This window comes from Acartia tonsa, chromosome 11, assembly GCF_053477335.1.
Source record: "Acartia tonsa isolate MP-2025a chromosome 11, ASM5347733v1, whole genome shotgun sequence".
In the NCBI taxonomy this organism is placed as follows: domain Eukaryota; kingdom Metazoa; phylum Arthropoda; class Copepoda; order Calanoida; family Acartiidae; genus Acartia; species Acartia tonsa.
Genome location: NC_137270.1, coordinates 3,189,890 through 3,332,994, shown reverse-complemented (window position 1 = coordinate 3,332,994; position 143,105 = coordinate 3,189,890). Strand labels below are relative to the sequence as shown.

At 33.0% G+C, this 143,105-nt stretch overlaps 6 protein-coding genes and 4 long non-coding RNA genes across 17 annotated transcripts; 7 read left to right on the top strand and 3 right to left on the bottom strand.

Moving 5' to 3' along the window:
- Positions 1 to 3,832: 3,832 nt before the first annotated feature.
- On the bottom strand, positions 3,833 to 6,886 carry LOC145332211 (uncharacterized). The gene is made up of 3 exons (XR_013884082.1): positions 6,828 to 6,886; positions 6,313 to 6,363; positions 3,833 to 4,018 (listed from the first exon to the last, which is right to left on the bottom strand). It is a non-coding gene; the product is annotated as an uncharacterized LOC145332211 (long non-coding RNA).
- A 343-nt stretch (positions 6,887 to 7,229) lies between these two features.
- On the bottom strand, positions 7,230 to 14,665 carry LOC145332446 (uncharacterized). The gene is made up of 7 exons (XR_013884182.1): positions 14,629 to 14,665; positions 13,517 to 13,585; positions 10,079 to 10,161; positions 9,790 to 9,828; positions 9,208 to 9,307; positions 7,649 to 7,699; positions 7,230 to 7,271 (listed from the first exon to the last, which is right to left on the bottom strand). It is a non-coding gene; the product is annotated as an uncharacterized LOC145332446 (long non-coding RNA).
- A 36,960-nt stretch (positions 14,666 to 51,625) lies between these two features.
- On the top strand, positions 51,626 to 54,400 carry LOC145331514 (uncharacterized). The gene is made up of 4 exons (XR_013883768.1): positions 51,626 to 51,714; positions 51,919 to 52,056; positions 52,877 to 52,964; positions 53,304 to 54,400. It is a non-coding gene; the product is annotated as an uncharacterized LOC145331514 (long non-coding RNA).
- A 22,064-nt stretch (positions 54,401 to 76,464) lies between these two features.
- On the top strand, positions 76,465 to 109,335 carry LOC145332973 (arginine kinase-like). The gene is made up of 12 exons (XM_080178108.1): positions 76,465 to 76,507; positions 100,124 to 100,221; positions 100,784 to 100,872; positions 101,753 to 101,805; positions 103,470 to 103,533; positions 104,510 to 104,616; positions 104,856 to 104,985; positions 105,375 to 105,508; positions 107,163 to 107,219; positions 108,156 to 108,243; positions 108,569 to 108,728; positions 109,193 to 109,335. The coding sequence occupies exons 2-12, from the start codon at positions 100,133 to 100,135 to the stop codon at positions 109,290 to 109,292; spliced, it is 1,071 nt and encodes a 356-aa protein (XP_080034234.1). The 5' UTR covers positions 76,465 to 76,507; positions 100,124 to 100,132; the 3' UTR covers positions 109,293 to 109,335.
- On the top strand, positions 76,465 to 121,833 carry eIF2alpha (eukaryotic translation initiation factor 2 subunit alpha). 2 transcript variants are annotated; one of them, XM_080178109.1, is made up of 11 exons: positions 76,465 to 76,506; positions 112,133 to 112,210; positions 113,700 to 113,795; positions 115,258 to 115,311; positions 116,426 to 116,513; positions 117,606 to 117,728; positions 117,992 to 118,163; positions 118,396 to 118,486; positions 118,938 to 119,052; positions 120,196 to 120,306; positions 121,236 to 121,833. In XM_080178109.1, the coding sequence occupies exons 2-11, from the start codon at positions 112,140 to 112,142 to the stop codon at positions 121,326 to 121,328; spliced, it is 1,014 nt and encodes a 337-aa protein (XP_080034235.1). In that variant the 5' UTR covers positions 76,465 to 76,506; positions 112,133 to 112,139; the 3' UTR covers positions 121,329 to 121,833. The 2 variants fall into 2 exon arrangements, with proteins under 2 accessions (XP_080034235.1, XP_080034236.1); XM_080178110.1 differs by lacking the exons at positions 76,465 to 76,506; positions 112,133 to 112,210; positions 113,700 to 113,795 and adding an exon at positions 113,851 to 113,918.
- Positions 82,125 to 100,122, top strand: LOC145332970 (SET domain-containing protein 4). Its single transcript, XM_080178103.1, has 12 exons — positions 82,125 to 82,470; positions 84,398 to 84,464; positions 84,886 to 84,962; positions 85,289 to 85,386; positions 85,989 to 86,135; positions 87,292 to 87,404; positions 90,188 to 90,247; positions 90,720 to 90,793; positions 91,027 to 91,063; positions 92,157 to 92,290; positions 92,657 to 92,883; positions 98,681 to 100,122. The coding sequence occupies exons 1-12, from the start codon at positions 82,410 to 82,412 to the stop codon at positions 98,699 to 98,701; spliced, it is 1,116 nt and encodes a 371-aa protein (XP_080034229.1). The 5' UTR covers positions 82,125 to 82,409; the 3' UTR covers positions 98,702 to 100,122.
- Positions 109,190 to 112,133, bottom strand: LOC145332981 (uncharacterized). The gene is made up of 2 exons (XR_013884396.1): positions 110,260 to 112,133; positions 109,190 to 109,288 (listed from the first exon to the last, which is right to left on the bottom strand). It is a non-coding gene; the product is annotated as an uncharacterized LOC145332981 (long non-coding RNA).
- Positions 121,834 to 121,863: 30 nt separating the features above from the next.
- Positions 121,864 to 132,117, top strand: Cdk5 (Cyclin-dependent kinase 5). Of its 2 annotated transcripts, XR_013884390.1 has the most exons (11): positions 121,884 to 122,079; positions 124,413 to 124,499; positions 124,873 to 124,952; positions 126,434 to 126,506; positions 127,149 to 127,216; positions 128,313 to 128,381; positions 128,896 to 128,991; positions 129,458 to 129,566; positions 130,659 to 130,725; positions 131,193 to 131,320; positions 131,907 to 132,117. XR_013884390.1 is itself a non-coding variant. In XM_080178111.1 (10 exons), exons 1-10 carry the CDS (start codon positions 121,912 to 121,914, stop codon positions 131,261 to 131,263), a joined length of 888 nt encoding a protein of 295 aa, XP_080034237.1. In that variant the 5' UTR covers positions 121,864 to 121,911; the 3' UTR covers positions 131,264 to 131,458. The 2 variants fall into 2 exon arrangements, 1 of the variants encoding a protein (XP_080034237.1); XM_080178111.1 differs by lacking the exon at positions 131,907 to 132,117 and having other exon boundaries at positions 121,864 to 122,079; positions 131,193 to 131,458.
- Positions 132,118 to 132,175: 58 nt separating this feature from the next.
- LOC145332980 (uncharacterized) lies at positions 132,176 to 135,051 on the top strand. The gene is made up of 4 exons (XM_080178119.1): positions 132,176 to 132,827; positions 134,036 to 134,112; positions 134,530 to 134,587; positions 134,910 to 135,051. Exons 1-4 carry the CDS (start codon positions 132,780 to 132,782, stop codon positions 134,964 to 134,966), a joined length of 240 nt encoding a protein of 79 aa, XP_080034245.1. The 5' UTR covers positions 132,176 to 132,779; the 3' UTR covers positions 134,967 to 135,051.
- A 147-nt stretch (positions 135,052 to 135,198) lies between these two features.
- Positions 135,199 to 142,489, top strand: LOC145332978 (peptidyl-tRNA hydrolase 2, mitochondrial-like). 6 transcript variants are annotated; one of them, XR_013884395.1, is made up of 9 exons: positions 135,199 to 135,340; positions 136,184 to 136,294; positions 137,024 to 137,082; positions 137,741 to 137,796; positions 138,598 to 138,699; positions 139,761 to 139,803; positions 140,095 to 140,156; positions 141,414 to 141,788; positions 142,294 to 142,489. XR_013884395.1 is itself a non-coding variant. In XM_080178117.1 (9 exons), exons 1-8 carry the CDS (start codon positions 135,285 to 135,287, stop codon positions 141,501 to 141,503), a joined length of 579 nt encoding a protein of 192 aa, XP_080034243.1. In that variant the 5' UTR covers positions 135,199 to 135,284; the 3' UTR covers positions 141,504 to 141,525; positions 141,878 to 142,489. The 6 variants fall into 6 exon arrangements, 1 of the variants encoding a protein (XP_080034243.1); XR_013884394.1 differs by having other exon boundaries at positions 141,414 to 141,804; XR_013884393.1 differs by having other exon boundaries at positions 141,414 to 141,804; positions 142,262 to 142,489.
- Positions 142,490 to 143,105: the final 616 nt, after the last annotated feature.

The window sequence follows — 143,105 nt, the reverse complement described above, 5'->3', positions numbered from 1 at the left end:
AGTTGCCTGGTTATGTTGTATACTGTTTTCATGTTACCGAAGTCAGCTGTTCTATGGGCCTTTTCAGCCAGATTGTCAATGTAATCTCTCTTGTCTTTCCTTGTGCACTTTTTGACCTCTTTATCTTTAGCAGTATATTCAGCTCTTAAATTGCTCATGTCAGCCAAATGTTGAGCACTATGAATTTTATTTTTAAGCTTCTTTCTCTCTTCTATTTTGTTCCATGTTTCATCAGAGATCCAGTCCTTTTTCTCTGGTTTCTTGTGTCCTAGGATTTCCTTAGCAGTAGATTGAAAGTTTTCTTTAATTGAAGTCCATGTGATCTCAGTCTCGTCATTTAGGTCCTCTAAGACCTGAAATCTATTTCTGAGTTTTAAGACAAATTCATTCTTTATCACAGGGTCCTTTAATCTTGAAGAATCATATTGTCTACCAATCTCACTCTTTTTATCATGGCCAGTACGCTTCAGCTTTAATTTAATCTTACTGACAACTAGTTCATGGTCACTAAATATGTCGGCTCCTCTGTAACTCCTACAGTCTTGCATTGACTTGACCCATTTTCTATTGATCATAATAACATTAAGATATCAAATATTCATAAGGAAAACAATAGAAATATCAAGCACATAAAAATGATAGGGAAAAAAATGAGAAATGTGGGCAAAAATGTAACCCCCCCCCCCCTAACGAATCGATAAGGGTTAATTACATATCCATTAGCATTCCATAACTTTTATCTTTTTTATCAATTTAGAAGAATTGTGTGTCCTGCCTCTTGTTGAATTAATGAATAAATTTTCAGCTTTATTTTTTAATCAGTTGCTTTATCCCTAGAGGCCTCTAGGGAGATCTGTTTTTAGTTTTCAAAAGAAAAAGTAAAAAAAAATTTTATTGGGGTTAATTTTTTTCTAGGGACGATTTCTCTGAGGAGGATAGTGGTACCCTCCCCCAAAACAGTAATAAACGAACCCAGTTTTAGTGTCGGACTTAAGAATCTTTAAGGAGCTACATTGAAAAAGGAGAACCTTATAAGTTTATGGGGTTAAGAAGATAGACAGACACACACACAGATCAACACACACACACACAATTGATTATGTAATTATGCTAGTGATAATGTTAAAATACAAAAAATGTTGCTCTCAAAAGTGTGAGATTAACTGTAAAATATTTAAATAATTTTTTCCTATTTTATTTCTTTTTATATTTACTAGCGGCTTCGCCCCTAACCTCTAGGGGCTTTGCCCCAATAGGTGATAAAAAAAAATTTTGGCGAAATTCGTAAGAGGACCAAGGAAATCTTCTGCATAAAAAAAGGACCAAGGAAATCTTCTGCATAAAAAAAGGACCTAGGAAATCTTCTGCAAAAAAAAAGGACCAAGGAAATCTTCTGCAAAAAAAAATTTCATTTTTGGGGGGGTTGTGGGTGTCCCACCCCCCAAGAAAATAGCTTAAAACCACCACAGGACGGATATGTATATACCCTGAAGAGTAGAATCCAATCGGTTCAGTGGTTACCGAGATCTTAAGCTTCAAAAGGACAGACGGATAGACATAAAGCTACTTTGTATTATAGATAGAAAAAAGTTCTAGGAATTCTTCTGAATTATTGGTGGAATTTTGCAGGGTTAGGTAGCAGCATTTAGCCTCAATTTTCTAGAAAAATTTAAAAGAAGCCAAATAGTTTTATTTAGCAGACTGCAGGTTCTACAGTCGCAGCTGAGCACTGAGTTTGGTAGCAGCTTATAAAAATAAGCATGGTCGTTGAATTCTTTACAAAATCGGTCTCTGAATCAACCCCTCTCCAATATTTCGAATGATAACTGCAACGCATCATAAGCATGCTTCTCTAGGCATTTAGAATTGTTATTCTAAATCGTACTAAATTTAGAACTGATTTTGATTAGATTTATTAAAAAACAATATAATAAATAAAACATGGCAAAAAAAATATACAGCAATTCACAGATAAAAATTATTTAAAAATTCTCTTAAATTTTAAAAGAGCTAATGTATCACTATCTTATTAGTAGTGAGCGATACAAATGACATTATTTATAGAGGGAGAAGGAGGTAAGGAACATTGGAATGTAAATAATACTGATGCTCAATATTTTTAGAATCAAGCTCTTTTTTCAATAGCTTTAAACTTTACAAACTTCAGTTTTATTCTATGGATCTAACTTTATTAAGGAAAGGATTATTTTTTTTTCAATTTAAGTTTACAATCATAATGATATTCTTTTTGACCATTAGGGATGTACATTGTACACAAATTAATCGTCCATAGTCACTTCCGATACCTTTTTAAAAAGCGAAGCTTATCTATAATTAGGGTCGGTCCGTCCGTACGTCCGTCCGTCACAGAGAGTTAGCTCTTTTCGTTAATTTAAACAGGTTAGAATTGTCCTATCGATTCCAAACTTTGCATGATGATTCCTATAGTAGTTATTTAGGTACAATTTAGAAAGCGTAGCAACTCTATAAACTATACCAGAATGTCCGTATGTCCATTTTAAACATGTTGATTTTTAACTTTTTTGACAACAAATTTTTGTATGTTAAAATTATCCGATTCTTCTGATTTTTTTAAAACTGATTCCTATTACAACAAGGTACAATGTTATAAGCGAAGCATCTCTATAAACAAGTCCCAAAAATGTAAGTATGTCCTTAAACAGTATCATCTATTTATGCAGTTTTGCAACAAATTTTCTTAAAATATTGTTTGTACTGATGCATTAATATTCTGCTAATTCAGTTCTGACAATCTACAAGTGTTAATGTTCGTTTGTCCTTCCATTTCAGAGCTTCGCTTTTATGGATGTTGTCATCCTTGTTTTTGTAGAATTACAGTCCCTTGCTCAACATTAAGATATATAAGTTGAAAGAATTTTAATGTTAGAAGTAGATTTGAAATCTGTATCAAATTTTAAGGATTTTTTATACAATTCGTTTTTTTATATAATTCTTTACATTCATTACATCTTGACATCCGTGATGGGTGGATTGCAAACTACCTGCGCTCTAATTGGTTAAATGATGTACGACACTTAAGCTTCTCCAATCAGAGCGAAGATAATTTTCAGTCCAACAATCACAGATGTCAAAATTAATTAACTTAAATTGTATTTGCGCTTTTAGATAAAGAATTATACAAAAAAATAATTTTATAAAAAAAATCCTTAAAATCAGATGCAAATTTCAAATCTTTAAAATTCTTTCCAACTTATATATCTTACTCAACATAATTATCAATTACATATTACAGATATTTATAGGATACAAATAACAAGAATTAAAGCACCCATTAGTAACGTTATGTTCAGACATACATTATCTATAATACAAAGTAGAACGATGTCTGTCTGTTTGTGTGTTTGTCTGTTTGTTTGTAGCAAAGGATCTCGCTAACCGCTGAACCGATCGGGTTCTCCTTTACAGGGTAGCTTCTCATAGTTCCCGGGAAGGTTTATAACTATTTTCTTGGGGGGTGGGACACCCCCAACTCCCCAAAAATGAAAAATACCCCCCCCCCCAAAAAAAAAAAAAATAAAGCCCCCCCCCCTATTTTTTTTTTAAATCTAAAATACGAAAATTGGTTTGATCAAACCTCTTGGGGCAAAGCCCCTAGAGGCTAGGCGCGAAGCCGCTAGTTGATTATATATTATCCTCGCAACAAAAACATACAAATAAATTTATTATTCTTGGATCTTACATCAGACTATCATGTATCAGAAAAGTGAAACTTAAGCTGGCTAAAAATAATTTTACCATACTTTATTCCCTCTTATGGATTGAATAAATTAACTAATAAATGAAATCCATGTTAGTAACCTACATTGACGACAATTTTTCCCCTGTCATAATATCCACGCAATATCCATTTTTAAACATCTGCGATTGTCTCAGTGTGTGGTCTGTTGATATTTCCACTTGGTCGGTGATGAATATGATTCAACTCAATATTATCTTCGCTGTGATGCTCTTCTATACTCACTTCTTCTGATCTTTCCTAAACAGGGAATAGTTATTTATCGCATCGTATTATAGACAGCTTTCCGCGGATATTAAAATTGACCCGAGGGGACAAAGGCCCGGTTTAAAAAATCCTGGTATTATAAAATTTGTGAAAAAATAGTTTGAAATACGATTCTATACATGATTTTTCAGTATGACTGAGAACCGGTTCAAATTTATATCCAGGCAACGAATCAGCAACCCCCCCCCCCCCCACCCCTCCATCAGTCTCTTGGCCTCCTAGGGCCAACAAATCAGGAATTAATTTTCTAATATGATGCGAAAAATATCGTCCATTGTCTTAAAGGGAGTGTGAACGTAAAAATTTCTCATCTGATTATCAAATCTTAACATTTACTAAGCACATTTCACTACACTGATCAACCAAAAATGTCCTATTCACAAAAATATCCAGAAATAATGCCTTGATTTTATGGTATTTTGAGAGGGAAAAAGGAAAAAACAGGGAAAATCTGAACGTTTTTTGTTCTTATAATGTTTGTAGGGATATTTAACTTGTCACATATAGTTGAAACAATTTACTTACTGTTAAGGATTTATTTTATGCTATAAAATTGCCAATTCGTTTTTTTATAACGTAGTAATTAGGTAATAAAGACATATTTTAAATTCGTATTATTGACAAAAAAATACCTCACTGTCTACAAAGGGTTGAATCTCATAGGTTATATAAAATAATAATATCCTTTTTTATTGTGTTGAACAATAAATAACCCACTTTGGAGAATTAGTTTACACTTTTATCAGACTGTTTATAAAGAAATATTGCGTCTTTATTATTTACAAATTTGTAATTAAAGGTGGGCGAGAGATGGGCCATTTAAAGTTAATTGGATACTAATAAAAAACCTGTTTCTGGCTTTGTTATTGTATTTGGTTTTCAATAAAAAAATATTGCTTTTTTATCAATTTCTAAGTAACTATACATTGGATTAAAGCAAGGATTATGTTAAAAGTCAGCTTAACTGTTAGGAAAAATCTAGAACTATGTGAAAAAGTTTAATTTTAGCTTTAATGGGAGAAAAAAGCAATTTAATGCACATTTTATATAATACTGAAAATTTCTTCCTTTCCCCGTACCTTATAAAAATCGTCGGAAAAAGCCGTTTTTTAAGCAAACAAAAGCGCGTTTTGCTCTATCTGTGAGATATTATGAATGAGATAATGTTAAGATTTGATATTAAGATGAGAAAAATTTACGTTCACAGTCCCTTTAAAAGCCCATATTCGAACTTCTCACTTCCCCGACGACGTTTGATGCTATTTCGTCTGGGGAAATATCACAAAAAAAACTCGTGTACGTTGTTCTATATAAACAGATGTACATCTTTAATTATAGATTAGCTTCGTTTGTTAGTAATTATATTATTAGTAATACAATATTATATCAATTATTCTAATTTCCGAGATAATTCAAACGTCATGATAATGTAAATATGATTAAATAGTTATTTACTAAGTAGTGTGTAATGTTCCTAAACAATAAAAACAATTATGTCCTTAAAAGCGCAGCAATAACGGCAATATCAATGCAAAAAAAGATTTAATTTAATTAAACAATTTGATTTCCTATTTCATTGTTCATTATAGAAAAGACAGGCGGTTAAAAAGATTCAGGTTTAAAACGATTTAGGAACCTAAGTAAATATTTGATTTTTAAAATATTGCAAAATATGTTTATGAAGCAGGGGGGGGGGGGCGGCTATCCCCCACCCCGTTTTTTAGGCTAAAGCTATTGGAGGCTAGTAGTATAATAGATACTAGTAAAAAGAAGAAAAAAATAGTTTAGTCAAAATTGAAAATTTTATAAACTTGACTCACCAAAAAAATTAGGTCATTTAACCACAATTTTAATTCATACATTTTCTTAATATGCGCGATGATGGTTAGGTAATTAATGCTTAGAATAAATTATTTATAGCTTTCTACATTGCGTCACTAATACAAAGGAGAAAAAACAAGAATAACAAAAAATGGATCTAATGGGATAAATTGATGTACATCCCCAATGATTATTCACATTATTTATATGCCCCTTATAAAAAAAACTAAGTAAACTCTTTTCATTTTTTTTCTTTTAAAAACCCAAAACTGAAAGTGGAGGGTCAACTTTCGGACCTCTAGGGGCATTTCGTAAAAGGTAAAATAATTTAACTTCATATTTTAAAAATATGCATCTCGGGGCTAAAAACTGGTTTTATTCTTATAATTGTACATTCTATATCCGCGGAAAGCCGTTTATAATACGATGAAAGAAATAACTATTACCTGTTTCTTTTGGCAGAACATTTCCAATATTGCCTGGCGAAACTTACTATCCTAAATTGATATATAAATATATATTTTTTTAAACTAGATAACAGAATTATAAAATGAATTGATAGTGTTATTTTCCTTTTTTTAAATTAATCAAATTAAATGATTTTAAAACTATCTTTTAATGCAGAATATAAATTTTAATAAAAATACATTTTCTTGCATTACTGGTCAAATATATAGAACAAGCAGACACATGTAAGGATTTTGCAAGGAGGTTCCAGGAAAAAAATTCCCCCCCTTCACAGTTTTTCACACCCCCTTAAACCAAAGCCAAAGATTGTTGTGGAAAACGGAGATAAATGTCAAAGCTCCCCCATGGCTGCATTTCAGGGGTGTAAAAGGCTGTTGGAATGATAATTTGTGTAAGGGGGGTGGCCATGGGGAGAAAAAATTCTCCCCCTCTACACCAATTTTCTGCATGCCTATGGTAGAAAGCATTGTCCTGCATAATAAATAAGTATTACCTTAGCTGTATAAATTAGAAAATTGATGGAGGAATTACAAGCCAACATCAAATGATTCCATCTAAATAGCGAAATATTTTCCATACAACCTAATAAAGAAAAGATTCTTTTCCTTATCAATTCTGAATAAAATATTTTTATGCTACGACCCCTTTGCCATTTTTTGTTCATTAGAAAATTTCAAGACAACATAAATTTAAAATTTAATATGTATTTGGTCGCAACCAAAGAATATAATGAAAATATAAAAGAATGTTTTAATTAATGAATTTTAATTGTCAATGAAAACTAAATGTATTTAAAATGAGAGTAAGTAAAGAATGATTTTTTTGAGATGCTGTGAATCTATATAAAGTTATGACAACCTTATGTTAAAATTAAGGCAACTTGTCAAACAAACTTTTAAAGATTTTTGTCTTTTGATAACATTTCCAGATACAGAAACTTAATAAAGTAAATGATAACAAACTAATAATTCACAAGAAAAAAATTGTAGCTAACTAAAAGTAATTATTTAACAAGGATGACAACATCCATAAATAGAATAACACAAACAAATTAGCATGGATTGATAAACAGACATTTGGAAATCAAATGTTCAGTGAGAGTAAGAAAAAAATGGACTTTGGAATGAAAGATTTTACAAGAAAACTAATATAAGTGGAAATCATATGCTTCATAAAGATTGGACTGTCAAAAAGAAAAGTTAATATCATCTAAATCTCATTTTCCCCACAGTGTCACTGATATACAGACAAAATTGATTGTAGAGAAGCTTTGCTAGTAAAAATATTTATTTTGTTGTGAAAAACATTCCTAACAACCAGTAATCCCCAGTCTGACCAATAGGTAACTGTACCGTACTTTATCATCTAAAATTTAAAAAAAGGATAACAACATCTATAAAAACAAAACTCAACAATCAGGCATTGTACTAAACTGTTACAGGAATTATCATGAATGCTCTGATATGATTATCCTATGTAAAAATGAACACACAAAGCATTCCATTTTAAATTTGCACCTTAATAGATTGGGGTGGGGCTCTAGCCAGCCGGTAAATATTAAAACAGCTGTAGAGCAGCCAATTTTAAAGCTAGGATTACCAAATTTTAGGTGGATATTAAATTTTTCTCAACATTGCTGAAAAACGGCAAATAATGAAAAACCGCCATTTTCAGCAGTTATGGCGGTAAAACAGAGGTTGGCGGCACCAATTATTATTTTTATCTGTTTCTGATCACAATAAAAGACAACATAAAAAAATTGGCTGGTCTAGAGATGTTTTAAAATTCCACAACAGGCAGCTTAAAAAAGACAAAATTGCAGGTCAGAAATAGAAAATTGGTCAAAGAGTGGTCAAACAGTCATGACCTTACTATTCATGGAAGTTCATTATTGCTCAAGAATTTACTCAAAAATTTATAGGTCTCTATCTGTAATAGAAGCCACAATATTCATAATATATGTATATAGAAAAAGCCAGACAAAAAATTGGTCATAAAATTGATCAGGGAGCGGTCACATGGTAATAGCACCATTTTTCTCAGATATTCATTGATATCTAAGTATTCACCAGAGCTGGATCTTTAAATCATTTTAATGGTGATCTAAACCACCCCGCGCGAAATTTCAGTCAATCACAGCGGCGCATTTTAAAAATCAGCCGCTGTGATTGGCTGAAATTTCGCGCGGGGTGGTTTAAATCACCATTGAAATGATTTAAAGATCCAGCTCAGAAAAACATTAGGTCTCTACCTTGTACACAAAAGTCATGATGTAGAAATTAGGATTGATTTAGATTTTTTTCTAATTTTGGTGCCACCTAACTGACTTTGACCAGACACCACGACCGACACAGACCAGATATCCTTATAAAATCAACTCTTGCAGATGTATGATTACCAAACTTAAAAAGTCATGAAGTCACAGCTCAATATCTTACCTACATAAAAAAATGACATTGAAAAAACTAGAGGGGGTGTATGGGTTAAGCTGATATTTTTAACTAGAAAAGGGGCAATTTTGTATTTTATAATTGTGTGACAAATTGACATACCAACCAATGGCTAAACCTTAATGTTTGGAAGAAGATAACATATCATTTTACACTGATGGGCATTTTTGGAAAGAGGCATATTTTGAGCTAGGCATTATATGATATAGGCTTTTTTTGAAATACGCGTTATCTGAGATAGGCATTTTTTGAAATACGCGTTATCTGAGATAGGCGTTTTTTGAAATACGCGTTATCTGAGATAGGCGTTTTTTGAAATACGCGTTATCTGAGATAGGCTTTTTTTGAAATACGCGTTATCTGAGATAGGCGTTTTTTGAAATACGCGTTATCTGAGATAGGCGTTTTTTTGAAATAGTTTACCTGATAGGCCTCGTAGATATTAGTTGTGACCTTGGTAGAGTGACATATGATGAAGACAACTATGATGCATGTCAACAATGCAGTCATAGCTGTATCTCGTCTAAACATAATATAACCGGGATGACAACATCCACAAAATCGTTACGGTTAGCTCTTTTAGTTAATTTTAATTAATGTTAGATTTGTTGCATCAGTTGACAAACTTAATTAATATGATTTATATAAAATTTTGGTAGGATTTCGAAAGCTTAGCAACTATATAATCGTTGTCAAAAAGTCCTCACGTCCATTTAAAACTTGTTGATTTTGAACTTTTTGAAAACTAAAAATTTGTATGACATAATTTCCAAAATCATTGTATAATAATCAAACCCTAAAATGTAATTATATCCTTGAACAGTATCCTGTATTAAAGCACCAAATTTATTTACAATCTTGTTTAGACTTAGATTATTCAGTTCTGATAATCTACAAGTTTTAATGTTTATTTTCCCCACCGTTTCCAGAGCTTCACTTTTATGAATGTTGTCATCCTTGTAAATCTTTTGAGGATCTTACAATTTTATATGAAATTAATTTTACCTGAGTTTGGAGCCCAATCTGTTTCTTATGAGGGCAGCCCTGATAAAACAAATATTTATACAACTTTTATAACCTTTCAAGACTTTTATGAAAAATTCAGTATAAAATTGGGAATTTTACTTAAATGAGAAAAAGAAAATAATTAATATTGTAAACCTAATAGATCTTCCAATATAAAATGTCATAAATAAAAAAATATTCTATTTTTAAGTAATTGGATGAGAACCGGTTCTTCTCCAGCGGATATCAATTGGGTTTCGAAGCCATACTGAAAGAAGATTATAGTTACCTTTTTAATTCCTTGTAGATAAGGATGTTAAGAGTGATTAGAACAGCAATGGGAATCACATTCATAAAGGTTATATTTCCAATCTAAATATATAATCATCCTTTTGATAAAGTAATAGAATGTCAGTCTGTCTCTCTTTTTGCATATTTTTCTAGGGGCGATTTCTCTTGGAAGTATTGTGGTAACCTTTTACAAAATAGTTGTAAACCTTTCCAGAACCTATGAAAAGCTACACTGCACTGTAGAGGAGAACCATATCGGTTTAGCGTTTACAGAGATCCTTCGTTACAGAAAGATAGAATGAAAGATACACACACAGATTCTTTTACTTTTTAAAGAACTAGCGGTTTCGCCCCCTAGCCTCTAAGGCTCTAATGGCTTTGCTCCAGGAGGTATAATTACATCTTCTATTACCTACCCAGCCGAAAAAAATGCGAATGGATCGCAAAATAAATGGGGAATTCGAAAAATTCTTAAAAATTCGTAAAGATTCGTAAAATTCATAAAAGTTCGTAAAAATTAGTAGGAAAATAATGTGGGGGGGGGATTTTTTGTTTTTGTGGGGGTTGGGGGTGTCCCATTCCCAAGAAAATAGCCTAAAACCCCCCCCAGGACCAGTAGGTATATTCCCTGAAGAGTAGAATCCGATCGGTTCATTAGTTACTGAGATCTTAAGGGACAGACAGACAGACATCATTCTACTTTGTATTATAGATTAGTACTTAGTAGCACTGAATAAATATTTTGTTGTATTTAAAGTTCAAAAAGTAAAGAGAAGGAAAAAAGTAAAGAAATGATAAGAAAAGATGTTTAATGAACAGGATTTTTCTTTGTTATTTATTAAATACAAGAAGACAAGAGAGCAATGAAACCAGAGAAGGAAGGGATAATGTACTGTAAATTTTACTGATCCCCAAAGTTAGATAAACTCGCTGGATCATTTGCAACATAAGAATTTTGGGTACTTGAATTTAATCTTCATATTGTAGTGTCCAAACTCGTTCACCGATAACTTAAATTTACGAAAGAGAAAGTTTCTTGGAGATGTGTAAAGTTTAAAATGTAGAATAAAGGAAAAAACGAATAAAATGAGTTTTCAAATGATAAAAGGAAAAAATGTTTATTTAAGAGAATGTGTTTCTTTATTCATAGCAATACTGCAATGGAATACATAAGTACTTCCAAAGTGCGTAAACATCGTGACTACTAAAAACAGCCCCCCACCCCACGTGTATTTTCTGCGGGGTTACCAAGTACCCTATATAACCTAAGTTAACCTAAAGTAAACACACACACACAAAAAAATCGGGAGTAGTCCCTTTCGAAACATCGCCCCATAAGGGGCGATTCTTCGTATTTTTAAAATGGCTTTTATAGGTTATTTTAGGTTAGGTTAGGTTATATTGGGTTAGGTGATTGCCCCACAGGATTAGGTAATTTGCCCCGCAGGATTAGAGCCCCCTGCAGGGGTTAGAAATAGGAGAAAAGCTACTGTGAAAAATACAAAGAATCGCCCCATGAGGAGTGATGTTACGAAAGGGACTATACCCAAAAAATCTTATTTCATAATTCGTACTGAATTGAATTTTTACAAAAAAAAAAGGATGACAACATCCATAAAAGCGAAGCTCTGAAACGGTAGGACAAACGGACTTTAACACTTGTATAATTTCAGAACTGAATAATCAGAATGTAAATGTATAAGAGTCAAAGCAAAATTGTAAGTAAATTCATTGAAAAACTGCTTGATACAGGATAATGTTTATGGACATACTTACATTTTTAGGACTTGATTATAGAGTTGCTTCTCTTATAATATTGTACTTTATTTTCCCAGGAATCAGTATAACAAAAATCAGACCAATCGTATAATTAGGTCACATACAAATTTGTTGTTAAAAATGTTTTAAAAAATCAACATGTTTAAAATGGACGTACGGACATTCTGGTAATGATTATAGAGTTGCTACGCTTTCTAACCTAACTTCTACAAGATTCACCATGCAAAGTTTGAAATCGATAGGACAATTCTAACATGCCTAAATTAACGAAAAAAGCTATCCGTTACGGACGGACGGACGGACCGACCCTAATTATAGAAAAGCTTCGCTTTTAAAAATAATCGTATAACATTCTTCGATCTAATTAGCATAAATTCATAAAAGTTTTAAAGATAGCTAAACTTTTGTTTATATAACTTATATCATGTACAATTATGTACATGTGTAGTATAATATGAATTATATACAGTGTAGCACAAAAAAGTCACAAATATCTTATGGGTGTAACAAAATTAGAAAATTTCCTTTTCCATAGACTATACATAAACATATAACATGCTCTTCCCGTTAATTTCGGGTAACAAACCATTTGATTGCAAGTCCTTAAGTCTCAAGTCCTATTTGTAAAGTTCTGTCTTTTTTTGCAAAAGCATTCATCCTACTTATAGTTGCACAATTTGCATTTTAGAAGTTGATACAACTTTTAACGTCTTTAGTTATGATTCAGTTAAGACTGTAATACAGTTGTGGTTTTTTAGAATCATACTGTAGATTAATAAAAACAACGTTGACAACGTCCATAAAAAGCTCTGGTATCAGAAGGACTTATGGAGCAGCATATCAATTTAGAGATTATAGATGTCATCAGGGAGTAAGGGAGGGGACAATGGGCAATTAATTCAATATAAGAGTTATCAAAGAAAGGGCATGAAATCTATTCTAATCCAATAAATTTGTAGGAAATTATAAAGGGATTGTTAATTGAATAATAGATTTCCATAGCATCATGTAAAGTGAAATCACAACTTGTTTTTGATGAAATATATTGAGGTTTTTTGGTGTGATTTTTTTATTACAAGATTATTGGACCCGGCCAGCTGCTAGCAAGAATATGACTGCCCCTTTTTATTCTGTTTATTTCCCTTTCCCCTTGCCCCCACCTCCCTTCTCCCTGCTCACCGTCTGCTACATTCCAAACTAATACAACGAGTGTTTATTTCCCTTGCCCCCACTTCCCTTATCCCTTCTCCTCGTCTGAAATATTCAAAACATACATAACGAGTAGCGGCATTTCATGCGCAAGTACCCAAACTCAGTCAGAAACTGCTAAATTCTTGCACATTCCCTTTAAGCCAGTACCCAAAGTCTGAGACTCCTAAAAATTGAATATTCGATCCATTGTCCCCTCCCTTACTCCCTGGATGTCATCCTTTTATAAAATTGTACCTTGTTAGGGTAGTTATATCACATGAATTTATAAAAAAGCTCAACACGTTTTGAATGGATTTACTGTTTTTTTTATTAAAGATTAGCTACGCTTTATAAATCTTACCTAAGAGATACAGGAATCATCATTATAGGTGCTATCCGTTACATTGGATGGACGCGCGGACTGATCCTGATTATAGAAAAGCCTCCCATAATGAAAAAAACTTACCACAATGTAATTAAGAGAATATATGGGATTCCATCTTAGCCACGTAGCATTCACAACAATGTAACTTTTCTAAATTAAATATCTATAATAAAAAGTAGAACGATGTCTGTCTGTCCGTCCATCCGTCTGTCTTTCCGTCTTTCCTTTAAGATCTCGGTAACCACTGAACCTATCTGATTCTACTCTTCAGGGATCATACCTACTGGTCATGTGGTGGTTTTAGGCTATTTTCTTGTTGGGTGGGACACCCCCAACCCCCCAAAAAACATAAAATCCCCCCCCCCCATTTTTTTTCTTTTGTAGGAGATATCCTTGGTCCTTTTTTTGTAGAAGATTTCCGTAGTTTTTTTTTTTTTTTACGAAATTCACTTTTTTTATCATCTCTTGGGGCAAAGCCCCTAGAGGCTAGGGGCGAAGCCGCTAGTATTCTTATATAAAAGCAACAAAAAGCCTTTATTATGATTTAAGTTTTATATTACCAAAATATATTAGGTGTGAATGTTTTTGTTGTTGAATTGTATACATTTAGTTGTATCTTTTTAATATCTTAGAAAATGTTTTTGTCTAATGCTAAAGATCTCGGAAAATGCTGACCTAAATATGCTATAAACTTCTTGGAGTAGTTTTATGGGGTATAGTCCCTTTCGTGACATCGCACCTTATGGGGCGATTCTTCGTATTTTTCATAGTAGGTTTTCTCCTATTTCTAGCCCCTGCGGGGGGCTCTAACCCTGCGGGGCCAATTATCTAACCCTGTGGGGCAATCATCTAACCCAATATAACCTAACCTAACCTAACCTATAAAAAGCCATTTTAAAAATAAGACAAATTGCCCCTTAAGGAGCGATGTCACGAAAGGGACTATTCCCGTTGTATGCTATTTTCGAGACCTCATAAGTCTCTCCCCTAGAGGCTAGAGTATGTGTTTATTGTTCTTTAACTACGGAATGTCTGTTAAACAGTTGAAAAATATATAAATAGTTCTGAGGACCTAATGTTTTAGGCATGGCAAGCCCGCGCCCCTTTTAAAATTACAAATAAAACGGTGGAAGGGGGATGGGGTGCTAGTGCTCAAACGACACTTTGTGCAAAAAGCACCAAAATTTGATTACCTTAAACGTTCCGTTTTCGTTGACAAATTCAAATTGTTCTTCCTAAGAAAATATAAAATTTAAAATCAAATATTATATTTAAGTCAAACTGTATCTAAATATCATACAATTATATTAAGTCCTAAATTTTGTTAATTTAGAGAATGGGTCAATTGAAATTAAATTGATATATACACCAAAAGACTATTTATTTGATTACAATTTTCGAATCCGCCAATTAATATTTTATTAGAGGACACAAAACTTTTAAGCCACCGAATTAAAGAGCTTGTTTGGAAAATTTTTGGTGCCAGTGCAATTAATGCTCTAGCATCGATATAAAAAAATATGTTTCAAATATAGAATATTGAATTTTTGAAACACTTCAAAGAATTCCACGGCTTTTCGATCATTATTATATGTAAACATTTGAATCAAAGCAAAGAAAGGCAACCTACCGTAACGTGATGTTCAAAGAATCTTGTGATGTTGAAGAGAATAGAAAATGCTATTGTGACGCATATTAGAATTATCCCATTGTCTTTAGCAACCTACAAATAAACACATTGTTAATTGATATATTATTACTTGGATGTTACACCATATTTTCATGAGGTCCATATTAGCAACCTAAATTGAAGACAAATTTTCCCCTGTCAATATATCTGCGTATTCTATATCCATTATTACAAGTGATACCGTCGGTAGCTGTCTATAGTGCCCTAGAAAAATAGGGATATTGACGTGCCTATTCTATTGACGTCATAAAATACCCTACACCCCATCTCTGTACTAGGTGGTTCTTACTCCCTTCTCTTTCTTTTTCTCTTAACTATTACGTCAATAGAACAAGTGGCGGTGGCATCTATCCCCATTTTGCTAGGGCACAATAGACAGCTACCAAGCAGGGAAGGATATACCCCAGGGGCTAGACATAGTGAAAAAGTAACCCCTTCGTTATTTCAATTTATTTAAAAGTAAGGAGAATGGGCTACCAATGCTCAACATGCGGTTTGTGTTCGTTTGTACGTCCGTCCGTTTGCTACATTAGACCAACACCTACAAAAGACCAACTCTACAAAAGACCAACACCTCCAAAAGACCAACTCTACAAAAGACCAACACCTCCAAAAGACCAACTCTACAAAAGACCAACACCTCCAAAAGACCAACTCTACAAAATACCAACACCTCCAAAAGACCAACTCTAAAAAAGACCAACACCTCCAAAAGACCAACTCTACAAAAGACAAACACCTCCAAAAGACCAACTCTACAAAAGACCAACACCTACAAAAAACCCACATTCAAAAAATCGTAATGCTAGGAGGTCTAAAGCTGCAAATGGTCTAACATTATATTTGTATTTATCAAATGAATAAAATGGTTGCTTTAAATAGATTAAAAACGACACAATTACGAGAATAAGCAGAAAATAATTTTTTTTGGTATCAATGTAATGAAATAATTGCATGAAAATCATCCAATTTTAATGATAAAAATCTTAAGTCTTCCAATTTTAATGATATAAAAATCATTACATTTCAACATTCTGCAACGAATGATAACATTTTGATGAAATGGCAGAAATGTATTGCTTTATTAATAAATTTGATGTTTGTATAACAATATAGTTGTATCAATTGATATTTTGTATGGGTAGACCTTGTGTAGGTGTTGGTCTTATGTAGGTGTTGGTCTTATGTAGGTGTTGGTCTTTTGTAGAGTTGGTCTTTTGTAGAGTTGGTCTTTTGTAGGTGTTGGTCTTTTGTAGGTGTTGGTCTTTTGTAGGCGTTGGTCTTTTGTAGCAACGCCCTTTAATCACATAATTTATTTTACTATTTATGGCTGAATTTGTAGCATTTTCCAACATAATTTAATTTAAACTTAATTTTGGCTAAATTAGATTTGAACAAAATATCATATTCTTGGATTTAGTTGAAATACTTTATAAATTTTATTTCTAACAATTTGTAATATAATCCTTACATAAAAGTTTATGTGTTTGTGTGTGTGTGTGTCTATTTATTTACATTTGCGCTGGTAATGAAATAAATTGATTTACCCAGCAAGATATTTCGCCATAGAAGCGCCTTCGAGCTCGTGCAATATATGAACCGATTCCTATGCTACCTCAAATCCCATTCGCCATGAATTAACACCTAATTTTTTGGCGATAAACGTTGGAAAATCGGCCTTTCAAGCAAAAGGTAGCATGCGAGTTCGCCATCGATATCGTAGCAGAGTAGCATGAATTAAAAGAGCGAGCGAGAGAGAGAGAGAGAGAGCTCATACCATTCCAGCTTAATTTAATAAAGAGTAAGATAAGTTTTGAGATATCGAACAACGTACCATGCTACCTTTTTTTAAGTTTCGCTGGGTAAGGGGTAAAATTAAGCTTAAAAGATCCTAAATAGTTTAAAACCTTCCCCGATTCTATGAGAAGTTTCACTTTAATAAAAAAAATTAAGCGAGATCTTTTGGAACAGACAAAACCACAAAAAGAAAACTTTTTTGGGGGGGAAAGGTTGTTTTTTTTTTCTATGGGCTATTTCTTTCGGAAGGTTGGTGGTATCCTCCCCTAAATAGTTATAAACCTTTCCATGACCTATGACAAGCTACATTGTAAAGGAGAACCTTATTGGTTAAGCGGTAAGTGAGATCCTTCGGTATATATAAACAGACATCCTGTTACTTTAATATAAGGATTAGAAACCAATATACCCGAACGAAAGTAAATACTTATTTTTAACTTAAGAGCACCAATAAATAATATTATTCTAGACAGACAAGTAATAAAAATATATTTTAAAAGACTTATACGTAAATAAGATTAATATAGTTTCATAATCTTTAATCAATACGCGCATTTTCTTTCAGTTTTTTTGTATGGAAAATTTCGTTGAATTTATTTTTATATTTCAAAAGGATATTTTAAGTTACTTAAATTATTGGATAATGTGCATTATTTTCAAATATAAGCTTTAGATAATACGATTATAAAAGTTACAGAATCTGTGTCTATCTATTTATTTGTTCCAAAGGATCTCGCTAACTACTGAACTGATATGGTTCTTCTTTGCAGTGTTGTCCTTAGTTTATAGTTATTTTGTGGGAGGGTTAAAAAAATTATTCTCCTATTCGCTTTATATTTAAAAAAAAAACTAAAATTAAAAGTTGGGGTCTGCTCTCTAGGGGCGTATCTTCTAGACGTCAAAACTAAACAAAACAAGGATGACAACATCCATAAAAGCGAAGCACTGAAACGGTAGGACAAACGAACATTAACAATTATATAGTGTCAGAACTGAATAATCAGAATAAAAATATATAAGAATCGAAGCAAAATTGTAGACAAATTTGATGAAATACTGCTTGATACAGGATAATGTTTATGGACATACTTACATTTTTAGGACTTGATTATAAAGTTGCTTCGCTTATAACATTATACTTTATTGTCCCAGGAATCAATATACCAAAAATCAGATCAATTGGATGATTAGATCACATAAAAATTTGTTGTTAAAAAAGAAAAAAAACTAACATGTTTAAAATGGACGTACGGACATTCTGGTAACCATTATAGAGTTGCTACGCTTTCTAAATCGTACCTAACTACTACAAGAATCACCATGCAAAGTTTGAAATCGATAGGACAATTCTAACATGCCTAAATTAACGAATAAAAGCTAACTATCTCGGACGGACGGACGTACGGACGGACGGACGTACGGACCCTAATTATAGAAAAGCTTCGCTTTTAATAAACTATAAATCAGACGCTGGGACAAACAAATATGAACACTAGTAGAGTGTCACAACTTAATTAGCAGAGCTTGATCTTTAAATCGTTTATAGGTGATTTAAACCGGGGCGATTCATTCAGCGCACCATCAAATTATTAAATACCAATCTTTAAATCGAATTTGCATGGGCGATTTGGTGCGCCCAGTGGCGCGGTACCGGCGCGGCAATGCCACTCACCTTTTTAATCTTTTAAAAATCAGGTGCGCTGTGGCTTACCACCAGCGCACCTACGGTTCACCTCTGAATCGCCCCGATTCAGCGCACCATAAAAACGATTTAAAGATCAAGCTCATAACAAAAATTATTATTAATTTACCTTTTTGTTTTATATGTCTTTATTCCAAAACTCAAATAAATAGGATATTATATCTAAAACCAATATGGCAATTCTAAAATGGCCTAAATTAATGATAATGAAAACACTAATTATAGAAAGCTCCAATTTCAAAATTTTAATAAGCAAACCTTTAAAATTGATGTCAATACTTTTATAAAACCTGAATAGTTATATTGTTCTATTAGTAAATGCAAAAATTTCCAGTATCATTATAAAAGAGACAGGTTGGCTATTTGTAAAGCTGTCTGTCTGTGAGTTTCAACCAAAACAAGCTAAAACATAATTAACCCTTCCGATCCGCCTTCCTTCCTACTAATTCACTTTGTTTGTCCGACGCCAGCCCCTTTCTGAAGTCATTTTATCAGCTTTCAAAAGTATCGTACTCTCAGCTGATATTTTTTTGCAACTGTATTAAGTTATTGGTTACAGCTGGATTAGAATAGCTTCGCCCCTAGAGGCATTTTGCATATTTTTTTTTAAAAGAAAAAAATTGGAAATAGATTTGAAGAAAAAAAATTGGTGGGGGGGGGGCTGTTTGTATTCTCCCACAAAAACCTTCCCAGAACCTAAGAGAAGCTGAAATGTAAAGGAGAACCGTATCGGTGTAGCGGTTAGCGAGATCCTTTGCTACAGACAAAATAACAACTTACTACTTTATATTATACTAGTGGCTACGCTCCTAGAGGCCTCTAGTGGCACTTTAGATGTCTAGGGGCTCTATATTCGAAGGGATAAAGAAGGTCAGAAAAATAGCTTAAAACCATACCGAGACTTATTTATAAAATAAAATAGCCTAAAACGATTTCATGGCATATACGAAGCTTCCCTCTAAAGGAGAGCCATATCGGTTCAGTGGTTAGCGAGATACTTAACTACAAACAAAAAAGCTTAGTACTTTATATTATTGGAGGATATCAAAGAAATTTTCTTGAACTAAATAAACTGTCAATCATAAAAATTCTTCTTCAACCTTTCAAATGTTTTAAGAAAGTTGATGACATAAATCTTTAAATAAAAAGTTTCTGGAAAAATATAATTCCTCTTCAAAAATAATAACGCAGGATTATATTGGAGAAAAGGGTACAACAATTCATATAAAAGTCTAGATGTACAATGTCTTATTTGGACCAATAGTATCTTCCGCCATGATAATTGGAGAAAGCATGCTATTTTATCTATGTATCAGCCATCTAATTTTTTAAAGCGAAGCTTTTCTATAATTAGGGTCGGTCCGTCTGTCCGTAACGGTTAGCTTTTTTCGTTAATTTAGGCATGTTAGAATTGTCCTATCGATTTCAAACTTTGCATGGTGATTCCTATAGTAGTGTTAATATAAATCTTACTTTGAAATAAGCTATTATTTTAAAATTGCGTTATTGGTACCATGGGATTGAACGATAAGCAACAGTTTACATTAAAAATGGCTGATCTTAAATAGAAACCATTAATAGCTTCAAGTCATCCGGAGTATTAAATCTTTTATTACAGTCAAGTCACGGAAATGAATAGAGAATAATATTCATAATTTTATATTGTTAAATCAATCCAATTTGTCGATATACATCAAATTTCAGCCATAATTTCATTGTTAGAAAAGTTAGTTATTGCAAAGTATTATAGACCAGGTCTAGCAAATTTCATAAAAAAATATCTGTAATAAGATGCTATACATGATTTTTAAATATGGCTGATAACCGGGTCTAATCCAGCGGATATTAATCGGTTTCACAGCCATACTGGAGTTTTGAGTATCTGAATGTTCTTCTGTCTCGCTTACTGGTGGACCAAAAGGGCCTTTTTGTGGCAAAAAAAGCTTCTCATGGGCGATGGGAAGTTTTTTACTAGATTTTACCACCTACAAATTAACTTTACCGCATTTTCTGTCCATAGAGGAACAAATTAACCAATAAATAAAGATTATAGTAGCATCCAGATTTGACGACGTTATCTATATCCATCAAGGAATTATTATAAAAACACGCCATTGCATTGGTTTATTTTATTGCTAGCGGCTTCGCCCCTAGCCTCTAGGGGCTTCGCCCTATAACGTAAGGGGAAGTCAACCCCCCTATATAGAATTTTTTTTAAAATAGGCTCTGCTACAGGCTGACGCCTTTGTGCCTTTAAATTTCAAAAATAGGCTCTGCTACTGGCTGACGCCTTGATCCCTTTGAATTTAAAAAATAGGCTCTGCTACAGGCTGACGCCTTGGTGCCTTTGAATTTAAAAAATAGGCTCTGCTACAGGCTGACGCCTTGATGCCTTTGAATTTAAAAAATAGGCTCTGCTACAGGCTGACGCCTAGATGCCTTTGAATTTAAAAAATAGGCTCTGCTACAGGCTGACGCCTAGATGCCTTTGAATTTAAAAAATAGGCTCTGCTACAGGCTGACGCCTTTGTGCCTTTGAATTTAAAAAATAGGCTCTGCTACAGGCTGACGCCTTGATGCCTTTGAATTTAAAAAATAGGCTCTGCTACAGGCTGACGCCTTTGTGCCTTTGAATTTAAAAAATAGGCTCTGCTACTGGCTGACTCCTAAATGCCTATGAATTTAAAAAATAGGCTCTGCTACTGGCTGACGCCTAGATGCCTTTGAATTTAAAGAAATAGGCTCTGCTACTGGCTGACGCCTAGATGCCTTTGAATTTAAAAAATAGGCTCTGCTACTGGCTGACGCCTTGATGCCTAGCAAAAAAAAAGGGGGTTGAAGTATTTTTTGTTTTTTTGGGGGTTGCGGGTGTCCCACCCCCCAAGAGAATAGCTTAAAACCACCACAGGACTGATAGGTATATACCCTGAAGAGTAGAATCCGATCGGTTCAGTGGATACCGATATCTTAAGCATCAGGCAGACGAACGGACGGACGGACAGACAGACAGACAGATATCAAGCTACTTTGTATTATTGACTAGCGGCTTCGCCCCTAGCCTCTACGGGCTTTGCCCCAAGAGGTATAATTACATCTTCTATTACTTACCCAGCAGAACGGATCGCAAATTTTCGCACCTACCCAGCAGGAAAACATTTTCTCGTTTAAATAACGAATTCGCAAAATTCGTAAAAAAGAAAATAGCTTAAAACCACCACAGGACTGATAGGTATATACCCTGAAGAGTAAAATCCAATCGGTTCAGTGGTTACCGAGATCTTAAGCTTCAGACGGACGGACGGACGGACGGCCGGACAAACATCAAGCTACTTTGTATTATTGATATACTAAAAAAATTAAACTTGATTAACTATTTTTTTCTGAATATTTTTCTCTCTCCTTAAACATAACAAAATTTGTGTTCAGCATAATCTTAATACTTTCAAAGAACATCTATTTTATAATTTGGTGAAGCGACTAAGCTGTGTTTGTTTCGGAACGCAATGCCTAGCCGTTCTCAAAATCTTATCTCGAAGCCCTTCGAATGACCAACATAGTGAAGTTTACGAATGTGTATTTATTACCATGAAAACAGTAAGTCTAAAACAAAAATATAAGAATTAATTACATAAAATTAATGGTTATTATTTTTGTAACATCGAGGTTGCGTGATTTCAATTTAATAAAAAATATGAATTTTCTAAAAAACTTTAAATTGGCACGAAACATATTAAATCGCATCAGAAATTGATAATTTTAGAATAAAATAATCAATAATATAAAGGAAAATATTCGTATATCAAAACTTAGCAGTTAAATGGTCTATTTGTTGAAAAATTAATGATTTAAATTTCTTCATAAAATTGTACCATTCTACGCTTATTTTCAAGAATTAAAGATAAATTCTTACCACATATGATGTCAAACTAAGCAGGAAGGCTTATTTGAGATCTTCCACGGATTAGAGTGCATGTATGTTCAAGCAATACATTATTTTCATTCACGTAGCTCCTCACATGGGAATCATCAAAGGAAAAGTGCGCGTCTTTTTTGTTTGTTTACAAGCCACGCGCGGAGATAGTTAGGAATGCCGCGTAACACACTCATTCTCTGGGGAATTCTGGTGTAAGGAAAAAAGGGATTAATGGGTTCGAACTTGCCGGGGAATACAAGAATTACATACCGACACACACCCGTCTATTCACTGGGAATCGAACACAATACTTATCTTTGCAATATACGTGCAGACAGTGTCCACGAAATCACAATCTCACAACACATAAACCACAAGAGTTTAAAATGTCATGGCCATAAGGCCTAAAATTAATTATGGTAACTTACGAATACCACAATAACTCAAACCGCCTCAGCTACCACATAAGGACAGGAATAAGGAATGGAAAAGCATTCAACATTCATGAATTGCACATTTACCACTCACACATCTCATTATATCATGGCCTCATAATCTCAATAAAATTAGAATTACAGACCATGTAATTGCGAATACATGAATTAATAATCAATAGTACCTAAACTTCAATTAGGTACCTACATAATAAATAGGTAATGATTTTTATACTAAAAATCGCATCGATAATTAAATAATCAACTCAAACTTTTTTCATCAAAAGAAAGAAAGATTAAATAATGACATTTCTTCTACTAAATCTTTTTGCTAGAAAAGAAAAGTAAAATTGCATAAAAAACTTCTCAATAATTAGAATTTTTCTCCGATAGATAAATAACTTGCTTACATCTAAACATTTTTCAGATAAGATAAGTAAGATCCTTAAATCTAAACATGTTTTAATAAAATAGATACTTAAATCTAAATAAAATATGACTGTAAAAATCATCAAACTTCGGAAAATTAAAATCTCATAATTTTAAATCTTCGTGAATCAAAATTGCGTAAAATTAAAATTGCAATTGAAATATGCAAATTAAATTTACCAAAATAAAACAAAAGCTCAATATAAGAAAAGAACTTCTCTAAATGCTGAATCTGCAATTTCTCTCTGTTTTAAGAAGAAAGCAACATATACATATCCATCAAATATTAATAATTGCCATGTTCCAGCTATCCTGTTGGACGTTATGACTTTCCATCACAACTTTTGATACTGCATAATTTCTAACAGGATTTCTGGCGCAGGGCTGCATCAACTGAAACAAACATAATTAGTGATGTTTAATTCAAATCAAAAAATAAAAAGAATCACGAAATAATTCAAAGAAACTTTAAAATCATCAATCAAAGCAAATCGAAATTAAATAAATTATCTTATGCTTTAGTTTTGCCGTTTTGCGTCATGCCTGGCCGAGGAAACAGAGCTTAGGTACGGCGTAAAGCGGTCTTATTAAGCTTAATTCTACGATACTCAAAGAATCTACTTAATTCAACGCGAAAAAAATCTGCATTTTTTCTTTAGGTACATCGGTTCAAAGGTAAATAGTAATAATTTTAATATGCATGTAATATTAAATTATTTATGTGATTGTAATAAATCTTAAAGAAATATTTAAATGATGTAAAAAATCTCATTTTGTTAATTTCTTATCATATCAAATTTCAATCCAACAAGGATAAAAATGTTTATATCTGCGTAGGTACCTAGGAAATTTTCCGCGAAAAAAATCCCTGGTCCCGGAAAGACTTAAATCATTGAAAGAACTTGCGTAAACGTATAAAAAACTTAAGTTTGCATTTCAAATGAAAAAATCTTGCGTCGATTTGAAAGTTTAAACAAAATTGTATCAAAAATTGCGTTTTTTGTCTTTCGAAAAAAAATCTGATAAATCTACCGAAAAAATAAAATTCAAAGTTAAACAAGAACGATACTTATACTAAACTTTGGGTAGACTGATCTTGAACAGATGTCTCACGGAAGTCTCGTTACTCGTGGCGGCTGCGTCATCTGACAATTTATACTTGGCAACCACGGTCCTCCCACCTGGGCGCACTTCTTCAACACGTCCCAATCTAAACTTCTTCATCAAACTTGTGCTGTCATCAACCAGCACCACGTCTCCTGGCTCGAGCAGCACCTCGTTGCGGCGCCACTTGATGGACTTGAGTAGCTCGGGCATGAGCTGCTCCTTGTACACCTGATGGAACTGACGGGTCAACTCCTCCAAGTTCTCCAGCCTCCTGGTTATGGGCTCTTTGCAACCGGTTTCAAACGTACAGATTGCATCGTTTGTTCTGCCACCTAACAGATCAGCAGGTGAAATTATCCTCCAGGTATTAACGTCTTCTCCTGCAGTGGCATACGTCAATGGTTTCGAATTCAGCACTCTAGCGGTCTCAGCACACAACACCAATAAATCATTGAAGGTTACAGTAGCACCAGCCAACTTCTTGTTCAACACACGCTTGACCAGCCCAACCTGCCTCTCCACAGTGCCAACGAACGAATGTGCTGCGGTGGGCACAAGATGCCATTCAAAATGCATCCTGGTATCCTTCAAAAGTTCATCTAGAATGCGTTTGGTACCAGCCATATTGGTACCACGATCTGTAGTAACTCTTCTAGGCATGTTATAAAACGCCTGAAGTTTTCTCAAGCCGACCAGCACGGCTTCAGTTGAATAATCGGTCAACACATCAATAAACACAGCCTGTGTAAATCTACAAGCTACAATCAACAACCAGACTTTGTACTTAGTCTTGGTATTCCTGGTGCCAACGCCAGGTTTCACAACTTCTATGGGCCCCGCAAGGTCCATGTGCACCTCTTGGAAGGGCACCGACGGCTCCACACGGTCTGGCAGGATATTAGCCATTGCGGGACTCGAACGCTTGGCATATTCAATGGAACATGCAGCACAATTCTTGACCACCTTCATAGCCTCCATGCGGCCATGTGTGATCCAAGCATACCTTCGGCTTTGCGCCAATGTTTTACGATGGCCTCCATGTCCCAGCTCATCGTGAGACTGTTGGAGGATGAGCTTCGCCAGCCTGTTGTGGCGGCTGAGCAAGACAACACCTGGGCTGTCCTTCATAACTTTCCTTGGGCCTCCAGCTGCGGCCTCAAGAGCTTCATCTCCTCTGGCGGCCATTTTCAGTATTGTAAATGACCGAAGGGGAAAACATCCATCATGACCCACTATGGGCCAACAAACCTGGACCTTGTGATGATAGGGTTGAAGGGAGTCGAATTTCCCCTCGGCGTCCATGGTCATCTCCTTCTCTTGGTTGAAGGATGTCAAAAACAGGTCACAAACAGAATCCATGTAAGTGTTTGTGAAAGTATAGTTCTCATAATACCTAGAACTATCATTGTTGCTACTACCATCCTCATTTGTTGCAACACCACGTTTCTTGACAAGCAACGTTTTAAAACAGTTTGCAGCCTTAAGAACTGCGGCTACAGTCCTCCTTGCCTGCCTGTAGGTCCTTCTTGCCAGCGACCTCCAGAAATCATTGTCCACTGCTTGTGTGAACATTACCTTGAGCTTCGCCATCTTTGGATTTAGCTCACTCTCAGGAATAGATGCATTAACCTCACCCGCCGTTTTAACGGGCCACTGGTCCTGTTCCAGGCGCAACCAGCTTGGACCTTCCTGGTATGTAGATCCAGGTTGTACATCCTCAATTGTACACAAACCTCGCGTAGCCAAATCGGCGATGTTGTGTTGGGTTGGAACCCATCTCCAATCTTCAGGGCTCGTCAACTGTTGTATCTCAGAAACACGATGACTGTTGAAAACATTTAGCATAACACTGTCACTGGATAACTGCGCCAGGGCACAGCTGCTATCACTAAAAAATACTTTGCCAGAAATGCTGAAAGGTAGAGCTCTAACAACTGTATCCACAAGCCTTGCCAAAATCAGACAACTAAGCATTTCTAACCTTGGTATAGACTCTATCTTCACTGGTGCGACACGTGACTTGGCGCAACACAAAACTACATCAAATCCTTCAGAAACTGGCCATCTCAGGTAGGTGATGGCTGCATAGGCTGAGCTTGATGCATCACAGAAACCAACAACCATTGGAAGCCCCAATGGCTTATCAGGAACCATCGAACATCTGAACGACACATTTCCAAGTGCCGCCCGGTCCTGGAGGCTGCTCACGAATTCTGACCTCAACTCTCCAGGTATGGAATCATCCCAGTCGCAGCCATGTATGCAGACTGAGCGCAAACATAGCTTGGATTTAAGCAGCAATGGTGCTGCAAGACCCATTGGGTCATATAATTGTTGCACGATTCTCCAAACTTCTCGTTTAGTTATCGTCTCAGGTATACTTCTCCAGAGATCCTCCAGATCCAGGTCCTCTAGTAACTTTCTACCCTTTATCTTCGCGCCGTGGTTGGCTCTGACAGGCAGGAACAATATATCCTGTTTTGGGACCCAAACAATGCCCAAAACTTTCACACTGTCAACATCATCTCCAGAATAAATAACAGATTTAAATCTGAAATTTCCAGGTTCAATCATCTCTTCCAGCTCTCGGACCAGCTGGACAGCTTCAGATTTACTGTTATGACCGCTTAAACAGTCATCCACGTAAGTACAAGTCTCCAATTTGACCGAAGGAGGATCTTGATACAAAACAAATTCAGATCTGAGTGGTTGCTGAACATCTCTCCACACATCTTGCTGGGCTACAACATCAGAACCTCTAATCTTCTCAGATCCATAAACATCTTGAACATCCTGCAGGGATCTTCCACCAAAAATACGACCAGTGAGTCTGAGGGCGGTCACGGCCATATCGCCGGCCAAGGCTTCACCAAAATTGATGGTTCTGGTGAGATAAACCTCCGGCTCTCCATCAACTGTATCAGCGAAAAAAACACGTTTCAGCTGAGAATCTTCATAGGTAGCTAACAAACTATTATAAAACTTCTGAATGTCAGCCACGAATGCACACTTGTAACTTCTGAACTGAATAAGATTGTGCATCAGGGAATATAATGGAACTGGCCCGTCCATCATAATACTATTGAGGCTTAGCCCCTTGCAGCAGAGGCTAGAATTGGCGCATATCCTCAACGGCGTGGAAATACTTTCTTTATATGCGCAGACTAGGCTCGAATAATACACAGGCCCAGTATAAGACAGATCTTCTGGCGACGCTCTTGTATACACGCCACGAGAAACAGCTTCTTGGAACACCTGGCAGAAGGTGTCATATTCACCTTTTATGACCATCCTCTGCCGGTCACGCAGGCAAATCTTGTACGCCTGCTCTGAATTATCAAACAACACACTTGGCGGCTGCTTGTAAGGATATGAGGCCGTCCAGATACGGCTCTCAAGATCCAACGTCAAACCTTCTTCAATCAGCTGCCGCTTACGCACGTCCAAGGCGGACTGCCCGGCGGCAATGGCGGCGCAATGACGGCAGTTCTTACAACCGCTGCACATTGATGGCGGCTGTATCCCCAAACTTTCTGTAGACAGGAACTCCATCTTGCTGACCTCCAACTTAGTAGCTTTACAAGCGACAGGATTAGTAACAGTCCTGCCGTCCGCAGACACAACTAGATAACCTGTACCAAATAAGCTTCTGTACAGTCTAGAATCACCAACCATTTTATCTGCACACGGGAACATAGCTGGTGTAAGATGACCGATAAGAATGTCAATCTTACCGTCAACCTTAGAGAAATTATCAGGCTTCATATCAAAAATTTCGGCGGCGGCTGCAGGATCAATAGAACGCAACCCTTCGTCAGTACCAATGCTGGGCACTACCGCCGCCTCCAGAATATGGCAATTCCGGTTGCGGTCTACCAAGCAGATTTTAACTGTAGGGCATGCTTGGCTCTTTCCATCTGCCAAAGAAATAGTAGCTGTGCGACCAGTTGATGGCAACTCTAACTTCTTGGCGATACTTCTAGAAATCAATGTGAGATTTGCTCCAGAGTCCCACATAGCATTGACGGTGACTTGACGTTTGTCAGCCGCCACTGCTGGGAGCTGCTGCAACATCAGCATATAATTGTTCTTGCTGAACAACTGTGATTCATAAACTGCCGCAACTTGTCCACTAGCAACAGACTCATGAATTAAACTATTATGAGGCTGGTTGCAGCTGTCTATGGTACAGCTGCCAAGTCTGTCGGCCTTGGGGCAATCAGCAACCCTATGCCCTTTTTGCAAGCACAACAAACAGGCTCCTATCTTCTTGATGAAGTTTTTACGTTCAGGAACAGACAGGTCCCTAAACTTGGAACACTTAAACAACAGGTGTTCAGAACTACAACCTTCCGACGGGCAAGGCTGTTTCTTCTTGGTCTTAGCTGGAGACCCAGGTTTACCTACGGCTGTAGCCGCTGCCGCAGGATTACCCTTCTTCTTAGAGGGGGTGTCCATATCAGTCGAACACCTCATTAAAATGGCGCCCCTCTGCTCCTCGATAATCTGCATTAACTTTGGCAGATTTGGGACGTCCATTGAACCCAACGCCACATTAAGCTTATCTTGAAAGTCTCGGGGCAACTTCTTGGATAACATCTCCAGAAGGATCACGGTCAACCACTGGCTGGTGGTAACCTCATCATCATCATCATCTTTAGTCAGCTGCTCGAGCTGGCTAACTGCACCACCAAACTCTGCTAACACAGTCACAATCTGGTTGGAGTCCGACGGTTTAGACTTCTTCTCCCAATGGTTGAAAAGGCAGAGCATTTGACGTGTCTTGGACTTGAAACGCGCGTCAAGGTAAGCCCACTGAGATTCATGCGATTGAATCTGAATTAACTGGAGTCTCAGCTCTTTATTTTTACAGACCTTTTCACTGCTCAACAATAACTGTAAATATGACGGGTCCTGTCCTACAGTAAGCTTTTTAAAATTGTCTTTGAAACTTACGTAGGCTGCTTCCTGGCCGTCGAAGGAGGGAAGTAAACGTTCGTACACGATTCATATATCCTGGCGTGAACATAGAACCGGCGCCGAACTGTGGTGTGCCAAATGGTGACACAAATGGCGATGCTGTCGAGGCACCCGCCGTCGTTGTGGGTGGCTTCACAGGTTCAAGCTTAACCTCAGCCAAACGTTTCATCAAAGCAGACAAAGTGTTTATAATTGGTTCAGGTAAGGGAAAATATGACCCTTTAATAACTTTCACAATCGCTAAGCATCGATCATATAGTTCAGCCTTATGGTCAGGCAAATTATCACCAACTAAATCAACAACACTTTGAATGTCACTAAGCTCTTCTATAGCATCAAGAGCATCCTTCAAAGCACTATAGTCTTTTTGCACAGTAACTATATCAGAATAAATGTCACTAAACTCATCAAGCTCTTGGATTCTTAAACCAAGCTTGCTAAAACCGACCATGATGCTATCGAATGTCTCGAACTTGTCATGGACAAGGATTGATTCCTTAGTGAAATGTCTAACATCAAGTTCTGAAGAATCACTGACCAACTTCATCACTCTATTTAGTTCACTGGTTAGGGCCTCAACGGCTGGGCGCAGCCGCTTTGCCAATTGATCACCTTTATTCTTTTTAGGACCCATGATTGTCACTAACGTTAACTGTACTGATTATGACTATAATAATGTGTGGTAAGGTATCACAACCAACACATTCACAAAACTTCACAGATTCTTCTTAGCTGCATCTGTTCTGTCTTGTTTTCATTGTTTCGGAACGCAATGCCTAGCCGTTCTCGAAATCTTATCTCGAAGCCCTCCGAATGACCAACATAGTGAAGTTTACGAATGTGTATTTATTACCATGAAAACAGTAAATCTAAAACAAAAATATAAGAATTAATTACATAAAATTAATGGTTATTATTTTTGTAACATCGAGGTTGCGTGATTTCAATTTAATAAAAAATATGAATTTTCTAAAAAACTTTAAATTGGCACGAAACATATTAAATCGCATCAGAAATTGATAATTTTAGAATAAAATAATCAATAATATAAAGGAAAATATTCGTATATCAAAACTTAGCAGTTAAATGGTCTATTTGTTGAAAAATTAATGATTTAAATTTCTTCATAAAATTGTACCATTCTACGCTTATTTTCAAGAATTAAAGATAAATTCTTACCACATATGATGTCAAACTAAGCAGGAAGGCTTATTTGAGATCTTCCACGGATTAGAGCGCATGTATGTTCAAGCAATACATTATTTTCATTCACGTAGCTCCTCACATGGGAATCATCAAAGGAAAAGTGCGCGTCTTTTTTGTTTGTTTACAAGCCACGCGCGGAGATAGTTAGGAATGCCGCGTAACACACTCATTCTCTGGGGAATTCTGGTGTAAGGAAAAAAGGGATTAATGGGTTCGAACTTGCCGGGGAATACAAGAATTACATACCGACACAGTGTTAATATTCCTGACGCTATTGGTTGATTTTCAAAGAACCATTTGAAAGTCGGCACAGGGTTCTCGGAAAGGGAGCATATAGTTATCTAACCCCTCTTTATTGTTTTACAATAATATTTTAACCCCCTAAGCGTTACGGACTGACAGACAAACACTACTCAAAATGTTTCATAACTCTTTTTATATGATGTACTAATTTTAGTTTAGTTAATGTATAAATCGTTTATTCATTATATCGCTTTTCCCTTTGACAGGAGTAGCTGAAAATAGCGTTTGCAATAATTGAGTTATCTGCTGTACAACTTTGGAAATTAGTGAAGAAATAGGCAATCCATTTTCAACACATCTTTTATATGGAATTTGATTGGAGCTGTCAAAAACACAATTTCATAGGGGAAATAATCTATAATTATTATGGTATCCATGCATTTTCGCATTATATAACATCCTTATATAGCAAACATTATTCTAAAAAATAAAACCATCATCCTTATAATAAGATGTGTGTTTGTCTGTGCCGAAGCTTCTCATAGGTCGCGGGAAGGTTTTAACTATTTTGGGGGAGGGTACTACCACCCTCCTAAGAGAAATCACCCATAGAAAAAAATTCCCCACCTTAAAATTTAAAAAAAAAATAGAATTAAGAATGGGGAAAGCAACCCCCCCCCCAAAAAAAAAAAAAAAATTTTACTTTTTCTTTTAAAATTTAAAATAAGAAATCTAGTTATCAAATTCGACTCTCCCCTCCTCATGTGCCCCTAGAGGCCTCTAGGGGGCGTAGCCGCTAGTATTATATCAAGTAGTAAGGTTTTTTTGTCTAAAAGACAGATTCATGTGGAATCAATTTAACAATTCTATGTAGAAAATATTTGTAGTCTAACTGTAAGAGCCACTTGTCGCAAACTTTGTGGTTTGACTTTTCCTCCAATAAAAATGTTCTTACCTTCCAACAAATAGTTGTGTATCTTTCTACCGTTATTGCCATTGTCGAATATACACTTCCTAAATAAAAAAAAAGTTAGTAGCGCAGCTTTTATTAAGTCTGATATAACAATGAGACACCATTTTTTCTTTTATAAATTAATTAAAAAACAAATTGAGGAGTCAAATTCAACCCCTACCCCAACCTCACCTCAAGTGTCCCTAGAGGCCTTTAGGGCATGTCCATCTGTAATCTATAAAGTCCACTTTTTACCCTGATCATATAAAGTTGTACAGTTGTAAAAAAAAATATTACGAAACTAAAAATTAAATTGAAACCTAAACTTTCTCGAACTATAATTAACAGATAATTAATGAAAACGATTATTTCCATGGAAAACGCAGCAATAACAACCTAAAATTTGTATATAAAAAAGGAATCGATATAAAGATGGATGATAGACCAGATTTTATTGTACTCTAATAAAGTGATACTTTCAGGTGGCGTAAATAATGATATCCCCCATCCCCTTCTACTGGAGGAACGAACTGGCCAATATATGAGTTCCTTATTAGCAACCTAAATATTCCATGTCAATATATCCAAGTAATTATAAATCGGACATAAAGGCAGGTATACAGAAGTCCATTTTAAAGGACGAAGAGATATACAGACGGACATCTATAATACAAAGTAGAACGATGTCTGTCTGTCTGTTTGTCTGTTTGTTTGTCTGTCTGTTTGTTTGAAGCGAAGGATCTCGCTAACCGCTGAACCGATCGGGTTCTCCTTTACAGGTCCCTGGAAGGTTTATAACTACAGGGTGTTTTTTTTAATGGAACAAAAGTATTGCTTAATATAACCCACTTGCCATTGACAGAAACTAATAATCTATATCTTAATTTCTTCATTGGGTTGGGGAGTTTTGTATAAGAAAAAAATACTTGGCGATTTTCAACAAACTATGCCTTAAAAACCGGTTTTTCGAAAGTACCTATTTTTGGAAGATTTTTGGACCATGACCAATTTAAAGGGTGTGCTAAAATGCGTCTGTTTTTAAAATTCAATTTGCGCGGCTTGTGTTAATAGTAGAAAAATGTTATGCATATCGTTAGAATCGTCATAAACTCTAGTTTTTGGGTGCTTAAGATATATTCCTGTGCTTCATATAGTTTTGGAGCTACGTGGTATAATGTCCCAACTTACTTAAAACTTTTCAACCTTTCCTACATTTTCCAACGTAGCTTCTATACTACAAATAGCATGAATATGACACATATATTTCTAAAAACTAGAGTTTATGACAATTCTAACGGTATGTGTAACATTTTTCTACTATAAACACAAGCCGCGCAATTTGATTTTTAAAAAGGCACGCATTTTAGCACACCCTTTAAATTGGTCATGATCCAAAAATCTTCCAAAAATAGGTACTTTCGAAAAACCGGTTTTTAAGGCATAATTTGTTGAAAATCGCCAAGTATTTTTTTCTTATACAAAACTCCCCAACCCAATGAAGAAATTAAGATAAAGATTATTAATTTCTGTCCATAGCAAGTGGGTTATATTAAGCAATACTTTTGTCTTATTAAAAAAAACACCCTGTATTTTCTTGGGGGGTGGGACACCCCTAACCCAACCCCTAAAAATGAGAAATACCCCCCCCAAAAAAAATTTTTTTTTTAATTTTCTGTAAAATCTAAAACACGAAAAATTAGTTTGATAAAACCTCTTGGGGCAAAGCCCCTAGAGGCTAGAGGCGAAGCCACTAGTATAAATATATACTAATAAGTAATTAAACAAACAGATAGACGGACGGAAAAATAAACATACTAACAAATAGATGGACAAATATATACATAGATGGACAGTTAATGATATAATCAGTTCGACAGAAAGATATAGGCATGGGCCATGCAGGCGGACAGAAAGATAGCTAAGTAAACAGTCAGAGAGGCAGACAGATAGATAGACAGAAGGAAAGATATACAGACATACAGATAGACAGACATACAGATAAACATACATACTGATAGACAGAAATACAGATAGACAGACATACAGATAGACAGACATACAGATAGACAGACATACAGATAGACAGACATACAGATAGGCAGACATACAGATAGACAGAAAGATAGATAAACAGACGAACATATAAACAGGCGGACAGATTGACAGACGGATAGATAGACAGACATACAGATAGACAGACATACAGATAGACAAAAGGATAGATACACAGACGAACATATAAACAGGGGGACAGAATGGCAGACGGATAGATAGACATTCGGACAGATAGACAGATATAAACATACTGACAAATACAGTCAGGTTGGCATATAAATAGACGGACAGATACATAGATAGACAGAAAGGTAGTCTGGCAGACATACAGACAGAGAAACATACACAACTTAGATAGAAAGACATAGGCATTGCAGACAGACAGACAAACTGATGGACAGACGAACATGCGTATTATCGATAGATGGTCATAAAGAACATATCGGCTAAAATCTAATTCTACTGAATCTAATTTTTAAGTTATAATATATGATAGTATGACGATCAGCAAAGAACAAGGCTAACAACAATTAGCGTGCACAGCAATTCATAAGAGAATGTCAAATAATTAAGAGGTGAAACCCAAAGCTTAAGAAATTAAACAAACAAATATAGACAATTATTATATTATATTTATAATGCTTATTAAAATTGACTACAGTGTTGCTATGCTTCCTCAATAAACCCAATTGTAATAGGAATTTAGTCTTCATTTCAGAAGAAAGCCATAAGACCATTATATCATGACTAAACATACGATTATTTTGTTAAGGATGTATTCTCCAGACGTATAGAAATTGGACATTCCAAATGGTAGAAATTCTTCACTTCATAAATTAATAAAAATATTATCATATGTCGACTCTAAATCCGGGAAATGATTTTTTTTTCAAAAACAAGTTAATTGGATTACAAATTATTTAACCCTTAACGGTCGGGGGGCGGGGTGTGTTGAACGCCTTCCCCCCCCTTCGGTTTTTTCTATCTCATTTTTTGTGTGTGAAAGATAAAGAGCCCAAACTGCGTGACTTTATAAGTATGGGTATGACACATAACTGAGAGTTGGAATTTTTTGAATATCTCCATTCTGGCGGGCACAGGATGCCAGCAAATCTGGCAGGGTCACCCAGGTAAAGAGCAAAAATATTTTTTGACTTAAACAAAGCATCTTATCTTACCAAAATACTAAAATATCCTCTAGTAGTACATCCTCATATTAAATACAGGTGTTCAAGTCAATTTTAGGTTCAAGTTATGTTCCTGCAGGTCCTGATCCTCCAGGTCTCCAGAAATCTTTAAAAGGCTACTGTGGCCGCAATTTTTGACTTAGAGACTTCAAATATAAACTTAAGCTTTTCTTACATGTCTACATAACATATCAAAAAGATCCACCGCCGTTTTCCCGCCGACTTCGGCGGCTGGCAGCTGCAAAGTACAGCTGAAATCTATATTTTGATATTTCTGCAAAAACAATTTTCTTCAAGCTTCAAAAGTAAGAAAATTACAGCCGTTTGAAATTTATAAGTAAAAAAGGACCTAAAAACAAAGGTTGTTAAATAAAAGGGTGAAGGAAGCGAAAATTGACTTTGACTTACTTAAGGTCGGAAATTCCTTATCAAACAGGGGACTTGCACAATTTTAGCCCTTTAGCTCTAATAGGAACTGGGATAATAGATAGGGGGGGACGTTGAACGCCCCCCCCCCCCCGACCGATTAAGGTGCGGCAAGGGGCCCGACTGTTAAGGGTTGATATAAACATTATATATAGGTATATTTCAGTCAAAAAATACAAATTTTATATAAAAAAAGACTATTATGTATAGTTTTTAACCATAGACATCAAAGGAAGGGGGCAAAGGGGTGATTACCCTCCTCAAACCTTTTAATCCTTAATTTTACCCCACCTCAAAATAAAAAGCTTGGACATACTGTTTATAACAAATATTTTCATTTACTCTCTATAAAAATTAACAATATTTGAATTAATTGTGTTTATTATAATTGTCTGTGTGTGTAAGTTTCTCTACGGTGGTTATGCATCAACGTCCCTCGAGCACAGAACCCCCCCCCCCCCCTCCCCTTAAAATAAATTAAAAATTTGAGGGGAGAGGTAGTTTATGTTTTACTTTAGGTGAGGCTAGGTTAGGTAATATTAAGTACAGGGTAGCCAAATCATTTTTAGGGAAAGCAATGTTTGTACTCTGGGAGGGAGGGGACATTGGGCTGTGAAATATACTAATCCCCAAAGTTTTATCATAACACTTTCTTATTCGTTGGCTTAACACTTTGGGGACTTTTTAAGAATTTTGATTGGTCAGTTCATTAAAATGAGTGTATCAACCACTAATTTTAATTTACAGAAGTGATCTTTTTGTGTATCATCATAAAGGTTGTGCATCAATTTATCGACCATTGTCTTATCCCCATATTATCCCTGCTTTGTCCTACCTGTAAGAGCAATGTTAGTGATGGCAACCAGATAAGGTGTAGCATACAAATATAGCCAACATTTTTCCTTAAAAAAAACATTAATTTTTTTCAACTTAGAGATTAAAAATAAAAAAAATCTTTACAAATATAGAATTTTCTAGTATTTTTTTAGCCCCTAAAATTTTCATTTAATCCGCGAAAAGCTGACTAAAATACGAGGCGATAGATATCGTTCTTTTTTTTATTCTAATGTGTTTGTATCTTATTCTTGCTGTCATATCTTTTTTCACATCAATAATCTAAGTGGCTACTAATACTTTCCTAATACTTTCCTTCTATGGGCCAGTGGGATAAACTTCCCCCACCTCACAAAAAAATAAAATTAGGAGTTCTGAGCATAATTTAAAGATAGTAAGTTAACTTTTTAAATTAAAATGTTTTTCACATAACTGAACCATATAAGTAGCCACAACAGATTTCATTATGACACTTTCCTTCTAGGGACTAGTGGGGTAAAACACCCACCCCCTAAAAGTTTTAGTTTAATAATATTTCACCAGTCCAAAGAAATGTTTTACCCCGTAGAATATACAAAAGAATTGCATTGCTAACTTCAAAAACATGCATAGCTGTTCATTTAGGTGTTTGGAAGAGGAGAGGGGGGGGGGTTGTTTTACCCCACTAACCCTTGAAAAGGAAAGTGGTAGAATGACTAAGCTTTACCTACTATTCCACTTTACACAGTAATTTATAAAGAAACATAATGGTTTAAGTCAATATCTAACAAATTGGCTTTGTGTTAGCTTTTTACCTGAAATGTGTAACTTTTGACTACTTATTATCAGCATACCAAATGCAGTGGTAAAATTATTCTCAAATATCAAGTTGTTATTATTTGACCAACTTTGCTTTTTAGTGTGTGTTGATATCTCCTTTACTTTCTGAGATAACTACCGCAGCTCCAGAAGGAATTGTGGCAATGTAAATGCCGTTTAAGGCCGGTTTTGGTGCTGGTGGCAGCAGAATTTTTATCTATAGTGCATATTTTAACAAATTAAACTTAAAAAAGAAAAAAAAAGTAACAAAAACAATATTTTTTCGGCCCTTTCAAATCATATTTTGGAAATTTTGGAAGAATGTCGTATCAAAAGTATGATGGGCTAGCTTTTATACAGGAATAAGGTATAACCAACAAGCAAAATAAATCTAAAATAATAATGGAGAGGTCGTCAATTTTACGATGTGTTGCCCCCCAACGACAGCTGAAAAACACGTATAGGTTTCGTGATTTTCTTCCGAATTAATTTCGTTACGGGTATGAGCTGGCTTTTATAGGGACCTAGCGACGGCGATTTCTTTTTTTAAAGGTAAAATGCATGATTTTAGAAAAAAGACTGGCGCTAGGTCTGGAGTAGACTTTGACAAAAGATTTTTTTGGATATAATATTGTTGGCCTTATATGTTTAAGTTGAAATATGCAGAAAAGCTAAAAACCTGCACATTGCTGAGAAATTGTTAAAACCGCCGTGCTACCGTTATCTGTTGATTTTAAAGATGCCTTGCGCTAGGTCGCCAGTAGAGATAGAGAGATAAAATTTTGTACATGTATTTCTAGGCCCCTAAAGTAACTTTTTAGGTTAGCAGAAGAATGTAGTTCGAATCAGTGTATTTTGAGTAACAGGTTTAATTGACATATAAGTCCCTACTTAATTAATAGCAGAAGAATGAAATTCGAATCAGTGTATCTTGAGTAACAGGTTTAATTGACATATAAGTCCTCACTTAATTAATTGTTAACAATAGATTAATCACCCTAGATGTCAAATCATACACAATACCTACTTCAACTTGAAGAGGAATATCTGGTATATTTTGTCAAATATGATTCAATCTCATATTTCAAGCGACGAAAGATGGTTTATTACAAGGATGAAATACAAAAATAACTGACCTTTCATACTGTATGTGTAAAATTTATAAACAATGACGTGGTTGGATTATACTTTTTTTCTATTGATCTAATTAAGAGATTGGTAATGCAACTATTTATAGCTGACTTATTATGCTAAAGAAATTTATAAATTATGCCCTTTCATGACAAAATTTGTACACATTTCAATCAATAGCATGACAGATTGTTCTTCCACTGTTCTTCTATTGGATGATTCAGAGATAGTGTATCTAGATTATCTCTATTGGATTTTTGAATAAATCTAGTTGTTACCTCTAGAAGTGTATAAAGTATGATCCTATTGGCAGATTTACAGAGTGTGTCTCTAGATTATCTCTATTGGATTGATGAATAAATATAATTGTTACCTCTATCTATAATACAAAGTAGAATGATGTCTGTCCGTCCGTCCGTCCGCCCGTCTGAAGCTTAAGATCTCAGTAACCACTGAACCTATTGGATTCTACTCTTCAGGGTATATACCTACTGGTCCTGTGGTGGTTTTAGGCTATTTTCTTGAGGGGTGGGAGTAGTGTGTCTCTAAATTATTTCTATCGAATTGGTGAATAAATGTAGTTGTTACCTCTAGATGTGTTTAAAGTATGATCCTATTGGCAGATTTACAGAGTGTGTCTTTATTGGATTGGTGAATAAATGTAATTGTTACCTCTATATGTGTATAAATTATGATCATATTGGCTGATTTACAGAGTGTGTCTCTAGATTACCTCTATTGGATTGGTGAATAAATGTAATTGTTACCTCTATATGTGTATAAATTATGATCATATTGGCTGATTTACAGAGTGTGTCTCTTATTACATTTTTACGTACTTAATTAACTAAGATATTTTATCAACAAGGTATATTTCACTAATTTGACATTTCAAATAGAGTATATATATGGTTAAACTTTGAGTGTGTTAAAAAGACTGGCTTCTTCTACAGGTAGTTTGTGCTTCCTTCTTGTCTGGTTGTCCGCACGCGCAGTATGCATGGTTGTGGTTTATATTTTTCGGAGGTGTTACAAAAGTTGTAACATGCTCCCCCCTCTTTATGAGGCCAACGAGGCAGGAACTTACAATCATTCAGTAACCTGGATTATCTTTTGTAGATTTAGAAGTTATTTTCAAAAGTCGTCTTCAACATAGTAAATGTTTTTGTTTTCAGGTTTCGATGACAATATGATGATTCAACCAAAATTGCAAGGTAGAAGCTCGCGGAAAATATGAATAATTTGAAGGAGAACTACAACGAACAATTGTGAAGAAGTGGCGCTGCTTCGTATCATTATGATTAGTTTATTACATAGTAAGCAATATTATATATTACAAAATATTAAAAAATGTTAATCAATATCATTTTCTTAATCAAAGGGAAATATTTACTATTTGTATTTAATTGGTAATTGTCACTAAGCATAAAAAATATCAAAAGTAAATGATTTTGTAACTTTAATTTTATTGCAAAAAGTTGATTCAATTTTTCATTTTGAGTTTTCATTTATATTTAACATATTAAAATACATAGATCACATATTAACAAATGTTTTAAATTACATAAATTTTGTATTACAATTATCAGTGAATTATATTAATTTTGTATCATAATTACTGGCGAAAATTGTTAAATTATGTTTGAATTGTTAAAGAAAATTTATTATTTTTGCAGTACTATGTAACACAATAAAAAATTAAGAACAAAGATAAATGAATGTCGCCAAAATTTAGTATATACGAATTGTTGATTATAATTATAATAAGAATTGAATATCATAATTATTGTTTTTTTTTTGTTTTGTTGATTTTCTTTATATTATAACCAAATAAAGTATGACAACTTGGTTATTATATTGATTCGAACAAGTATTTAATTATAAAGAATGGTTTATAATAATTTCTTCAATCGAATAAAGAAGGGATTATTGATTGATTTACTTTTCGATTCTATTAGCCAATTTAAGAATGAATTAATGGCTGACATGTTTTACAACAACTAGATAAAGTTTGAATTATCTTTTTATAATAATTATTCAATCGAATAAAGAAGGGATTATTGATTGATTTACATACTGATTATTAGCCAATTAAAGACTGAATTAACGGCTGATATATTTTACGCGATTTTATAAAGAGTGAATTATAAAATGTTGACGCAATTTTATAAAGAGTGAATTATAAAATGCCTAATTTAGGGACAGGTAAATAATATACCAGCTTTAATCATTTTATAAAGAGTGAATTATAAAATGTTGACGCAATTTTATAAAAAGTGAATTATAAAATGCCTAATTTAGGGACAGGTAAATAATATACCAGCTTTAATCATTATTCTTGATTAGGATTGACTTGGGGAGATATAAACACAGGTTCTTGTGTATTAGCTGGCGTATACCTTGTACTTCTTCTTGTATTTTCAGTTTTATTTTTACAACAAGAACAAGTAGCCATAGAGCGGGCGTTGTTATAACAAAATATAACAAATTTTTTAGCGGCAGCGAATAAAACAAGAACTACGCCAGATATAGCTGAATATATTAAGCCTTTGAGTAATATTTCATTTTCCTCTGGGAAAAAGGATATATTAGAATCGTTTTCTGTGTCAATAAAGTTTAGATTAAACTCGGATATAGTGATAAAACCTTTTGACACTATTATGCCTTCATTAAAATAATTACAACCTTCCGATTTTGTACAGTGGTATACAAATAGGTCGAGTATAGAGATTTGTTTGGCATAAGATATATCTTTAAAGATACATATATCACTAGGTTTTTTTATCATAGAACATGTAGGTTTGTTTTGAGTTATTTTACTTACATAACCATATTTAGCATCAGAGGAGGTGGATATAGTTCCAAATTTATTATCGTCTAATTCTACATAAGGATCAGCAACTAAAATTTTACAGGTTTCAGCACAAAAAGGCAAGGGGTAGAAAACATTTTTATTTTCGAATTTATTAAGGTAATAATAAAGCTTATTTCCATGACGAGAAAAATGTGTTTTATCTTGTAGGGCTGCACACTTGAAAAATTTTGCTGACAAAGGTTTATCTTGATATTTTAGCTCGGTAGCATAAACAATATTTAGAAATTTTAATTCATTTAATATGGGTGATAATATATTGAACATAGCGTCTTCAGATTTATAGCCTTCCTTAAATTTATTACTTAATTTAGTGGTGTCAATATTAACCATTTCTCCGTAATTTACGGTTCTAGTTAAGGTATATGTGTTTTGAGTGGCTTTAATGTCCATAGCTTTACTATATACGTCAGCCAAAGTTTGGGATTCCGAAATTAGCTTGGTAGCATCAGCCTCCCCTAAGCCAAAATCAAGGAGTTTTTTCCTAACATTCATTTTGGGTTCCTTTTCTATGCAAACTTGGGGTGTAGAAGTACAAAAAGAAGCTATGTCTTGTTCATCCTGTACTGATCTTAACTCTTCATAGGTAAGGTTTTCAAGATCAACGGTACACGCTTTTTCAGGTTCACTTAGGGGAATGTTTGTAAAGTCTAATCTGAGTGTACCTGATACAGACATAAGTATAAGTTCAAGGAGCTGTCTCCTCAATTCATTTAAGGGCATAAATTCTTGTTCTGATTTAGTTGTTTCTGAATAGGCTACTCCAGTGTGTTTTAATACCTGTTCATAAGTGTGCACAAGATATGTTCTATGCCTATTATTTACCCAACAAGCGAGTATAATCTTAATAGCGTGGTACGTTGAAGCTTTAATCTGCATTGAAGATTTTTTCGGCTTATTATAGTGTGTATCTAATTTTCTTACAAGATCAATTACACGCTTAACCTGTTCATTAATTTTAGCCTCTGTGTAAGGGTCTGGGGTACTAGTTTCTGTTGTACTAGTAGTAGTAGTGGAACTATCTTGATTAGAACTATCTGAATCTGAATTACGTTTAACTCTGCCATCAGATATTTCATCTAGAGCGTGTTTAAGGGCTGATTGAATGTTAGTTATATAGCAAGTAGTTAGGCTGGAATCAAAAAAGGGGCTATAGGATTGTTTAACCCTTTTAGCCTCGGCAATAATCTCATTCCATAAATCAAGTGATTTTGGAGTAGAAGAGCTAGGTAATATTGAAGTAAAAAATGATTTACTAGGAGTTTTTACTTTAATCAAATCACTTATGGCGAGGACTTGTAATGAAAATCCTTTTCTCTCGGTGAATATTTCGTCTACTACTACCAAGGGTGAAAAGTGGGATTTTCCAAGTTTCAATTTTATGTCACCTTCTATATCTGCTTTATCTAGGTGTAGGAGAAGAAACAGCAAAAGGATATTCAGCCATTTTATTTTCATATTGTCTGAAAGAAATAAAAATATGATTTAAATAAAATTAAAATATTTGTTATTGTTTATATAATACGGCTTTGGTAAACAGTATCAAGGAGACCACAAAAATTTAATATAATTTTTGTACAAAACATTATACATGTAATGTAAATATTATACGACTCAACAAAATCGTAAGTAAAAGGAATAATTTTTTTAAAATTATAATTAAATCAGAAATAGGTATAATACGGCGCTATTGGTACCATAACCATAATAACACCCCCCTTTTTACAAAAACTGGTATTACTATTGGAAAAAGGCGGTAAGTTGTAAGGTAACTTGTTATATAAACCAATTTATTTAATAGTTATTTTACAGATCTGGAACAATTAATATTTCTATAGAAAAATAATCAATAATTCATAATAGAGAATAAGTGATAAGAAATATTATTAATATGTTTATGTGATATTAAAAATAAGGGAAGGGGGTTAACCGATCATTAATTTTACTACTAAAGCGTTAATATTTATAGATAAAAATGGAAATAAATGCGTACCAATTGTTGCAAAATATGCAAAATTTGATAGTGTTAGGTCTAGACCCAGATAAGTGTCTAGATGGTAACCCTTTCCTATTTTTGCATTATGTTTTAAAACCAGAGGTATTTTTGTAATTTTTATTTATAGGCTATTATATGACGTAGTAAGTAACAATTAAAGTTGGTTAAATATTAATTTAACTTTCTTTTCGATTTCTGATGTGAAATTATAAGCAAAAATTTACTTTATTGAATATTAATACTAAATTAGGGCGTTTAAGGAACCATTAATTGTTGTGTGTTGAAAAACAAATATTTTAATATTAATAATTCGTAGGATTTCGAGCCGAAATTAAACGATGTATGTGGAGTGGGGTTTAACAACGCCGTTGTGAAGCAGCTTGAGCTAGGAGATGAAGATAGGTCTTATCCTTTATTGATAGCCCTGACTTTCTTCGCTACATATTCCTGCATCATCACTTTTTATTTGTTATACAAAGGTATTTTTTAATATTACATATTGCAGAAATAAAACAACAAATTTTTATTTTATTTTTTTATTAGCATGTTTGGCTGCATTTTTTGTTACATTTATACATTATAATTATGCGACAATAATTTTTACAATCGTGGATGCATAATACATAAGGTTTAGCAAGTATGATTGCATGATATATTATACGTTTACAATAACATTTTTGCAAGTATGGTTGCATAATACATTATAGGTTTATATTGTATCAAAATAAATACGTAGATAAATACATGTTAACAGGGAAATAGATCCTTAAAAATCTTTTTGTGCATAAGTGTCATATTTTATTTATTTAATTAATAAGCGCAATTTGATTCTTGAAATAATAATAAAATAGGTTATACTCTAATGCAAGCAAAAAGTTTTATTTGATCTATAATTAGTGCTACATTTAGCAAAGCTTATTATATCAATTGTTTAATGTTTACAACAAAAATATTCAATTTGACACAAATTGTGTTGTGTCAATAACGCTAAGGAATCTCATTTCTTAATTAAATATAACTTTATCAATTAAGGTAGGGAAAAGTGTCTGATAGATGACATTTCATATAGGATAGTCAGTATTAGTCAGTATGGCGACTAAAAGGTTCATAGTGTTTTTATATTTTTAGTCTGTATGAAGACTAAAAGTTTATAGAGATTTTAATGTGTAATTTTAGTCAGTATGACAACTAAAAAGTTTTATAGGGATTCTTATATTTTTAGTCTGTATGACGACTAAAGGTTTATAGAGTTTTTATAGTATCCATACTAATCTGTGGGCGTAATTAAAGTTATTTTATTATTAACTATTTAAAATGTTGATTGCAATAACAATCAGCTCATTTTACAAAAACTTATCATAATTATTTATTGCAAATGATTCATCTTTCAAATAGATTTATTATCATATAATATGCATAGAATATTTTACAAATTTTTTATAAGTACAGATAAGTAAATATAACATATATGAATATTTAATTATGGGCTTTTCTTTTTTTATTGGTCATGGCTGCTCCCGCTGGTGTTGGACCGGCTGCAGTTATGGTTAGAAAATGTTGTATAGCTTGAAGAAACCCTTTTTCATCAGATATTTCTTTCGTTATGACTTGGTTGTTTAAAATATTTGTCATTAAATTAGCGAAATCTGCGGCTTGCTCAGAATCGGTTTTCTTTCCAAATTCTGGGTCATTGAAGGTATTATTCAATGTTATCGTGATATCTTTAACCACAGAAAGTGCGGCATCAGCGTTTTCTTTGCAGGATTGAAATAAAGTGTCTTCACATCCCCCAAAAATTTCGTTTTCAGGATTTTCAATGTCAAAGGCATGGGACATAACGTTGTAATTCGCTGGCATGTTTTTTTGACATATATTTAGTAGCCTAGTTGTAGCATTTAGAGTTTGTTCTTTGTCATTAAGAGTATTTTGAATTGTTTCAACTTTAAGTTCTAAGTTCTTATTATCATCTGCAATGTTTTTGATTCTTTCTAGTGAATGAGTGTACTGATTGTCCTTCATTGTATAATTTGTTAATGATTCTTCATATTTCTCCTGTAAGGATGTAATTTCAGGTAATATATCTGTTGAACTTTTAACATTGAGTTTTCTCATAATTCTGGTTTTAAACTTTTCATCTTGATCTCTATCATATTTCAGTTGATTTAATTCTTTTTGGACAAGCTCTAAAGTAGAGTTTTGGTCATTTTGTTTGCTTATTTCTTGCCTAGCAACATGCAAATCATTTTCCAATTCAGATAAAGTTTGGTTTTGTACTCTTAGATTTTCTATTTCTTCTTTTAATGATTGTATGGTGTTTTCAAGAGTTTGTTTTTCACATTCAAGTTGCTGTTTTTCGTTGTCGGGGAGTGTACAGCTAAAACTAATATTTGATATCTTTGTCATTAATTTGTTAGACAGGTCATCAAATTTATTAGCAAGCAAATCTTGAATGGTTGGTTCTGTATTAACCGAGAGTACTTTGTTTTCAACCATTTCTGTGTCTTCTTCAAGGTTAACATAAGAATGTCCCGCTATTGTTTCAGACGGGTTAACAAATGAAAGTCCTGCTACTTGTTCTAATGGCTGAATATAATGATATGGACTAGTCAATGTTTGGGATTGTTCTGCAGTAGATGTTACATATGGGCCTGATATAACCATTTGTTGAGGCTGATAAATTTGTTGGTTATAAAGTGGAACATTTTGTTGAGGTGGGACATTTATTTGAGAATGGGAAATTGAATTTGAGGTAGCTACATAAGGCGCTGACGTCACATGAGAGGCAGCAAAGCTACTGAGCGGTGCTACAGAGACCGCAACATTAGCCGCAGGTATGGTTACAGGTACTGTGGTGTTAGTACACACTGTAGGTACAGGGCTAAGATCCATTAAGGAAGGGATTGTTTGAATGTTATATCTCTTTTCATACTGATCAATTAAGTGGGGTGGTAATGGGTATAACTTATTGTTTCTCAGCCAATGAACGCAGTCTGTATTGATTTCAAATCTGAAACCCTCTTTGCCAACATAGCGGTGGCTTTGCATATAACTGATTTTTAAATGAGATTTACATTTGTTGAATAAAGCAAGATTCATTAAATCAATGGAACAGACATTGTGCATGGGTCACCTCCGGGTTCCAGGGACAAATGTAATCCTTTATCACTACATCACAGGACTACAATCTCTCACCAATGTCTCCTTCCCAGATCAGCGACGCATTAATCCCTGTTTGACAAGTATATTTAACCTTAGAATGGTGGTATTATTTTACACCGATCCTAAACCCAAATACACTTAAGAGATAGTCTTTTGTTTATAAGCCCTATTCCGAAAAATGGTACTAAGACATTACTGATAACTTTATACTGTTATTTAGTCTAAGTATTTTTTATTCCTAGGTAACTAACTTTGCCAACACTTTTGGACTGAAAGTATCTACTGTGATTACTAGAGTCATGCGAACATGACTACAATATTCCGTTCTGCTGCCTGTATCCCCGTGAGGCGTGAAGTTCTTTGTTAGGTACCTTTGTCAGGTAAGAAAATCACTAGACTAGCTCCGAACCGATCTTCCAGAGTATTAGCAAAGTAAAACTACCTTTAAGACGTGAGCTTATTCAAAGTTCTAATCCGAAAATGTTAAATTGTCCGAATAGATAACGATCTCCAACTTTCCTGGACTTCAGAAGCATGGGGAGGATCCGGTTGTTAGTATCGGCCGTCAGATAGCAAGCTATCATCAACCGTTGGTAGCTGAGCTACCACCGTATCTCCCTATGTTATCCCTATTTAGCCCCGTAGTGACTTGCGACTTATGGTGATACACGCGCTATTTACCCCTTCAATTGGAGCTGTCCTTCCTGAAAAATTATCAGCCATTGTCAATCCTCTCAATTGTCCACCTGAGCGTGGCTGGGATAGGCGGGAATGCCCTGACAAATACAGGTGGTAGAACCACCCTGAGCGGTGACGCTGTATTTGCGGGACTTTACAGCCGCGGCTAATAACTTCTCGTCTTTAGGAAATGCACACTCTGATTGTTTATTCTAAAAATATTTATAGGAGTTCTCTTCAGAACAAAACTTGGAGATAACTATCCGTCCGGATGCCTAAGATTTTTAGGCCCCAAGAAGGCCTTACCCTTAAATTTATCTCAATTGACCAACATCAAAATGATATTCTATAATTTATTTAACAAAGTATTATGAATTTTATCTAACAAAACTTTTTATTTTTTAGGTATGTTTTAAATGAAAAATCCTAAGTTTGAGCCGCCAGGACCCTCCAGAAATTCCAAAGCAAGAGAAGGGAGTCTTCCCTTAAATTTTAGAATTTTTGAAAAGAGTCAGTGTGATATAGTAATTTCGTATAACGACTGTCTGTTTCTCTCTTCCAGGTTTACTTTTATAGGCCTGAAGCCTAAGGAGAAAAGGAGAGACAAAAAGGATGATTTTGATTTTTATGTTGATTTTTATGTTTTATCAGGAATTGGCGACCTAATTTTTAAGATTTTGTATTTAATGGTGTGTGTATATCTCAACTAAATTACAATATTCATTTCATAAATTAGTAAGATCACATTTTATTTTATTTTACATCAAGAATACATTAAACTATTGGTTTCAAATTAGTTTTTCTAGTAATGTTTTTACAATATCCTCTTTAATTTTTACAAATTTTCATTCTTTTAATTTAGTTTTTTTTATCACGAAACCTCTAATTTTATGATTCTTGTGTTGTTTTACTAATGTTAATTTGTACTGACAATATTTGCTAATAATTTTTTAGCTGTACTATGACCATTCTATTAAAAAGGGTTATTGTCTCTAACATTACATTTTAGGGTCTTCGTTTTATAAAATCTTATTTCCCCATTTTAATAAATAGGTCTTTATACATGCTTTTTTACTTAAAAATTATATTAAATTGTTTTAATTTGTCTAATTTTGATAATATTTTTATAGTCTTTTATTTTCATTAGAATAAATACATAATTTAAAGTATGGGTTGGATTTTTCCCCAGTAAAGCTACTCTACAAGTTATTCATAGAATCGGTTTAAGGGAAAAAGACGATCCATGTACCCCCCTCAAAAAGAAAAGCTCGATTATAACACGTTCAAGAGGCTAAAAATGACTCGTGTTTCATACAGCCTTGTTTTTGAGGTGTTTTTAAATCATAGAATATTATTTGTTTACTATTTTAATAATTTTTTTGTGTTTTTTGGCACAGACGAATTTTTTATATAATATTATGGCTTTAAGACATGATTTTAAGTTATTTTTCAATTAATATCTTTATGTACTACATTAAAAGTTGAAGGCTCTTAAAAACTTATACCAAAACATTAATGTCGTCTTACCTACATTGGTGAGCGCACTAATTTATGGATGCCGCGCTAAAATTTGAGTAGTTCTTATTTACCGCATGGCGACACTGTATAGGTTTTAGACTACAAGCTAAAAACATTTTTTAAACATAAAATAAGGAAATATACGAGTTAAAAGTTGCTTTTTTATGCTCACTTTAAAGTGAGAAATAGTAATAAGAAAAGCTAGATCATTTGTTGCTATAATTTGTCATTTTCCCTAAAAATTGGTGATAAATTTTAATAAGAGCCTTCGTGATATGATAAATATGAAAATCTTAGTTTAATATAAACATTGTGAATATTTTAGATTTATCTTGCTTTATGTCGGGTGTTGCCATGGTGAAAATGTGCTTAGTTTTGAAGTGATAAAGAATTGACTAAAGAAGAAATAAGCACACTATTACTGGTAAACTAAATTTTGTTTATGTTTTTTTTAAAGCTATAATTTAATGTCTTTTCATGCGTCGACTATTTAGCAAGTTAAACCAAGAGGTTTTCATAGACAATGGACATTCGGCTTCGAAACCGATTAATATCCGCTGTATTTGAACCAGCTCTCACCCATTCTAAAAGTCATGAAATGCATCGTATTACAGACAACTTCCCACGAATATTAAAAAAAAATTAATACCTTCAGCCCCTAGAGTTCAACAAAACTGGTTTTATACTTATATATTTTCATTTTAATGTAAGAGAAAACCTGTCTATAACACGATGCGATAAATTATTCTTACATCATTATATTATTTGTCTATATATTTTTTATCTCTTAGATATTAATCCACTCCTATCGGGAAGAGTTAAAAAATAGAAAGACATTCCATTAATTAATTATCTTTTATACAAATTTGGTCATTTTTTACTGTTTTATTCGGAAGTTCGTTTTTTAAGGTCATTAATCTTATGCTACGTTTTTATTATATAATATTTAGTCCTTCCTTTATCTCTCACTAAACAGATGTTTTTTAGACTAAATTTTATATGTATTTTTAAAGAAACAATATTTTTAAAATGTTGTTTTCCATAAAATTGCAATCATATTCCTGCATTATGACCTGAACATAATTATTTATCAATGATTGAATTTTATGTGTTTTAAAAATTGGATTTATTCTTTTTTGATTAGATCTAAAAATTGAATTTCTTATTTTTTCAGGCCCTTTTGCAGTAGTTTGGCTGTTTTTTGTTCTTGATTGCAGTCGTAGTTTGGGCTCTCAATTTTTGGTAAGTATCAAATTTGTAACTTTTTTATTTTTGACCTTTAAAACACTAGTTTTACTATATTGAACTAATGTCAAGTGGACAAATATGATAGCCTCGTCATATTCATCTCCTTTCTACTAGTTGTACATTATATAACATTATGTGTGTTGAAAAAAATATAAGGTCCACATCAACTTCTTGGGAAATTGTTTTAAAGAGCAGCTGGGTTGTTTCAGTTTATTTGTTATGGGCCAAATATTTTTCCAACAATTACTTTTGTTATTTTATTTTATTTCCATATCTAGCTAGTTATAGAGTAGTTTTATTTAAACTGTTATAGTTCTTTTCACGCGTTAGCAAAAGCTACATATTTTATTGATTTTATCCTATTTTATAAAGTAGTAAGCCTTTTTTGTCTGTAGCGAAAGATCTCGCTAACCGCTGAACCGATATGGTTCACCTTTACAATGAAGCTTCTTATATGTCTATGGAAGGTTGTAAACTATTATGGGTGAAAAGACCTCACACATTAATTGCCCCTAGAGGCTTCTAAGGGCGTAACCGCTAGTAGGTATATGAAGTATTTTACATTTATCTCATAGTCGGTTCTAATTTTGTAAAAATTACTTAGATCCTTTCAGATATAAATAATAAACTCTTAATAAGTCCTTTTATAAAAAAAAATAGCTAAAAACCCGACTATACAGTCAAAAAGACCCTAAAGTTAGTTGCTATTGCATAAATTTCAAGCAATATCATATTCCCAGTTTTGTTCTCACTTATTAGTTTCAATCTCTCGATGTCATGAGTCATCAGAAAGTTCCCAAAATAGGCATTAAATATTGAGAGATTGTCATAGAGTCTTAATTCTTTTATTATTAATACAAGTATAAGTTTCCCTGGTAGCCATACTGTTTTATATTTAGGAGGAATCCAGTCAAATCACCCCACGAAGACTGAGAGAAGGCTTCCCTAACAAGACTAAAGTTTAATAATTTAAAATATGTCAAGGTAAAGTCACGCAACCTATTTCTTCACCACAGAGCAAAAATTAAGTGTCGGAAATAATGTTAATTACTTACAAAACTTAAATTTATACTAAAATGTAATTGTTTAATGCAAAAGCCATTCTTATTTTCAAATTCATTTTTAGCAAAGAATATTTAATTTTGTAGAAAATAAAAATGAGAAAAATATTATCCAATCTATATATGTGATTAACCTATGACGCGCAAAAGGTTCAAATCTCTATATTCGTTGTATCAGTCTAACGTCGCCCGTCGGCCATCTTACTAAAAGCAAGGGAAAACAGTCTACATAAAAACTTAAAGAAAATTGTTATTTTTTAGTACAGAATACGCATTTAAATCAATTCAAAGCATTTATAAAAACAATTTGAACTTTTTTATTTCCAATTTTAGTAGTTTTCAACAACTTATTTTGTTTCTTTTAAGAAAAGATTGGTTAAATTAACTATCGTGAAAAAGTTTTCAAAATGTAATATTAAACTGTCTCTGCGGAGATACAAGGTAAAACAAATATTAAAATAGTCAGTTCATTTACCCAGCGAAGCCGTACATGCAAAGATTTCATTTAAACCAAAATTGAAGATATGATTCCATTGAATTCACTGTTCCTATTTAATTGTAAAGAACCAATAAATGGGTACCGTAACAGCCTCCAAGTTAACTTTAAAAGCATTGTAGTCCATTAAAAGTTTGGGCTTAATTTGATATTATCAAGGCCTGGAATTAGCTGAACCTAAGAAGAGCGGATCTGCCCTCCCCATCTCTAGTGGAGGACTTTGTTGGTGCCCCTCGTGATGGATCAGAAGGAAAGCCTGAGCACGAAGAACCATGGGTAAAATGTTGTTGATTGGTTAGCTACCTAATGAAATTTGGAATCAAAGTTATAGTGTAGATTGCGGCCTATCCAAATATCACCTAATTATGTAAGTAAGTTTTTCATTCTTTGACTAATGAACCATTGGATTGTTTTAATGAAATGCACTATTCTGAAAAGCCCTAAATCGAAAAAAGACTTTAAAAAGAAATTAACAAAGCAATGCAAACTTTAGTATTTTATTTATGTATTATACTTTATTGTTTTATTTGTAGTTCATTTATAACAACCTAATTTTGTTATTTTATTTTAGGTTGTTTAGAACCGCTGTATTCCACCTGAATAAACGAGTATTGAAAGCTTCCCTGACTGCTCCACTGTCAGCTGTTCATTCTGGGACACCTGCCGCACTGCTACATCTCCAACTAGTGGGTTGTGGTACACATACAAAGTAAGTATATCATTGCATGTAATGGGTAAATTATGAATGGGAAATATATATTATTTGAGTGTTTTTCACCTAAATTTTTCAGCTCTCTGTTGAGTTTCCTATCCCTATTTCTCTGATAGTTGAAAAAAAGAAAGTTTTTTAATATTCTTTACAGGGGAGAAAAAGGTTGATTGAAGATATCGAAACTTTTAAATGCCGTCTTCTTTTTTGAATATTTTTGTTAGGAAGAGATAAAAATGGACCATTGCAAAATATTTGAAGTCTTTAGTAGTTTAGTCTTTAACAGTCATTCGTTGGTTTTTTGTCTCAAGTATGAGACTGATATGGTTCTCCATTTTCGGATCCTAGGAAATTGATGATTACTAGCTGTTTTTTCTGGTGTTATCCTATAATAAAAGAGTTAGAAACCTGAAATAAAATTATTAATTATTATTATTGTTTCAATCAAAGTAGTAGAGTGTGTATCTATCATAGCTTTTTTTAAAAACATGGATATCTTGATTTAATTTAGGAGGTGGTGTGGTAGTGTTGTGGTCCAAAAAGCTGTTTTTTCTTCCAATTTTTAAAGATTATTGAGCAAAGAAAAAAAACGCTTTTTCAGATTTATGCACCGCACGCCGATGACAACGTGATTAGACACCTTGCCAAATTTTTTACTTTATTCCTGGAATAAGAGCAACATTCTCTTCCACTTTTAAATTATAGCTTTTTTAATAATATAAGTAATAAATATATTGAGTATTAGACCGATACTTAAAAGATTGATTATTCTAAAGTTGTATAGCTATTTTAATATCTTTTAATTGTTCTTATTTTTCAGTTGATTTGCCGTTTTCTTAATGGGGAGGTTTTTAATGCAACCATCTCGCAATCAGTGAGCAAAATTTACTCAAGATAGCGGTTATGAGGTAATGATATTATCATTTAGTCTTATTTTAGATAGGTGTTAATTTAAAATATTTTTATTTGTTCGTAGTTTATGATATTATATAAGTTTTGATAAAAAAAAATGGTTTATATATTTATAATGGATTTTATGATGAGAAAAAAAGTATTCTGAACAAGAGTAGAACCAGAGGATAGTGCTAATAATTAGATCGTAAGATTTTTAGATGTAATTTCTAAGTTTAAATGTCTTTTGGCTTATTTTCTGTGTGCTTTTCTTTTTTAAATAATCTTATTTACAGCTTATATTTTGTAGAATATTTTTTAGCTTGATTTAATATTTATTTTTTCTGTTTTTTCAGTCATATCTACTCGGCTCCCAGTTTTAATACAACAACTGTGGTTCCAACATTGCATTGCTGATCAAGTAACTGGTGAAATACCGCCCTATATTTGATTGCAGACGGAGTAGCCTGTACACTGATTTTCTAGGTAAGTGTTCCTTTTGCTTCTATTTTGGTCCTTTAGGGCCTATGGTGCTCCCATCCCTTTTTATAGGATTGTGAAGCTAAAAAAAGACCCCTTAATTATTTTTTGGGGGATAAGATACATGCATGCTTATTCTTATTTTAGGTGAAGCAAAAAGATTAGGCTTTGTTTAATGTAAACAGAATATGTGACTGATATATTTATAATTAGATAGTTATTTGCTTAGCAAAATAACTTCTCCCCCTTTGCAAAAAAAATTTCGCTCAATTGGAGGGGTTTTAAAATAAGTTAGAGATAAATTTGAGAGTGATTTTTATTAGCTGCTTTATTTTTCAGTTCATTTTGTTGGTAGTTGGGAGGGTGGTTTATATTTTAAAAACTTAAATTTATTTTGTTAATATCATTCTGTATAAAACATATAAGGCATTATTTTCTGTCTTTCTATAGAGTAATTGACATAAGAGACATTGGCCTTTTGACTTATAGATTTAAGACAAGAGTGAAAGAAAGTGATAAAGAGAGGGGTCGAGAGAAAGAGAGAAAGAATTAATATCGCTTTTTTGTTTTATACTGATAGCTTTGGTGTTTTGTTTTTATTAAGGAGTGTCGTGTAAGGTGAAAAATCAAGGTGTGTGTAAAAAAAATATTGATAAGTAAAGTTTTAGTTTATTTATGTTGATTTTATTTAAATGTTGTGTGAAATGTGCATGTGCCATCCAGCTTGTTTGATATTTTCTTAATTTAGAGTTTTTTGTAAGTTTGTTTTAATAGTGTTGTTTTATTTCAGCTGTTAGCTTTTTAGCTATCCAGGCTAGTGTATGTGTGTAACCGATTTGGTTAGAAGAAAAATAGGCAGCTGATTTCTGCTTTCTCATTTAATTTTTTCTCAGCTAAGTGGGCAGGTGTGTGCTTGTCGCTGTTTAGTCTGGTAGAGTGTACTCTACAGCTAAATAGGCTGTGTGTGTGTGTGCCTAGGCGGCATTAGTTTATGCAAATTATGCAATTGCCGAACAATTAATCAAGGCAAAGGTTATTAGAAGGGACTGAGCTGCTATTTCGGATTTAAACCATTCCTGATAAACATAGTAGCCGTGCAAATACACGATACCAGTTCTGGCGGAATATAGGTTTTCAAGTTCATCGCAAAGGTTGCGGCTTAAATGTGCTAACATTACAAGAATTGTGTCACTAGTTGTTACATTAAACGAGGTACAATTAAAAAGGGCATGTTTAAGTTTGGTAAAACATGATTTTAGTACTTCGTCGCATTTGAAAACTAATTTTTCAATCAGATGTACAGAACGAGTAGTATGGGGTTTTGTGTAATAAGATTTGCTTTCCAGGGACTCGAGGTACACCACTTCGAGGTGTTTTTCATTCGAAAGAAAAGGGGAAACTTTTTCATACACAGTTTTTATATAGTCAACAACTATGTTCGATTGGGTATTGCTGGGCAAATTAAATCTCGATAGAACATCTTTTTTATCAACAATCTTTTTTCTAAAATGAAATACATTGATATCAAATAAGAGGGATGAAAATACTACTTGATTTTTTCCAGCATTTTTTACGTGGGCTACAATTTGTTGGGTGAGAGCTATTAGATCATTAGGAGCAAGGTTATACTTTTTCTTGACTATGAAAAAATTGTTGCTTAAGGAATTGGGAAGTTTAGCATTGTGCTGGCTAGATACAAACATACCGCCAGTTTTTGATATTACGTGAAGCGTGTTAGCCGAGCACAGATCAGGCTCGGCTGCAGGAAGGGACAAAAATATTTTATTTCGGTTTGGGTTAGTAGATATATATGGGTCAACCGGGGAATCCTTTTTTTCTTCTCGGTAGAAATCTTGATGAACTTTTGGGCTGTCCATGGGGATTCCGATGTTTGTTGGCGGTTGATTCATTTTTAATTCCTTAACATGAAAAATATTGTTTTAATATGATTTTAACTAAGGATTGTGCTATGTAATATTAAAACAACATGGAAATATTGGTCTAGAATGATATAACTAGGGATTTAGCTATGTAAAGTTATTTAATGTCATTTCAGGTTTAAACAGTAATGATTGTGCTATGTAATATTAAAACAACATGGAAATATTGGTCTAAAATGATATAACTAGGGATTTAGCTATGTAAAGTTAATTATTTAATGTCATTTCAGGTTTAAACAGTAAGAGAAAATTGATGGTGCAGGGTAAAGTTGATACGGCGGATGATTTACCTGCGAAGCAAACCAGTATTGAAATGAGCGAGTTGTCTGTTCCTACTGTGAAGGAAGAGGGAGAGAAGGTGAAATCAGAGCGTACCTGAATACAATTTTAATTTTATTTAATTTGTATAACTTGTATCACCCCCCTTTTTTTTGATTTGCCCTAATTTAATTTAATATTAAGAGTAAGGCTTTTTAATTATTTTCAGAGCAGTATATGAAAAAAACTTTTAGTTCTTTAATAGCCATACAGCAAGAATGTTGGATGTGACTTTTTCCTGCCGCGACAAAGAGTCGTGTGTGACCGAGTGCCAGGCTGTTCTGGCACAAAGGACAGCCGAATATTTTGTTAAGTCTGAAAGTTCTTTAACCTCCATTATTGACTTATTAAGGTAAATTTATAATATTTACAATTTAAACCACTTCAGTACAAATATTACTTATTAAAGTTTGAATTGAAATGCTTAAATAAGGCGCTGAATTTTGTTTAATAATATGAAATGAGAAGAAAAATATATTTAAATTGTCCATGTACATGTATATATATATATGTATGTATGTATATATATGTATGTAATTTTGCGTCACAAAAAGGGGTTGTTGTATTTCATAATGTACCTTGATATTTGGCGCTCCAATAAACGTAGTGCGCACTCGAAAAACCGGTAATTTTATACCTAAAGGGTTGGAACTTTTTGGGGTTTTTATTTCAAAAATATTATTTATGTACATTAATGTGCAATTTCTATTACTTTTTCGCGATTTTTTGGTATGTTTTTAAGCGTAAAAACGCTATTTACTTGAAAAATCAGGAAGATAGTATTTTATGAGCGCACACTGTATTGTTTGTGTGAGTATTGTAAAAACATTGACTACTTTTGAGATTTGAATTTTCCGATATTCACAAACCCAACTAAAAACCGTTACAAATTGTTTACAAATATAAGACCATATCGATAGTTATGGTAATGTGTAGACAAATACTTTCTGAAATATTTATTCCATATCTGTGTATTGTGCAGACATAAGAAAATAAAATAATATATCTTAATGCAGATTGGTTATGTTATATATATATTTACATCTGTCTTTATATAGATATATTTTTTAGATACATATTATAAATTTACGTATTTTTTAAGGGAAAAAGAAACCGGTGATGAGATCAAGTACAACAAGATGAATCTGACCTCGGATACTAGACAAGCGGTTTTCAATGCTTTATTGGGATTCAAGGTGAGTTTTACCTTATATAATTCTTCAATATTAGGTACAATCTGCGATGTTTTATGGAGGATGGTCGATCCTGAAAAATAAGAATATTTTTAGGGATTTTTATATCCAATATATAACTTGTTATGAAAAAGTTTTTAATAGTTAATTTTTTAGGAAACTTATGGACTCGATGGACTTGCAAGAGATTTTTATATCCAATATACAACTTGTTATGAAAAAGTTTTTAATAGTTAATTTTTTTAGGAAACCTATGGACTCGATGGACGTCAGACTTGCAAGAATGAAGCTAACGGATGGTTACTTCTGATTGTTTTTGTACTTTCATGTTTCTTGGTAAGATAATTTACAAAACACTTTTACTGGCTTCAAAAGCAAATACTTATAATTATTATTTTACTTCATAATAAATAATTAATAAGCATTTTGTTGTGTAAATATAAAAGATGCGGTATAAGCAAATAAAAACGTTTATTTATGTATCATAAAGAATAGAAATTTGATTTAGTTTAATTGCGTAGATAAGAATCAATTCCGCAAGCAAAAAAAGAACCTTGTGAACGAAAGGGGAGAAAAATTTTTCATTCAACGGCTAGGCGAAACCGTAAGACTCAATTATCTTGCCGCAATCGCGGACGTGATTAGTTACCCCCCTTTTTATAATGTTGGTAACATAATTTCCTAACTAAGTTTTATATATTATTTATGGTACATAACAAAGAATAATTTTCAAGCCTTTATTTTCTTACACACACAAAGAAGTTTGGGAACTAGTTGTTTAACAACAAAAGATAATATACTAACAAGTTAGAAAAATAGGGTCTAAATAATTCTATTTTTATTTTAATTTTATTTAGGTCTCTGCGGTTGTTTTAGCAGCTGTAGGTTTCAGCCTGAAGAGATGTAAGGAGTACTATCAAGGACGGGCTAACGAGAGACGCAAGAAGAAATTGGAACATATGGAGCAGGGGAAAACTTTGTTACAAAAACTCGAGCATATAGATGCAAAAATCGAAAACCATAGGGCCGCGTCCACTTTAAACAGAAGTTTCAAGGCTGAGTCGGTTAAGCCGGATCATTTGTTAGACACCGATTCTGATTCTAAGGAATTGGTGGAGTTTGACCATCAATGGAGACTAAATAAAATTAAGGCGCATTGTTATGAACAGAAAAAGGCTAATGAAAGTCTTGATTATAATTATGTCTCTACTATGTGCGATGATCCAGTAAATCCTGTAAGCAAGGACAATGTTAAGGACAGTGTAAATGACAATTAACTTAATGTTTGAAATTAGTAACCTGTTAGTATTTTACTCAATAGCGCAAGTTGGTAGAACTTTTATATGTAGTGGTTAGTTATCATTTCCGTTTTTGCTTAGATTCTTTCATTGCTTAACAAATCCTTATTGTTTGTAGGAAAAAATAACTATTAAATGTTAATTTGATGTAAAGTTAATAATAAAATAATTGTTTTGCAATTGACGTTTTTCTTGTATGTCAATCATTAATTGTTATCTATTATAAAAATGTACAACCTTATGATATGTTATTAAAATTCACTACACGTAATAAAATTTAAAAATAAAATAATATTGCAAATTTGTTTTTAACTTGCGGAAATTGTAAAACGTTAGTAGGGCTTAGCCTAACCCGGATGCCAAGCCTAGTAAAGCTAGTTTTTATGTTGCTTTGTCGTGCTAAATTGTGCTAGGTAGAATATCTTGTTTTGCACAAGAAGGTGTTCTTACTTTTTCCGCAAATTGTTTAATTTACAATATAAAGGATGGAATTATGTGTAAAATAATTGGTAAAAGAATTTGCATTGGCTTTAGAACAAATATACTTGTATAACGATTTAAAATACAAAAACACTAGTATAATGACGTAATACTAATATTTGGTATATAAGCCTTTTTAGCCAGTTTTGCAAAACATTTGCAAAAAATAATATACGGCGGTCCTGCATAGCTTGCCCTGGCACAGAAACGCCTTTTTAGAAAGTGCGTACCGTACCGGATAGGTTTACCACTAAACCATTAGGCTAGCTATGGATGTACTACAAATTTTTACACATTATGTTTGATAAATATCGTTTTAGCGTATTTTAAATATATTTTAATAATTACCTTTTTATGTTTTTGTAGTTTTTTGCCTTTATACAAGATAGGTAGGACACGGGGGTATTCAGGGTTCCTATAATATTAAAAGATTAACATTAAAGATATAATTGTTTTTCTTTTTAAAAAGACATTTTTCAGCATGGAGAAAAGATTTTATATCAGACATGAAGATGGTTGTCTTTTAAAATATAACAATATAAAAATTGAGCGAAAATAATTTCCGTCAAATATTTACCTTTAAGTCTTTTAATAGTATAGGATGTGTGTTATTTTGATGATATAACTCGATGAATGCGTTATCCTTCCGTCTGAAAGAAAAAGGCAATTTTATAAAAAATGTTTATGAGGTTTGATAATTTCTACAATTATTTTTTTATTAACATTCAGAATATATAAACCATAAGTCACAATTTTTGGGATATTATGTACAGTAGATATAATAATAGGATACATACTCGTAAATATCTTAGTATGGAAAGATATATACATCGAGAAGGGTCTTTAATAAAGGGGGAATAAATTATATAGTAATATACACATAAATATCTAGTATGAAAGACATTTTCTTGTGTAAATAAAGGTAAAGAAAAAGAAAGAGATTGATTTCTTCATTCCTCTAATATAGTTTCTAAATCATTTATGCTATTTTCATTGTTATCTAAATCGTGATTTTCGTTACTGTATAATTCATCCTCGCTAGATGAAGAATCTAGGTAATTAGGTTCTTGGATATCTTGGTTTTTATTTTTATCTAAATTCCTCGGTTTTAAAACTGGTATGTTAAACAGTTCATTTATATTGTCATATGAAAGCAGTTTAAAGGCTTCTGCCAATGATTTGTCAATATCGAGTTTAGAAAGTTTATTAAAATTAACCTTCTTTAAATCGCTTACGTGACGCATAACCACTTGACCGGAAATTTGATTTTGAATATGTATTGTTTGATCACTACGGTCAACAACTTTATAAGGTATAAGGCCAAACAGTGGCTTATATTTAAAACCGTAGCTTTTGTCGTTTAATTTGGTAAAAACAATATCGTTAATATGAAAACTATGGTCTATTCTATTTTTATTTCTCTTATCGGAATTGCGCATTTTGTATTGAACTACTCTATCTCTACAATCTTTGATTAGTTGTTGGACCTCTAATTTATATTGTTCTGAGTATAGATTTAAATTATCATTCAACACATACTGAAAAACGTTTTCGGTCGGATCCTTAAATTCACCATCCATTATTCCATCCAAAGAATTAAATTGAATATTATATGGTGACAATTTTTCATTTAAAAAGGGGATTTTATTTAGCATTGCGCAACTTATAGACAATATATGACTAAGATCTAATGTAGTATATTTTTCTCTATAAATTCGCAACATTTCATTTGTGGTACGGACGGCGCGTTCGATAAATCCACGCGATTTAGATTTAAGGATTGAGCTGTTAAGAACTTTAATATTAAGATTATTAAAATAATTCATTATTAACTTGCTTTTGTAAATTGAAGCATTGTCGCTAATAAATGAAGCAGGTATGTCATGTACTGAGAAGTAGTTACTCAGGCAGTTCATAATAGCTCTAGATGTTTTAGATTGAAGAATATATATACTAGTATACGTTGAGTAAACGTCTTTAATTATTAGCAATGCTTTAGGGTCTTGTTTTCTAACCTTATTTTCAAAGGTAGGTAGCTCGAGAAGGTCAGAATAAATGAGCTTATTAGGAGAATTAATGGAGTTGTTAAAGGTAGATCCTTCTTTTAGGCGCAAAGAGTTTGGCTTATTCTGAATACAAAGTAGGCAGTTAGCAGTTAGATTATCACAAATGAGTTTGCTAATTTTCTGTTATTGAAATAATAATAATTGTTTACATAATTCCAGAGCCTTTGATTTCCCATATGCATCAGCGAGTAATGGATAAAGCAAATGTAAGGTAAATATAGTATTTGAGGTAGTAAAATTTTACCATCTATAAATTTTATTGTATGAGGGAGGGAATCAGGGCAGTTTTTTTCTGCCAGTTGTAGTTTTATAAAATTTGGCGTAGACAAATACTCTTTAAATTTATCTGAAAAGTATTTTCCTACGTTGGGAAATTTAGTATGTACTTTTTTTATTGAATAACCTTCTTTTTCATTGCTATTATTACCCAAAATTGGAAATTCTGATATAGTTAGGTAATCATCAGTATAATAAGGCTTTACACTATTATTAAAAGTTGAAATTTCTATAGGACAGAGGCGTGACCAAACATCAGCCAAATTTTGTTTGTCTGTTACATGTATGAAATATAACGCCGTACCTTTATACCAGAAGTATAATTTATTAGCTAAATTATCAATTTTGACATTTCGTGATGAAAACTTATGTCTTGTTAATACTCCTTTGACTACCATTGAATCTAACAAAAGGTAAGTGCATTTGTTAGTAATTTGAGGTTCATAATATCTTAGGCTAGCATATACACTAAAAATTTCTAGATATGCTATACCTTGTTTTTCTAGACAACCTAAGGGAATCGCTTTAGAGTAAAAGCTAACTATTTTAACCAAATGCTTGTTCATTTCATATGTGTTATTTTTAATGATATTTATAAAATAGTCTTTAAATTCTGATAATGTCATAAGATTAGGTCCGAAGCGTAGCACAGTTTTTTTACAGAGAATGCTGGGTGTTTTTACATTCAATCCATAAATTAAGGAATCATGGAGTAAGAAACATATATCTTTGCTATAATTTCCGATTTTAATTGTACTACAGGGTGTAGAAAATACTATATTTGTTTTAAACATTTTTGTACACCCATATAATAGGTAATACAAAATATGATCATTGTTAATCAAAAAATCAGTATTTAATTGCTGAATTGTTTTACAGAAAACTTCCTTATGTAGCGTAGACAAACATTCCTTTTTATTGGTATAAGGCATGAACTCTACAAAATCGTAATCATAGAGATTTAGGATGGTATATAAGTGTGTCATGGCGCTAGTAAAATCTTCTGGAAAAGATCTATGATTAAGTTTTCTCGCTGTTTTAAAAATACTTTCTATAATGTTTTCATTTAAACATATATATTCTGTATCTTTAGGATAGGGATGAATAATATTGGGATCAATTTTGTGCGAATTAATAGGGAATTTTTTAACGCATTCTGACATATTGACATTCAGCAGTACTGATCCTATACTATAATGTGACGCGTCTGTTAGTAAGACGTTAACACTGTTTTCACTAGGGACATCAATAAACCTTTCGGTTTTTGATAATAACTCTTTAATTTTAGAAAAAGCTAGTTTAGCTTCTGAATCATAAATAAAAGGGTTTAATTTTTTATATAATAGATTACATTGTTCATGAACAGAAAGGGGAAAAATAGATCTATAGTAATTTATTTTGCCTAACAAGCTTTGCATTTTTTTCAAAGAATCAGGTTCCCCTAAAGTTGTTATTTCATTAAGTTTTTTATCAGGACAAAGGATTTTTCTATTCTTAATTTTATACCCAAGAATATGAATTTCATCTGAACTATCTAAATCAAAAGCAAGTGTACATTTAGAAGTTGAAATTTTTACTCCTATCAGGTGTAACCTGTTTAAAAGTTTTTCTATTTCTAAAATATGATTTTGTAATTCTTCCTCTGATTCAGAATATAAGATAATATCATCCATAAAAATAAGTAAATTTTGAATAAAATCTAATTGACCATTTTTGTCTAAGTGCAAGTATTTTTGCATGGTCTGAACGAGGTAGGACGGCGTTTGGCAGAATCCCGTAAGAGCGCGTTTCATTATGTAAGCTGCTTTCTCTGTCAAAACATTCATCGCCCCAGAATCCATGCTTTCTTTGTCTACCTGAATGCTATAAAAGCATTTTTTCAGGTCAATTGTGGTTATATATTTAGATTTTTTAATGATTGGGCTTAACAGATTTTTGTAATCAGGGAGTGCGGCACTTGTTCCCCCAAAAGCAGCTTCATTGCTGTATTTGGCATCTATTATGATGCGAGGTAATTCTGACTTATCTTCGCTGCGGCTAGGGACAGTAAAGACAGGGTTGCCAAATGACATGTGTGGGGGAGCTATCTCAGCATACCCATTTTGAAGAAGTAGATCAAAGAATTTATCGACAGCTTCTCTGTCTGTTGCTTTAAGGCTATAAGGCTTCGTATTACGATATACAGGGCTGGATAATTTTACTGACATTTTGGGTATAAAAGATTCATTGAGGGACCCGCAGTCAAAGGTATGTTTTGAGTAAACTTGCAGATCATAAATTAAATTAGCTATTCTTGATTTAACCTTTTCAAATTGGCATGTAATTGAATCTTTTATATCTTGTATTGTAGACAACTTTGTTTCTAAAACATCTGAGATGTTAAGTCCGATGTCTAAATCATTTTGAAAAGATTGAAAAAACTCATTTTCATCTATTACATTTGGGGATGGTTTAACCTCTTTTTTTATTGTTTTATCTATTTTATTAATAGTTGTATATTTGTCAGTATACAATACCAAAATATGGGAAATTAAGTTATTTAGCAAAAGGGTTTTATTCAAGAATAACAGTATTTGTTTTGATATAAAATTTAGGGGTAAGACTGTCATAATATCATCCAAAGTAAATTTAATATTTATCAAAGCTATCCAGAATTGTGTATAAAGGTAGGCTAATAATGGAAAAATAGAATTAAAGCAATTCTTTGAAATAATTTTTTCAAAAATAAAAATGGCATTATTTTTATTATTATTACAAGGTTGTTTTTGCTTTTCTATTAATGTAATAGAGGAAATTTTGTGACTAACTGGGATATTTAGTTTATTGGTAGCGGTGATATAAATATCATTATTTTCTTTAAAAGTTTGCTTGTATAGCAAAGGGCTAGAAAAACTGTTTTTAATTTCATAAGAAGTGTTTTGTTTGTTATTGACAATCTTTCCTACTATTAGTTTTTGTTCAAACGGAAGAAACGTTAAATGGTCGTTAACTTTAACTTTAGGGGCTAATTTTCTGTTGTACTCCAGCCTGGCACTGTTTATGCTATCGTCATATACTATTGTAACACAGGCTGCCTTAATAAAATCCCTACCTAATAAGAAGCAATTATCAATAACATTGTCAGTTACTAGGACGTCCAAGACTATATCACCATAATTTGGGAGATAAAAAGGGATTCTGAATAAACCATAACATTTTATATCATGGCCAGTTACTGACTGAAGGGTATTTTTAGCCTTTTTATAAAAATATTCCTTATAATTAGGGATTAAGTGTTCTAAATACTCACGGGATACGAGATTAGAACCTGCACCACTATCAATTTTGAACAGTAGTTTTGTATTGTTATGATAAATTTCAAAAATATAAGGCTCTAAACCAGTTCTATGATCCACTTGTTTAATGTAATCTTTTGAATTTTTCGGCGCTTTTATTAGGTTACTATAAATACGCTTTAAAGGGCCGCTAAAATGTGCAGGTTTAAATCTAGTTTTGGTAGATTTGCATTTCCTGTTCAATTTTGATTTTTTAAATTTATTAGGAATAGTATATGTTAATTTACTAATTATTTTTAGTTTATACAGTGGGAATAAGCCTAACATTAAACTACTGGCGCATATTATATTAACACATAAAGCAAAAATATATATTGCTAGTTTAGGGTTTAATGAGCAGACGCATAGTAGGAAAGGTATTAGATAATATAAACCTGTTTGAGAAATGAATTTAAAATTAATTATGATATTCCAAAGGTTAGAACACATAAAAGATGTCTTTCTTATAAACTTTGACAGGGAAGGTTGTATATAATTCTTGGTAAGATAAGAATTTTTATTAAAGGGAGCATTTGTAGTAGTATATTTTACATTTAAATCATCTTTTTCCATAAAAAGTGTTTGCTTTGTCAATACATTACTACTTTCTGTTATATTTGTATTTATTAATTTAGATACATTTGTAATAGACGCGGTTTGATTAGATAAAATATCTGTATTGGCGATATTGTTATCGTTATTTTCGACAAGGACGGATTTATTTAACATAATATCTGTATTGGCAATATTTTTATCGTTGTTTACAATTAAACCAGATTCCATATCTGTGGTGACGATATGATTCTCCATACAATCTGTAACAGGTTTTTTGTTATATTTGTTATTAATATCTTCATTATCAGAAGAGGAAGAAGAAAGATAGTCAGTATCATAAGTATTAAGTTTTTTGCAACGTTTTCTTATGTGTTTACTTCGGATCTTTTTAACTTCTCTAAAAAATTATTCTTTACACAAGCATCTACAGGGTGATTATACATATAAAATCCAGCATCTTGACAATTGGGACAAGCAATTGGAATAGGTTTCACATTAGGGAAGTTTGGACATTTAGTGTCAGTGTGAGCCTTATCTCTACAAAGGAGACAAAATTTTATTTTCACATTCTGAAGATTTGCTACTCTAAGGCTATCATTAGGGTTAAAAATACATTGACTATTTTTATGTCCTATCCTTTTGCAAATATCACATTTTAGGGAAGTTTTATTTTGATAGCTGTTTAACTTAAAAACATTCTGTGGGCCATAATTGCATTCATCATCACTTAGGTGATCGTAAAGATCTTCTGCGCAAATATCTACCTGCTCCCAGTCTACATCGACCCTTTTAACGACGTTTTTATGTACTCTAGACTCTTTAGAAAGAAAACTGTCGATCGAAGCTTCGTGGGTGCGCAAAAAATTTTCGAAAGCTGCAAGGGTAATTTGGCCATTTTGAATGGCAGCGGTTGAATTGAGAAAATGACGTAAGCCGTAAGGGATGTATTTGTATACCGCACTAATAATTCTCCTATTTTTTTCTTTTTCAGAAATTATAGCATCAGAAATATTTTCTATATATCTTTTGTATTCATACAAAATAGACATAATGGATTTAGAAGAAGGTTTAAATTTTGCAAAATTTTCATCGATGTCTAGCATATTTGTAATAGACCCATTGAGAAGACGATTAAGTTTATTTAAATATTCGCTAGTAGGGAGATCTAACGGGTTACCCCCAGCCATTTCCAATTTTTCTTTGATTTCCTTAGATATGGACATGTGAATTAACATATTGTATTCACATGGGCTAAAGTCCGAAAGATCAAAACTATCCAACTGATTTAAAAAGGCTTTAAGCCCTACTGTTTCTATGGACATCAATTGACGATGGATAACTCTTTGTTTTTGGAAAAGTTTATCTGCATTATACGTGTTTTTTCTATTTGCTAAGAAAGGGGGCTCAAGGTTGTTAAAGGTGTTACACTTTAAATGAGGGGCGTTGTAAGTATTCTCAGTGTTTTGTGCTTTAAAGATTTGTTTTATTTGTTGGCTAGTTTGATCTAATAGTAATTCTTTGTTTATTCTATCCAACCCTTTAGCCTTATTTATATGGTCCTCTATTGAAGAGAGAAGTTCCCTAGCATGAATTGTGGATAATCCCGTAGGAGATAAATCTCGTTGGTTTGACCTGTAGACGGGAATATCAGTTGTAGCGTAGCGATAATTCTGAGGGCCAAAACTAAGTATAGGGTTTAGGCTAGGAGGGGGTTGGCTGAAATCATTCCTTATTGCATTACTAGAACCAACCTGCAGGTTGGATATGTCACTTGCCATTTTGTTAAGACTACTTACAATTTCTCCCATATTATTTTTTAAAGCATTTAATTGATCTTCATTATTAGAATTGGAGTTTTGGGAATTAACTGGTGGAGTAGGGGCCGAAGGGACTAATAAAGGTGCTCTAGGTGTGTTTCTTACAAATCTTCGTCCGAAAGTTCTCCATCTATCCCTCATACCTATAGAACCTTCGTCATCGCTGACGTCATAATCTCTGTTCCTATCCATGACTTATTAAAAGCAGTATGTAGCCTTAAATATTTATATGGATTTAGGGACGAATTCAATACGGATATTTTTTGTTAAAAATATATATTATAATAACTGACAAAATTTAACATACAATTATAGCAGTATGACGCTATGTGTAATATGTAAAAAATCGTACAGAATTATATAAATTGAATTAGTTTAACAATAACTTTTACAAACAATTATAGCAGTGTGATGCTATAGTACAATATATAGGTTAGGTTATAAAAGGGATTTGTGACTTTAGATATGGTATATAATTTGAATTAGTTTAACAATAACTTTTACAAACAATTATAGCAGTGTGATGCTATATTATAATGTGTAAAGGTTAGGTTATAAAAGGGATTTGTGACTTTAGATATTATATATATACTAAAATGAGTCTTTTTATGAGGGACTGAGTAAGGACAGTACCCCGCGGGAAAAAAAAAAAAAAAAATTTTTATATAAAATGAATATATAAAAATTGAATAAAACTTACCGGTTCGAAAAAAAGTCGACGGTGGCTAAGCCTCCATATTACATTTTTACGTACTTAATTAACTAAGATATTTTATCAACAAGGTATATTTCACTAATTTGACATTTCAAATAGAGTATATATATGGTTAAACTTTGAGTGTGTTAAAAAGACTGGCTTCTTCTACAGGTAGTTTGTGCTTCCTTCTTGTCTGGTTGTCCGCACGCGCAGTATGCATGGTTGTGGTTTATATTTTTCGGAGGTGTTACAAAAGTTGTAACACTCTAGATTACCTCTATTGGATTGATGAATAAATATAATTGTTACCTCTAGACATGTATAAAGTATGATCATATTGGCAGATTTACAGAGTGTGTCTCTAGATTATCTCTATTGGATTGATGAATAAATCTAGTTGTTACCTCTAGATATGTGTAAAGTATGATCCTATTGGCTGATTTACAGAGTGTGTCTCTAAATTATCTCTATCGAATTGGTAAATAAATGTAGTTGTTACCTCTAGATGTGTATAAAGTATGATCATATTGGCAGATTTACAGAGTGTATCTCTATATTATCTCTATTGGATTGATGAATAAATGTAATTGTTAACTCTAGATATGTATAAAGTATGATCATATTGGCAGATTTACAGAGTGTGTCTCTAGATTATCTCTATTGGATTGGTGAATAAATATAATTGTTACCTCTAGATGTGTATAAAGTATGATCCTATTGGCAGATTTACAGAGTGTATCTCTAGATTATCTTTATTGGATTGGTGAATAAATGTAATTGTTACCTCTAGATATGTATAAAGTATGATCCTTTTGGCTGATTTACAGAGTGTGGTTCTAGATTATCTCTATTGGATTGATGAATAAATGTAATTGTTACCTCTAGATGTGGATAGAGAATGAAGAATTCTCTAGGAACATAAACCAGGTTGGAAAACACGAGGAACAGAATATCAAAAACAGCCTGGAATAGATATTTATCGCATCATATTATAGACAGCCTTCAAAGGATGTTAACATGAAAAAATATGAAATAATGAACAGTTCGGCCTGGGCAATATAACTGGTATTAAGTTTATGAGTTTTACTTTAATATTTGTGGAAAATTGTCTGTAATACAATGCTATACATGATTTTTTAGTATCCCTGAGAACCTGTTCTAATCAATAGGTTTTTTTCAAAAATCGAACTACCATCTAAATACAAAAACGTATCCATTGATGTCAATGCTTTTTGTTATAGAGGAGGGGGGGGGGGGTAAATGCTTCAAAGGTTTGAGGGATGGGGTAATCTCATGTATTTCTTAAAATTTTGAGAGAGTAAAAATGTAATGTTTCAAAGTTTGAGGGGGCTAAACAGTAAACCCACCCTTGGACGTCTATAAACATAATAAGTTCTTTGAAATTTTCAGGAAAGTTTATCATTGGTTTCTTGAAAATTTCAGGCTATGGGTCGGAAGGAAGAAAAAATAACTTTTAACACTTTTCATAAGCGACGTTTTTCTGTAATCATGTTCTGTCGGTCTGTCCATAATGGTTAGCCCTTTTCGTTAATCTAAACATGTTTAGATTTCAAACTTGGCATGTTGATTCCTATGATAGTTTGGTACGTCCTTCTAAAATATGTTTTTTTTATTTTTTGTCATCAACTTTTAATATGATATAATCATCTGATTTTTTTAAAAACTGATTCTTAGGACAACAAGTTTTAGTATTATAGGCGAGGCATATCTTTTTACTGTATCCTGTATTTACGCAAATTCAGCAAATGTATGTAAAATTTTGATGTTCTGCTTTTTAAGTTCTGACACTCTACAAGAGTTATTGTTTATTGTTCTTTCTCCTGATTTTTTAGCTTCGCTTTTGTGGATGTTGTACAATTTGTACAAATTTAATGTTTAATAACTTTCTTAAAATATCATTTTTTTATTTCACAAATACAGGTTAAAATCATTAAATCAAATTGATGTTTTGCAAACAAGATTCAATTCTAAGAAAACAAACAAAAGAGAACTATTTTTAAAAATACCGATCTAATATACAACCTTTCAGAAAAAAAATAGATTATTGAGATAGAAGCAATAATTGATTAAACTGTTTTTAGCCCATTTTTGGGAAAGGTATATCAAAAATATACTCTGACACCTTTAGAATCATACTGCAGTGTGCTTAAAATGAGAATAATAGCCCACATAAATTTTTCTTAGGATTTTAAAGTTTATTTTTTACTATGGATTAAATAAATTTAGCTGAATAGAAAGTTTCTTGGCGGAAAAGGATACAAACAAAACTTGTCAGGTCATCCAGGTAAAGAACAATTACATTTATATCAGGGATCGGAAGCCGCGCGTTAGCCGTGACTAAGCCTCAAATTTAAACTCGTTTGAAGATGATTTAAAATATTTTTGAAAATGTTTCTGAGGTATTGTCATTTTTGGTCAGGTTTAGACAACCAGCCGATTTATGAGAGGTTGAATTCAATATGGCTTAGCGGAGGCTGCCGAGCCGTGATTTAATAGTTATTTTTTTTTTGCATCGTATTATAAACAGCTTTCCGCGGATATTAAAATGTACAATTTAAAGATAAAAACCAGTTTTTTAGCACTGAGATGCTGAAGGCACGGGCTTAAAAAACTAGTGTAAATCTTATTATTGTACATTTTTATATTCGTAGAAAGCTGGATATAATACGATGCTAGAAATAGTTTTTTTCGTATGGATAAGAACCGGTTCCTATCCACCGGATTCGAGAAAAAAAAACAAGAAATATATTTACCAAACATAGAAGAAGGTTGACAAAGCTTGGAAACATGGCTAAAGACTCTCTCTTCTTTGTAAGCACAACAATACAAACCAGGTTACCTAAATTCACTTTATCAAGAAAAAAACATCTTTCCATTTTTGCTTCAATACCAACTAAAATCCGCTGAATTAGTACTGTTTCTCAGCTATTATGAAAATTTATGTATATTGTTGTAAAACAAGCATTTTTTCCAAGAATATTAGAATACAAAAAAAAACATAAAATTAATATCAGTCTTGTGAGCCTGGTCCTGCGGCGACTCGTGGCTAAACTGGTTTTATCCTTATGATAAAGTAACAGGATGTGTGTTTGTGTGTTTGTTTGTACCGAAGGATCTCGCTAACCGCTGAACCGATCGGGTTCTCCTTAACAGGGTAGCTTCTCATAGGTCCCGGGAAGGTTTATAACTATTTTCTTGCAGGGTGGGACACCCCCAACCCCCCCCCCCCAAAATGAAAAATCCCTCCCCTAAAAATAATTTAAAAAAAAATTTTTTTTAACTAAAATTTAAAATGAGGTGGGGTGGGGGCAACCCCCCCCCAAAAAAAAAAATTTTCGCCCCCCCAAAATTTTTTTTGTTACTTTTTCTTTTAAAATCTAAAATAAGAAATGAATTATTAATGTGCCCCAGAGGCCTCTAGGGGCGTAGCCGCTAGTTCCATAAAAAGAGTAATTTTGTTTCTCATATTTTTGGAGTAAATTATTTTTTTTTGTCTCCATTGTCCTATCCTTTAGGCATGTTAAGTCCAACGGAAGAAATACAAAGAGTTTACCTGCAATGCCAAAAACACTGATAAATGGCATAACTATGCCCTGGAGAATGAACATTGCATTTTCTAATGTTGGATGTAGATCCTCGGGATGCTAAAAAAACAAGGATGACAAAATCCATAAAAGCGAAAATCTAAAATCAGAAGGAAATACAAACGATTAATGCGTCTAGTCGAGTGTCAGAACTAAATAAGTAGAGCATTAATTTGTAAGTCGAAACAAAATTAAACATAAATGTAAAGTTGTGTAAATGTAGGATAATGTTTAATGGCATACTTTCATTTTCAGGATTTAATCATAGAGATACTTCGCTCATAATACTGTAACTTTTTATCCTATGAAGCATCATTCTTAAAACGAATTCATTAAAAAAAGTGAAGAGTTACTGTGCTTTTAAATCGTACCTTACCACTACAGAATTCTCATGGAAAGTTTGAAATCTATTTGACAATTCAATCAAAGCTATCCATTACGAAAGAGCAGACCGACCTTAATATACAAAAGCTTAGCTTTTGAAATATTTTATGTATCCTCACAGTGCAGTGTATATGGTTGTTATTGAATTACTAAAGGTGGCGTTCTAAAATTATTCCGCTATTAGCTAGATTGAATATTAATCTTTTTCTTCCATTGTCCTATCCCTGTTTAAAGTATTAAAGTATTTCCTCTTTCTTTAAAATATTTTAGGATCCTAATATTTTTTATTTCAAATTATCGTCCTAAAAGGGTTAAAATGTTTAGTTAACTGTTAAATTTTAGTTCAATATCTGACCACATTACTCACGTATCGCTAGTATCAAATTATTTTAAAACAAAGTTTTCTTTTTTTTACTATATTATAAATTTAAATTTTCTGTTTTATGAATATAAATTTAATACTTCAATATAATTCAAATAGCAACATGAAATAAAAAAAAAAATTTATTCTTCATGCAGTAAAATAATGGGTCATATCGTTCTGGTCAATGGGAGTTTATTATGGATTATTGGAGCACTATGAGTTTTAAACATCTATTCCTTGGAAAACTTGAGCTCATTTATAGACATTTATTTCCTACATAGATCTGACATGGATCTTGAAGCAATAAAGCAGGCTGTTCTGTAAATGTTATAAATTGGAAGAATCTATTAAATAAAAGTTATCGTAAATATACTTAGTAAAAGAGCGACGTTTTAAGAGCACTTAGGAGTTTCAAGTACGTACAGCTCTAATAAAGAATAACTTAATTAATGTATACAATTTCTCTTTATTACAAGAAGTTTTTAGACATATAGTCTATAGAACTTATCTTACCACTCGACTTTTATAAAAAAAAAACAAGGACGACACCATCCATAAGTAGTGAAGCACAAAATCTATTGTGAAATAGAGAAACGGACAAAGTGAATTATAGAGCAGATTTTCTGTTATGATAACAAAGAACGTCTTTGAAAGTTGTAAAGAGAAAGGCTGCTAAAAAGCAGCTCAAAGCAGTCAAATTACCATAGATTTTTATACCTAATTATGGTGCATAATGAAGGGAATATTGGCAAGAAGTTTCAGCCATCCATAAGTAGCGAAGCACAAACATAATTCATAGACAAACTGTGAGGTAAAAAGCAGATGTTAAAAATGAGATATTATTATGCAACAATCATAATATCACGAATCCTTTACTGGAGGCTCATTGGTCCATGAAATCATCGCCCAAATTTTAGCCGTCTATTGTAAATAGCTGATGTGAAAATTAAAAATTCCTTTTTTTTATCAAAAAAGGTTCATTTACTTATGTAGAAAAATTTCTGTTTTGTCACCTGTGTCATATTTTGGTTAGTTGTTTCAGATTTTTCATCATAATTTCCTGACATTTTTAACTGAAATAATCAAAATATGTATGATTTCTAAAAGAGAACCTTCCCTTCTTGTTTTATTATGCATTTCCCCCCATATCGCCTGCACCAATAACTTCTAGGTAAATGATTTAATCTAAATAGATAATATAAGTTGCCTGAAATTTGCCGCTTATTAAGGACAATTGTTAGCTAGATTATGATGCACAAACAAAAAAAATCCTTACTGCTTTATTTTATAGACTAGTGGCTACGCCACTAGAGGCCTCTAGTGGCACTTTAAATGTTTTTTTTTTATATTTAAATATGTCTATATTGCGTTTGGCGTTTAGGTTTCGTTGAACTCTATTTGTTGAATCGAGAAACGTAAAATAAATTTTGATTTTTTGTGATTTCTCTTGAGGGGTGGTGGTACCCTCCCCTAAAATAGTTATAAACCTTCCCGGGACCTATGAGAATCTAAACTGTTAAGGAGAACCCGATAGGTTCAGCGGTTAGCGAGATCCTTTGGTACAAACAAACACACAGATACACAAAAAGACATCCTGTTTCTTTAGTATAAGGATACCCAGACTAGGCCACTAGAGGACCCTATGTGGCACTTAAAGGGGGGGGGGGGAGTATACCCCCTCTTCATAAGGGCGATTTCTCTTTGGAGGATAGTGGTACATTCCCTCAAACTAATTATAAACCTTTCAATTCAAGGCCCTATGATAAATAACATTGTAAAGGAGAATCATATCGGTTAAACGGTTAGCGAGATCCTGTTGTTTTTATATAAGGATTGAATGTTATGACAATAGTATTTGTTGATATAATATCAGCAAAAATGTTTAGCATCACGACATTTGATATCCAAATACTGTATACAATACTAGCGGCTTCACCCCTAGCCTCTAGTGGCTTTGCCCCAAGAGGTAATTAAAAAAAAATAAAAAACTAAGAACCACTGGTGCTGCCAGTAGTTTTATGTGAACTAACTTCACCATAAACAAAAAAATTGGGGGGTTTGTTGTTTTTGGGGGAGTTGGAGGTGTCCCACTCCCAAGAAAATAGCTTAAAACCACCACAGGACCAATAGGTATATACCTTAAAGAGTATAATCCGATCGGTTCAGTGGTTACTGAGATCTTAAGGGACGGACAGACAGACGTACAGACATCAAGCTACTTTGTATTATAGATTGTACCTAATCCTCTGGTATATTATACACAACTGTTGCTTATCTACGAGAATATCTTCAAACTTCAACAGAGAGAGAGAGAGAGAGAGAGAGAGAGAGAGAGAGAGAGAGAGAGAGAGAGAGAGAGAGAGAGAGAGAGAGAGAGAGAGAGAGAGAGAGAGAGAGAGAGAGAGAGAGAGAGAGAGAGAGAGAAGAGAGATAGAGAGAATTAGCATGGCCTCTGAGAGAATCCGCAGTTTTTTTTACAGACACTCAATGAGCCAAGAATCGATATATTATTACTTGGATGTTGCACCAGATTTTCATATACCCTTATAAACTGATACTTACAGCTGGCTAAAATAACGATATCCCCCCTTTACCCTGCCTACTGGATGAACGAACTGATCAATAAACTGTCCATATTAGGAAACTAAATTGACATCAAATTTTCCCCTGTCAATTTATCCATGTATTCTATATCAATACCAATAATGTACGCAAGATTAAAAAGCTTGAAATTTGTTTGTTAAACTAGTATTTAAATTACTTTGTTTTGTACATCTACCCAACCAAAGGCTTGCAAAGGGGGGTGTATCCTAGATTCCAACCTTCTGTAAGCTACTGTACACAACTATACCAAATCAAACCCGAATAAACTCCCCACATCCCTCCTTAACCGAACTTTGGATTAAAAAACTTTCAGTTGTAATGTCTAAAAATGTAAATCAAACAACTCTGCCAATAACCTATAATCAAAGTTCCTTCAAAGAGCTTTCCAAAAAGTTCTCTAAAATTCATGTAGCCTAAGTAGTTTTTTCTTTGTTTCCATTTAAAGTCTTCCATTTTTTCACAAACTTCAATTTTTTTCTTCAATGCTTATCATTTTTCCATTACATTCTTTCATTTTGTATTGACAGGAAACCTGTTTTTGTGTCTTTTTGTTGTGACTTAAGTGAAAATCCTTTTCCTTGTTTAATCTCTTATATGGAGGTTTTGACAACGACCTTAACCAGGGAATTGAACAAAATCTTGAGTGCAGCATTGTTTTAGAAGTGTGTGCGTCTCTCAGAGCGAATTTCTTTGTATATCTGAGAAAGAACATGGTACGATGTGTGTTTTTCATCTGTGAAAGAATTGTGCCTGTATGTTGAAATTCACCTGTAAAACTGTCCTGCTTGCACGGATAATTGACCAGGTATGATTATTTCATGCATGGCAAACGTAGGAATCAAATTATAGAATAATTTTGCCTTTAATTTGACTAAAAAAAATAAGTTTTATTCATTTCATCTGTTTTTTCAAAAAAGACCAATTATATTTATATAATATGTTATAACAATAATAGTATTATGTTTTCCAGGTATTTTCACAATAATTTTTTTTATTTACTTACATGTTTTTTATCATTTTTTTGCTTAAAATGATCTGATTTCCAAAACCAAAAAACATGATTTTCATGGAATTTCTTTATTTTTCATGAAAGCAATCCTTTAAAAAGAATTTAATCCACTGAATTTATATGTATTTGATGATTCTAATGTTATTCCTTTTTTTTAGGAGCATTCTTTTCATTCTATCAATAAAATAGAATTTGCAAACACCGAGTCATTAACTCCGTTGGACAGTTGCTATGGTGCTTGTCTGCCACCACTATGTTGCTTGCAGTATAAGATCTCTACTCAACCGCCTGTCGAGACACATTTATTACATCTGTTACACTCTAAGAGCGTTAAGACTCTAGGGGTCTTGGTGTCGCTTTGGGTACTAGACCTCTCTCCATGCACCTTGAAACATACTCTGTTTATGATCGCAGTGTAAAGCGTCCATTTGCCCATCAGACAACCAACTCTCTGAGATGCACCACCTTTGTCTGAAAAGTCCCAACTGTGCATGGTAATTAGTTGCGCCTGTTTTGGGCCAAGGCATTCCTCCACTCTAATTATTTACATTGCGCATCTGACATAGTAGCAGTGTAAACCATTTTTAACGTCTTTAGTTATGACGCGGTGTCGGGCTGAGATTTGAATTTATCACCTACTTCCCGACGTCGAGCGGATGCACTACGAGTTGAGCCATGGTCGCGGGTTTCTGTTCTTATCCACACTTACTCTAACGTTGGATGTAGTATAGCTTGAAAATTGGTTGTCAAAATATTAAAAACCTGTAATTAAGGAATAGACGATTTATCATTGATTTACAATGTTAAATCAAAATTACCCCTTCGGGTAAATTATTGGATGAAAAGTTTGCACACTAATAAAAATTCGATAGTACATAAAAACAATGGGTACACTTGTATAAGAGTCCATTTTGTCCCCTCCTTACGCACTTTTTGGACCTGTTGCCCTAATTGATTCTTGAAACGCAAAAAAAAGCAATTGAGGATAAAACGCATACTTTAAAGATACCTACAGTCCATCTGTCCGTAATTGTTAAGCTCTTTGTCAATAAATCAGCTTTAAATACTGACAAACTCTTCAAAATATAGAGAAGGACAATACAAAAAAACTTAAATAAACTGACCAAGCTAAATTTGCTTGATTCACTTCACTAAGAGAGAGAGAGAGAGAGGTGGATCAAGCCTCTCATGTTTCAGAAGCCGTAAGCCCACTGAAAATAAAAAAAAGTGATCTTTTAAACTGTGATTAAAATGTCAAGGGACAGGCAAAAAATGTCGGAACAATCCTGCTGAGCATAGAGGAGCTGTGGTCGGACTGAGAATAAAGATTAATAGCTGTCTGGGGAGGCTAAAATAGACCCAGTATAAAGACATTATATTTTTTTCTCAGTGATGTGAAGCTGTGCTGGGGGGCTAAGAATACTCCCGGGGGCCTGAAAATCCCTAATTTTCAACCTTAATTCTAAAATAATACCCAAAACGATAAATTAATACCCATTAAAATAATATCTAATTTTATGTTCTTTTAAATATTAATCCATTTTATGTATTTTAAATTTGTCTGAATGTTATGTTTTTATTTTAATTATGTAATGCACTAAAAGATAAAAGAAAAAAAGAGAAAACAAAAAAACAAAACAAAAAAAAACAAAAAAAAAAGTATCTAAAAAAGAGAAAAAAATAAGAAAAAAAGTAGAAAAAAAAGAAAAAAGTAAAAAAAAAAGAAAGAAAAAAGTAAAAAAAAAAAGAAAACAGTGCATATTGTCTTACTTATTGTTTTATTTTATTATTGTGATCAAAAACTTTTGTGATTTGTCTGTACTCGAATCTCACGGTGATCCTTCGCAGGGCCACCCTTTAAGGTTTCTTTGAAGCCTCGTCTAAGGGGAGATAAGAGTGCAATTTAAGTATAACTTGTAAAATGGCACCTGTTACATATCCTTGTCTGAAATGCGAGAAGCAGGTTGCCAAAAATGCTAAAGCTGTCAAATGTTCTCTGTGTTCCCTCTACATTCATATTAGCTGCACCTCTGAGATTACTGATGATGTTTACAATTTCATGAAAACACAAGAGAACTCTGGTTTTAAGTGGTTCTGTCATGCTTGCAGAAATGTTAGTGCTAAATTTTCTAGCGATATGGCAGTATTAAATGCTAGAATAGATAAAGTCCAGGATGAGGTGAAAACTAATACAACCAATATTAGTGAGAACAAAACTAGTATTGAAAACCTAAATGCCGAAGTGAACAAATGTAAGGCAGATATAAAAAACAATAATGATGATTGTAAGAATGAAATATTCGTTGAGTTGCAGGAAAGGGAGAGAAGAAAAAACAACATCATTATTCACAACCTACCAGAGCCAGCACCTGAGATAAGGGATGGAAATGAAAGAAAAGAGGCGGACAAGGAGAATGTTATCTTGCTACTTTCAACATTGGATGAAAATTTCGACTATGAAAATGATGTTAAATACATGTTCAGAATTGGTGAAAAATCAGACAGAGATCGACCTGTAACAATTTCATTCAAGAAAAATGACAGAAAAGATGACTTCATATCCAAATCACATAAGTTGGCAGATTCAAACTACTCCCAAATTTCCATTAGCACTGACCTGACTAAAAGGCAAAGAAAAGAACAAAAGGACTTGGAAACAGAGGCTGCCAAGAAAAATGAATCTTTGTCGAGAGAAGATTTTTTAAAGTTCGAGTGGATTGTAGTTGGACCAAGAGGCAACAAAAGAATAGTAAAAGCTCCAAGGGACAGGACAAAGGCCAGAAAAAGAACATTCCAGGAGGCCATGGAGGACGGGCCGCAGGACAGGCACAACAGCCAAAGGGCCAGGACAGACTTAGCATAATGTACCTGAACTCTCAAAGCATAGTAAATAAAATAGAAGAACTATGCACTACAACATGTGACCTAAAACCGGACATTATATGTATTTGTGAATCATGGTGCCATCCAGATATAAATAATTCTTTTTTATCTATTCCTGGATATAAAGTTATTGAAGAATTGAGAAAGGACAGAAGTGATACTGAAAGGGGAATTGGTGGCGGATTGTTAGTATATGTGAGAGATGGACTTACAGTTTTTACCTCTAGTGACAACAATATTGATTTCATACAATATTGCAAATTTCAAGTTAAACTGAAAAGTGAAATTTTAAATGCTTGTTTGATCTACAGATCCCCCAATTCTAGCCCCGCCAACAATGATGAACTAAATAATCTTATAACTTCTCTGCCTAAAAACTGTATAATTTTCGGTGATTTTAACTACCCTAATATTGACTGGAATAGTTACACTTCAAGTTCCTCAACCTGCAAGACATTTCTGGACATTGTGATAACTAAAGACTATAATCAAATAATTGACTTTCCTACCCATTTAAAAGGAAACATTTTAGACTTAGTACTTACAGATCTGCCTCGTGATATTATTTCTGCTAGATGTGAAGGCAGACTTGGAAAAAGTGATCATAGCATAATAATGATCGAAACAAATGTTACTCTAAATCACAGTGAAACTTCACAAAAAGTACCACAGTGGCACAAGGCAAATTTCAATCAGATAAATAGTGATTTAGAAAGTTTTAACTGGGACCTTGAACTACGTGACCTTTCAGCTGAAGAGGCTTGGACACTTTTTACAGTTAAAGTTAATGAAAGTGTGAAAAAAAATGTTCCTTTTAGAATCCGAAAAAAAGCATCTAAACCAGTCTGGATGAATAATAAATGCCTTCAAGCAGTTAGAAAAAAACGAAGACTCTGGAGAACATATAAACAATCAAAGGCTCAACAAGACTTCTCTGCTTATAAAAAGCAAGAAAAAATGGTCCAAAAACTCTGTAAAACAGCGAAATAAAGCTTTGAAAAGAAACTGGCCTCTGATAAAGGTAACACACGTAAATTTTATGCATATGTAAATTCTAAGAAAAATGTGAAAAGCTCTGTAGGTCCTCTAATCCATGAAGGAGTAAAAACTGACGACCCCAAAGAAATGGCTAACATCTTAAATAAATACTTTGCTAGTGTGTTTGTTGAAGAAGATACTGAGAACCTGCCAACTATCAACGAAGCTGATGTTGAACCACTCGAAGATATCTATTTTGATGAAGGTAAAATCAAGAAAAAAATTGAAAAACTGAAGGATGGATCTGCACCAGGCCCAGATGGAATTTCAGTTATTTTTCTGAAAAAAACTGTAAATATCACCTCTAAAATTTTAAAGATTATTTTTGAAAAATCTTTTCAAACCAGCTCTGTACCTAAAGACTGGAAATCTGCAAATATCACTGCAATATTTAAGAACAAAGGGAAAAAAAGTGATCCCTCCAAATATAGACAAGTTTCACTAACAAGTATACCTGGCAAACTCTTTGAATCCTTTGTCAAAGATAGTATTGTAAACCACCTTGAAACTAACAATCTGCTTAATTCCAGTCAACATGGATTTCGTCCTGGCAGGTCCTGCACAACAAATCTCCTTGAATTCTTAGAAACTGTGACCAAAAAGATTGACGAAGGTAAACCAATGGATTTATTGTACTTAGACTTTACCCAAGCCTTTGATAAAGTACCAAGAAAAAGGCTTATTATGAAACTAAAGGCACATGGAATAAAAGGAAAAGCTCTGCAGTGGATTATAGACTGGCTGTCCTGTAGAAAACAAAGAGTGGTTCTAAATGGTGAAGTTTCTGACTGGGAAGACTCAAAGTCTGGTGTGGCACAGGGAAGCCTACTTGGTCCTGTCTGTTTTACTGTCTATAATAATGATATAGACGAAGCTGTAGTCATTATTGACATAGCCAAGAAATTCGCTGATGATTCCAAAGGAGCCCACGCCATCTGTGGCCCTAATGACCAGCTGGTCCTACAGCAAAGTATTGACAATCTTGATGAATGGTGTTTAAAATGGGGTATGTCTTTCAACACTTCAAAATGTAAAATTATTCATGTTGGCAGAAACAATCCTAATTATGACTACTCCATGAATGGTGAAACTCTTCAGACTAGTGATACTGAAAAAGACATTGGATTCAATATACATTCATCATTGAAACCCTCTATTCATTGCAATATTATTGCCAAAAAAGCTCATACTGTTCTGTCCTTGGTATCGAGAAATTTTCATTACAGAGACAAGAAAACTTTTGTAAATCTGTATTGTCAACATGTCAGGCCAATCTTAGAGTATGCATCCCCAGTTTGGTCTCCTTGGCTGGAATGTGATAAAAAAGTGGTTGAAGATGTCCAAAAAAGAATGGTAAAAATGATATCTGGCTTGAATGGACAAACTTATGAAGAAAAACTGACCGAAATTGGACTTCAAACTTTAGAATACAGACGAGAAAAAGCTGACATGGTTCAAGTTTTCAAAATGCTGAAAGGAATCGACAATGTTGATTATAAAAACTGGTTTGAGATATATGGTGATACAAGTTCAAATATCAGACCCAACACGAGACTAAGCAATGAACCTTTGAATATTATTCAAAAAAGATGTAATGGTGACATTAGAAAATACTTTTTTAGTATGAGAGTTGTTCCAACATGGAACAGTTTACCAACTGATGTTAAAAATTCTGGAACTGTTGCTGTTTTTAAATCTAATTATGACCGGCTTCATCAGCTAGACTAATTATTGTGAAAATAGTGAAAATGGATTGAAGCAGACTAAAAGACATTCTCCTCGATATTCTCACACGAGAATCCTGAGAATTATTCAATACAAAGAAATGTGTTATTTTAAAAGTCGTCGTATTTCCTTATATGCTCAGATGCCGCGTTAAATTATGGAACCATAGTCGACCATTGATGTAAAGTTGTGTCGGTCTGCTGATGCAACTCTTTCCGTGCGCGTGTTTGTGTGAGTGTTGTCCGTACGTCGTTTCAAGTTTTCTATTGTTAAATTGCAGTTGTAAAACAGAATTTGTTATTTTTATGTTTAAATGTTTTTTATTTTGTATATAATATTCTTATTTTTGTAAATTTTACAAGTTCAGTAAAAGCAACGGTATGATGTTATCTTTTTATATCTATTGATAAAATTATTTTGTTAATAACCAGGAATCTAATATTCTTTAATAAAAGAAACTAGGTACGTTAATTTTTAAACAATTCTTATTATATTCAGACATAAAATGAGAACCTCAATCATCAGACAGGGACTTGGCTTTGGACACCTTGGTGTCAAGGTAAACAAATAATCATGATATTATTAGAGGAGTACAGCTACTCTATTGATATACGTTCATACGTCCCAAGCAATAACTGGTGGGTTTCTTGTCATGATGATATGTAAAAAAAGCTTTGAGAGGCTGATTATATCACAAAAATTTGGTATACAGTGATTTGCTCTCAATTACAGTTTATAGTACCTAATCAATTTGAATTTAATTATCCACCAATGCATGCAGATCTTATAGTCTTAAAAAGTGAATTTTTGTTAATTAAAGAGTATCAAATTATATTTGAATGTATGAATAATTACTACTCTCAAAGTACCCCATATCATAAAATGCATTTCGTGATAATATATTTATTTTAGATCCGTGGAACCACAAAGTATCACCTGTCTCCCATGGAGCAGAAAGCCTTTGCTGGAGCCATTTCCAATGGAGTACCCAACACCCTGTGGAGAATCCGCCGTTCCATATTGACCGTCGCCCCTCCTTTCATCATTTCTTACCTTATTTTCGATGCTGCTGAAAAGGAACACAATAGACTGATGAGGAAGAAGGAGGGCGAATTCGACCACGAAGTTTAGTTAATTTTTCTCTTAATATTTATTTAAGTCTGATTAGTTTGTCAAATTTATTTTATGTAACATCAAATCTAAACAAAATTTTATTTTGTATTACTTTGATTATTTAAAATTGTCTCTTTTATTAATATGTGGACCTGATTAGTAATAAATTAGCAGTTTCAATTACAATTGAAGCAAGCGTTTTAGTCAATGTAGTCGAATTAGTAGACAAAAAATTTAAAGACGTCGAATAATTTGTGTTTGTTAACATATAATCATTTATAACTTATTGTTTCAGAGATTATAATGACTAGACGAAGGAACAGGAATGAAACAAGGAAAAGAATCGTGGAGGGAAGAAATATTGGTAATTTTCTTTAGACAAATAAAACTGCTTTTGTAAAAATCTTATATTAACCTTGTGGATTAACTTATTCGATAATTAGAATATTTATGGGATGTATTATATACCTAGGCAATTTGCAATTTTCACATGTTGCTATATGTGACCAAACTTTAAAGACTTTAAAGAGGGGAGGCGGATGTGCCACTTTTTGAAACCAAAAGTAAAACGTGCATGATCTCAGCCCATAAAAGAGTTACAGCTCTAAAATTCTGCACAGCAGTTGCTTTAGTGGTGAACAATATGGAACTGTGAAGAAACGGCGGTGGAACCGGCGCTCCCGCCGAAAACCGCGATTTTTTCTCTCCATAAGAGACAATTTTCAATCATCTGAGATAAACTTTTTTTTTATAAAAATTTCGCTTATATTTTTACTTGACACTTGTAAGATCTTTATGTTTGAAATATTATAAGTGTCACGTGAAAATATAAGGAAAATTTTTACGAGAAAAAAAGTTTATCTCAGATGATTGAGAACTGTCTAATTTGGCGAAAAAAGGCAAAAAAAAAATTCGGCGGGAGCGGCGGTTCCGCCGCCGTTTCTCTACAGTTCCATATTCTCCACAAAAGCAACTGCTGTGCCGAATTTTAGGTTTATAACTTTTTCATGGACTGAGATCATGCACGTTTTACTTTTGGTTTCAAAAAGTGGCACATCCGCCTCCCCCTTTATTATCTGTAATTACCTAATTTTATTATATTATGTTAACTGTTTATTCTATTGAATCATTAAAATCCATTTACAAGGAAGCTTTTAAAATTTTGTCTTATACTTAATTAAATGTGATACGGACATTTATAATATGAAATAGTTTCGCATGATATCGCAATAATACATGATATTCACTGCCCAATAAGGGGGGGGGGGGGGTTAGTGCAACCATTTCGTAATCATTGAGCAAATGGCAATTAGAATTAGAATTTCGATCTGAACTTTAGCATAGTAATCCTTGGAAGGTCTATTTTGCCTATTTTCAGGGTAAATCCATCATCAATTACGTAGGAATCAACTTTTTAAAACATATTTTTGGTTTAATTCGTGTTAAATGATAGCAATAACCATTTCTAAAACGTCTAGTACCAACAGCTACCATCTACAACCGTTTGATAGCGTTTTGGAGTGGTAAAGAGTATTATGTGGAGATAGGTTTTGTGACTAATTTGTATTATACATAGCGAAGAAATGGCAAAACGGCTGAGCCGCCAGCCATTAGCCATTACTTTTCCAACTTTTTGTTCGATTTAGAGAAAATAGACCTACCAAGAATACTCGTGCAAAATTTCAGATGGAAATTCGAATTTTAAGTACCATTTGCTCACTGATTACGAGATGGTTGCACTACCCCCCCCCCCCCTGAAAGCGAAGCTTTTCTATAATTAGGGTCGGTCCGTACTTCCGTCCTTCCGTCACAGACGGATAGCTTTTTTCGTTAATTTAGGCATGTTAGAATTGTCCTATCGATTTCATACTTTGCATGGGGATTCCTTTAGTAGTTAGGTACGATTTAGAAAGCGTAGCAACTCTATAATCATTACAAGAATTTCTGTACGTCCAAATATGTTGATTTTTTTTACTTTTTTAACAACAAATTTTTATGTGATCTAATCATCCGATTGATTTGATTTTTGGTATGTTGATTCCTGGGACAACAAAGTATAATGTTATAAGCGAAGCAACTCTATAATCAAGTCCTAAAATGTAAGTATGTCCATAAACATTATCCTGTATCAAGCAGTTTTTCAACAAATCTACTTACAATTCTGCTTCGACTCTTATACATTTATATTCTGATTATTCAGTTCTGACACTATATAAGTGTTAATGTCCGTTTGTCCTACCGTTTCAGTGCTTCGCTTTTATGGATGTTGTCATCCTTGTTTTTATTTTCAGGGAATGGCGATAAACTGATTAGTTTGTTGAAATGGTTAAAAGAACAGAACTGTGATCCTACATGTAGGTAAAACATTTCTTTACTTTAAATCAAATAATTTTTACATTAAAAGGTTATTGTGATGTGCTAAAAATCAAGTTTTAAAAGATACTTTTGACAAATGTACGTCTGTTTATGACGCCTTGCTATATTATTATTTGCCTGCTTTTCAAGACTAAATAGTTTGCAAGTATGAGTTTCTATGCAATGCAATAGTTTTTTTTGTTAGTTAATTATGATTTCGCTTACTACTAAACTGATGTGAGTTATTTTCTTTAGGAAGTTTCATATAGGTACTCGGCTATTTTTTTTTTTTGTGGATTTAGTTAATATTTAAGTCTTGGATTGCTTTTGTTATTCCCCTCCCTCCCCACTCTCTAGAAGACAAAGCCCCTTGATGCCACTGGTGCAGCCGCTACTATTTTTACAATTTCTTATTTATGCATAGGTTGCGTCCAGCCGTGTTTAATAACACTGGAAGAGGGCTACAAGCCCTGGAATATATTCAACAAAACTCCATCGTGGGTAAATTCTTTATATGTTCAATGGTTCCCTATCAACCAACGATGACAACAAAGGCTAAAAGAACAGAATTTTTTTACACGTCTGTTTTTTTAATAGCAACTAAATGGAATCAAAAAGAATACTCATATAAAATATAAAAAGACAGACAGGCGGATACAGTGAAATGTAGACTAGAAACACACACGTATTGGAAGATTTTTGTGCACTTGTCATATTAAAAAGCAATTTTTTCTTTTCAGTCTTGGTTACTTATATGCATCTTTAATTAAAGTATTTTTTTTACATCATCATACCTTTTTAGATTAAGAGAAATAATTTTTATTTAGTTCGCATTCCAATCCATTGTTGTGTGACACGGCATTATCTGAAGTCGACAATCATTTACTCAGTTCTTGGCCAAGATTTCAACAAATTTAACACACAGGTTTAATTTTCTTGTCATCCTATTAAATATGTATGCGGCTACGCCCCTAGAGGATGGAGAACCGATATTGGTTCAGCGGTTAGCGAGATCCTTGGGTACATACAGATACAGATATCCTGTTACTTTATTACAAGGATTGGCTACACCCATAGAAGCCTCAACCCTCCCCTTACATTAGGGATGTATATTCTGCACAAGATTCATTTTTCCCCAGCTGCAATTTTTATATTTTTCCCTCTCCTAGTTTTTTTTTTCCAGCAATTAAGGGGAAAAATGAAAAAAAACACTGAATTACTGAATCGCTGTATAATTTCCTTCCTATATAATGTAGTAAAAACTTTTTCTCGTATTCATTCGAATCCGGTGGATAGGAACCGGTTCTCATCCATACGAAAAAACTATGTCTAGCATCGTATTATATCCAGCTTTCTACGAATATAGAAATGTACAATTATGAGATTAAAACTAGTTTTTTTAGCCGGTGACTTCGTCACCTCGGGGCTAAAAAAACTAGTTTTAATCTCATAATTGTACATTCTATATTTGCGGAAAGCCGTTTATAATACGATTCGAGAAATAACTATTAATTCATTATAATTTAGGAACTATTGGCAACTTGGCTTGCACAGCAAACTGATAAACAAGGAGTGTTCCAAAATGATTCTTTGAAAGATGAAAATAAATTCTGGAGGCCATACCTGGAGAGTTTACCCGAGGATTATTCTCTGCCCTGCACTTGTAACAAGGAATTCAAATATATATTTAATGTGAAGCTAATTTAGGATTAATAGCAGAGTTTTTTTTTACATTTAGGCAGGGGTGTATATTCTGCACAAGATATTTTCCCCTGCTGGAAAATTTTATTATTTTTTCCTACTGAATTATTCAGCAAGTAACGGGAAAAAGTGTTAAATATTTTCATAACTCTTTATTTTATTCATATTATCCCCCCTCCCACACATTATTTTAGTTTTTTCACCAAGGAGGAGAGAAAAATGTTTTCATTTCTCTTAATTTTACATTTCTTCCCCGAACAACATATTTTTGATTTTTTTTTTCAATTTCCCCCCCTTTAGCAGGGTCAATTTTGCAGAATATACACCCCTGCGATTTAGGGTAGGTTCGTCTAATGTCAAAGATTTTATAACTTAACAGTAAGGTAGTCAGAATGACAACGCCCATATATACAGGCGCATTCCTTGCAATGGCAGATGGCTATTTTTCTCCCTATCTGTACATTCTACATAGAAGATAGATGATAGGGGCGCTACCTGAATTTCTAAATGATCTTGTAATATATTCAAAATAAAATCATAGGACAAAATTAATAAGTAATACATAACAGTATTAAACATTGCATGATCATTCCTTATGTCTTACATAATATTCAGGGGTCGTAATGGATAAGACAATGAAAAATTACCCGTTCTATAGATTATAATCATTGGTTGAATAGGTTGGTCACTGCCAGGCTGAACCAACCAAACAAAATTTAATAAAAGCATATCTAATAGACCGTAGGTAAATAAAAACTTTGGGTACTAATATTATATAATTTACATTCCAATATTCCCTTCCTCCCTGGTGAAACTAAAGAGAAGCCATAGATAGAAAGTCATGTTTCTGCATTTCATATAGAATATATTAGTTAGTTTGTCCTACAATATCGAACTTTAATCAACTACCTACAGTAAAAGAACTTTTCTTATAAACCTTCAATTCTTGACCTTTAAGTTTCAGTAGAAAGATACCTATCAATTAAATTAAAATTACAAATATTTATAACTAAAAGTTTTAGCGGATTTTTGTAAAATACAACATGCCTAGGTAAGTATTCGTTTCTAGCTGAGTTCTAAAGTGTGAATAAAATTATCAATGACCAACTCATATTTGAACTGCTAGGAAGAAAATGGTTGTATGCCGAATTATTTGAGGAATCGAGTTGAAAAGCAAAGAGCAGACATTGATTCATCATTCAATAAACTGAGAAAATACTTTCCTGCTCTGGATAAAGAAAGGTTAGTTATCTGTTATATAACATATTTTCAGGGTGGAGAGGACATGTAGTGACAAATGACTAGTACTCAACGTTTAATGAACTTTATTTCTCCTTCATTGGTTTTAAAACATTGAGGACTTCGAATTAATTATGATTGGATGGGAAGGACTATTAGTTTCAAAACTTTACCTCAAAATTTTAAAATCATCATTTGGGGGGTTCAACATTGTACATCAATTTCTCGTCCATTAAAATCTTTTCTGTAAAATATGTTTTTTTTAAATATGATATATATTTGCTAATCAAAAGTTATATACGATTATGTTTAACCACTTTACAGGGGTGTATATTCTGCACAAGATTAATTTTTTTACAAAATGGTTTATTTTGCCCCCTCCCACATATTTTTATTGGGGGGAAATGGATAAGATGTTGTCAGTTCTCTTAATTATTTCCCCCCCCCTACCCCCCAAAAAAACTTATTTTTTATTAACCCCCCCCCCCCCCCCGTCTTCAGGAATCAGCAGGGTCAATTATGCAAAATATACTCCTCTGCCACTAAACGATAATGTCCAAATATTATAACTAAATAGAAAATAAAATACTTATGAATTAACCATTTAAAAATAGTTATCTATAATACAAAGTAGAACGATGTCTGTCTGTTTGTTTGTTTGTTTGTAGCGAAGGATCTCGCTAACCGCTGAACCGATCGGGTTCTCCTTTACAGGGTAGCTTCTCATAGGTCCCGGGAAGGTTTATAACTATTTTCTTGGGGGTGGGACTACCCCCCCCCCAAAAAAAAAAAAACACCCCAAAGGGGGGGGGGGGTGGCGAAAGTGACACTTTTTGAAACCAAAACTAAAAGTCAAAGGAACTCAACCAAAAAAAAGAGTTAAGGTAGTGCGGGGTTAATGCGGTCATCGGGTCAATTCCGGTCAAACGACCAACTTTTTTAAAACCGTTTTTTACCGGTGTTCTAAACTTGATTTTTTCATATTTTTTTTTTCGTCTAAATAAAATGGTCTATTCCGGTCACTTTTTTAACTTTTTTTTATTACTGTATTTATAACTGTATAATATCCTAATGTTTAATTTAGGTGATCTGGAAGCATAAACAACCTAAATGCATGACCTAAGCTTTAATCATTGCCTTGCCTGTTGTGTGATGTACATTACTAGTCATTTTACTGCTTGTATTATGTCATGTTTTGTTGCCTAAGCTTTTCAATTTGTAAAGACATTAAAAAATTTTCAGACACATTTTTATAGTAATGGGATGAGTATATCACCCAAAGGAACGCCTTAAATATTTGCCTGAAGATGTATCAGCTGCATTGGCTCATGTAAGAAGGGGTATGTCTTATTAGAAAGACCGCTAGAAGATTTAAAATTCCATATGAAACCCTTGCATCTTTTTCGTATAAGAGGGTGTTCGCGATTTTTGCGCGGTTTGGATTTTTTATGTCAAATCGGCTAGGATTAAGCTAGAAAGGTGTTTAAGGTGTCTATAGAAAGCTCTTTGCATGTCCTAACAAAAACTCTCCAGGTTATTGGTTCTATCTCCAAGATTTAGAGTACATATTCAAGATTTTGCATTTTCAAAATTCCTGTTGCATAAAATGTGTTGAAATATTAGAGTTAGACCCCATATCATTTCGAGTTAATTGTCAGGCATGTAATTTTGCATCTTTAGACACCTTAACCACCCTTGTAGGTCAATCCTAGCCAATTTGAGACAAGAAAAAATGTATTAAAAACTGCTATCAAAACTGGCAGGATTTTTAAAATTAAATTTTTTTTGGGAAAAAATCACTTTTTTCAAGAAATTCCAAGACCTGCGAATCAGAAATTGCCTCTAATTTATGTATAAAGCTTAAAAAAACCTTATCATATAATAAAAAGTATGATTTTTTTTTTTAAAAGTTTGCATGAAAAAAATTTATGTTTTTTTTTGCGATTTTACTGACTTTTTTAAAATGGGGAAAATGTTGTCAAAAAATTGTCTGATCTGCATGCAACTAGTACGGTTAGAAAGCTAATGACCTAAGCTTTCTACTCATAGTTTAAAATGTTAAAAAAAATATTTTAAGGGGGTGTTCCACCCCCCCAAAGTCAACTGACCGAAATAGTTCCACCGGTGGGGTTATTCCGGTATAGGCCAACCGCCGCCCTTTAAACCGATTTTTGACCGACTTCTAGTTGCGAGATCTTAATGGGACCAAGACAGGCTTCGTTATTGCCATATCGTTCATTTGCACTCTTAAAAACCGGAAAAAGTTTTTTGGAAGTATGTTTTTTTTTAAGTTGAAGCAAAAAATTGACCGGAATTACCCCGCACTACCCTACAGGTCTGACATTTTGCATGGCAGTTGCTTTATAGGGGTACAATATGGAACTGTGAAGAAACGGCGTCGCAACCGCCGAAAACCGCCGAGAAAAGACAAACAAAATTTCGGCGGGAAACGGCGGGAAACGGCGGTTGCGCCGCCGTTTCTTCACAGTTCCATATTTTACCCCAATAAAGCAACTGCTATACAAAATCTCAGACCTGTAACTCTTTTTTTAGTTGAGTTCCTTTATTGACTTTTAGTTTTGGTTTCAAAAAATGTCACTTTCGCCCCCCCCCCCCCTTTATTTTTTTTAGATTTATTTTTTTAATCTAAATTACGAAAAATTTGTTTGATCAAACCTCTTGGGACAAAGCCCCTATAGGCTAGGGGCGAAGCCGCTAGTTAGCAATAAGCATAATAAATATTTAAAGTTTAAATACACTTTTACTCTACTTTTATTGTTATTTAGATATGAATGGGGATATTATACTGTTAACACGAGAGCTGTTTTTCTCCAGAAAGATCCTAGGTATTGTCCTTTAACTTTTAAAAGTGGGGCCACTCTATAAATTACAATTAATATATGTAAGTATTTTCGAATGGCGTCACAACGTCATTGTGGCATAATAGTAGCTGTAATCCAATTGTTAAACTATTGCCCGCGCACCTAGCATCTAGAGCCTCTGTACATAACAATTAGTGGTTAATTTGTTTGGGCACCCAATTTAACCAACCAATCAATATTCAATGAAAGTCCCCAAAGATTTTGATCTAATGAAGAAGAAAACGTTATCATAAACTTTGAATGATAAACAGCCCAATGTCCCCTCAATCCCTGCTTATTGTAAAGATTCCCTAAATGGAGATTTCAATTTGTTTGTAGGTTAGCGAGATCTTAACTAATAATCAAAAATCTTAGTTACTAATTTTTGATATAGGATTTCAGGAGGGTGAATTCTAAGTTCTCCCTCTTTCCCTAATTTTGAAATTATGTTTTCCAGGGATAATGGATCTGGAGAGGCCGGAGAAAATTGTCTGGCCCTTGTACCTTTTCTTGACCTTCTTAATCATTCAGGTAGGATTATTATCAAGCTATTCCTTTTGCTTTTCAAAACTAGACTTAAAATGGTGTGGTTGAATTCAACCCCCCCCCCCCCCACTTTCAACTCGAGTGCCTTTAGAGGTTTTGAGGCCTAGCTGCTAATAGTCCATAAATAAATAAAAAAGGTTGTCTTTATACAAAACTCTTGTCAGAACTTTGTTCTTAAATAAATAATTTATTTTGATTTCTTTCTTTTTTGATTTTAGATGATGTTAGCGTGCAGGCTGGAATCAATCTGTCTAGGTATTACTTTTACCTTATGTAATAGCTGCCAAATTCATTGATAAGAGGGGGGGAAGTTTTGACACATATGCGTATAGTGAGTATACAGTAAGTATAGGCTTTATCATTGGACTGAGGATTCAGGAATAGGTTATAAAAGAAAAAATCATTCTATACGATGAATTTTCCCAAGTTTTAAGATTTTTTGGATAGGCCTCCAGGTTCAGGAGCTGCAGGCCTCCAGGTGTTCTCTGGAACGGTAAAAATAAAAAAAAAGGGGCAGGTCATTTTCTAGTAAATTCCGTAAAGGTGTGTGTGTTATAAGGCCTAAAAATAGTAGTAGAACGATAAGGTGCTCTATATTTTTGTATTCCCTATTGAATAGAACAATAGGGAGCACCTTATCGTTCTACTACTATTTTTAGGCCTTATAACACACACACCTTTACACACCTTTACGGAATTTACTAGAAAATGACCTCCCCCTTTATTTGAAGAGATAGAACTTAAACTAAATACCTATGCATCTTTTTTCTTCAAATATGTAAATAACATTTTAAAATATGCATATTTTGTTATATAAAATGTCTCCTAACTCTTCAAAAAAAAAAAATTAATAACCTTTTGTTTTGATTTTTACCGGTCTAGAGCAATTAGAGGCCTGCAGCTCTTGAACTTAAAGGCCTGTAGCAGCTCCTAAACCCGTAGGCCTAACCAAAAAAATCTTAAAACTTGGTAAATTCATTATATAAGAATGATTTTATCCCTAATAACCTAACCTCTCAGTCCAAAGATAAAGCATATTCTCACTGTTTACGTAAATGTGTCAAAACTCCCCCCCCCCCCCCCTCTTATTAGATTTATTATCCTAGATGGTCAATAATTAACATTAATTTGTTGAACTTTGAAGAAATTGTTAGTAGACTAAGATTTTAGTTTTTATCTAGTCACATATAATTCGATCCTGTAATAAAGCAACAAAATTTTGGAACGAAATAATTTTCCCAAGCAAAGATCTCGTCTAAGAAAAGGGACAATTTTGTTTACCATCCTTGGGTATGTATGTACTTTTATCGTCCCTTTTCTTATCCCCTATGATCCCTGTTTAATTCAGAGAATCTGTTAATTGTAGCGGATTTTTCTACGAAATCCAAGTGAACCAAAGCGTTACCAAGTTCAGTGAAGTTTTCATCTGCTATGGTAAACATTCCAACACTAAGCTCCTTGTTGAGTATGGATTCTTTTTGGGTGAGTGTTCAACTATTTTAAGTAGTAATTTTCAGGAAGCTACATTTTATAGGTTTGTTAGGTAGTAAGTGCTCTTTAAAATTATTTGGGTCATGGAAGGAAAATGAAGTAGTGGGTTTCGTCGAATTTTCATAGTAGGTTTTCTACCTACTCTTCGGGGCATATTTCGTAACCCTGCGAGGCAATAATTAATATATACCGAACCTAAAACAACCTAACGAAAGCTACTGGAAAATACGACAAAGCCCGCTACTTCGTTTTCTTACCATGATTTGTATCATGTGTAAAACTATAACTAAAATATAAGTCTTTCTTCTACTATTAGATAAGTAATATTTGGGTTTAATCCGTGAATATTTTGTTAAGGTGATTTAAACAGCAATGAACATATAGAAATATTTATAGAATATATTCTTGAATATCTAAAGCAAAACCAGCTGATATTGATAAGCCTAGAAAAGAAGTTGGAAATTTTACACTCCAACGGGCTGGATTCGAACCTTGGTATAAGCAGTTCAGGCCTTAGTTGGAATCTAAAAGCTGTCCTGCATATATTATTGCTGGATGATAACAAGTTATCTGACTGGTTTCAGGTTAGAAATTATTGTTTTGATGAAAAATAAGGTTGTTGACATCCATTAGTAGCGAAGCAGTAGAAATTCATGAAAGGACAAACTAATCTAATAAATTATGCGAAATTTCTTTACATGTCTATCTTCAATAGCAGCTGAGAAAATTACATTTCCCCCATAGCTTTACGGACGTACTGACGGACGGACAAAGTGAATTTTAGTGTATCTCCGCTACTATAAATATTCGAAATGTTTCTTTGTCTGAGCAGAAGAAAAGGGGACTATCCACGAACGAGAGCAAGTGAATCTAAGCACCTTCCAGCATTGATCCATAGTATTTTTTAGTAAATATACTAGGTTTATGTGTATTATTTTGTTTATCGACTAAAAAGTTAGGTTTCACCATGGCTTTATATGAAAAAAAACTGGAAAATGTTGAGCATTTTTGGGTGCAATACAATCAAATGTTTTGATGAGTTCAAACTGTTGTTTAAAGCTTTGACACAATAGTATATTATTTAATATTTTGATTAAAAATGTATATTTAGTAAAAGTGTTGGTAACTTGTAATATTGTAAACAGTTTAATTAATGTACTTTTGCAAATTACAGCATTTGATGCTTTTCTTTCATGCTATTTTATTGAACTCCATTGAACTCAACAAAGCATTTGATGACTTTAGCATAAAAAATGCTTTTCATTTCAAAGTTTTTTCCATATAAAACCATGGTGAAACATAACTTTTTAGTCGATAAACCAAATATTAAACATAAACCTATTACATTCACTAAAAAAAATACTATGGATCAATTCTGGAAGGTGCTTAGAACCACTTTCTCTCGTTCGTGGATGGTCCCCTTTTTTGCACATCTACTCTGTAAATCTAATTTTGTGTAAAGATCATTGTTGATATGACCAGTAAGCAGCAACTCTACAACTCATTTTATCCGTTTGCTTCTTTCTTATTCTCACATTTTCTTGGTTGATGTTACTTTTATATTTCTCTTCGCTAGTAATGTATATTGCTAACCTTGTTATAAAAAAGGATTTTCCATCCGATATTTGAAATTGACATTTTTTTACCATTTTAATTTGTTTTCAGGTTTATCATATAGAAGAATTTAGCCATTTATCCTCTATTTTCCACAATTTTATAATTTCATACTTGGAATATTTAAAGAATTGTCTAAATAAAATGAACTCTTTGTCTAATTTTTCTAAATATTTTGAGTTGAGTAAATTACTTGTAGAATATCACGTAGCTCTTGTTACAAAGGTTTCTCAACAATTTTATAATTCAACTCAAGTTGATACATTATAGTATGTTTACTTTTTACATTTTTGCACCAAAATTTGCATTTTATTACCTTTTTTGTATTTTTATATATGTGTGTCTGTGTGTTTGTGTGTCTGTGTGTTTGTACCGAAGGATCTTGCTAACCACTGAACCGATCGGGTTCTCCTTAACAGGGTAGCTTCTCATAGGTCCCAGGAAGGTTTATAACTATTTTCTTGGGGGGTGGGACACCCCCAACCCCCCCAAAAATGAAAAATCCCCCCCCCCCAAAAGAAATTTTTTTTTTACTTTTTTTAACTAAAATCAAAAATTAAGGGGGGGGGGGGGGGCACCGGGCACCCCCCCCAAAAAAAAAATTTTTTTCCGCCCCCCCAACAAATTTTTTTAAACTTTTTCTTTAAAAATCTAAAATAAGAAATTGGATTATCAAATACCACTCTCCTCTTCTCAAGTACCCCTAGAGGCCTCTAGGGGCGTAGCCGCTAGTTATTTATATACTAACAGCTTGTATTTCTTTTAAAAATTGAATTAATAATACTTCCGTAATGCTAATAGGAGAATTGGATTTATGATAGACGGCTGATATTTTAATGAAGATTCTTCCCATCAATGAATTTATTAACTTGAAGGGGTTGCATTTATTTCTTTGCTAGATTAATTTTTTTTGTAAAAAGTAAAACATTTTCTCGTATTCATTCGAATTTCGAATCTGATGGATAGGAACCGGTTCTCATCCATACGAAAAACTATGTCTAGTATCGTATTATATCCAGCTTTCTACGAATATAAAAATGTACAATCATAAGATTAAAACCAGTTTTTTTAGCCCGTGCCTTTGGCACCTCGGGGCCAAAAAAACTGGTTTTAATCTTATAATTGTACATTCTATATCCGCGGAAAGTCGTTTATAATAATACGATGAAAGAAATAACTATTAGTTTAAATTAGAAGTAACTTGTAATTTGAATCTCTTGTTTATATTGATGTAAACTGTAAGGATTTGCTTAGACTAACAAAAATTTATGCATTGGGTCAAATAGTTTTTGAGCTATTTTATAACACACGGACAGACACACATCAAGACAACCAACTACTTAATATCTTTAAGGGATGGGACATTGAAGAAAAATTGTTGTTCATTCCCAATCATGATAAACAAAACTAGATTAAAATGATTTGAAAGTATAAGAATTAGGATTAATCCATCAGGATTTAATAAATAGTACCCAAAGTTTTTAAGCCAATGAATTAGAGAACATGTCCAATGTCTCCTCCCTTCCACCAGTTAAAACCAAAAATTTCGTCATATTCACAAAAACGTTCATTTCCTTATTTACTTAGATATTTTTTTCATTGCAAAGTTCCCTCCCTCTTTATAAAGAGCTTATTATACCTTGAAATAAATATTCTATTTTTGTCTAAATCTAATTGTTTTGTAATTTTTGGCCTTGTTAGATATTATTAATAATATGTGGCTTCAGTTCAATATCTGGGATGCAGGGAATAGGACAATGGATTTTTATTTCCCTTTAATATTGTAAATCTGCCTTTATTAGACTAGTTGCTTCGCCTCTAACCTCTAGTGGGTACATGGTGAGGTCCGGAAAATAGCATAAAACCACCCTAAGACATTTTTAGAGCTTCTCGGAAAAGTACAACCCATTCGGATCGTCATTTTCTGAGATTTTAAGCTTCAGACCAAAAACCTTACTACTCCATGATTGTAAATGTATGGGCTGTAGGGAGAAGTATGTAATATTTTAGCGCTACTGTCCCCTCCCTCCCTGGTAATGTGTACACTAAGATATATAAGTTTTCCGGAATTTTTTAATGTCAGGGGGAGATTTGAAATCTGCATCAAATTTTAAGGATTTTTTTTATAAAATTCGTTTTTTGTATAATTCTTTATCTAAAAGCGAAAATGCATTTTAAGTTAATATATTTTGGCATCTGTGATTGGTGGATTTTAAACTACCTGCGCTCTAAATGGTTGAATGATGTACGCCATCCAATCAGAGCGCAGATTTTTTAAATCCACCAATCACAGATGCCAAAATATATTAACTTAAATTGCATTTCCGCTTTTAGATAAAGAATTATAGAAAAAACGAATTTTATAAAAAAATCCTCAAAATTTGATGCAGATTTCAAATCTCCCCCTAACTTTAAAATTCCGGAAAACTTATATATCTTAGTGTACACTTAAAGTTCAAAGTACATAATTTATATTTTGAATTATATAACTCATACTGTGATAACTCAGAGGGATAGGGATAGACAATCGCCAATTTTAATCAATTAGAATCGTAAACGTAAGACGAAATATATTTTACAGTATAGCTCCGTAACCAATTAATATCCGCTGGATTAGAACCGGTTCTCAGCACGGTTTTATACTGAAAAATCATGTATAGCATCTATTACAGACAATGTTCCACGAATATTAAATATAAATCATAAAATTAAAACTAGTTTTGTTAATATCCACAGTAAGCTGTCTATAATATGATGCGATATAGAACTGTTCTCATGCAACAAGGACAATTTTGTGCATATTTAGCTTTTTTGCAACATTTATTTTGTCTATTTTTATTGAATATGATTAAGGGAAACTACACAAGAAAAAACCATACTTAAAGCTGAGATGGATCTAGAATAGTTATGGAGTATATATCATGTGTCGTTTGGTATAGGTATATTGTATAATATAATGGACTAAATTTGAAAGTACTTACAAACATTAATAATATATTCAAATTAAAATTTTGAGTAGAATATTTTACCCTTACCCTAGAAACTTTTAGTCAATGTAAACTTAATGTATTATTATAATCTTCCAAATAGGGATGTGTCAAAAAATTAATCATATTAAAAGACATTATTAAAGACATTTGATAATACTTAGGGTTGGCAATTCGTATCCGGAATCCGCCCAATTTTTGGCCAATTTTGGAATCCGTATCTGAAATCCGTTTTTTAATAGCGGATTCCGGATTCTTATTAGATAGGCTAAAATTAGCGTCTTGAGTTTTTTCTTTCAACTCCTCCTCTTTGAAGGCAAAGATTTTCATCATTATATATAATATCTTTTAAAATCTGGTTCGACTCTCGGAAGTGAATTATAGAGAACACCAAGAACATTGATTTTTATTACATATGTAGCACTTAATTTAAAAAAAAAATTAAAAATCTTTTTAAAATATTGCTAGAATCCGAAATCCGAATCCGGAATCCGCAAGGAATCCGCCACTTTTTTTGACGGATTCTTTAAGAATACGGAATCCTAATCCGGCCCAAAAATTCGACGGATTGCCATCACTAGATAATAGTGTATCTACCCTTTGTATATTACTGGAGGGATTGGACATTAGACTATAAATTACATTGGTATCTAAAGTTTAATGACAATGATATCTTATTCGTTGTACCAATAACTTTGTGATCTGTTTGAAATGGCTGAGTCCAAACTAATAGTGTCAAAACTTATTTATTAGCTTATGATACAGATAATTACTGAATAACAATTTATTGTTCTTATTTATATAAAGTTTCCTTTTTTGTTTTTGTTGCTCTATTTATGATAATATTTAGTCTTATCCCTAAAAAACACTTGCTTTGCAACATACCGGTTTAATATCGCCCCCTTCCACCTCCCTTTAAACCGGAGAAAAGCTGTTTCTTTTCTTTTTTTACCCCGTTCCCTTTTATTTTCACCGCTGCTGTTTTCTCCTTTGGTTGTCGTGCAATGAAGCTAAAAATTCGTTTAAAAGCCGTCTTTATAGCTAAACCAGAACAATTTTTTTACAAGCAGGGATATTAAGGAAAGTGTAATGAAAGATAAAAAAGCTTCACTAATTAGCCTGTGTGTGTGAGGGGGGGGGGGAGGTGGTTACAGATACGTTTTAGAGTATTTTTTTCCTAATGATAAAGCAGGGGTGTATATTCTGCACAAAATTTATTTTTTTTTCCCTGCTACAAAATTTTTTATTTTTCCCCCCCCCTAGATTTTTCTTAAAAAGTAGGGGGGAAAATAGAAAAATATTTAAAGAACTCTATATTTTATTTATTTTATCCCTCCTACCACACATTTTTTTAGTTTTTTTTAACCAAGGAGGGGGGCGAAATGGAAAAAATGTTTTCAGTTTTTCTTAATTTTTACATTTTTTTTCCTCCAACCACTTATTTTTTATTTCCCCCCCCCCCCCCCCTGAGCAGGGGATCCCATGCAAAATATACACCCCTGTGATAAAGTTTATATCAATAAAAAAAGACTTGCTTTTAAAAACCATTTTTAATTATTTTCCTTCTGCCAATAATAATGCATTTTTTCTCGCTGTTTTTACAACTAGCTGCAATTGCCCCACGCCCTTTAACATATCTCTAAAAGTGCGTGCAGTCTTAAAAGTGATTTCCTAAGAAAATCAGTTAATGATCATCACAGCAATGTTGCTGGCTTTTTGTACAGGGCTTCCACTGTGATTTATAGTTTGATCAATAAAAAATCCGCTAATATTTTTTTAGTCGCTAAGCAGATTATTCTGATATTGCAACTCGGAAATTGAACATGTGATTTTATTTATGTAATATTTTTAGATATTTATTCTTTAACCTAGTGCATTTATTTTAGACATTATTGGAGAATAAATTTATATAAACAATACATTCTACTGCTGCTTTGTCAGGTAAATGTAATATTTCTAATAATTAAACGTTTCTTATTCTAGTTGTAAAGAAAGTTATTATGCCCTCAAGGCATATAATTAACATGGTATATACCTTCTGCATCATAATGTTCAATGATGGTATGAAATAAATAAATATTTTTTTTTTTTTGCCAAAATCAAAAATTTTTCTACTAGAATCGGACTTTTTTCCAGCCGTATCCATAATAGTAAGTGTCTGCTAAAAGGTATTTTGAAAACGTAAGCTTAATAATCACTATATTTTTGTTGGCCAGTCCGTACCTAGATTATTTACTGGCTAATTATAGTTGTTTACAAATGGTTCCATTTAAAAAAAAATATTTTTAACCTTAAAAAATTTTATTTGTTATAACTTAATGAAAATATTTAATTAAATTGCAATTAAGTTATCAATAAAGATAAGAAGTGTTGAGTATATTTTTAACTTGGATATGAATTTTTTTAACTGATTATATAACAAAATAAAATAAGTTTTAAGTCTTATGCCATTAGAAGTTTTTTAGTAGAACTACATAAGTAAAATAAAAAAATTAACAACTCCAACCAAAAAAAAATCATTATTTTTTATATTCACAAAAACAAGATATATCTACATTAAGAGATATAAGTTTTCCGGAATTGTAATGTAGGGAGTAGATTTGAAATCTGCATCAAATTTTAAGGATTTTTTATAAAATTCGTTTTTTGTAAAATTCTTTATCTAAAAGCGGAAATACATTTTAAGTTAATTAATTTTGACCAATAGGATAGGTGGATTTTAAACTACCTGCGCTCTAATTGGTTGAATGATGTACGACATCCAATCAGAGCGCAGATTTTTTAAATCCACCAATCACGGATGCCAAAATTAATTAACTTAATTTGTATTTCCGCTTTAGGATAAAGAATTATACAAAAAACGAATTTTATAAAAAAAATCCTTAAAATTTGATGCAGATTTCAAATCTACTCCCTAATCTACATAGGGCCCATAAAAATACCATTTCCTAAAATGTTATTTATGTAAAAAAGTGACCAGAACGAAGATTCTGCAAAGCTTAAAAACTCTTTGGTTTAAAAGGAATGGGCATTTAATAACTTGTATACCTAGTAAAATAATATCTTGTGGTCTTTTTTGGCACCCCCCCTTTCTTCTAAAAGTGCGCTCTTTTAAGCTTCCTTTTTTCCCCATAATAAGCTTCCAGAATCTTTGTTGTTATCATTAATTGTTATTCAAAATTGATATCTTTTTCAATTAAACAAGGATATTATTTTTCCAGAGTGCGCAAAAATGTCTGGCGAACCTTTCCCCGAGATCAAGTCTAAGCACAGCCTGGTGGCTAAATATGTGACCCAGCCAATTTGGGAGAAGCTGAGCAGGTCAGCTTATTTAATTTTTTTTGTAGTAGCGCAGCTACTCTATTTAAAGCTATGGTATGTACGTCTTTATGGAAATATGCGAATTAGCTATCTTAAATCTGTCATCTAAAAAGATATTTTCATTAAAGAAGCAATAGCAAAAAATGAATAAAATCTTATGTATGAAGCTGTTTGTTGCGGCTCGTCGGACAGAAAAAAGATAATCCGCTGTATTAAAACTGGTTCTAAGCCATCTAAATTATATATCGTATCGTATTTTATCCAGTTTTCTGCGTGAATAGAAATGTATAATCATCTTCGGCATCTCGGGTCTAACAAAACTGGTTTTAATCTTATAATTGTACATTTTTATAACCACGGAAAGCTGTTAATAATACGATGCAATAAACAATAACTATTGTTCATTTAACATAATTTATGTGCTTGAACGTGGAGCTTGATAGCCCTAGTGGCTATACAAAAGTGTCTCAGCCTACTCCATGACTACTTAGGTCCAAACCCTAAGAGACTATGGCTAATCAATCAATCAAAAGAACATTTAATGAAAGCTTATCTTGTTCAGTGTGGTGACCAAGACCTCTGGCTTTACCTTGGCCAAGGCTATCTCCTGTGCTGTCGAGTATGATGACCAACACTGTGGCATTTATGCAGGTAAAAATTCTGTTTGTAGCGAGGGAGGGAAAAAAGGACAATTGACTGTAAAATATAATGATACTGTATGTGAAAAACGTTATCTTATTTATAGCCTCAAATACTTGTTTTATTCAATTTTGATTGGTTGGTTCTAAACCATTTTATCTTAAGAAGCGAAAATTATTTTTCATTGGTGATTTAGATATATTTATCGTCTATTGTCTTATCCCTTATTACCCCTGTTTGTAGCACAGATGCTTTATTGCTCCTTGTCTCACGCGCTTGCATTTATTCCATTTAGTCGTCTTACTTATACTTTAATTATTAGTAGGTTTAGTGATATTGATAAGAAAATACGAATCCAAGATTTATAATTTTGTTTTCTTTAATTGTCTACTAGCGGATACGCCCCTAGAGGCCTCGGGCAACTTTATGGAAGGGGTGAGGTGGCCAGATCCTCCTTTTACATTATATATTTTTGGGGGAGGGGGGAAGGGCCCAAGGGGTAATTTTCTTAGAGGCGATTTATTTTGGACGTTTTTGACAATTATTGTAAATCTTCCTAGAACTTAAGGTTCACTTTTAAGTAGGGTGGGGCCGGATACCTGGCCAACGTTCGATATCCGGCAATTTACCGGATATCCGGCCGGATAACCGGATATCCGGCGTCAAAAATCGGCCGGATATCATGTAACCGGATAGTTTTAATATCCGGTATCCGGCCGGATATTGAAAATGACCGGATATCCGGCCCAACCCTACTTTTAAGGAGAACCATATCTGTCCAACGATTAGCAAGATCCTTCGGTACAGATATATGGGAATAATTAACGTATGTTAACATTCGACAGATAGCATGGGAACAAACCTCTTATCTTATTAACTATTTTTTTTTTAGGTGATTGGGACAGCTACAAAGACTTTGCTGACGTTTTTGACCCTTTGATCCAGGTTAGTCAAATATAATGGCTTAACCCTTAACAGTCGTGCCCCTTGCCGCACCTTAATCAGTCATTTTAATATGTTATGTAGACATGTAAGAAAAGCTTAAGTTTAAAATTTGAAGTCTTTAAGTCAAAAATTGAGGCCACAGTAGCCTTTTAAAGATTTCTGGAGACTTGGAGGATCAGGACCTGCAGGATCATACCTGGAACCTGAAATTGACTTTAACACCTTTATTTCATATGAGGATGTACTATTAGAGGATATTTTAGTATTTTGGCAAGATAAAATGCTTTGTTTAGGTCCAAAAAAATATTTTTGCTCTTTACCTGGATGACCCATAAGGGTTTAACACCCCCTTGATTAATCGCAATGCTACTCTTATCTAGATATAATAAGTAATTCTATGTTATAAAGTAGTAAGGTTTTTTTTGTCTGTAGCTTATGATTTATTGAATTCCTATAACTTATGAAATAGTTAGGTTTTTTTTATTTTAGGGAGCTTTACGTGGGTCCTAAGATTGTTTTAGGCTAATTAGTATTTCAAATTGGAATTTGAATTGGTTTTATGCTACTTTACTACCCTTTCATTGTACAGCATGACCCTCGAAAAAGTATTTTTAAGCATCTGCAGCCCATATTTCTCAATGAATTATCAAAAAATGTATATGTTCTTATTCTCTGTAGATTTCCACATAAGTAGATATAAAAATATTTTTTTTACATTAATTAACAGCTGAGATTTTTTGAGCCAAAGTTTTGAAAAAGTGGCTGAGGAAAAAGTAACTTTTCAAGAAAAATGTTTTTTTTAAGTGAAATGACGTGTTTTCCTCATAATTTCAATACTTTTTATAAAACTTATATAAAGATGTTTCCAAGAAATTTATTTCATGCTGAAAGCACTTTTTTCACTTGCTCTAAAAGGCATTTTTAGATTAGTGTAAATTGCATAAACACCCTTACAGAAAGAAATCCTATAAAATATAGCAAATTGAAAGTTTACATAAACAGAAATCAAACACTTTTTATACTATCAAAATAAGTTAAAAAACCAAAAAGTTACAGCTACAAACTTTTATTAAACATTTAATAATTTAAATGATTTTTATGTGTCTTAGATTATTTTGATAAGTGGGCGTGAATTTATTGGTAAAGGTTGCGCTAATCCTTCTGGTAATGAGCATAAATTGGGGAGGGGTTTATTTAAGGTCATATTAATAAGTGGGAGATATTATAAGATTTGAGGGAAAATGGTTATAAGAAAAATGTATTCAGTAAAATTTGAAAAGTAGTTTTTTATATGTAAAAGTAACGTTTTTAAATGCAATAAAAAATGTATCAATTGTAAACTTGCTCTTCTTTCTTATTTGTTTTTTAACTGGTTGATAAAAAGTAATGTACTAATAAAAAACTAAGAAATATTTAGCAATATCCAGTTTCTCAAGCACCTTTTCCAAACTTTGGCTTTAAAAATCTCGGCTGTTAATTGATGTAAAAAAAATATTTTGATATCCTTTGATGTAGAAAATTATAGAGAACAAGTACATATGAATCTTTTAATATTTTATTGAGAAATATAGGCTGCAGATGCTTAAAAATACTTTTTCGAGGGTCATGCTGTATATGCTATAGGCGAAATCGCTATTGTATTAATATGATATTATGATGTGTAGGACTACCACGGTATCTCTGCTGATGCTGTCCATACCTCTGACATGGATGCATCCAAAATCCAGGAAAGTGTTCTTGCACACATTTTTAAATAAATATTTCTATTTCTTATTTGTCGTAAGAGAAAGCTTGATGAAAATCTGATATACCTAGTATTTTAATCTTGTATTATTATTAAAGAACTAACCTAACAAGGATGACAACATCCATAAAAGCGAATCACAGAAACGGTAAGACAAACGGACATTAATACTTGTATAGTGTCAGAACTGAATAATCAGAATATAAATGTATAAGAGTCAACGCAAAATTGCAAGTAAATTTGTTGAAAAACAGCTTGATTCAGGATAATGTTTATGGACATACTTACATTTTTAGGACTTGATTATAGAGTTGCTTCGCTTATTACATTATACTTTGTTGTCCCAGGAATCAATACACTAAAAATCAGATCAATCGGATGATCAGATCACATAAAAATTTGTTGTTAAAAAAGTAAAAAAATCAACATGTTTAAAATGGACGTACGGACATTTTGGTGATAATTATAGAGTTGCTACGCTTTCTAAATCGTACCTAACTATTAAAGGAATCACCATGCAAAATTTGAAATCGATAGTACAATTCTAACATGCCTAAATTAACGAAAAAAGCTATCCGTTACGTACGTACGTACGGACGTACAGACGGACCGGCCCTAATTATAGAAAAGCTTCGCTTTTAATAAGACTTAAATGAGGATGCGCATAAGAATGGGCTGGGCATCCTCCTTTTACCATGTAGTTTGAAGAATAATACATTTTGACAATGCAATAAAATCATGGATGGACACTGGACAAAGTGAGTTATAGAGCAGCTGATCAGCCATGTAATTACAAGGGGAGAAGAAAAAATTGGAAGGATAAGATAAATAAGAAAAAAATACCTACGAATTCTTTATATATCTTTTGAAGTATGACCGATAGACTTAGTCTGACCGTCCAAGTTAATTATAGAGAAGCTTTGCAGTCATATAGCCATTAAAGAACACTTAATGAACAGGGCACAATTGATCCCAGCGCCCCAGTACATTCCACTAGAATCAGAGTTGGCAGAAATATTGACGGTTTCGGCCTGTCACCCGGTATCACCAAGGATCAGAGGCTTGGGGTAAGTAGTAGAAGTAGGATGTGTGTGTATGTATGTATAATGTAACCCGTCTACTATGATCTCATCCTTTTTGTCACCTTTTTCCTGTCTTTCTGTTTTGTTAATTTTTCTCTTTTGCGTTTCTTTTTTTTATCCCTTTGTCTCTCTTTCTGCTTTAATTCTTTCTATATATTATCTGTCTATTTATCTACTTAATTCTTTCTCTTTTTGACCGTATTTTTAAGTCTTTCCTTTTTAAGGTTGAGGGTCTGATGAAGAAGGCCTTTGCCAACCTGACTGGCGACCTTGCTGGCACCTACTACCCACTCACTGGCATGGAGGAGAAAGTTCGCCAGCAACTTGTGGATGATCACTTCCTCTTTGTGTCAGGTAAATTCAGGGAGGGTGGGGATAATGAACTGAAATTATATTTGTCCTCAAAGTTTGATAAACATGGTCAATCATTTGTTGTCTTAAAACTTTAGGAAATTCTTATTAAATCTTGGATCAACCAGTAGTGTTATTTGCAGACTTGATAATTTTGTTTTTGATCATTGTTGATTTACTTTAATTTATTGTGCACTGATCCCTGGGTAAAAATCAGGGATAAAATGGAGAATGAATTTCAATATTAATCCTTTACACAGTTTATAAGCAGGATTATTTCATATGAATCTGATGATATCATGCCACCCTTGATTCTGTTCTACTCATTTACATGAAATTATTGTGAGGGGGGAAGAAAGCGTTGTAGACTAATCTTATATAACCCTGTATAGGCGACAAGAACCTGATCACCGCCGGCATGGAGCGTGACTGGCCCGAGGGCAGGGGCATCTTCCACAACAAGGAGAAGACATTCCTTACCTGGGTTAACGAGGAGGATCAGCTCAGAATTATCTCCATGCAAAAGGTAGGGATTCGAACTCGGGATTCTGTGACCGATTTTTAGAATTTAATTTCGAAACCTATAATTTATAAATATCCACTGGATTAGAACAGGTTCTTAGCCATACTGAAAAATTATTATAGCATCGTATTACAGACAATTTTCCACGAATATTAAAATAAAATCACAAAACTTGTTTTAATCTTCTTAATTTTTCACTTTTAATATCCGCGAAAAGCTCTCTTTAATATGATGCGATAAATTGTCCTTGTTTAAATCGAATCTTTTATAAAATTTGGGTCGATCCGTACTTACATACATAACGAATAGCTCTTATATCACAAATTAAGTATAAAAATGTTAGAATGTCTAGGTATATGGAAAAGCTTCAATTTTATGGATTTTGTGATCTTTGTTTTTTTTATAATTATGTAAGGCACTTCTTAAAATTTTTCTTTTATTTATCAACAGTTTATATAGACAAGTTATAGATTCCAATATGATTGAAGTGTTTTTGTTAGTATAACTTGACACTTGTGCACTTCAGGCACGAATACAGGGATAAAGGACTTAAAAAAATTATATTCAAGTATAGACACATATGGATCCGCTGGATTAGAACTGGTTATCTCAGCCATAATGAAAAATCATGTAAAGCATCGTATTAAAGACAACTTTCCACGAATATTGAAATAAAAATCATAAGATTTGAAACCAGTTTTGCTTGACTGGGCCTTCGGCCCCTCAGAGTTAACAAAACTGGTTTTAATCTAAAGATTTTTCATTTTAATATCTATGGAAACTTGTATATAAATAAGGGGGGGGGGGTTTTAATGCAACCATCTCGTATTCAATGATTAAATGGCACTTAGAATTCAAATTTCGATCAGAAATTTTGCATGAATAATCCTTGGTAGGTCTATTTTCCCTAAATCGAACAAAAAGTTGGAAAAGTAACGGCTAACGTCTGGCGGCTCAGCTGTTTTGCCATTTTATTACTATCTTAAGAGCAAAAAAGTCACGAAACCTATTTTCACATAATACTTTTTCTCACTCAAAAACCTTATCAAACGGTTGTAGCCGGTAGCTGTTGGTACTAGAAATTTAAAAATTGGTTATTGCTATCATTTAATATAAATTAAACCAAAAATATGTTTTAAAAAGTTGATTCCTACGTAATTAATGATGAATTTGCCCTGAAAATAGGCAAAAAACGGCTAAACGGCTGAGCCGCCAGCTGAGCCGCCAGCATGACATTTAAAAACCGATTTAGCTAGATACACAGAACATTTGTACTTAACCTTTTTTCAAATAAAATAAACAAGGATGACAACATCAGTAAGCGGCAAAGCGTATAAAATGATGCCCATGGTTGGACAAGCGGATGACAAAGTGGGTTATAAAGCAGATGTTCAGTTTTCATGAAAGAGAACATAAGCCATAGTTCAAAGAAAACAGTGAAAACATTGTGAAGAAATGAGCATTTTATCTTTTGAAGCATGACCGGTGGACCAAATAGATTATATACTGGATGCTCATTAGGACACATAACCTTCACCAAAATATTCAGCTGTCTTTCCTAAATAGTAGCACAGATAAAAACATTTGATATTTGAATTACGGACAATTACGGGAAACTGTGTATATTTTCATTTTTGTTAAAGCTTGATATTTTTAGGGTGGAGATGTGAAGGCTGTGTTTGACAGGCTTGCCAGAGGAATTCAGGCTGTTCAGGTAATCTTTATCCTGGTCCTTTCAAATATCGACATTTTCAATCTATTAACTTGTAAATATCATAATGAGTTAGTTTATCTGTGTTCCTTTTCAGGGATGAGGGATTACAATGGCCCATAAATTGATGTACATCCCCAAATGATGATACATATTACATATAATTTACCCTTCGAATTCAGTAGATTAAAATTATGGTTGGCACGTTTGAATCCTCAACGTAATGATCCAACCAATCAAAATTCACTATTATCACTAAAGTTGTTAAGCAAACGAATAAGAAAACGTTATTATAAACCTTAAGAACTGGTGTAATTAACAGCCAATTGTCCCTCCATCTCTTTGCGTATTATCAGTCTGGTTTATCTGTGACCCTTTTATTACAGGCCGGCCATGAGTGTGAGCAATGGGGATTAGAATTAAAATTGGGAAAACCTGCCTTTGCTCTTTTTTACCCGGTCAAAAATGCACCCCTTTGGCAAAACTCTGTACACGCCAATGGTGTAATCTTTAGTGATTTGTATGACAAAAAAACACATCACTTTTGCAAGATTGTTTCATCAAAGACTTCAACATTCCTGTGTCCAGATTAGACTTATTAAAGTTTTAATTATAAATATATATTATTATTACTTTTAGGTAATATATTTGATGTTTTATGTTATTTAATCTTTCATCCAGATTAGATTGATAATATCAAAAAAGCCAATATTTTTCATAGTTAATCTAGAAATTTCTGGTTTAATTTTTTTTTCATCATTTGACAACTATGTATATTAGACATATTTATAACTCGGGAAGGGAAAGGTTACCAAAGATAGAATTTATTTACGGCTCTATTTTGTTTCAAACTATGATGACTAACTACAAATATCTGAATGAGATGGAAAGATTATTTTATCGTTCTTTGTCCTATCCCTAAAACTTCAAATTTTTCAGGACAGCGTAAAGAAAGAGTCTGGAAAGGACTTTATGTTGGACGCCAAGTATGGATTTATCCATTCCTGTCCCACCAATCTCGGAACAGGTGTTGTGTTTGTAGTGCAGCTACTCTAACTTGGGTATGTAAGTACGTATGTGAAACGTCCTTGCTAACCACTGTACGAATTTGATTTTCATATGAGAAATATTATTCTAGTATAGCTTCATAACCGATTGCTATTCGCTGGCATAGAACCGGTTCTTAGCCATATTCTGAATAATTCTGTGTCGATTTGTATCATTATACAATTTTTGGGATAAGGTGCCTTGGGGCCAACATAACTTAAATTTATCTTATTATTTTTATTTTAATAATCGCGGAAACCTTTCTATTATACGGAGTCATAATAAAATAACTATTATTTGACTAGGTATGAGAGCTAGCGTACACGTTGACCTCCCTGGCTACACCAAGGAGGGTGTTGATGCTCTGAAGGCTCGTTGCGAGGCTCTGAAGCTGCAGCCTCGTGGTACCAGGGGCGAGTCTGGCGGTCAGACTGGTGTCACCTACGACATTTCTAACAAACACAGGTACACATAGATAGATAGATATATAACTGTAGTCACGTGACATATCGTAGGATGATCTAGCATTAGGCAGAATGGTGTCACTCATTACCGTGCACACTCCCAAACAAGAGTCGTGCAATTAAAGGGTTGTTTGTCTGTCGGATGTTACTTAGCCCTATAGTTTCGTATGACATTTGTACATCTGGTACATATTTTGTTTTGTCTGCCTGTTGTCTTTGGCCAAGCTTGAAAAGACACAACTTTTTTTTAAGATTTAGTGATTTTCTTGGAGTTTTGCATATTTTTTCTCTTTTCTTGTGACAATGGAATATCTGCTCTATAGATCACTTCTGTCTATTTCATTGTCTATTCCATGATTTTTTTGTGCAAAGCTACTTATGTCATCATTGTTAAAGTTTTAGATGGGTACGTGAAAAATTATTCAAAATTTTGTTTTGACCTGATTCTAAAGACACTCTATTCAGGCTTGGTTACAGCGAGGTTGAGCTGGTTCAGTGTATGATTGACGGTGTCAACACACTTGTCAAGGAGGACATTGAACTCCAGAAGAAACACGGCCTCTAAGGAAAGGATTGTTAAATTATCAAACTACACGTGGGAAAAGTTCCTTGTAAGCATCAAAGGGGGGAGGTGGATGAAATTTTTTTGACTAAACCTGAAACTAAAAGGAACTCAACCAAATATGAGTTTAAGAACTGATCTTTGGAATGTCAGTTGCCTTAAAGGAACTGCCATGCAAAATTTCAGTGCTGTAATTTTAATGTTGATTATATTTCTTTGAATTTTAGGTTATGTCACAAAAAGCGTCTCATCCGCCTCTCTCATTTTTTGAGTTAGCTAAGCTTTTAATTTTTAATGACACCGGTAGATAACCGCTTTTTTGTATAATTAAGTATTGATATCTTTATTTTGGTCTCAGAAATATCTGTAATTTTATAAAGCAATAGGTTACGTATCTAAATTTTCACATGTATGGAAGTATTATAAAAATCACAATTATTCCACCTCTAGTTTAAAATTTTTTGGTTGAAAGTTTGGACACTGCTAGTTTGAACCAAACAATCAATGTTTAATAAGTCCTTAAAGTTTCTGAGTTAATTTTTGAGAACTTCTTTGAAAATCTTGGTAATTTACACTCCACTGACTCCTTGGGAAATTAAGATAATAGCAGGGGTGTATATATTCTACATGGGATCCCCGGCTCAGGGGGGGGGGAAATAAAAAATAAGTGGTTGGAGGGGGAAAAAATGTAAAAATTAAGAAAATTGAAAAAAAAAATTCCATTTCCGCCCTCCTCCTTGGTGAAAAAAAACTAAAAAAATGTGTGGTAGGAGGGATAAAATAAATAAGATATAGAAATCTTTGAATATTTTTCCATTTCCCCCCCCCCCCCACCCCCCCTACTTGGTGAGAAAAAACTAGTGGGGGGGGGGGGATATAAAATTTTGCAGCCGGGGAAAAAAAAAATCTTGTGCAGAATATACACCCCTGGATAATAGTAAATAAAACTTGTTTTAATAATCTTTAAAACCTCAGATGATCTCTGAATAAAAACAGGAGTAATCCATACAACAACGGTGGTAAACTTCCAGGTTTATACCTGGAACTTGCATCAAATCTGCCACCTTAATGTCTGCCTGATTATTCCTGTTAAATCATACTGCGCCTCTCTTGTAGTCCTACAGACAATAGAAGCTTATTATCATAAATTCTTTTCTAATATCAAAGCATTTATCTTGTTAATTTGTTTATTTTTTAAGTAGCTCAGAAAATATTTTTGAATTGTTATGTATAAAAAAAATGTATTATATTATAGGAGCTCTGTTAAAACGTTTTAGAATTTAAACAATGCATTTATTGAATTTTTAAAAACTACTTTTGTGATATGAAATGTATTTCTGGTGAATAGCTTCTTTTATTAGTTCATATTCTTTACTGTTTATATATTTTGAAAGATTTTTAATTATAAAAAATCCACCAAAATTAAAAGACAAATTCTTTGAAAAATAAATAAATAGAAAAGGATAAAAAATTTAGATTGTAACAAAACCAGTGATTTAAAAAAAAAGATATGTTTATGCCTGGTTTATGAAACTTGTATGAATGTATATAATATGTGATTCAAATGTTGTTGAAGTTTTATATTTACAAAAAAAATGATGAAATTGTTGCATTTATGATATGATATAATAATATTGTTTTCTGAATAATTCATTTTTTAAACACAAAAAAATCTGTTTTTGTTTGCCTTATGGTTCTGGCTAGTTTTATCGTATGTGCCAGGTTTAAGGTTGTACAAAACAGGTTTGGAATATCATTGAAATCAAGTGTACCTAACTCGTATCTACCTTGCAGAAAACAGAGGCATTTATTTTGAACATGCTTACTTTTATATCTGAACCTACTATCTTAATATCTTGAAACATCGGAACCTGAATATCGATCAATCTGCCTCAAATTTTATGAGAGGGGGGGGGGAGGGCATTTCTCGCCGTTGAAGTTCCCAGTGCATGTGATAGAAAATATTGGATCATGGGAAAAAAGCGAAGTAGCGGGTTTTCTCGTATTTTAACGGTAGCTTTTCTCCAATTTTTAGCCCTTGTGGGGGCCATTAACATTTACCTAACATAAAATAACCGAAAACCGCTAGGTACTTAGTTTTCTTTCCATGATCCAAAATATTTTTAATTGAGATATTTTAAGTTACAAAAAACTTCCTAGCCAACATGCTAAACATCCGTCTCTTTTTGGGGTAACTTCTAAAGAGTCATAATTATGTCTTCCTCTCTGTAAATAGTATGATTGAATTTTTAAATGGCAACGGCTTGTAGTCAATTTTAGGATTTACTGGCATTTTAAGAACAATTAAGATGCCGTAATATTATCCCAAGTAGAGCAGATACTGACGCTTTTTTAAAAATCTGAAATGCAATACAAAACGCATATAAGCACTGAAACTATTTGGGACATTGATTATATTTGCACCATCCTTGTCACAAAGCACTGTGTGACGTTAATATTGCAACTTTGCACTGTGCACATTCTTGTCATATCATATCTATGAGTGCTGTTTTAAAAAAAGTGATATTGTTCCGAAATAAAGACCGCCACTAAAAAAAACATTTCTAAATTTTCTGCTTTTATCAGGGCGAAACAGGTTATATAAATAGAGGGGAGGAATAAGGCGTTTAGGTTAATGAAAAAAGCATTAAATTAGCACATCTTCTTGACTTTCCTCTCAAAATTGGAAGATTTTTGGTTAGAAAACAATCTGCAAATAACCTTTTTTTCCTAACCTATCTGGCTCTTCGCCCCCTTAAAAAGCCTTATGTGGCCATGTTGATATTGGAACAAAATAAAAATGCTAGAGAAAAATGTATTTTAAGTGTTTTGTGTTTTTCAGAAGTCATAATGGTGATATCGTGTAGATTCTACGAGCAGAGGTATCCGGAGGTGGAGGAGGTTGTTATGGTTAATGTCTGGTAAGTGTCCTACAGGTTATTCGCAGGGATATCAAGGGATAAGACAGTTCAGATTTATTGATATTAGGGTTGGGCCGGATATCCGGCCATTTTCAATATCCGGTCGTTTACCGGATATTAAAACTATCTGGTAACAAGATATCCGGCTGTTTTTTTGACGCCGGATATCCGGTTATCCGGCCGGATATCGAACGTCGGCCAGATATCCGGCATTAGAATTCAGCCAGATATCCGGTATCCGGCTAAAAAAGTATCCGGCCCAACACTAATTGATATACAATACATCCCTATTGATGGTACACAAAAATACACCTAGAGATGAATATTAGTAGAAAAATCTCTTATGTTGAATTCAAACAATCAAAAGGGGTAGTTTCACGAAATGCATTTGAACATAATTTAGTGAACCGCATATTTTATTCTGGTTAAATGGTTAAAATACATTTATATAGCATATATTTGAAAGAATTTCAATTTTCTACCACGTAGTTACCACGTAACAATTAGTTAAGGTAACAATTAAGATAGTGCAGTTAAAAAAATTTGGGTACCAGGTAAATGTAAGGGAGAGGTCATTTTCTAGTAAATCCCGTAAAGGTGTGTGTTATAAGGCCTAAAAATAGTAGTAGAACGATAAGGTGCTCTATATATTTGTATTTCCTATTGAATAGAACAATAGGGAAGAAATTTTTTTTTTTTTTTTTTTGATAACCGTACCTGGAATATCTGAAATTTCTATCAAACGCTTTGTTTGGCTCAAACTGACACAAATAAAAAAAAATATAATTATAATAAATCAACCTGTAAAGAATGACTTCTTCCTTTGTTTAATGGTATAGATTGTTCTTAACCTTTACCTTGTACCTATAGAAAACATTATTATTATAATTATATTTTTTTTAAATTTTTGTCAGTTTGAGCCAAACAAAGCGTTTGATAGAAATTTCGTATTTTTTTTAGATAATCCAGGTACGGTTATCAAAAAAAAAAAAAAAATTTCCCTATTGTTCTATTCAATAGGGAATACATATATCTAGAGCACCTTATCGTTCTACTACTATTTTTAGGCCTTATAACACACACCTTTACGGGATTTACTAGAAAATGACCTCTCCCTTTATAGTCAAATGTGCCCTTCCTCTTCCTGGGATTCTCAGGAAGGTGTAACTTACTATCGGGATAAATACGACTGGTAAAGAATACATACATAAAGAAAATGCCATAATTGAAAAGGGTATTTTTACATAACCTCTATTTTTTTATTAGTGGCATAATTAAAACATCAACATATTGTTATAAATACATATATTTTATGCAAAACGTACAATACATCCATTAAAAAAAATTTGGGAGACTTATATACCTTTATATATATATCTTTATGATGCTGTGTAAGTAGAATCGAACCTATTATCCCAAGATCTGTACCTAAACACTGTATGTATTGGCTTAGACTATTTATAAAGTGCAAAATTGATTTTGTTTTTAGGAAAATTGCAGACATGGGTGCGTACGTGCATTTACTTGAGTATAACAACATTGAGGGTATGATCTTGTTGTCTGAATTGTCCAGACGTAGAATTAGGTAAGTACTCATTGTAATAGCGCAGCTAATCCATAACTAGGGGCCGTTACGACCGTCAAATTAAGAGTATATTATCATTGAGGGTATGATCTTGTTGTCCGAATTGTCCAGACGTAGAATTAGGTATGTACTCATTGTAATAGCGCAGCTAATCTATAACTAGGGGCCGTTACGCCCGTCAAACTTAGAGTATATTATCATTGAGGGTATGATATTGTTGTCTGAATTGTCCAGACGTAGAATTAGGTAAGTACTCATTGTAATAGCGCAGCTAATCTATAACTAGGGGCCGTTACGTCCGTCTAATTTTAAGTATAATATTATCGAGGGTATGATATTGTTGTCTGAATTGTCCAGACATAGAATTAGGTATGTACTCATTGTAATAGCGCAGCTAATCTATAACTAGGGGCCGTTACGTCCGTCTAATTTTAAGTATGATATTATCGAGGGTATGATATTGTTGTCTGAATTGTCCAGACGTAGAATTAGGTAAGTACTCATTGTAATAGCGCAGCTAATCTATAACTAGGGGCCATTACGTCCGTCAAATTAGGAGTATATTATCATTGAGGGTATGATATTGTTGTCCGAATTGTCCAGACGTAGAATTAGGTAAGTACTCATTGTAATAGCGCAGCTAATCTATAACTAGGGGCCGTTACGTCCGTCTAATTTTAAGTATGATATTATCGAGGGTATGATATTGTTGTCTGAATTGTCCAGACGTAGAATTAGGTAAGTAATCATTGTAATAGCGCAGCTAATCTATAACTAGGGGCCGTTACGTCCGTCTAATTTTAAGTATAATATTATCGAGGGTATGATATAGTTGTCTGAATTGTCCAGACGTAGAATTAGGTAAGTACTCATTGTAATAGCGCAGCTAATCTATAACTAGGGGCCGTTACGTCCGTCAAATTAAGAGTATATTATCATTGAGGGTATGATCTTGTTGTCCAAACTATCCAGACGTAGAATTAGGCACCTACAAGTTTTTGTAGCGCAGCAACTTCACAAGCAGATTCCGATAAGTTGGCCTTGTCGAGGGTGCAATCGGTAAAAGTCCAGGCTTAATGTTATGTCAGTAATTACGGGGAAACTCTTACATTTTAATATGTTCACATGTCCGTCGGACCGAGTCTTTTGCGTGTATTGATTGCATTATTTTACCTTTTCTTTGGCGACTTTGAGTATTCTTATCCACAAATAATATATTTAGTGATTTATTGATAATATTTCATTAGTTAAGTTCGTTCTTATCAAAATTGTATAGGTATGTAATGGCTTTTATTCATAATGACCGTTTAAAAAAACTTCTTAAGTCAAATTAATTTTTTTTTTTTTTTTCGACGAAACAATACGTAATTTCGACGAACTTATGGCATTGTACAAATTGTAATTTTTGCAAGCGTATTTCACATTTTAAACTCGCATACTGTTGATATTTGTATTATTTTAGGTCTATCAACAAGCTTATCAGAGTTGGCAGAACAGAGCCTGTAGTTGTTATTAGGTGGGTATTTTATTTTTGGATCATAGAAAGAATACGAAGTAGCGGGTTTCGTCGTATTTTCACAGTAGCTTTATTCCAATTTCTAGCCCCTTCGGGGCAGGGTGGGGAAAAACCCAGGGTTTTTTGAAAAAAGCCAAGCCCATCCCAACCCGTAAAAACCCTTAAAACCCTGGGTTTTTAAGGGTTTTTTTGGGGGGGTTTTATTGGGTTTTTAAAAAACCTTGGGTGGTTTTTTTGGGTGGGTTTTTTGTATGCCCACCCTGCTTCGGAGGCAATCATTAATATTTACCTAACCTAACCTGAAATAACCTTTAAAAAGCTATGTAAAAATACGACGAAACCCGCTACTTCATTTTCTTTCCATGATCCATTATTCTTCATATACGCGCTCACATCAATATATGTAAAAACACTCGATCGTAACGTATCACGTAGCGCATAATCCGCTCGTTGTCGGGAAGGTGATAAATTCTAATATCAGTTTAACACTGCGTTTTAAATAAAGAACTTAAAAGGGGTTCCTACTGCTCCCACGTCTGGTGCGCAACAAAATAGTTAGTGTATGGGAAATGCCTTAGCTAATAACAGGCGGATCAAATTACTGTTCACAGTTAGAACTTCCATACAAAGGCCGTTCAATCAAAGGGTTGGTTGTATTGGCGTCTACAGCGAATTACCATGGGGGTGTGAAACAATTAGGGGGGTAGGTAATGAACAAGTGAGAAAAAAAATATTGTCAAATTCAACTAAAATGAATTCGGATTACGTATGAATCGGTGCTAAACGGGATAGTAGCATGAAGTGCATTTGTAAAGTTTTATTGCAAGCATGAGTTAAAAGAATACCATCTAATATGTTTATGTATAATTCGGTACTACAATAAATAACAATCAATTAGGCACCACCAAATTCATCATCATGCTGTTTTTGTGAAAACAGGACAGCCATTTATGTTACATTTATCCAAAAAATATAATTTTCAAGTCTTAATATTTTAAAAAAGATTTTTACGGATATCGGAATCCTACATTGCATTGGGTAACTAGCGAATTTTTCGAAACGGATTCGTATTGCAATCCTAATCCATAAATTGAAATGGTTTAAAATAATTTAGGGTTGACAAGGATAAGGGTTACATTGACTTGAGTAAACGTCGTGTTTCCAAAGAGGATATTGAAAGATGTACAGAAAAGTATTCCAAGGTATGTTTACATATTTGAATTGTAACAAGGATGACAACATCCATAAAAGCGAAGCACTGAAACGGTAGGACAAACAGACATTAACACATGTATAGTGTCTGATCTGAATAATCAGAATATAAAAGTATAAGAGTTGAAGCAAAATTGTAAGTAAATTTGTTGAAAAACTGCTTGGTACGGGATAATGTTTATGGGCATACTTACATTTTTAGGACTTGATTATAGAGTTGCTTCGCTTATAATATTGTCCTTTGTTGTCCCAGGAATCAATATACCAAAAATCAGATCAAACGGATAATTAGATCACATAAAAATTTGTTGTTAAAAAAGTAGAAAAATCAACATGTTTAAAATGGACGTACGGACATTCTGGTAATGATTATAGAGTTGCACGCTTTATAAATCGTACTTAACTATTAAAGGAATTATCATGCAAAGTTTGAAATCGATAGGACAATTCTAACATGCCTAAATAAACTAATAAAAGCTATCTATCTCGGACGGACGGACCTACCCTAATTATAGAAAAGCTTCGCTTTTAAAAATAGATAAACTGCGTAGAAAAAAGCAAGAACTCAAATGGTTTCTTTTCTCATGGAATTTTAGAGATATCGAGAACAAGTGGGGCTTTATCTCAGAGTCCCTAGAGAGCACAGAACACTCTACCTTCCTTTATTTAAAAAATAAAATGAAATTAGGGGGAGGGGTTAGTTTTACCCCTTTTTATCTAATTTCTGCGGAGTTGGGAGGAGGCTCTAAACTTGCAGTGCCCAAACCTGCGGGCTACCTTGTCAATACTACCTAACTTAAACCAAGAAATAAGGGGAGGCAAAGATTTTTATAATAGCTTTGAGTGAACCGTCAAAACAATAGAATAGAAATAAATCCAATCCATATTCAGGGATACAGGGATAAGACAAAAAAGAAAATATATAGACTATTGATTCCCCTCCCCCTTAATTTTAATGTGTAAAACTCTGCCTATTAAATAATTGGTAAAAGAGGGATCGAATATGAATCTAATTGTATTTAATCCTTCTCTATATCATGTGATATCGGCGTATCGCAAAACTCAACTAATGTCATATTAAGGCGAAGGCGGTGAACTCAATCCTGAGACACGTGGCCCAGATTCTGGGATACAAGAGCGACCAGGAGCTGGAGGACCTGTACCAGAAGACTGCCTGGCACTTTGAGAGGAAATCAAAGCAACCAGTAAGTTGTATTATTGTGTCATACCTGCCATGTTTGTACCTGGAGCTTGAGCCAGTTCTGTGGCTATAGTATTTAAAGGCTAGGGGGAGGGAACATTGGATTGTAAATTTCACTGGTACCCAAAATTTTAAAAAGTTACCTTCCCAGAACCTGTAAAAACTTAAATTGTAATGTAGAACCATATCGTTCAAGCGGTTAGCGAGATCATTCAGTACTGACAGACTGACATCCTGTTTCTTTTATATGAGAGTATCTTTATCCAGGGATCAGCCTACGACTACTTCAAGCAGTCAGTGACAGAGCCGTCTCTGATGGACGAGTGTAACCTTGACGAGAATACCAAGAAGGTGCTCATTGATAATATCAACAGAAAGTTGACACAGATCAATGTCAAGATCAGGGCCGACTTTGAGTGCTCCTGCTTCACTTATGAAGGTAAGAAGTTAAAACTTACAGAAAAATGTCGTGCAATCAATTTTTGGAGAAAAAATTATGATTATAGATCTTGTGTGTAGCTTTACTCTGCAGTACTTTTAACGTCCTGCGGTTTGCTACTCATGCTGGGTTCTCCTAGTACACTTACCTAACTTAATATGCATTGAAATAATTTCTTTGAAAAAAATGCCAAAAAAAACTGAGAAAATCATTGAATTATTTTTGTTTTTAGGTATTGATGCTGTAAAAGAGGCTCTAAGAGCTGGAATCAAGGTTGGAACTGAGGAAATCCCGGTGAAAATCAACCTCATTGCCCCACCTGTGTAAGTTATTCTAAATTAATATAGGATGGAAGAGTCTGAAGAGATCTCGAAAACTGTTTAATTTTTTTCAAGTTTCAATAATGTGATTATAGTCCAAAAAGTTTTAAAAATCTATTTTAAATTGACAAAGGGACATTCTGGTGATGATTATAGTTTCCACACTTTCTTAATTGTACCTAACTGATACGGGAATCCTTAAGTATAGAAAGTTTGATTTTAACATACTGAAAAATCATGTATAGCATCGCATTACAGACAATTTTCCACGAATATTAAAATCAAAATCATCCGTGCCTTTGTCCCTCGAGGCTAACACAACTAGTTTTTAATCTTATAATTTTCCATTTTAATATTCGCGGAAAGCTGTCTATAACACGAGGCGATAAATAACTATTATTTTTTAAAGAAATGACAGACAAAGCATTGCAAGCAATAATTGTTGAATATTTAGGTACGTCATGACCTGTTCAACATCTGAGAAGTCTGAAGGCCTGGCCATGCTGAACGAGGCCTGCAGTGTCATTGAGACAACCATCAAGAAATCCGGGGGAAACTTTGCCATTCAGGTATCATGATTTGCAACGTCATGTAATAAGTAAAATATCTATTTCATCAAGGGTAATAACGTTAGTTTTTAAATATCATTAAGGGAGGGGGCGGAAGTGACACTTTTTGAAACCAAAACTAAAAGTCAAAGGAATTCAATTAAATAAAGAGTTACAGCTCTTAGATTTTGCATGGCAGTTCTTTTAAAGAAGTACAATATGGAACTGTGAATAAACGGCGGTGGAACCGCCGCTCCCGCCGAGAACCGCCGTTTCCCGCCGATTTTGTTTGTGCTTTATCGCCAAATTAGACAATTTTCAATCATCTGAGAAAAACTTTTTTTAAAAATAAAAATTTCCCTTCTATTTGCACTTGACACTTTTTAAAAATATATTGAACGGCAACATACTTCTAGTAAAACCACACTTCTCTTTTCCTGCATTATCAGCCTTCCACTTTCCTGTCGTTCCTTATATTTGAATTTTGCGAGAAAAGGCAAAATATTCGGCGGGAAATGGCGGTTTTTGGCGGGAGCAGCGGTTCTGCCGCCTTTACTTCACAGTTCCATATTTCACCTCTATAATGCAACTGCATTGTAAAATCTCAGTGCTGTAACTCTTTTTTTAGTTGAGTTCCTTTGACCTTTAGTTTTGGTTTTGAAAAGTGTCACTTCCGCCTCCCCCCTTTTGTATTTATGCCACTCTTTCTGTAATATAAAGTAGAAATTTTGGTCTGAAGCTAAATATCACAGAAATTGAGGATTTGAGTTGATTATACTTTTTACGGAAGCTTTATAAATGTCTTTGGATGGTTTTAGGCTATTTCCCTGTTCTCTATCGCCTTCCCCCAGTATTAAAAATTACTTAGATTTCAAAATAATGTTCTATTTCTTAAATATTAAACATACCTATAGCTGTCATTTAACTTGTCGAGTTGGGGATTTAATGAAATTAATCATCCTATCTTTTTGCTTCGTTTCAAAAATAAGTACCCAAAATTTTATAATCACGTTTTCCCATTTGCTGACTTTAAAACCTTCTGGCTCCTTTAAATAGCTGTAGTGTCTAAACGTTTTAAGTAGTAATTTCTTTATCATTATTATATTGGGTAGGTAATTGTTCATTGTCTTATCCCTTAAGATCCCTGACTATATATATATTTAGATGGCTCCCAAAGTGGTTACAGCTACGGATGAGGATGAGCTGGCCGCCAGGATCAGGAAAGCCGAGGAGGAGAACCAGGAGGTTGATGGTGACGATGATGAAGAAGAACAGGTACACAGATTGATTGATTTGTTTATTGATTGATTGATATGTTTTTTATTGGTATATTAATTTGTTTATTGGTTTATGATTGTTTTTTTGATTGATTGATAGGAATATTGATTGGTCCAATGATTGGTTTATTAAGTGGTTTATTAATTGGTTTTTTAAATAGTTTCTTGATTCATTTGTTAAATGATTGGTTTATTGATTGGTTAAATTGATTGTTTAATTGATTGATTGGATGTTTCAGGTTTAATGATGGGTTATCTTATTGGTTAATTTATTGATATATTTATCGATCGATTGATTGGTTGGTTGATTGTTTGAATGTTACCGGACATATTGACTAATAAAAAACATAAGGATTTAATACGGACAGAAAGACAGAGATAGATATTGAGACAGATAGACAAATTGAATTATACAAATATTGAAAGACATGGAAAAAAATTTAAGGTATTGTTTTTAGTTAATTACTTGGGTATACTTACCTACATTTTTCCCTTCTTTAGAGAGGGAAAAAACAAGACAAATATTTGGGAGAGAGAAAAATGAATGAAATAAAGATTACTAAAAATATTTTACAATTACCCCCCCCCCCCTCCCCCCCTCCTCCTCCTCCTCCTAAAGGGGAAAAACTAGGGGGGGGGGATAAATTATTTTGCAGCTGGGAAAAAAAATTAATCTTGTGCAGAACATACAGTACACCCCTAGAATGAAAAAAAAAATTACTGAGAATATTTTACCACACCCCCCCCCCACACCCTCCTAAAGGAAAAACACTAGGGGGGGGGGGGGGTAAAATATTTTGCAGCAGGGGAAAAAATTAATCTTGTGCAGAACATACAGTACACCCCTGGTATGGTACCTACTAACTAATTTTCTGTAAATAAATCTTACCTGATTCCTTTAAACCCTAATGACCTATAAATATTTAGGTTGGCATGGGTGGTAACAAGGATGTTGACAGTGATAAGGAGGACGATGAAGATGATGATGAAGAGGGCGGTGACAGTGCTGATGAAGAATAAATCCGCCAACAAAATCTGCAACATAAACAACATCTTCCATCCAAACATGATAATTAGCTCTTGCCTGCCACCAATCAGTATGCAAAAAGACATCAATTATGTATTATTTATGCCATTTGATCATGCTACCATTATTAATTTTGATTATGATTTCGTATTCAAATGGCAGAGTTATAATAAAAACTGGTTTTTGGCGCGAAAATGTATAACGCTTTTCGCGGGAAAAGTTCATTTTCAGCGCTAAAACAACTTTTTACCAATCCAACAAAGAAATGTGATGCCTGCTTTAGGATTTATTGATATTTTGTTATTTTTTTATTTTTCTAGTATATTTATTTATATTTTTATTAATACAAGTATTTGACTGGAAATAAATTTTTTTTAGCCTTTGCATATGAAATTAACATCTTATGGTGGATGAAAAGAGTTATTTTCATTGGATGGATCCAAATGGATTGCATGTTATAACCATTATGTTTTTTTACATTTCAATCAATATTTCAGATTATAAATAAATTATAAGATGATCAGATAATGCATTAGAATATTTGAAGCGTTTTTTCTACTAATAAACTCTTTAAAAATGCAGAAGTATGAAAAGCTGGAAAAAATTGGCGAGGGCACGTACGGAACAGTGTTTAAAGCAAAGAACCGGGAGAGTGGTGAAATAGTAGCTCTGAAAAGAGTGAGGCTTGATGATGATGACGAGGGAGTACCCTCCTCTGCGCTTAGAGAAATTTGTTTATTAAAGGTATAATTATAGATAGGGTAAAAAATGGGTATGGTCCCTTTAGTGGCATCGCCTCTTAAAGGGCGTTTCGTCGTATTTTCACAGTAGCTCTCCTATTTCTAGCCCATAACCTATCAAAAGCTACTGTGAAAATACGACGAAACGCCCCCTAAGAGGCGATGTCACAAAAGAATTATATCCAAAAATATTTACAATTGTGAAACCTTAATGAATAGTACTACCTAATAAAAAGGTTCTATGTAAAGTGTTACTTATTTGAATTCAGCAACAAAAAGTGATAATATAGCAGTAAAATTTTGGGCGATTTTCATAAACAAGGGAACTGTTTATTTGTGCACAAGATTGTAATTACCCGACTAAAAAAATTTCATTTTCTCCCCTTAGGGCGTTTTCCATAAAAGAGTAAAAAAATAGAAAAATCGACTAGTTTTTAAAATATGAATATGAAATAGTACTAATATTGTATTTAGGAGTTGAAACACTAGAATATAGTAGCTCTGTATGATATACTATATATAGAAATATAATCTTGTATTCAGGAGTTGAAACACTAGAATATAGTAGCTCTGTATGGTGTACCATATATAGAAATATAATCTTGTATTCAGGAGTTGAAACACAAGAATATAGTAGCTCTGTATGATATACTATATATAGAAATATAATCTTGTATTTAGGAGTTGAAACACTAGAATATAGTAGCTCTGTATGGTGTACTATATATAGAAATATAATCTTGTCTTTAGGAGTTGAAACACAAGAATATAGTAGCTCTGTATGGTGTACTATATATAGAAATATAATCTTGTATTCAGGAGTTGAAACACAAGAATATAGTAGCTCTGTATGATGTACTATATATAGAAATATAATCTTGTATTTAGGAGTTGAAACACAAGAATATAGTAGCTCTGTATGGTGTACTATATATAGAAATATAATCTTGTATTTAGGAGTTGAAACACAAGAATATAGTAGCTCTGTATGGTGTACCATATATAGAAATATAATCTTGTATTCAGGAGTTGAAACACAAGAATATAGTAGCTCTGTATGGTGTACCATATATAGAAATATAATCTTGTATTTAGGAGTTGAAACACAAGAATATAGTAGCTCTGTATGGTGTACCATATATAGAAATATAATCTTGTATTTAGGAGTTGAAACACAAGAATATAGTAGCTCTGTATGGTGTACCATATATAGAAATATAATCTTGTATTCAGGAGTTGAAACACAAGAATATAGTAGCTCTGTATGGTGTACTATATATAGAAATATAATCTTGTCTTTAGGAGTTGAAACACAAGAATATAGTAGCTCTGTATGATGTACTATATATAGAAATATAATCTTGTATTTAGGAGTTGAAACACAAGAATATAGTAGCTCTGTATGATGTACTATATATAGAAATATAATCTTGTATTTAGGAGTTGAAACACAAGAATATAGTAGCTCTGTATGGTGTACCATATATAGAAATATAATCTTGTATTCAGGAGTTGAAACACAAGAATATAGTAGCTCTGTATGGTGTACTATATATAGAAATATAATCTTGTATTCAGGAGTTGAAACACAAGAATATAGTAGCTCTGTATGATGTACTATATATAGAAATATAATCTTGTATTTAGGAGTTGAAACACAAGAATATAGTAGCTCTGTATGGTGTACTATATATAGAAATATAATCTTGTATTTAGGAGTTGAAACACAAGAATATAGTAGCTCTGTATGGTGTACCATATATAGAAATATAATCTTGTATTCAGGAGTTGAAACACAAGAATATAGTAGCTCTGTATGGTGTACCATATATAGAAATATAATCTTGTATTTAGGAGTTGAAACACAAGAATATAGTAGCTCTGTATGGTGTACCATATATAGAAATATAATCTTGTATTTAGGAGTTGAAACACAAGAATATAGTAGCTCTGTATGGTGTACTATATATAGAAATATAATCTTGTATTTAGGAGTTGAAACACAAGAATATAGTCGCTCTGTATGATGTACTATATATAGAAATATAATCTTGTATTTAGGAGTTGAAACACAAGAATATAGTAGCTCTGTATGATGTCCTATATATAGAAATATAATCTTGTATTCAGGAGTTGAAACACAAGAATATAGTAGCTCTGTATGATATACTGTATATAGAAATATAATCTTGTATTTAGGAGTTGAAACACAAGAATATAGTAGCTCTGTATGGTGTACTATATATAGAAATATAATCTTGTATTCAGGAGTTGAAACACTAGAATATAGTAGCTCTGTATGGTGTACCATATATAGAAATATAATCTTGTATTCAGGAGTTGAAACACAAGAATATAGTCGCTCTGTATGATGTCCTACACTCGGAAAGAAAACTTACACTTGTATTTGAACATTGTGATCAGGTCATTATAGATTTTTTACAGTCAAAAGTAGCCATACAAAAGCTCATCTAATTTGTTTGGTCAAATAATATTAAGAATCTTTTTGTTTTTGGGCCAAATTATTAATTTAGTACCTAAAAGTTTTCCAGGATTATTTTGTCACCAAAGGCTATTGCCTTAATAATAATTTTAGTCTAGTTTAGCTCTCGAAAATTGTAAAAATTTTCTTGGAACTGAGTATTTTTGGTGGTCTCTTTATTTTGTGGTTGATACACATAAAATCTTGCTAACATTCCATTTTAATGGATTTGCTGATTTCAACTCGTTTCTACATGATAAAAAATAAAGAAAGTACCTACCTATGTAAAAAGAAAATATTTCATTATTTGTTTAGGATTTGAAAAAGTACTTTGACTCGTTGAATGGAGAAATAGATTCTGATGTTGTTAAAGCTCTTATGTATCAGTTATTAAGGTAAGGAATCTCAATTATTATGCCTTTTTGGAAATTAAACAAGGATGACAACATCCATAAGTAGCGAAGCTCAAAAACTATAAATAGACAACTGGAAATGATCTATAGAGTATGTAATAAAAAACTTCAATAACAAAAATCACGAAACCTTTTAAAATGTATATTGTATAATGTTTTTTTGAAGCATTAAGCTAATAAGAAAAAACGTTAAAATCTAAAATTCGATTTAGCAACCCAAAAAAAAGTAAGTCTTTAAAAAACTTGGTCAAAATATGAAGAATGTTGACTTAATTAATCACTAAAAAATCCAACCGTTTATCTTGAACAGGAGTTGAGAAAATCACAAAAACTTGAAAAACTAGGAATCGATCTAGCACCCTAACCAATAAAGGTATCTTAATAAAAATAGGTGGAATTATGTATAAAGTAAAATTGTTCAATCCCTGAAATTTCAACTGTCTATCTTGTATAGGGATTGAAAAAATCATGAAAACTTAAAAATCTAGGAATCGATCTAGCACCCCAACCAATAAAGGCATCTAAATAAAACTTAATCGAAATATGTAAAATCTAAATTTATTCAATCCCTGAAAATTCCAGCCATTTATCTTGAACAGGAATCGAGAAAATTACAAAAACGTAAAAATCTAGGAATCGATCTAGCACCCCAATTAACAGACAGACGGACAAAACAATGTATAGATTAGATGGGCATATGTCATATGAATCTTCACTAAAAATTTCAGCTGTCTATCTTGAATAGGAGCCGAGAAAATCACGTTTCCCCCATAGCGTTACGGACGGACTGACTGACTGACTGACTGACGGACGGACGGACATAGTGAATTATAGAGTAGCTTCGCTACTAAAAAGACTAGGTAAGTTTTTTTTTGTTATTCCCACAAATAAAATTTTTTTTAATGCTTACTTTTGCTGCTTGTATGTCTTATGACCCTTGTAAAAACAACAGTAACAATCCCTTTTCACTCCACAGGGGGGGAGCATAGGCCGCTAACAATTTGTCAGTGTTTCTGTTACAATGTGGCTATTTATGGATATGGGATAGGGTTGTCTGCCCTAAGCCCTATGATTGCGGTGTAAAGCGTCCATTTGCCCATCAGACAACCAACCCTTTGATTGCACGACCTTTGTCTGAGAAAACGCGCACCTGACATAGCAGCAGTAGGAACCATTTTAGTTATGACGCGGTGTCGGACCGAGATTCGAACCTATTACCTTCCCGACGACGAGCGGATGCGCTACGTTATGACCCTTGATACCACAAAAAAAATTTGGTCTCTCAAATATTTTTGTTTCATCACTTTTTAAGTTTGACTTGGCTGATAATCGTTTTTTTTTCGGTTAGAGGAACTGAAAGTAGAGGTTTTATAAAGTGGTGCGATTTAAGGCGTTTGACAAGTGGCAACACCTTTTAAAGTTACTTAAATATTTCAAATTAAAAAAGAACTGTTTGATTTTAGGGGTTTACACTACTGCCATTCACATAACATTCTACACAGAGACTTGAAACCTCAAAATTTACTAATTAATAAGGTAATATATTTTCTCGTATTCATTCGAATCCGGTGGATAGGAACCAGTTCTCTCATCCATACGAAAAAACTATGTCTAGCATCGTATTATATCCAGTTTTCTACGAATATAGAAATGTACAATCATAAGATTAAAACTAGTTTTTTAGCCGGTCACCACGGGGCTAAAAAAACTAGTTTTAATCTTATAATTGTACATTCTATATCCGCGGAAAGCCGTTTATAATACGATACGAGAAATAACTATTATATGTTTTGACCAGACTGACAGCGGGTAGATTTGCAATTCTTTTTACAATTTTTTATTATTGTAATTTCATTGATAAAACATTATCTTAAAAAAATAGAGCTAGACTACACATAAAGAACAGGGTCTCCAGTAGAAAATATAATTTGCTTTATTCAAGCCTTTTCAATTTCAATAAAATGATACCATATTTGCGATAATTCTTCAAAAAACAACAAACTTTAAACTATCAAAATTAATAGGTACAACAATATAAGTTCAACAAAATTAGGTTGAAAATATTAAACATTATGTATGAAAAATAACTTAAGTACCTTGGATCTTTGTACAGATTAATTATATTTTTTTTAAAGTTTATTACTTGTTTTACAGAAAATACAATTTTTATGTTTTTAGACGGGTGAATTAAAGTTGGCAGATTTTGGTCTGGCTCGAGCTTTTGGTATTCCTGTTAGATGTTATAGGTTAGTACAATTCTTTTATAAGAGATTATTGTATAGTACAATTCAGGTATTAGAGATTATAGGTTAGTATAATTTCTATATAAGAGATTATTGTATAGTACTATTCCTGTATTAGAGATTATAGGTTAGTACAATTCTTTTATAAGAGATTATTGTATAGTACAATTCAGGTATTAGAGATTATAGGTTAGTATAATTTCTATATAAGAGATTATTGTATAGTACAATTCCTGTATTAGAGATTATAGGTTAGTACAATTCTTTTATAAGAGATTATTGTATAGTACAATTCAGGTATTAGAGATTATAGGTTAGTATAATTTCTATATAAGAGATTATTGTATAGTACAATTCCTGTATTAGAGATTATAGGTTAGTACAATTTCTAAAATCTATATAAAAGATTATTGTATAATACTAGTACAATTCCTGTATTAGAGATTATAAGTTAGTACAATTCTTTTATAATAGATTATTGTATAGTACAATTCCTGTATTAGAGATTATAGGTTAGTACAATTCTTTTATAATAGATTATTGTATAGTACAATTCCTGTATTAGAGATTATAGGTTAGTACAATTCTTTAGATGTTCTAGGATGGTAAAATTTTTATTACCTTGATAATCCAAAAATAAAAGATGATAAGTGCTTAATTCAATGTCAGGTAATTAAATTAAATATTTAATATGTTTTAGATATATGCTAGTTTTTTCCGCATTAGTTTTACCAACCCGCCACGCCAGTACGTTATAAATCCGTGTTCGCTTACCTAATTGTGAAACCTTAGCCACTATACATTGACAAGCCGCAGCCGCCACTGTAAACCATCCCCACTCTGAACTGTTAAGTTTAAAATTTCGGAGATAAGAAAAAATATTTTTCCATTTGTTTCAGTGCTGAAGTAGTAACTTTGTTTCAGTGCTGAAGTATTAACTTTGTTTCAGTGCTGAAGTAGTAACTTTGTTTCAGTGCTGAAGTAATAACTTTGTTTCAGTGCTGAAGTAGTAACTTTGTTTCAGTGCTGAAGTAGTAACTTTGTTTCAGTGCTGAAGTAGTAACTTTGTTTCAGTGCTGAAGTAGTAACTTTGTTTCAGTGCTGAAGTAGTAACTTTATGGTACAGACCTCCTGATGTATTGTTTGGGGCTAAACTATACACTCCAAGGTAATATTATATCTAAAGACTTTTAGCATATAATAGAGATGATAACAGGGAGTGGGGAGACATTGGATTGTAGATTATACTAAGTTTTATAAAAACGAGATTCAATTCATTAGCTTAAAAACTATGAGTACTTTCTTATATCGAATCTTGAATTAGTTGAAAATGTACAAACCCTTATATTAGTGCCCCAACTTAAATTTTTTTTTTTTATCTGCAGTGGTTATTTTGTTTATTATAATTTGGTATGTACAATGTTTCAATTCACCATCCTGCATTGTCTTATCCTTTAAAGAGACCTGAAAAAGGGCTTATGTTTTTGAGTAGTAGCTTGAAGTTTAAAGTTATATTTATTTTAAGGTCATTTAAGAGGGCAAGGGTGCTATATATCGATTTCAAACTTAAGAAAATAATCCTAATATGTTTCTTGTTTATGTCTCTATACGAAAATAATCTTTTTTCTTTTTAAAAATGCATCTCTTTTTTTTCTTATGAAAGCTAGTATTGTTTCTATTAGTATTGACATGTGGTCGTCTGGATGTATATTCGCCGAGCTGGCCAACGCTGGCAGACCTCTCTTTCCTGGCAGTGATGTGGATGACCAATTAAAAAGGTATGCAACGAAACAAGCAATATCTGTATAAAGCAAAGCTCATAAAGCATAAAGTATTTGCTTATATAACAATGCAGTTAATTGAAAGATGGAAGAGGTCACAGCTAAATTTACTTTTTAGTTATCTACAAAGAGAAGAGTGGACAATGGGCTGTTTATTACTCTAGTCCCAATAGTTTTCCTAACAACTTTAGGGACTTGATATTAACTTTAATGTTCAAAAGTTTTAACGACTAATTTTAATCTACAGAAGGGGTAATTTTGTGTATCATCATTTGTGATTTACATCAATTTTTTAGGCTATTGTCTTATTCCTTTAGACCCCTGAGTTATCTATCAGTTACATAGTAGGCGAGAATAGCCATAAAAGATTTTATAAAGAAAATAGGGGTAGGAAACATTTCTTTTGAAAAAAAGGTTCATTGAGACTATAGTGGTTCTTTCTCCATATTTATTAATTTTTCAGAGTGTTTAAACTTCTTGGTACCCCAACCGAAGATACCTGGCCCGGCATGTGCAGTCTTCCAGATTTTAAACCTTTTCCACTCTACCAACCATCACTATCTCTATCACAGGTACAGATACATTCATTTAGTTGGATTTGATTGATTTTGGTTGCAGTTGCACTGTTAAATGGCCAGATGAAAAAAGTTTATGTTAGTGTTAGGCAAAAATGACTTTGCAATTGTATCAGTAAATAGGTCTAATAACACTCTTTGCTAAATTTAAAATCCCACTAAATCTAATTTTTGAGAAAATTAGATTTGAAAATTTTAAGTTCAATTTTCATCCCCTAGGAGTTACCGAACAATCATGACAAGAAAAGCAAATATTCATACTTTTCAATTCTTTACAACTTTGCTTTTATGAAGTCTTTCATAAAACCACTCTATATATGATTATTTAAGGCTGAATTTCCGTGACCTTAGCAAAGCAACTGATGAAAATAGCCATTGATAACTCCCTTCAGGAGTGGTTTTATGAAGTACTTTATAAAAACAAACTTGTTTAAAATTTTAAATTAATAATCTTTGCTTTTCTTGTCATAATTGTTTCGGCAACTCCTAGGGGTTAAAAATTGAACTTAAAATTTTCAAATCTAATTTTCTCGAAAATTAGATTTAGTTGGAATTTAAAATTAGAAAGGGTGTTATTAGACCTATTTTCTGATACAATTGCAAAGTCATTTTTGCCTAACACTAAAATAAACTTTTTTCATCTGGCCATGCAACAGTGGTTGGGTTTATGGAACTAAAGTGGAAAAAATGGCAGAGAGAGAGAGGGGTCTATGTGCTGTTTATTACACTAGTTCTCAAAATTTTATAATAATATTTTCTTATTCGTTGGCTTAACATTGGTTGATTCATTAAGTTGAGTGTTCAAACGTTTCAACCACTAATTTTAATCTACAGAAAGGGTAATTTTGTGTTTCATCTTTTGGCATCAATTTATCTGCCATTGTCTTATCTCTATAGTTCCCTGAAAGAGAGGCCTCCCTATAATCCTTAGATCCTATAATACTATACAAGTACTCAAATAACAGTATTAGGTCATATCCAGAGAAGATTTTATTGTCAGGCATGGTGTCCTGTCATCGATGTCGAAAAGTTTTAGGTGTTTCATCCCTTTTTCCCACCATGACCCCTTAATATATTAATTATGGTTAGGTTGTCCCAAAATTGTCCACAAGAGGTAGAGACTTGCTGCAGAAACTTCTCATCTGTAATCCTTCAGGTAGGATACCAAGATTTTTAGTGTCGTATAGTAGCTTCTCGTCAGTCTATTACGAAAACTTTGGTTTATTTATTTAATCCGTTCATCCTGTTATGAAAAATAATGATTTTTGTTTGTTTGTCTATTTTATTAGATATCATTTTAGGATAGCCCCACTAAGATCCCGATATGGTTTTAGGATTAGCTTTGTTTCAATAAATATATGGTATAGAAGTATAAGCAGACAACTACCTGCAACTGCATCCCCCTTTCGGGGACCTTTTTCGTCTGCTGGCGAATTGCTTTCTGCTCTTAGTAGCGACTTGGCTTTGTAAAATTTCCGCCGATATTGGTTGATTTTCAAAGACTAAATTAAATTGAAAGTCGGCACAGGGTCCTCGGGAAGGGAACTTCCAGTTACTTAACCCCTTCCCCCTCGATTGTTTTACTCAAATTTTGTTTCAATTAAAGATATTTTTCTTATTTAGGACGAATGTCAGCTATAGATGCGATGAACCATCTCTACTTCACAGATCTGAATCCTGCTGTCAAAGCTTAGTTTAAATGCCATAAAAATACTTTTTAATTTTCTTATCAGCTGCAAGGACAAGGATTTGTAAGAAAAGCTACATAAAGTTATGTTTTAATTATATTTCTCGTATTCATTCGAATCCGGTGGATAGGAACCGGTTCTCATCCATACGAAAAACCTATGTCAGGCATCGTATTATATCCAGTTTTCTACGAATATAGAAATGTACAAACATAAGATTAAAACCAGTTTTTTTAGCCGGTGCCTCCGGCACCTCGGGGCTAAAAAAACTAGTTTTAATCTTATACTTGTACATTCTATATCCGCGGAAAGCCGTTTATAATACGATGAAGAAATAACTATTCCCTCAATTTCATGTCATTAATTTCATCAAATCGTCTCTACAAATTGTTTTTCCGAAGCTTTATGCTTGTCTCTGCTAGTTATGGGGTCATATTATTGGCTTCCATTTTTAAAAGACTCAAAAAAAATTGTGTCTTGTGTCAAAATATTTCCCTTTTTCTTTGTTTTGATATGTTATTGTTCAGAATGCATGGAAACTCAGGACAATAAGTCCTTAAGTAGCGCAGCAATAACAAGTACAAAAATATTATTATTTATGTTTTGATTAATGTTTAATCAATATACATAGTTCAAGACAGACGTATAGTTTAGGTTACGGAGTAGCTGCGCTACCAAAATTACTCTTTAATTGATCTCATTTATATTTAGTTTTGTATCTGGTATTGTATTTTAAGTTTCGACCCTATCAAAATATTTTCAAAATTAATACTTTTTAAGGTTCATTAAAAAGTGGTTTTCAATCATGTTTCAAATCTAGTCATTTTGTATTGCCCTATCATTAAATTCATTACTTTTAAGTCTTTGCTAACAGATATTGATTGTTATTTGAAATGAAACTAGAATCATGTTATTGCATTTAATTGTATCATAAGAATCTGAAATATATGTTTTGTTAATAATTTAAAGTTAATACCTACCTTAAAATTAATTGAAGAATTAAACATATTTCAGGGGTGTATATTCTGCACAAGATTTATTTTTTTCCCCTGCTACAAATTTTTTTATTTTTTTCCCCCCCTAGATTTTTCTTAAAAAGTAGGGGGGGAAATAGAAAAATATTTAAAGAACTCTATATTTTATTTATTTTATCCCTCCTACCACACATTTTTTTTAGTTTTTTTTAACCAACGAGGGGGGCGAAATGGAAAGAATGTTTTCAGTTTTCTTAATTTTTACATTTTTTTTCCCTCCAACCACTTATTTTTTATTTTTTCCCACCCCCTGAACCGGGGATCCCATGCAGAATATACACCCCTGACATATTTATAAAGACAGCTAAATATTTATGTACCTAGGTAGATTTGAAAGTAAATAAAAAGGTAATAAATTTTCAAAATTTCACCATTTTAAATTTTTTTTCTAAAAGTGTATAATTTCTGTAATTGATTATATCTAAAATATATTGTTGATGTATGTGAATACAAAATTGCAGATTTTTCTGTATAAAATGCAGTAAGAGATGTGTGAAGTACCACCTGCAAACAATCCTCATCAAAGGAAATTAAAGGTTAGCTATTTTTAAAATATTTTTTTTAGTTGTTTTGCTTTATGCAATAGTTGAAGGCCTTTATAGCTTTAAACTAATTTAAGAGAATGAAAAGTAAAAGCAAAAGAATTTACAGCGTGGCCTCGAAACCGATTTATATTCTCTGGATTAGAACCGGTTCTCAGCCATACTGAAAAATCATGTAGAGTATCCTAATTATACAATTTTTAACGAATAGTAGTTTGAGGAGCTAACAAACCCGGAATTATTTAAATAATTTATCGTTATCCGCGGAAAGCTGTCTAAGATACGATGCGATAAATAACTATTACAGATGTTCAATGTTGTTTGGTTGTCTGTCATTGACAAGGAAAGGACAGAACTTTTTTATTTCAAAAATGCATAGGTACCTACATTCGTTTTAGTAGAAACTACTCTTGTTTAGAAAGAAAACTAACCATCAGTAACAGATATAACCTTGAATTTGAGACATGGCATTTGCTTATTATAGCAGCAAATTGAAACGCACTTAAACAAAGTTAAAACACGAATGGCATCATCCATATTCTAATCAGAAAGTGGGACAAACATTAACAAAGAGTACCTATCAATAAGTTCAATATTAGACTTTACTTAATTTCGTTAAAATATGTTCCAAAAATCATTATGTCATAAATGGAGATTAGTACTTTTTAGTTGAAATTCCGTTTTTTAATTGTATCCAATTCCTACTGGCAGCGTTTCGGAGTCGTTTGGTTTTGGTGCGGCTCCGGCCATATCTGGAAATACGGCTCAGGATCCGGCTCCAGCTCCGGCTCTGGCTCCGACCTAAAATCAAGAAAAACTCAACATATTCCCCCCCCCCCCCATAAAAAAATATTTTTTATTTTTGACTTTTGAAGGTTTTAAAAAGTTCAATATTTGATAAAAATGGACTTGAAAAACTTAAAAAGGGCATTTGCACATGACAAAACAGAGTTACCAAATAATAATTTATAAAAAATTTCTTTATTTATCTAGTCTGGAGCCGGAGCCGTTTTTTAACGAAAATTACGGCTCCGGCAAAATATGGTGGCTCCACGGCTCCCGGCTCCGGCTCCGAAACACTGGATAATACAATTATAAAATATCTAAATTAACGATGAGATCTATCTGTTACGGATGGACCTACGGCCTTTCAAAACGAATAGGTATATCAAATGTGTAGGAAAACTAGTATGAAAATTTAGGAGGAAAAGTTAGAGGAGGAAGAAGATTTGGTGGATAAATTATTACAGAAATCTGGCTGTGAAGAACAACATTACAAGTAAGTTAGACATTAAAATATTTAGAATGATGTCCAGAAGATTGGAGCAAATCAGACCCACAAAAAAAATGAGTTGATTGATTTACGCATATAATCAAACCATTTGTCTTCTTTATTACTGTTGAAGAAATTAAATAAATAAATGAAATAAATAATGAGATATTAAATAGGTATATTTTAAAACTCTAGGTACTTAGGTAATTAAAAAGTATCGTAGGGTAAGTATTCGTCCGCATGTACCTCCGCCAGTAAAAATATTATAGACAATATTATTGTGTTTTTTTTATAAGTTTATTTAATTATTTTTTCTTATAGTTTACTTGAGATGCTACTTATGGGCATATTTCATATCCATGTTCTGATTGGTGATTAAGATATTCTGTATAACTTGTTTGGCTGTTATGATTGATATCCTAGGGTGCAAGAATGCATGGTAGAGTTTCAAGACTGGAGGAAGTGTCAAACAGTGCTTAAGGTAAATATTAGAACAGCTACTCTTATCACTACCATGGAGGTAGAGGATATTGAACTGAAAATTATACTGGTACCAAAAGTTTTATAAACACATTCTCTCATTCGTTTGCATTAAGTTTTTAGTTATTATTAAATCTAAATTTGATCTCACAGATGGCCAAGGGGTATTTTTGGTTTTTCATCATGGGGGGTGTAAAAATATTTTTCTTCCATTGTCTTAAACCTTAAAAAGATATTTTTCTTTCATTATTTTTGGACTTTGGAGCTATCCTATTAAAGAAATTTTCCTTTAAAAACTTGTTAGGTACATTTTTTTAATTTAGGATTTCCAGATGTGCATGGCTAAAAGTCAACAATCTAGAAAGCCCAGATCATCTTAGATAGAATCCAACCACCTGCAGAAGTGCCAATACAACAGATTTAAAAACTTTTGATTTCTTAAAGTGTTATTTAGTCATTTGTAGTTCTTGTGAAACAAAAGATACATAAACTTCATCAATCAATTAATAACAACTTAAGCAATAGTGAAGGCGACTTCAAGTTATTCTAGAAGTAACAAAGACGACATTTAGTGACTCTGGAAGTTACAAAGACGACGTTTAGTGACTCTGGAAGTTACTAAGACTACGTTTACCGCATCTGAAAGTAACAACGACGACTTTCAGTTAAGATATTAATCTGCCAAGCTGGATGTTACTATGGACTTGCACACAGCTGAACAATATCACAATAATGAACTCCCAGAGATTTCAGAGTAAGAATTATTTATTTTATTGTTGTAGTACTCTGTAGAGTCCAGGTAGGACCACTAACAGAGGTTTACAGAATCATAATTTTCAATTTGAGGATATTGTCTGCACAAAACTGGGTACTTGGTAGCCTTACAAGGTTAGGATACCCGCAGGGTATATAGGCACAAAATTTGAAATAATAAAACATTGACCAAACTTTGACAATTTTGAACTTACAATTGCTACCTACAGTATTATGTTTAACTGTAAATCGGTCTATCTTCAATAAATTCAGACTTTAAGCAGTTTCTTTTTAAAATAATTGAGCTGATGATCAACAAAATACTAACAAGGATAACAACACCCATAAAGGGAAGCAAACTGTAGGTCAAACGGGCATTCATTAACACTTGTGTAAGTAATGTCAGAACTGAATAATCAGAATATAAAAAGAGTCGAAGCAAAATTTTAAGTAAATTTGTTGAAAAACTGCTTGATACAGGATAATGTTTATTGAGATACTCACATTTTTGTGACATGATTATAGAGTTGCTTCGCTTATAACAGTACCAGGAATCAGTATAACAAAAATCAGATCAATCGGATAATTAGATCACATAAAAATTTGTTGTTAAAAAAGTAAAATAATAACATGTTTAAAATGGACGCACGGACATTCTGGTAATGATTATAGATTTGCTATGCTTTCTTTTCGTACCTTACTACTACAGAAATCACCATGCAAAGTTTGAAATCGATAGAACAATTCTAACATGCCTAAATTAACGAAAAAAGCTATCCGTTCCGGATGGACGGACCAACCCTAATTATAGTAAAGCTTCGCTTTTATAAATATTCTTTTTTAGGGCAGTAGAGGATTGGTCAAGTTATTTAAGTAACCCTGTGATAACCCTGGGCGTGGGGATGTTGTGTGGCGTGCTGGCCAACCTTCTCTCCAGGGGTGGTGGTGCTAATAGGTAAGACAGTTAACTCTAGGGGCGTGCAGCAAAGAAATTTGATCTTACTTGGGTTTCACCCCCTGGCAAATCGATTTTTGAAAAATTCTGTACATGTGGTTAAAATTGGATGGGGGTCATCTCTTTTGGATGGTCGAATGCTGAAATGAAATTTTAAGGGTCTGAAAGACGAACAGATTATGGTTTGCTTGTACTTTGAGAAAATGATTTTTACTAAGAAAAAAATGCAAAAGAAAGACAGACGTCGCAATTTTACTAGTAAGAAAGTAAACCTGTATTTTTCAGACAAAGAAATAAGTGATCATATATTACAAAATAATAATCATTATTGAGTTTAATATCTTAATAAGTTATAAAAATAAAGAGACATTATTTTGAAGGGTAAGGTATTTATTTAACAAAGGTACTAGAAATTAGTAATCAATAATCATCATATGTTATTGAAAAATACAAAATAGTTTGAAAATTATCTACCTAAGCAATGCAAAAATCAACTTTTACTATGGTGTTTGGGTATTTTGTGATTCCTTTTAAAACGTGTAAATTGAAAAAAAGGATTTTTCACAAAGTTTTGGAATGGCTCCAAAATCGATTGATATCTGCTGGATTATAACTGGTTAAAATTATCCAAGAATGTTCAAATAAAAATCTAAGATTAATACCATATTTTGATATCCGCGGAAAGTTGTCTGTAATACGGTGCAATAAATAACTATTATTATATTATAGAGAGGCAATAAGAAGTGTGAGTATGGAGAATCTAGCAGCTGCTGCAAGTATTCTTACAGGTAGAACAGCTGATTTTTAAATTGGAAGATTTTTCATTTAATATTTCAAAACATATGTTTAAAGATACAAAGATTGTACAATATTGTTATAATACAGTTGTTATATATCCTATTATATAAAGTACTAAGGTTTTTTGTCTCAAGTTTTAAACTTCATCACCCAATAAACTGGTGGAGTTCTCTTTATGGGGAAGCTTCAAATAGATCACGGGATGGTTTTAGGCTAATTTAATAGTATACATAATTCTTGGAATGATTTTAAGCAATTTTTTGTTCCCTATCCACCCCTTTGAATACAGATCCCCCTATACGCAAGGGGTGCCCTGATAGTTTATGATAATTCGGCAAGTAAAGTATAGTTATTTCTCGTATCGTATTACAAACGGCTTTCCGCGGATATAGAATGTACAATTATAAGATTAAAACTAGTTTATTTAGCCCCGAGGTGCCGGAGGCACCGGCTAAAAAAACTGGTTTTAATCTTATGATTGTACATTTCTATATTCGTAGAAAACTGGATATAATACGATGCTAGACATAGTTTTTTCGTATGGATGAGAACCGGTTCCTATCCACCGGATTCGAATGAATACGAGAAAATTATTTATAGTATCGGCCATATACAATCAAAGAAAAATATAATATTATTAAATTTTAGGTCCTTACAAGATGGTTCTACTGGTTAGAACAGATCTAGGAATGCATAAAGGAAAGGTAAGATCATCTTTGCTCACTTCAAAAGATTAATTTATTGTAAGTCCTATCCTTGTATCCCTGGTAGATTTTTCATGTTTTAAAACTGTAACTTAATATAACAGGGGTGTACTTTATATTCTACAAAATTGACCCTGGTAAAGGGGGGGGGGGGGGGGAGATTAGAATTAGAGAGAGAAAAAAATTAGAGAACAAAGCATTTTTGTCCTTTTTTCTCCCCTCTTCGGTGAAAAAAATAAGGAATATGAATAAGATAGGTAAAGAGTTCTGAAAATATTTTTTTTTTCATTTTATCCCCTTCCTTGATGGAAAAAACTAGGAAGGGAAAAACTTATAATTTTTGCAGCAGGGGAAAATTTTTTTGTTTGCAGAATATACACCCGTGTAATATTATAAAGAATGTATTTTTAATAATGATACCTTAGGAAATTGAAAAAATCACAGCTGAAGGTTTTTTCTTTTTCTCTAATGGCGTAGCCGCTAGTTATTACACATTTTATTACTCTATTATTAAATCTCTAAGGGTTAACTTATCACTATTAAATATCAGGGATCTTAAGGGATAAGACAATGGCCGATAAATTTCTGTGCATCCGCAGTGACGATACACAAAAATACCCATTCTGTAGATTACAATTAGTGGTTGAAATGTTTGGCCACTCAAAGTTTCCAAAGTTGTTCAGCCATCAAATAAGAAAACGTTATCATAAAATTTTGGGGACTAGTGTAATAATCAGCCCGAAGTCCCCCCCCCCCCCTCCCTGATTAAATATATATGATTTAAGTGGGTGTTTTGTATAGGTAGCCGCGCAGTGTGCCCACGCAGCCCTCGCATGTTATAAGAAAGGAATTAAACACAAACCAGAAACAGTCAAAGCCTGGGAGGCCACGGGACAAACAAAGGTATCATTTAAATTTTGAAATTTATTCATGCCCAAGATTATTTTTTTCCCTGCTCTAGTGTTTTTTTTACTAGGTACTCTTTATTTTATTCATTTTTACCCCTACCACATATTTTTAATTTTTCTATTTTTTTCCCCAAAAGAAGGGGAACAAATTTTCTCAGTTCTATTCATTTTATTTCTCCCCCCCCCCCCTATCTCATCTTTTTCTAACCCCAGCCTTTAGCAGAGGATCCCATGCTGAATTGAATATACAATAAGAGATATAATTTTCCGGAATTTTAATGTAGGGAGTAGATTTGAAATCTGCATCAAATTTTAAGGATTTTTATAAAATTCGTTTTTTGTAAAATTCTTTATCTAAAAGCGAAAATACATTTTAAGTTAATTAATTTTAACCAATAGGATAGGTGGATTTTACAGATGCCAAAATTAATTAACTTAATTTGTATTTCCGCTTTTAGATAAAGAATTATACAAAAAACGAATTTTATAAAAAATCCTTAAAATTTGATGCAGATTTCAAATCTACTCCCTACATTACAATTCCGGAAAACTTATATCTCTTAATATACAACAACCCTAAATTAATTCAACATTAGTATACTTAATTATTGTATGAGAGATATCAATTTGAATACACTATATATGACATTTTGATAATCTGTCATTGTATATATTAACCTGTCATTGTATATTAACCTCACAGGGCACGAAGGGTCTTACTTTGAAGTAAATAAATCAAATTTTACCAAACATAGTTTATTATTGCTAGATTTTTAACATATAAACATCTTTTTGTTTGCGAGAACTTTGTCTGTAAGTCTTATCTGTGCACAGTACGCCTAATTATGAACCTTGACTTTCGCCTTAATTCTTATTCCAAAAATCAATATTTGTTTTGATTTTTATCTATTTTAAAAGATAAGATGATAAAAAAAGAAAAAAACTTATATGATATTTTACAGGGTGTCTACTGTCTAAGTAAATCCTTACTTATGATACCTCTTCCGTTAAGTAAAGTTCTTATACCAATACAATATATTACATGTTTTTTTTTAGATATGTTTAAAAGTAGAAAACGAAGAAGCAATGCTCAATTTAGGTATTTGATTTTTAAAAACATTAAAAATTGAATAACATTAAACTGGTGGTTTTGCCTCGTAAGGTTTGGGTGGCAGGGAGGCATATTTCTCCGTTCACTGACATAAGATTAAAATTTAGCATTAGATATCAGAACTTAATTACTAACTAGAGCTTACTCATTATGATTATATCCCCCTTCCCCCCATTTATTGTTGTTATAAATTGTTTAATAATTTTGGTCAGGCTAGGTTAGGTGATATTTTACGGGGCCTAGTATTTTCAGGTGTCAAACAAACTATTTATATTTTAGCTGGAGTAGCCAAAGTGCATGGTCTTACCTGGAGTATTATAAGAGATGCTGGCAGGACACAGGTATAATTACAGGGATCTTAAGGGATAAGACAAAGTCCGATAAATTGATGTGTATCTCCTATGATGATGCACAAACTTAGCCATTCTATAGATTACATTAAGTGGTTGAAACGTTTTGACACTCAACTTAATAAATCAATCAATCAAATTCAATAAAAAATCCCAAAGTTGTTAAGCCAAGGAATAAGAAAACGTTATTTTAAACTTTTAATTAGGTATAGCTTTAAACTAAATAAATGTGAAATTTTACTAAATGACCTTTAAGTTAAAATTGACATTTTAACTATAGACGTTCTAGGGGGGCAAAAGTAGTGCTTGTCAGGGAGTAAGGGAGGGGACAATGGGCAATTAATTCAATTTAAGAGTTTTTGAAGAAAGGCCATGAAAACCAGAGCTTGATCTTTGAATCATTTTAGTGGTGAATCAGATCGGGGTGCGCGAAATTTCAGCCAATCACAGCGCGGCATTTTAAAAATGCATAGCTGTGATTGGCTGAAATTTCGCGCACCCCGATCTAAATCACCATTAAAATGATTTAAAGAACCAGCTCAGAATAATCCCGAAAATATGGTGGAAATTGTAAAGTGATTGTTGATTAAATCTAGAAAACCATAAACTAAGAAAAAAGTTCCTAGAAAAAAAGCAATCATTTGAAAATAAGATTACCAGTATTACAGACTGACATAACCATTCTGTAATTAATTACTAGAAATATCTCCCTGGATCTCTTCAGATGACAGGGAAAGAGAAAAGAGATTTGGGGGCAAGTGATGTGAACACGGAAAAAAGGGGCAGGCAGGCGTGTAGCTGGATGGGCAAGTATATGACCCGCACGCCTTCCTGCCCCTTTTTATCCTGTTTATTTCCCCCACCTCCATTCTCCATTTTCCTTTCTCGTCTACTTTTAAAAAGGAGGTGGGAATGAAGAGAGTGAAATATAGTATGGGAGGGGGGCCGTGTATTTATATTTGAACTACTCTCTGTCTGCAAAACTATATATATTCAAAACTAACATAGCGAGTAACGGCATTTCTTGCGCAAGTCCCCAAACTCAGTCAGAAACTGCTAAATTCTTGCACATTCCCTTTAAGACAGTCCCCAAAGTCTGAGACTCCTAAAGATTGAATATTCGATCCATTGTCCCCTCCCTTACTCCCTGAGTGCTTGTCCCTCTCAAAAAAAGTTTGGATGTCCTCGATTTTAACTTTAAACCATTTAAATAAAACATGACATTTTACTAAAAATTTATATTTGCAGGTGGAAGCTGGAACAATGACAGTCCTTGGATTGGGTCCTGATAAAGTTGATACTATTGATAAAATTACTGGACATCTCAAATTATACTAACAAATATACAAGGGAATTTTAGGGACAAGACAATGGACAAAATATAATGATAATAAAATATACATAAAAAAAATAATTTTAAAAAGTTTTGACCAGCTGGCCAAGATTCAATAAATGACTCCAAAGTTTTTAGGCCAACGAATAATATAAAGTGTTTGGGATCGAGAATAATAATTATAGTCCATTGCATTGTCTCCTCCATTTCTGGAATATACTGGAATAATATTTAAACTTTGATAATCACATCTCCAATTGCATTAATAATCTAACATAAATATGAACTAGGTATTTTGAACTAAAGGTTTGTTAATTACACTTACAACTCACACTCTCTCCAATAATGTATATTTCATGGTTATAATTTACATTAATAGAATTGTGGGACGATTGATTTATTATCAATTATCATATCCCCGTATGTTTGACGTTAAAAACACTTTTAATTTCGGGTATGAAAAAAACGCCATGCACAATTTAAAAGTTTGTTTATTCTACCCCCAAACAAGGATAAAAATTTCCATAAGTAGTACAGCAATGCAAGTAAATAAAGCGCTTGGATAAAAAAAGAACAGTAAACTTTTAGGTGTTTAAAAAATTTAAAAAGGAAGTGGTAGGAATTATCTAGAAAATGTAGTATGTAAAAAAAGTTAACTCTGTATGAAAATTAAAAAAATCACAACATTGTAAGGTGAAGTACTTTTAAGTTGTTACATGGGTGTACTTTTTTATAAAGTGGCTTTGTTACTGGAGATTTACAGACCTAATTGAAGCTTCGAAAATTTTTTTTAAGAACTTGCAATGAAAATTTAACCAAAGACCCTAAAAAGCCATAAAGCACAGAATCATAAAAAAATGCCACCACGTGCCTTCATTCCTTAAATTAAGTAAAACAAATAAAAACAATTTTCTCATATGTTTTGTACTTAATTATAAAGTGAATTGTAATAAGTTTGTATCTAGTCTCAATAAATAAGATTTTTATCAAATTATGTTATTTTTTTGGGAGTTTTACAAAAATGGTTTAGCCTTTCAGCATCTAGTGGCAGGACAATCAAATAAAATTTTCTTCAACATAGTTAACAAATCTTTATTAAAACTGTTGTGAATCGAAAAATTTATAGGGATTTAATGGACACCATTTGATAACCTATCTCCCAGGGGTCTAAAGGGATAAGACAATAGCATGATATACAAAATTACCCCTTTTACAGATTATAATTATCGGTGGAAAAGTTGGGATACCGCTAGACTAGCAAAGGGGGGGGTGCGTAATGACATCTATTCTTAATCCGTGAGCAAAATGGTCTAAATATTTAGCTAGACCCTTCAAACTTGGTATATAAGCCTAGTCCTATAGGTATTACATCTAAATGGCAAAAAAATTCAAATTTTTTTATTTTTAGGTTAGGTTAGGTAAGAAAAACCCTGCGGAAAAGGGGTTTTTAGGCTTTTTTTGGTCTATTTTGATGTGGAAACTTACCTTAAATTATTTTTCTTAGGGTTTTAATTTAAATACACTGTGTCTATTCATAAGGACATTATCTAAGATGATTCAGCAAGTTGGGGACCGACCCCAGGGGGCTAGGTGGGTAGCCCGCAGGG

Bases quoted from the DNA above. Each gene is read 5' to 3' on its own strand.
- LOC145332980 (XM_080178119.1), top strand. From the start codon at position 132,780: ATGTGTGAAGTACCACCTGCAAACAATCCTCATCAAAGGAAATTAAAG. The intron at 134,113-134,529 runs GTAAGTTAGACA...TTGATATCCTAG, and splicing joins TGTGAAGAACAACATTACAA to GGTGCAAGAATGCATGGTAG. The intron at 134,588-134,909 runs GTAAATATTAGA...TTTTTAATTTAG, and splicing joins AGTGTCAAACAGTGCTTAAG to GATTTCCAGATGTGCATGGC.
- LOC145332970 (XM_080178103.1), top strand. From the start codon at position 82,410: ATGACTAGACGAAGGAACAGGAATGAAACAAGGAAAAGAATCGTGGAG. The intron at 84,963-85,288 runs GTAAATTCTTTA...ATTTTTATTTAG, and splicing joins TCAACAAAACTCCATCGTGG to TTCGCATTCCAATCCATTGT. The intron at 91,064-92,156 runs GTATTACTTTTA...TGTTTAATTCAG, and splicing joins GCTGGAATCAATCTGTCTAG to AGAATCTGTTAATTGTAGCG.
- LOC145332978 (XM_080178117.1), top strand. From the start codon at position 135,285: ATGGACTTGCACACAGCTGAACAATATCACAATAATGAACTCCCAGAG. The intron at 135,341-136,183 runs GTAAGAATTATT...ATTCTTTTTTAG, and splicing joins GAACTCCCAGAGATTTCAGA to GGCAGTAGAGGATTGGTCAA. The intron at 137,797-138,597 runs GTAAGATCATCT...TGTTTTGTATAG, and splicing joins TAGGAATGCATAAAGGAAAG to GTAGCCGCGCAGTGTGCCCA.
- LOC145332973 (XM_080178108.1), top strand. From the start codon at position 100,133: ATGTCTGGCGAACCTTTCCCCGAGATCAAGTCTAAGCACAGCCTGGTG. The intron at 104,986-105,374 runs GTAAATTCAGGG...AACCCTGTATAG, and splicing joins TCACTTCCTCTTTGTGTCAG to GCGACAAGAACCTGATCACC. The intron at 105,509-107,162 runs GTAGGGATTCGA...TGATATTTTTAG, and splicing joins GAATTATCTCCATGCAAAAG to GGTGGAGATGTGAAGGCTGT.
- eIF2alpha (XM_080178109.1), top strand. From the start codon at position 112,140: ATGGTGATATCGTGTAGATTCTACGAGCAGAGGTATCCGGAGGTGGAG. The intron at 118,164-118,395 runs GTAAGAAGTTAA...TTTTGTTTTTAG, and splicing joins CTCCTGCTTCACTTATGAAG to GTATTGATGCTGTAAAAGAG. The intron at 120,307-121,235 runs GTACACAGATTG...ATAAATATTTAG, and splicing joins ACGATGATGAAGAAGAACAG to GTTGGCATGGGTGGTAACAA.
- Cdk5 (XM_080178111.1), top strand. From the start codon at position 121,912: ATGCAGAAGTATGAAAAGCTGGAAAAAATTGGCGAGGGCACGTACGGA. The intron at 126,507-127,148 runs GTAATATATTTT...TTATGTTTTTAG, and splicing joins AAAATTTACTAATTAATAAG to ACGGGTGAATTAAAGTTGGC. The intron at 128,382-128,895 runs GTAATATTATAT...TGTTTCTATTAG, and splicing joins GCTAAACTATACACTCCAAG to TATTGACATGTGGTCGTCTG.